Genomic DNA, 108326 nt, shown 5'->3' on the forward strand with positions numbered 1-108326 from the left:
TTATTAGGAACAATTTGGAAACCAAAGAAAAAGACTGGGCACCTTCCATCTATGCACTGATCCTGCTGGTACCTGAGGTGCCCCATTCATTTCTCTTGGGCAGTGATTGCCCATACAGTGGGCACCCATCACATCTCTGGCATTGGGTACATGGGTCGGGGGTAATGCCAAGAGTGGGTTTGACTTCCATGGGAGAGGAGGGGGCCAGGGCTGGCGTCATGCACTGCTGAGCTTTACAAGCATTTATGGGTGTCCCCCTGCTGTGGAGCTTTGATCCCAGTGGAAAAAGAGCAAATGTAGCTTGCTGGCCCCTATACAGTGGGAGCAGAGCAGCTTTGAAGTCTCCCAAAATCAAACAGGAGGCACAAAGGCAGTGCCTGTTTATTCCTCTGCCATTCAGACGGAAGGAAGGAGCCTTCCTCTCCCTTTTTATTTGCTTGTTCTCAATTAGATGCTGCCTCTGGCTCACACCATAAAACGTGCTAACTTTCTCTGAGCAGCCCCAGGGGGGGAAATGGACTGGGTGGGATGATGGGAATGGGATGAGATAGGGATAGAGATGGGGGTACGGATGGGATGGGGATGGGGTAGGATGAAAATGGGGATGGGGATTTAGATGGGATGGGGATGATGAATAACCTGGGGACCTGGCACGGCCCCCACCTGACCTCAAAGGCCATGCCCAGCCCTTGCCATCCATTCAGCTCCTTCCCCAGGGGACCTCACGTGGCTCCAGGTGACAGCAAGCAGGTCTCCACCTCAGCAGGGCGCTTAGTCGGATTATAGCAATTAGCCCTGTCCCTAATTCTCACCCCGTTTTATCTTTACCTTTCAAAGGCAGGAGAAAAGAGCTGCTTTTTTTGCATCCCCCCCCCCCTCCCCTTCCCTTTTCTTTTTTCCCCCTTCTCGGTGGCCTCTTTCAACCCTGGGAGGGGAAGAGGAGCCCAGTGTGTGTGCGTGTGAGCGTGTGTTTTTTGTGAGAAAAATACTCATTGATCATTTCTGGGAATCAGGCTGTGTTTTTTACTCTGAAGCATCCATTATACACAGCTGCTTAATTGACGAGTGCTGCCTAGTCACCTCGGATGCCGGAGTAAAACAGCCTAAAAGCTCCAGCTCAGAGGAAGTCCGTGCTTTATAAATTGATTCAGGAGGAGAGAGAGCGAGTGAGCGAAAAAAAAAAGCATTAATTACAGATGCTTCTGTGGGCACTGTTTTATGGCAGAGAGACCAGGATGTGGGCAATTCTCCTAAATGTGCTGATTAGACAGCACTTCATGTCTCGGAGCACATTAAATGGGCTCTGTAAAGCTATTAAAGATGCAGTGCCATAAAGAATTGAAGAGAGAAAGGGAGCAGCGGAGCTCCAGCCCTGCTCCTGCCTGCAGAGCTCAGCAGCAACAAGTAGGCAGGAGGTGTCCCATGAACCTCCTGTCTGTAGGGGACAGTGTCTGGATCTGGGAGCTGCCAGACCTGGGGATGTCACCCCTGGGGTGGGAGAGGGGCTGGATCCCAGCCCTGACTTCTCTGACTGTTCCCTTTTAGCAGGGGCTGTCTCCATTCATCCTTACAGCAGGGGCTGAAATGGAGCCTTCTTGTACCATCCCTGCCCCCAGAAGGTCCCTCCTGGCAGCACAGCAGCACCAAGGTAGTGCTGGTTGCTGGCATCTGTGGGGTTATCCCCAGAGCATCCCTAAAGCATCACTGCACATCCCCAAAGCATCTCTGGAGCACCAATCTAAGCATCCTTCAGTCCCATCCAGCCTTGGGGTCAATATTAGATGTGCAATCCTTACCTGCGAGAACGCCCTCATCCTCAGTCCTAGGTCCAGCAGGGCATGCAATGTTAACAGAGCCCCTCTGTGCCACCATGCCGACAAATCAATTAGTCAGGACGCAGCTCACTAATTAGCATTCATTGGTATTATTATTCATTTGCACACTGCAGATTTCTGGGAATTAATCAGAAGCTTGATGGGAAGGAGACTCAGGTGCCAATGATGCCCAAAGCTGTGGCACCAAGGGGTGGGATGAGGATGGGGATGGGATGGAATGGATGGGGATGGGGATGAGGATGGGAATAAGATGAAATGGGAATGAATGGGGATAGGGCTGAGGAGATGCAGATGGGGTAGGATTTGGGGCTGTCATAGGTGATGCTGAATGACATTTGTCATCCACTTTGCACCCAATCTAGGATGACCCAATGAGGCGGGCACTGGTGCCAGTGCTGGGAGCTTTGGGCAGCAGATGGGATCACTCAGGCGGCTGCACACACGTGTGAGCAAACAGGACAGGAATTCACTCTTGAGGCTATGAAAGCACTGAGCTGTGCTGGCTCACCACAGCCCCATGGCAGCAGCGTGGCCCCAACACGGGGCACGGCCCCATGCAGTGCATGCAGTGCACACGGTGCGTGCAGTGTGAGCAGCGCACTCAGCACCCGCGGTGCTCGCAGCACGGCCCTCTGAAGGATAATCAATTTCCCTGAGTCAGAGAGAGAGACGCACTGTCCAAACGCATCAGCCTTTAAATGCCAACTTTCCTAATGCGATTTTACAATTTCCTATAATTGAGTCGCAGCGAAACTTCCCCCCTTTCCCTGGTAATTAGGTGGAATGAATTCAGCGCTCCCCAGCCTGCCGCAAACCTCCGGTCTGACAGATCATACCCCCTAAAAAACCATGTCACGCTATCCCCAGCCATGAAAACCCACCTGGGATGAGACATGGTTTGGGGCAATGTAATTTTGTGCCCCAGGAGCAATCCTTGGCCAGCAACCAACCCCAAGGCCAATGCACTTCTGCCCTAAATGCAGCCATGTAAGTGAATGATCACCTTGCTTTTCTTGGGTAAAAAACCCTTGGAGATGAGGAAGAGAAGGGCAGGACCCCTGGGCACAAGTCCTACATCCCAAGCAGGATCTGGTGCAGTAATGTCTGGGAGCTTGTCCCTTCCAGGGTTTCCAGGTCCTTACCCTGGAGCTGGGCAACTGGTGCATAGCTGGTGGCCACTGGGTGGTCTGAGAAAGCCATGGGTACAGGGATGGGATGGAGATGGAATGGGGATGAGGAAGGGGGTGGGGATGCAGATGTGGATAGGGATGGGGAAGGGAGTAGGGATGGGGATTGGGAAGGGGATGAGGCCATGCCACCAGGAGCTCTGGTGCAGCTCAAGGTTAGCGCTGGCAATTAAGGTCTGGGATTTGCATGCAGCAAATACTTCCAGCTAATTACAGGTTTAAAAGGAAAATGATTGGAGATAGGATTGTTTGCAAAATTGGGGCACAGCAGAGGAGCAGATCTGCTGTCAGGAGGCTTAACAGCTTTAACCCAATGCTGGCCAAGGTACTGCGGCACATCTGGGGGTATCACATCTAGGGGTGTCATCTGGCTGCCTATAGCAGAAGCTGATGATGTCCCATGGTTGGCCATGGCCCTGCTGTGACGAGGTCATGTGGCCTCAAGGGTCACAGGGGGACCCTCACCCCTGGGGGCTGCTTGGTGGCACCTGCTGCCCCAGTTGACTAAAGTGGGGTGAAGCAGAGAGACCCAGCAGCCTCCAAGTTCCCCACTAAACCCAGCATAAAAAAACCCAAAACCCAGGACCAAACGCCAGGGTGCTGAATGGATTCATTTAATTTTCCCTTCTCATTTGATCAAGAGCGGGGTGACATTTGGCAAAAGTTGCTGATGAGGGATTGAATGATTAATTGTCATGACAACCATTCCTGGTTAATGACAGGGATGAGATTGTGGCGGCATAAAAGGCAGCGAGTGGCCTTGAGTGCCTTGGTGCTAAATTACTAGGCATGTCACTGTTTGTGCTTTTGGTAAAACGTGGCCATGCGTTTCTAATGAGAGGTTAACTGTGTCCCCAAAGTAATTACAACTGATTGAAGAGGTAGTTAGTAATTAGAGGATTAACTGTAATGAGTCTCACCTGCAGCGGTTGCCATGGTGACTGTATTTTAGATGATTGGAGTTTAAAAGAGGATGGGTGGCAGGGTACTGGGGGTGCTCCCTGCACCCACAGTGCCCCATGGGGTGCCCTATGGTTGGACCCCCCCACCTCATGAGCTTGGGAGCCACCCAAGGGGACCACAGGTAAAGAGGTTGGGATGTCCCCATGGCCACCAGCAGCACCGTCAGCAGGGCCAAGCGATGCTGCTTTGACTCTGCTCATCCACTCCCTCTCTCAGATCACAATTTACAGTCCCATGTAAAACCTTCAAGTAGAGTATCTTTAATTATTCCATCCATAAATGATAAGAACCATTCATTTCAGGGCTCTCATTACAAATTTATACCTCTGTTTAATGTGCTCACCAACATCAGCCATCCCATGGCTCCGGGAGAAATATTGAACAATCCTTTCTGGAAAAGCTGAGCGGGTACCACTTGGGCAATTTCAGACTTGGGAAGAGAAATGGGTGAGAGCGGGATGATATTGGTTTTCAAAATGAAAACAGAGTTCAGCCCATGGGGACCAGGTCTGGACAAGATGGAAACCGTGAATCAGTGCTGAGACTCAGAACTGCTCATGGAGGTTTCCAGAGAGGATTCTGTCTCTGGTTTTGGAAATGGTTAAAAATGAGCTTCGTGTTTGTATAGAAACATAGATACGAACATCATAGTTTTGTATATAAAGATGCATGTAATACGTATTATGTGGGATCAGCATCCAGATTTCCAGGGAACTGCTGCGTGGTGAGTGGGGACAGGAATGGGGATAGAGATAGGATGAGGATGGAGATGGGAAAGTGGATGGGATGGGAGCAGGGATGGAAACCTGTCACCACTTTGCTCAGCCCAGCACACAGCAGCAGGTTTCCCTCCAGCACTCTGTGTCTGTTCCTGTGGGTACAACAGCAGCACACAGGGAAGCACAGCACGCCAGCAGGCCCTCTCCTTGGCAGACAGGATGGCTGCCCGCCAGTAGCATTTAATGCCATTACACCACAGATACAAGCATTAAAGTTGGCTTTTATGGATCATAAAATCTATTATTACCACTCGCTGCAGCCACCAGCCCAGCTGTGTGGGTGCACGGTCACCTCCTGCACCATCCCATTTTTAGAGCTCAGGAGTCCTATGGATGGGAGCAGCTACAGAGAGGACACTGCATGGTGGGGGGGGACACGGTAGGGATGTGGGAAAATGAGTTTTGCAGAGATGTTTGGTGGGACCTGGGAGCTGTGAGGGAACGTGGATTGGAAGCACGTGCTGTGCATGGTGCAAACTGAAATTGAAAACCCTCCAAATGCAAAATAATTAATGGGAATATTTGCACAAAGGTCTTAGGGGGGGTTTTTGTTTTGTTTTGTTTGCTATTCTTAAATTTAGGGGCAGCTATTACCTGCCAGGGCTCCTTTAAAGAGGAATTAGTAGTAGCTGCTGTAATTGCACACAAGAAGGAGTATCTTTCTGTGAGAGATAAGCTTATAATAAGCTGTCATTGCTGGATAGCTTTAGAGCATTAACATGTACGTTAATAGACGTGTAATTGGGTGTCCCCATCCAGGGACAGCTCTTTGTCACTGCTCCCTGTGTCCAGCACAAGGGAACCTGTGAAGCTGTTGCTTTGTGGAGGCTTTGCTGCGCTCTGCCATGATGTGCCATGCTCAGTGGATGGGATACTCTATGGATGGGATGCTCAGCAGATGGGTTATCCAATGGATGGGATGCTCCATGGATGGGATACTCACTGGGTGGGATGCTTTATAGATGGGATGGCCAATGGAAGGGAAGCTCCATGGATGGGATGATCCATGGATGGGATACTCACTGGGTGGGATGATCTATAGATGGCCAATGGATGGGAAGCTCCATGGATGGGATGATCATTAGATGGGATGCTCCATGGATGGGATGTTCACCGGGTGGGATGCTCCATGGATGGAAATCTCACTGGCTTCATGAATGCGGTGCTCATTAGATAGGATGCTCCATGGATGGACTGCTCATTAGATAGGATGCTCCATGGATAGGATGCCCAGTGGATGGGAAGCCCACTGTTCAAGGTTCTTGCTCTGTGCCTTTCTCACTGGATGGACTCAGTACATTCTCCAGGGCTCACTCCCACCTCTGCCCCAGGCTCCTCTCCACGAGCACAGCTGAGAGGCTCTCAATTATATTAACAACAGTTTTCATTGAAATTAAAAATATAATTCATGAAAGCCCTCCTGATCATGTTGGGCTCGGCAAACACTCGGCTCTTCCTCCCCCTCCTTTTTAATAAAACCTAAACTGCAAAGCTAAAATACTTGACAGAGTCCTTTAAATATGTGCAAATATATATTTGCACTTCTTTTTTTTCCCCCCCCTCCTCCTGGAGGCTCTTCCATTAGGTAATATTTGTTGCCAACATTAATTTCATTAGATTTGCATGGCATTTTAATAGGAGCCCCGGTGTTTTTTTGCATATATTAGCATGCAGAAGGAAGCGAAGATCGACAAATTATAGCAAAGTAAAAATCAGTTTTAACGGCAGCAAAGGGAACTTCTCAGAAGCACGTGTGGGATCTCAGCCCCCAGTGCTGAAGACATGGAGCCAATGGACCCACCACAGCCATGGCTCACAGCTCAATTGGGCTGTCATAGAATCACAGAGTCGTTAAGGTTGGAAGAGACCTCTGAGATCAACCAACCCCAACCCACTCCCACCATGCTCAATAACCACAGCCCTCAGTGCCACATCTCCACCATCCTTGAGCACCTCCAGGGACGGTGACTCCACCGCTTGCTATCAGAAGTTTAAAATGGGATCTGGGATGTGACAGGAGCTTAATGAAGACATTTCCAACCTGATTGCCACACGCACTCACGCACGGGGCCTGATTGCAGCCCGAGACCCAAGTGGAAGAGCTCACAAATTAAAGATGTGTTGATTATGCAAACTTGATCTCGTGTTTATTTCTCATAAATAAAGCATGAGCGCCGTTCAGCTCTCCCATGCACGCTTCGACGGTGATATTTATTGTATGCAAATGGGAGGAGAAGCAATCAGCTGTTATCAGACGGCGCCTACGATCAGCCTGGAAATAATAATAACCGGGGAAACACTTTCACATCGATGGGGATGGAGATGATATGGTCATCATCTGGAATTTACAGCCCTGTTGGCAGATGCGATCCCCTTACAGCCATCCCAGGGATGCGTGGAGGATTCAGGGTGTTTTGCTGGAGGCTGTGCCAGATTCTGCAGCCCCAGCTCCCCCCCCAGCACGATGATAGATAACGCTTCGAGGTGCAGGAACAGCAGAACTGTGTGGTCCACTTTGGGGGAAGGTTTGGGAAGGAACCTGTTACGATGATAAATGCACTGAGGATGTGTTTTTTTCTTTTTTTCTTTCCTCCCCCCCCCCCCTCCTCTTCCACATCATTTTATAGGAAATACAAGTTGGAAACGAAATTGAAATGAAAATGAATAAATATTTCATAGAATACAATTACTGTGGCTCGGGACCAAGACAACTGCAGCAGATCCCGCTGCACCGAGTGCCTTAGCAATTCAGCAGCCCCCGATTGCTCTCTCGCCTCCTAATCCAATTTTTGCCGGCACAAATAACCCCATCACCCCAGGAGGTGCCAGGGTGAGACCAAGGCAACACCACAGGGCTGGAGCTCGTGGTGCTGCCACTCCAGGCTGGCTGCAGCACAATATGAAGGAAAATCGAGTCAAATCCAATTCTGCACCATAAAAGCAAGGAGGGGATACAAAACAGCAGAGGAACAATGAGGAAGATCACAAATTCAATAAGAGGTCCTGGCGCAGCGGGTCCCTGAGTCCCGCAGCTCGCAGTCTCAGTATTGATTTCCCATCCTCTCTCCCCATGTTGCTGCTCCGGCAGACGGTGACAAACGTCCCCGCCGGGCCACCAGGCCAGTGGGATGTGGCCATTCGCAGCCATTGCCCGTCTGCTGGGAAGAAAAAGCACTTTTTGCAGAGCACAGCGGGGAGTGGAGGATTTATGGGAAGCAATTTGGTGGAGAGAGTTTATTTGGTTTGTTTGCTTTTCTGGCTGGGGATGCTCAAAGCCCTCTGGCTGTGATGGCACTGGGAGCAACGGGAGCAGTGCTGAGAGTGGGGTGGTATGAGCCAATGGGTGACACAAGAAAGAGACTGACAAGATCCAGGGTGTGACACGAGCCAGTGTGTGACACCAGCTGGTAGGTGACAAGACCCAATGGGTGCGTAACAAGATGGAAAGCACAGCAATGGCAGCAGAGCAGCAAGGTCCTAGGCTGCTGCAAGTGAGCATTTGCTCAAATGCAACAGCCATGGGCACAGAAATAAAAGGAACAACTTGCTTACCTTCTGAAGGTACACAGGGATCTCCAGCAAAGCCCCCTTACCTCCACTACCAACCCTTAAATGAGATCTGGGAAGGGGTGGATCCTGGCTCCATCCCTTCTGGTCACTCAACTGCACTGCATGCACCTGAGCTCCCCTGGTTTGGCCCTGCCTTCCCACCAGGTGCTCAATCACTGCTTCAAGCTGTGACTCAGCATTTCAGCTACAGGGTGGCACAAGCCAATGGGTGACACAATCCAGTGGGTGACGCAAGTCAATGGGTGACATGAGCCAGGGACCGATGAGAGCCAGAATGTGACATGAGCCAGTGAATGACATGAGCCAGAGGGTGACACCGGTAGATAGGTGATATGAGCCAGGAGGTGGCACGAACTGGTTGGTGGCATGAGCTGATGGGTGACAAGACCAACTGGATGACATGAACCCGAGTGTGGCACGGGCAGATGAGTGACTTGACCTAGTGCAACCACCCTGCTCACAGCCCCATCACCAGCTCCCAGCACCCACACGCAACCTTCAGACTGAAGCTGGAGCACGTGAGAGCAGCAGACACCCTCCCCACGCTGTGCCAGGCCCGCTCTGTTTGCTGTCAGGTGCTTACAGGCGGGCTCAGGATCCGACGGCGCTTTGATGCTCACGGCAGGCGCAGCGCTGATGGCGGGCGCGCGGGGCCGGCTCAGCCTTTGAACAAGCATTAAGGGGGAAAACTCAACAAAATGGCACATCCGCACAGCCTCGGCAGCAGCGTGTTTTCCCAAGGCAGGCATAAAGCAGACACGCAGACAGTGCTTTGCAAACAATTTAATTTGCGTAATGCTTTGATATAAATGAGGACGGGGCGAGTCAGGCTCGGAGACATGAGAGCTGTCGGACGCGGGAGGTGTCTGCGTGGCGTGTGAGTTGTTGGTGTGCCATGTGCCGGTTGTGCCACGTATCCGTACGGAGTCAAACAACCACAGGACAGCCCAGGTTGGATGTACCGTGTACCAGTATGCCACGTGCCACTGTGCCATGTACCAGCTGTGCCATGTACTCATGGAACTGTGTGATGCACCCCCGTGCCCATGTACCATGTGTCCATGCATTCGTGTGCCGTGTGCTCGTGTAACTCTGCGTGCCCATGTATCCATGAGTTCACAAGCTTTATAACACTGTACCCTCAGCCACTGTCACCCCCTGTGTCACCCAGCCCTGACCAGCTCCCCAACAGCACGGTGGGCTGTGGGAAACCTCCCCATGCAGCACCCTAAAGAGGCAGGGCTGGGCATGCTGAAGGAGCGCGGCTGTCAGATATGGGGCACGCTGAAATATTAATGGAACTAACATTTCAATTACCTTTTATCTGTACAGGCTCAGGCGGCAGAGAGGGGGCTGGGGCTGCCTCCCTCCCCCCCCCCCTCCTCCTCTCCCCCCTGCATGCTGTCACCCAGACATTCATGCTGTGCTGGTTCTTTTTATTGGTTTTCATCACTTTTGACATTGCCAACAATGAACCTTGAAGTAAATTTTCAGTAGTGACTGTGTCAGTGGAAAAGCGTCTCCCCATCATTTTTCTAAATTAGGAGATGATTTGAGTCCTTCTGGCTGGGGCTGGGGAAGAAGTGGTGGGGATGAGCTGGGGGGGCATCCACCCTGCTGCAGGAATAGCCCTGAGCAGTGCCTAGAAGTTCCCCATCACCAGATGTGCCCCATCTCCAGTTACACTCCGTACCAAATGTTTCCCGTTCCAGACATGCCCTATTAACCAGATGTGCACCATGTCAGATGAGCCCCATCTCCAGAAATACCCCATACTTCTTGTTCCTCTACCAAATATACAGCATGGCTAGATGTGCCCTATTGCCAGATGTTTCCCACAACCAGGTGTGCCCTATTACCAGGTGTGCTCTGTTTATCACATGCCCCATATCAGATGTGTCTCATACCTGATGTGTCCTACTACTAAACGTGCTCCATCTCCAGATACACCCCATTCCTAATGTGCCCCATGCTGGCTATACCCGATACCATCTGTGCCCCACACCAGCTGTGCCCCACAACAGGGCTGTGACCCTCTCACTCATCCCAGTCCCTGCATGGCACCAGCATCCCCCCCCTCCTGCTGCGCTGGCGGATGTCAGAAATCACTCATCCTAATTAAATCACTACTGACTTCCACTTGCGTCCTCAGTCAATAGTTCCTTTAATGCTATCGGAGACGGAGCTGGCTCTCAGCTAAAGATGTTCCCTCCATGCCTGATCCGTTCTGACGGGGAGCGGATGGCTGGCCATGATGGGGGAGGAGGGCTGCCCACTGGGATGGCACCACAGCGTGGGGATGTGGGGTGCAACATCGCCATACCTTGGAGCTGCTCAATCCCAGCACTCTGAGGGTTACCTGAAGCCTGGGAGCTCACTTGGGAGCCATTGCCTGGCCCTTTGCTGAGACCCAAATCCTTGAGCACATCCCTGCTGGACCCTTCCAGGGATGGGAGGTGGGCAGGGATGTATGTGGGGATGTGCAAGGGATGCACAGGGTCCCACTTAGCATGGGCTGGGAGCAAGCACAGCAATGCTGCAGATGTCAGCCCCACTCACAGCACACAGCTGGCACCATGGGAAGCCCTGCCTAACCCTATAGCACTCGGTGCCGGCCGACCACTGCGCGGTGCCGATGTGTCCACACACCTCCACCAAGCCCTGCCCTGCCAGCCCCAGGGGAGGCTGAGCAGAACTTTAATTTTAATGTTCATCGAGCATGTAAAGGGGAAAAAAAAAAGAAAATCAATGTAATAACCTCTCTCTACAAACAGCGCCTGGAGGCTGCTGGGCAAACACGGCTCGCAGAACTTCTGCAAGTGCTTGTGCTGCTCCGTGTCACTGCGGTGCATGGGTGGGATGGGGCTGAGTGGGATGCACACGATGCATGGGATGCGTGGAACGTGATACATGGGGTGCATGGGGCGTGTGGGGGTGAAGATGAGGCATAGGATGCATGGGATGCATGGGGTTGAACGTGATGCATGAGCTGCACAGGATTCATGGGCTGAATGGGGGGTATGGGATACGTGGGGCTGCTGCTGCCTCCACTCTGGTGGGAAGAAGCTGGAAATATTGTTTAGCCATGAAAATAAAAGAATTCCCATGTAGGGTAAATAAATACAGCCAAATTTCCCTCCATCTGGGGATGTCACAGGGGTGGCAGGGGCAGGGGGTGACAGCACAGTCCCAAATCCAGAGGGGACCCCAGCACTGCCGCCTCCACCCCAGATGGGGAGCAACCCGGCTGCAGGGCCTTTCCACCAAGGGGCTGAGCTCTGCTTTAATTTTAATGCTCATTGAGCGTGGAAAAGGGAAAAAAAAAAGAAGAAAAAAAAAATCAATGGAATGAGCTCAATTTGCCATCAACCAGAAGGCTGCAGTGAGCGGCACTGGGGGACACCCCACAGTGTGGGCAGATGGTGTCGATCCCCACCATACAGGGGACATAGGGACGTGGGGACATGGGAATGTGGGGACAGTGGAGACATAGGGAGATGGGAATAGGGGTTGGGGGGCATGGGGCACAGTAACATGGAGCCAAGTGGAAATGAGGACATGAAGTCACTGTAACACGGGGACATGGGGATATGGGGACGTGGGGACATGAGGCTGACAGCCCAAAGTGGTGCCAGCACAAGAAGGGGACAGCGGGTGACAGCAGCCCTGCAGTGTGGGGTTGGGGACAGGGACAGCCACCACGTGGCCCCGCTCTGCCTGAACGCCGGATGCAAAGCAAAAAGCAAAGCAATCAATTCCTTTAGCCACGATTTGGGATTCTAATGATTTTGCATTTAAATAATTACCCGCTCTCTCCCCGTTAACTCTGCTGAGTTGGGAGAAAATTTTGCATCTTATTTATGAATATGGGTTCCTTTCGTTGTTCCCTTTCCCTTTCCCTGCTCATTAAACCTGCTTTCAGCGCACACTTCAAATGGCACATTCCTCGCAACGCGCCTGCCCCAAAGTGCATATTAACAACTGTTTGCTATCAGCTTTTGATTACGTTCCTTTTTATCTTTACATTTCAATATCATTACAAATCCTAGTGTTATTCAAATTACATCAATTATTCAATTGCTACGCAAAGTCGGGCTGCACAATGGCTGCGCTGCTCCAGCCCTTCCGAAAGGATTTACAATTCAGATGGGATCCATCGGAGTGTCATTAACCTTTACTTTGGGCCCCCAGTAAAACCAAGGAATTGATACAGAGGTGCTTTCAGATTCGTATGGGGAGACACTTCGTGGTGGGGAATTGTGTGAACCAACTTTCTGTTGGCTTGGGTGGCAATTTCCCAGCACGGCTGGTCACGGCCCCTTTTTGCTTTGCTGCTCTCATCGGCCCCATTGAAATCCCCACTGAACCCACCGAGATCCCTGCTGACCCCATTGGGAACCCACTGAGACTCCCATTGGCCCCATTGGATTCCCCAGTGGCCCCACTGAGATCCCACTTGGCCTCACTGGGATCCCCATGGACCCCATTGAGATCCCCACCTCCCCATTGAGAACCCCATTGGCCCCATTGGGATCCTCATTGCTCCCAGGGCAGAGCCCTGCTCCCAGCCCCAAAGCCCTCTCTGTCCCTTCCCATTCCTCCCCTCTGGTGACACGCAGATAAATAGACCCTGTCATCGTCCCCGTCCTGCCAAGAGGAGGTGTCACCATGATTTATGGCACTATCTGCAGTGGCCGTGGTGTGCACTGGGGCTGGCAGCCAGTGCTGTGCCATGGAGGACGAGGCCACCCCAGGGACCCTAAAAGGATTGGGGGCACAGTCGCTTCTCCTACTCTAGGTGGGACCCCTAGATTTATTCCTTTTCAGTTCTTTCTGCCTGGCACAAGCGCGATTAGCACATCAAAAGGCTGCACTGCTTTGCTTAACGATATGATATGCTTAACCGCTTCATTAATTGAATCGTGGCAGGGTTTGTTTGTTCAGGTTGGTTTCACCGTAACGAGTCTATTTTATTTTGACTGGTTTCGTGTTTTGGGAGTGGTTCTGAATCCTGGCTCTGCAGTGCATCAATGGGGATGGGCAGGGGGACCTGCAGACCTGGGGAAGGTCCTGGGGTTTCAGTGTGAAATACCAGCTCAACATCCCAATGCCATCCACGTCCCTGAGCATCCCAGTGCCATCCATGTCCCCGTTCTGCCCTTGGGGGGATGGATCCCACCCAGGGGCATGGAGCGGGGTCAGGTGCATGCTCACCACAGCAGGGCAGTGTGGTTTATTGCTCTTGTTTCATCCCATTGCTGCTCTGGATTCCCTGCAGCTGCTGGGATACTGGCCAGGCTGAGCACAGCCTGAGAAGGGGAGGCACCAGGACTGGGAGGAAGAGAATCCTTAAGGAATTCAGACAGCAAATCACTGGGATATGAAAAGAGCTGCTGATGCCTCATTAACAACTTTGAAAAGCATCCGGTGTAAAAAACACTCTGCCCTTGTATTTGGTGTTTTCTTTTTTTTTGCTCATTCCTCCTCTTGTCCTTGATTAATAAGGACATTTGCATGTAAATTGGCTCCTGGCTCTTTACTCACCTGAAACTCATCCAGGTCTGCAGCCAGTGTCCTGTTAGACATGGGCACCCATAGTATGTCATGGCATGGCTCAGCATGGCGTGGAACATCCAACTGGGACACATATCTCTGCTTTGCCCTGCAGTGACTGAATTGAGCTACTGACACCTGCAGGGCTGGGACATGGGACCAGGATGTAGGGCAGGGACATGCAGCCAGGACACAGGAATGGAACACAGGGATAGGACATGGGGATAGGGCAAAGGAATGGGACGTGGGACTGGAGCATGGGGATGGGACATGAATATGTGGGTGGGACACAAGGATGAGACACGGAGATGGGACATGGGGCTGGGACATGGGGATGGGACACAGGGGTGTGAAGGGGACAGTACACAAGGATGAGACACAAGGATGAGACACGGGGATGGGACAGAGAGATGGAAGACTGATGTGAGAAGGATGGGACACGGGGCTGGAACACAGGGATGGGACATGGGGACGCAGCCAAAGAAGCCACCAGCCCTGCAGTGCCTGTGATGCAGCGTGCCACTGTTGTGCGTCACACGTCGGCTCTGAAATCCTATCCTGTCACACTGAGAAGTGCCTCTGAAATGACTACTTTTCTGTTTATTGTACAAAACCATTTTACAATTGTTTGAACAAGCTCCCCTCTCTGAGCCCGCTCTCCCCGGAGACTTAATTTTCAAAAACAAATGCATTCACTGAATGCATATGGAAAAGCGCCTCTCAGTTGGGCAATCCGTCTGGCTGGGTTTGATGTGTCACTCCTGCGTCGTGTCACTTTTAAAGGTAACATTTTGTTAATGGAAAACACTTCGGGGCTGTTTCTTCCTCTAGCTTGGGCAGGTTTGGGGATGGGTGGATGGATGGTGTCGGTCATGTGCCATCGTTAATGTCCACATGCCACCACTGTGGTGTCACCATTGGTTGCACGCACTCCAATGCCAGCTGTCCCATCCCCAGAGCATCCATCCCCACGGAGCTCTGGGTGCGGTGTGGCAGTGGGGATGCAGATGCCACGCGTGGGGGTGAGCCCCCATTTGTGTCACTCCCAACTTGCCATTGTGAATCAAAGGAGCTGCCACGCACGCTGCCACCCATTCTTCTCATATCACTCACGCCATTTCCATGCTACATTGTGACAATAGGGTATAATTAAGGTGTCAGCATATCATTTAGCCTTTTCAATATAAAACCAGGAGACAGGCTGGGAAATCTGTAGTCTTCTTTAATGAGGAATGCAGGGGGAAAAAAAATAGAGAGGAGAAAAAGAGAGGGTGAGACAAAGGGCCCTTGGTGGTGCAGGGCACCACAGGATGTGATGGCACTGCTGGGGAACCCTCTGGGCTCTAGAGGCATCCCTGGGCTCTGGGAGCATCCCTGAGCTTTGGGATTATCCATGGGCTTTGGGGTCATCCATGGGCTTTGGAAACATCACTGGACTTTGGAAGCATCCCTGAGCTTTGGGAGCATCCACGGGCCTCAGGAGCATCTTTGAGCTTTGGGAGCATCCCTGAGCTTTGGGGTGATCCATGAGCTTCAGTATCACCCATGGAGTTTGGAAGCATCTCTGAGCTTTGAGATCAACCACGAGCTTTTGGATCATCCATGGGCTCTGGGAGCATCCCCTGCCTTTGTCTGCTCTGGGTGTGGGATCATGGGGAAGTTTCTGCAAGATGGATGTGCGGCCCCGTGAATGCAGACATGTTAAATATGAGATCCTGGCAAGAGGTTTCCTTAGCAACAATAATGAAGTGAGAGAGAGAGAAAAGCTCTCATGGCTCCGTTCCCTCCTCTTGGGACTTTTTAGTGGTTTCGGGTACTTCTGATAATAGAAGTGCATTTGCAAGCACCAGGGCTGGCTGCAGTAATGGGATGCTTGCAGAAGAGACACGCACTGAGCATCGCTCCGTCCTCAGGGCTCTGCACCATGCAGGGAGGCTCTGCTGGCTCTAGGGACAGCCCCATTCTCATCCCATTGACCCACCAGCCCCATTCCTCACCCTTTGGTTTTCCCAATCCCATTGCCAAGCATCACGCTGCCCCTTCCTCCTCAGCTCTCTGGGTGATGGCACTGTGCCTTGAAGCACAATTACAGTAAATAAATCCGATTAGAAGTACTTTTACTACCGCATGCGTCTCATTACAATGTGCCAAAACCCCTGGCTCCTGGGAGCTCCGATATAATGAGGCCAGGATGTATGTGTGCTGGAAAAATTAATGCTTATACGAGTTAATTTGTTTTTATTAGCACGCGTCGCCAGGCAGCGTGGTTGGGGACAAGGAGACGTGGGGACCTGTGTGCCATCACCGTCCCCACCGCCTACCAACTCATGCTGGGGGATGTGCCAAGCCATGGGGCAATACTGACCAGGCAGCATCTCCTCAGTGCCTCATCCCAAAAGGATGCTGGACAAGGTCGCATCTCATTAATAGGCTAATTAAGAGGAATGCCATGCCCGGGGAGGTGGTGGGGTCACTGTCCCTGGGGGTGTTCAAGAACCATGGAGATGTGGCACTTGGGGACACAGTGGGCATGATGGGGGAGAGCTGGGGTTGGATTCGGTGATCCTGGAGGTCTTTTCCAACCTTAATGGTTAAGGCTCCTTAATGAGTCTATGAGTGGGCATGATGGTGATGGGTTGACAGTAGGACTTGGCCATTTTGGACATGGCATCAATGGGGTCAGCTCGGCCTTTTGCCGGGTGGGGAAATACATTTTGCACCGTGAATAATACATACATTTGTTAAAACGAAACCAGCAGCAGATATTACATCCAGCAGCACTAAATTATGGATAGGCCTTATCCCCAACCTTTGTTTTTAATTAAAAAGCCCCTTTCAGTAATTCCATTAAGGCCGTAGCTTATGTTTTCTTTCTCTTCCCCTTCTTTCAGTACCGCAATCCAACAGCATTTAGGTTGTGCTGATGAAACGTCTTTGAAGTTTCATGAATTGCTGATGTAATTGAATAAAAATAATATTATGGAGAGAGAGAGAGAGAGAGAGAAAGAAAGAGAGAGAGGCTGTTCTCTAAACCTAAATCCTAATGAAATCACCTTACTGCGCTGAGCAGAGTGACAGCGAGACTCTGGATTTGCGCATATTCCCATAATCCTAAACCCATTAGCACAGAGGCACCGTGCGAGCCACATGTTGTGGATTATGGCCCAGAAAAAGGCTCTGAGGAAATCCCAGACCTGCTCTGGGTGCTGCCCACTAACGAGCCCCCAGCCCTGCTAACGAGCCCTGCGCAGCCCAACCCCGTGCCCCCTCCTCACCCTCTGTTAGCGCGGCTCTCAGGCATTGTGTGCCCTGCAATTAAGGCCGAGGGCTTTCTAATTACTTTGCAGTGCGCTGTTATTAATGGAAATATTAATTTTACAGAAGTGCCATTTCCACCTTTCTCCTGCTCACCAAATGCTGATGGAGCCCCAAGCCAGCAGCGGCTCCAAGGATACCCTGGAATGTATTGGGAAGCTTTTTGGCTCCGTTCCCCCCATTAGGTCTAATTGCAGCTTGCACCTCACGCGCCGATGGCACAGCGTCTTTCCGGTCTCCTGTTCTTTAATTGTAATCACCTTTAATGTATTGTACCAGCCGCTGTTAACAAAATGATAATTGCAACATCGATCTTGCAAAAATCACTGCAGAAAACACCGACTGCTGCGTGTTCACTCGGAGGTGAAGGGTAGTTTAGCAGAGCCGGGCTGTATTCAGCCATCCTGCAGCACCTGGAGGGACAGTTCTGGGCAGCAGGGCCCTGTCTGCATGGGGAGCTCAGCCCGTGGCAAGGGGTGTTGCTTGGGTGGGAGGTGATGCTTCAGAGGGAGGTGACATTTGGGTTGGAGATGATGCTTGGGTGGGAGATGACATTGGGTGGGAGTTGATGCTCGGGTGGGAGATGACTCTTGGATAGGGGGTGATGGTTGGGTTGGAGATGACACTTGGGTGGGAGGTGATGCTTGGACAGGAGGTAATGACTGGGTTGGAGATGATGCTTTGGTGGGAGGCGATAATTGGGTGGGTGATGATGCTTGGGTGGCAGACAGTGTTTGGGTTGGAGGTGATGCCTGAGTGGGAAGTGATGCTTGGAGAGGTGGGAGGTGATGCTTGGGTGGGAGATGATGCTCAGGTGGAACGTGACACTTGAATAGGAGGTGAGGTGATGCTCAGACGGCCTCCAGCAGGGCTGGGTACCAAATCTCACCCCACACATACCCCACAATGGGGATCATGCTTGCTGGGTCAGGTAAGACCACCTCACTTTTCCTTCCTTCCCTCTATTTTCTTTCTTCCCAATTTAAGATCCTCTCCAGGATAATGCAATAAAGACACGAAGCACCTAATTTTCATTGGGGGACAACAGACGCAATGGTATATTTACCCAGTCATACCATTATGAAATCCTACAATTAAGGCTTCAATCAGATAAATGCAATTACATAATACCATCTTATACGATATAATTAAAAACATCTGCAATCAAACCGAAGCCGATGGTACCGTAATCCTTCATCAGCTCCAGTGGCTGCAGTGGTGGGAGATGAGTCCAGGCATGGGGCTGAGCTGCCCGTGCCATGGGGACCACAGCACTGGGTTGGCTGAGGGCGTTTAAGCAGGATTGGCTGTGTATTCAGGGCCTTTCAAACACGAGTAATCTTCATCTGGGAGACGGAAAGTGAAATATGTTATTGCCGGCCGCAGTAAATTACCCGTGCCAGCCCTCGCATATAAAACATTACAGTTGCTGGCCAGTGCACTTACTCACCCGCGCTGTCTGAATCCCATGATCAATTATAAAATAAAGCAGGGCTGGTCAGTCCTGGAATGGTGACGATGGGGTTTGTGTGCTCACAACAGCACCGAGCAGAACCCACATCCAGAGCTGGATTGTGCCCTGAAAGCTCTCGGTCCGTCCCTGAAAGCTCACAGGCTGGTTGATGGCAGCAGTGCCATGGATGGGGTGCCCCACGTCCCCATGTCGGGGTGACCTCAGCACCGCAGCGCAGCAGGTGCCGGTGCCGACGTGCCTGCTTCGTCAAGGCTAACGAGCTGCAGTGACCCTGGGGAGCTGGGGGCAGGGCAGCACCTCCGACTCATTTCTTTCCCAGGGAAGCTCTTTAAAAAGCCGAACCCCCCCCAAACCCGTAGAATAAATAAAATAAATTCCTGCAACTTTAACAATCATTGTGTTGGATTTGGGAGATGTTATTCCTAGTGACAGACAAGGGCAATTATCTGCTATCCGCCAGCAGTTTTAGCCTAATTTCATTACTGCTGTGCAATTCTTCCCGAGCCGCTAGTCTATCACTGTCTCACAGAAAGGATTAGCCGGCACTTTCTTCATCTTCAAATGAATTTTAGCTGTCATGCCCTTGATGAATAGAAGGGGAGGACTGAGAGCCCACGCCAGCGAGAGCTGCGGGGACGGGAGGTGCGGTTTGGTGCTGCTTGGTGCCACGGTGTGCCAGGCGTTGGGCTCCTGGATGCAGCCCAATGAGCTCTGCTCTTCCCAGAGGGAATTTGGGAAGGCAGAGCTGGCAGCAGGCTTTCACCTGGCATCCAGGATGGATGAAAATGACAGCATCTGTAACACAATGAAATAACAACAGCCATTCTTCTCCCTCTCCCTCCTCAGAAGATGCTTATCTGTCAGTCTGGGCCACTGAGGAATAGTGAAAAGCAATTTAAACCACAGAGCGGATGCCACAGGGATGGGCGTCCAGGAGAGAGAATCCCATGGGGACATACAGCCCACAGCTGCCTTGATGTCCAGCTGCAGAAAGGAGACGTAGACCTGTCCCAATGGGGAGCACAGATCCATCCCAATGGGAGCCACAGACCCATCCCAGTGGAAGCCACGAACCCATCCCAATGGGAAGCACAGCTCCATCCCGATGGGAGCCACAAACTCACACCAATAGGAACCAGACTCATCCCAACGAGGACCACACACCCCATCTCCATGGGAACAACAAACCCACCCCAATGGGATCCATAGAGCAGGTTCAATGAGAACCACAGACCCAGCAGGTAGGGCCACCCCCCAGCGCTGCTTTCTCCCAGCTCCCAGCCTCCATTACTTTGCCCACGTTCATTCAGTGCTGGCGCATCACCCCGGTGGAATATTTTAGCACCTCGAATGCAATTTCCTCCTCCCTCTGAAACACCATTTTAATACGAGCCAGCCGCACCGTCTACCTGCTCCCTAATAAACCTCTGCGGCTTTAATGAACTAAATAGCAAATTACTTTTTTTTATTCAAGAATGAAATTTCATCATATTCATAATTCATATTTTATTTCAGACATCTGCTGCTGATTACATTACATTTAACTAAAATTAGATGATGCTCAGAATGTAATTAAGCCCCTGCCAAATTCTCTGGCCCACCAATACCAGCCTCGCTCAGCGGGGGCCGCTTGGAACCTAATATGTAATTAGGAGCTATTTTCTAGCTGTTTTTAAAGTCTGAAAATTAGCTGCCTTTATTAATCACGCAGACAAATAGAGAGCGGAGCCAACGCTCGCCGAAACGTCTAAAAAGGGGTTTTTTTGTTAATTACACACCACGTAGAGCCGAGACTCATTTTGAATGTTGATTTGTTGTGCACTGACATTTTGACAACTAGTTCTCAATTTGTCTGTCGGAGTTAGGCAACAACAAAGCAGACGGTAATACTTAACTTTCAAAACCTTGGGCGCGGGGAGGGGATGGGGATGAGGATGGGGATGCACAGCTGGCATCCAAGTACCCTCGAGCAGGGAAAAGTCAGGACTGGGAGCACCCGTGGGTGCTGCCAGCACCCAAAGCGTGGGCTGCCTCCATAGGTGGGCTGCTGCAGGGTCCCTCTTTATGGGTGATGGAATGGGATGGGGTTAGGGCTCACCCCATGGCTGGGGGGCTCTGGAGCTGCGCGCTGACATTTCCTCTCTGTGCCTGACCCTTTTTTCCTCTGTTCTCTCTGTTATCTCAAATAATGTCACTGCCTCTTTAGCATCTATTCATCAGAGCAGAAAGAAGGCACTGCTGACACAGATTAAACAAAAATACCATCTGTGCCTCGCGGGGCAGCACCCACCGGCCCCAAAGCAACAAGCAGGGTTACCACGAGGGGGGGGTGAGAAGCTTGGAGCAGCACCCCCAAAACATGAAGGAACAGGTTTGGAAAGGGCCTTTTGCATGAAGGGGTTCCTTGTTTCTGCATCCACACACCTCCTGTTGCAGGACGGAGCACAGCTCCTGCCCACCCCGGTGTTGGTTATTCAAGGCAAACCCCGGCTGGTCTGTCTTTCTGCAAAGCTCATAACGTGAAAAATGAAAGCTGAAGAAAAATGAGCCAAATTACCGGGCTAATCCTTCAGCAGCAATCTCTGCTTTGCTGCACATCTGTAAAACGAGATGGGGCAACGTGGATGGGAAGCACTCACAGCACTGTCGGCATGCGGGTACCAGGCTGGATCTGTGCACCCCATTCAGCTGAAGGGGGGGTTGGGGTAGTTCCCATACCCAGAGCCCACACAGGTAACCCCGTGATGCTGATGGAGTTTGGGAGGAGGAATAAAGGGAGAGCGCAGGCACTCCTCTGCCTGCAAATGGATGTGAGATCTGTGCTTACTTCTAGCAAATTGGGATGGCTCCAGCTGCTGATGTATGCAATTCTGGTCCCGGCAGCACAGGGAAGGCTGAGCCCTGTGTAGGGCTGGGTGAGCAGCACCCCTGCTGTGGGGCAGCAGAGCTGCAGGAAGCCCTGAGGGATGGTCGGACCCCTGCTCACCCCACAGCTCCCACTGCAATCCGGATCATTCACACATCACAACACCTTCCCCCACATCACCTCCAGCACGTGCTGATAAACCAGAGGTCAGCGAGGTGAGGCTGAAAGTTTGCAGATGAAAGCATTACGGGTTGCAGATCCTCACGGAGCAACTTTTGGGTAGAGCTGAGGCCTCCAACTCCAGCCTTGGCACAGTTGAAAGATGAAAAATGAAGCAGAGACAGAGCAGTCAGCAGGTGTGAAGGGCTCACACAGCTCAGCAGGCCGGTAACCAGAGGAGCCCATGGCACAAGGACCCAGCCAGCACAGGGTTATTGCCATCAGATGGCTCTTTGGCAGCAGCTATAAAGCAAAGGGGCTGCTGCTCAGATGTCTGCATCAGAAACCACCACCCCAGAACATCCCCAAGGACCAGGAGCCTCGTGCCAGGTGGCAGGTCCCCAGAAACAAGAGGCAGGAGGCAGCTGGCCCACGCCTGGGGCAGACTCAGAGCTTGGTGATACTTAGCACGATGAAGATGAACCTGCCCTGTTGGCATCCCACATTGCTGGGCCACGGCCACCTCCAGGAGCTGCAGGCCTGTAGCTCAGCTCGCAGCACGGGGCAGTGCCACCAGCACAGTCAGACTAGGCACAGCCCAGGGTACCCCCTAAGGGGCTGCACTGCTGGTCCCTTCACACTCCAGGAGTACCAGATTTCACTGCACTGGGCTAAAAAAAAGAGTCGATCCACTTAAATCACCGCTTTTAATCCCGATTTAAAGCAACAAACTGAAACTTACATTTAGTTCTTTGCCTACCACGGCTGCGAGGCCTCCTTCTAAGGAAAGCAAAGCATCCTAATGAGGATCAACCCCCAGACGCGTTGTTTTGAAGCGAGGTTTCTTCACAGAGAACCTGGCATTCCTTTGTGCTCAACGAGGAGAAGCTACAGACACATGTAAGCAGTTTAGGGAGTCAACGCGCATCCAGATCCTCACATTGATTAGGCTGTATTAGGAAATGGTAAATTATTTATCAGGCTTTCTGACTCGTGATTAGCGTCAAAAGCTGTTCTTGGATGCAAATTGGAACTGTAATTAGACACGTAGAAAACCAGCACCTGAAACCTGCTTTTATTGAAGCAGCGTAAGGTATTTTTTCCCCCCTTTTGTAGCCAACGTAATTATCAAAGGACGCTTTGCATGTATAAAATATCACTTTATTAAAACCAGACAGTTCTGTGCCCTGTCAAGGAAACAAGCCTGGTCACCGAGATGCCAAGATCCTACAAGTGATAGACCTCAACTTCTCACACTCCATCTTTCATTTCATTTTCTTATCCCTGCACTGGAAGTGAAGGCGCCCCCACCCCGTGGCTTTATTACCTGGCTCCAATGGAGTTACGCCTTGAGCTGGTAATAGCCAATGTTTGAAGCAGACCTCACGCATACAAGCAGAAACCAGCCCGGCTACAGGACCCTGTTTATCAACCCAGACAGAAATTAAGGGAGAGGGGGAACACGGTGACAATTTCATTAGAGTTGTGCTGCCCTTTTGTTTCGTTTTAATTATCTAAGTCTTCATTAGTAACAGGTAAGAGCTCTGCTTCAATGTTTCCTCTCCACTGTGACCTGGAGTCCAGGAGAAACAGAGACCCAAAGTGTCAATCCTAGAGCTGCCGAGACACTTCTCACCCAAAGATGTCACACAGCCCTTTGCACATCCGCCTCAGCAGCCTCACTGCACAGCAGCACAGGATGCCAAGGGAGACGAGAAGAGACACCACATGCATCTGAAGCAGGAGAACCCAGCAAAGTGTCATTATCTGCGCTGGAATCCAGCCCAGACCCTCTCCTCCTGCCCCTTGAGATTAACACAGCAGTTGAGTAAGTAAATTCAAAGCAGGGTTTTGTCAAAAGGCTGAGGCTGACCCAGACCCAGCACAAGTGCAAGCAGTCGCTCCTGGATCCTCATTGCAGCCCCTTTTCCCTCTGACACCAGAGCTGAACTTGGCTCCATCCAGCAGCAGGGCAAAGCCAACGACCGCTCTGAGGATGCGGTGCCAGGAGCTCAGCCCTGCCAGGGGTGGGAGCTTAACCCTCAGAGAGCGCGTGCAGCACTTCAGCATTTAAAGATGAGGAGGAGTGCAGGGTCACCCCGGGGGCCCCGATGTCGGTCTCCCAGCATTCGAATCCACAGGCACACAAGTCTCGCTTGGCTGCTTCCACGGCCAGCGGGGCGGCATCTGCCAAGAGGAAGGCAAGAGCAGCCAGCGAGTCAGCTGGGGGACAGGAAGGAGACAGCCAGGAGGGGACTGCACCCTTCCAGCCTTGTGCAGGGTGAGAAGGGAGCACTGACCTGGTGGCAGCAGGGTGATGCCGCAGCCGCCGCCGCCGGCCCCGGTCAGCTTGCTGTGCAGGCCATGTGAGGCTGTCACCCGGCACAGGCGGTCCAGGGAAGGATGGCCGACCCCGATGACATTCAGATGGTGCTGGTTAATATCAAACAGCTCCTAAAAGCAATTGCAGACACAGGAGATGACCATACACGGTGGCAGGTGCTCTTCTCAGCCCACAGCCACCTCATTTCCGCAGGGAGTTTGGTCACCAGCATGTCTCGGCATCAAGGCCAAGGCCAGAACCTGTGCTGTTTGCCTGTCCCTGCCTCTGTCATTACTTGTGTTGGTTCTGCACACCGCAGTGACAGTGATACAGCAGCTTCTGGACTTCCTCGCTCAGGACAGTGCTAAATCTGAGCTCCCCAACCCTTCCCAACTGTTCTGCCTCCCCCATCACACGGGTGTTGAGCCAGAGGGGACTGAACGAGTCCCTTCCTGGCCGTGGGAAGGGCACAAATCCAGCACTGCTCATGGCTGCCTGTCACCCCACGCTGCCATCTATCCGGCATAACTAAATCCAGGGGACTTCTGACGCAGCCGACTCAGAAGTAACACTGCTGGAGAGGCGACGCGGTATCCCCCTCCCTGGGCTATGAGCCAAGAGGCCTCGCAGCACTGCCAGAACCCAGCACCCAGCACAGCAGGGTTGAGAGGGACCTCACACCTTTAGAGAGTGGCACAAGCCACGCTGCACCACGGGTGTGGGGCTGAGGAACACAGGGAAGTGCTTGGTGAGCCGGGAGGGATGCTCCAGGCAGTGTCAGTCACACTGCCTGCCCTCGGGTCTCGTGCCAGCACCATGCAGAACGGGGACTCTATCTGCAAGGAGATGAATTAGGCAGTTGCATGCAGAGTGCATACATCACAAGATCTGTGCTGGGTTGGACAGACGTCCATCCAGAGGCCTCTTTATATGCCTGAGCGAGGGCACAGCGCTCTCTATGATGATCCAAGACACCTGTCATCTCCTGATCCAAAGTCTGCCAGGAATCAGATGACAGCTTATGACACACTAGACTAGTTCGATGGTTCAAATACAATGCTGTCCAGAACTGCCTATTTCAGAAGCAGCCAAATATATATATGTATATGCTGCATATAATCATCCGTGTTTCTGTGGGCTCTTCAGACCTGAAACAAACCAATGCTCAATGCAGGGACCAGCACACTGCAATTCTGCTTCCCAGGCATTGTATGCAAGACTTTATGGCACCTTTCATTGGAGGATCTCAAAGCACATCCCAGAGCATCCCACAGAAGCACTCCTCTTCCCCATGCTCCTGACAGCACAAGTAATGTGGCACTGAGGTGGGGAGGAGTTGTCATGCTGTAAACAGCCTCCGGATCTCCCCGGCTCTGCCCTCATTCCCCCACAATGGGCACCAAAATCCCACCATCCTCTTGGTGCAAAGGGAGCAGGATGTCCCAGCAGCAGCTTACCCCCACACAGCACGAGATGCAGCACAGAGGGAAAAGACTCTGTACATAGACCAGCCCTGCACTGCTGCCCTGTGGAGGGCTGGGACAGCAAGTTTGCTGCCATGTGTGGGGAGAGGACAGCCTGCCATTCCTGCCAGTGCCAACAAGGACAAGCAGAGGTCCTCACAGAGAGCCAAAGGAAGGATTCAGATGCTGTCAAAGAGCTGTACTGTTGGTACCAAATGGGTCCTATCCAAGTCTGCTGGCACCCGGGCCAGGCCAGGCTTGGATCAGCCGGGATGCTGCCATGTGTCCTTACTCTGCATCTGGAGGAATCGATGCTGCAGTGCTCTGTTCTGCAAAAAAAAAAACCCACTTCTTCCACTTGGAAGAGCGTCTGCCCCCAGCACAGCAGCCTCTCCTCCTTCAAACAAAGCCAAGACAAATGCAGATCTTTGTATGCACCTCATGCATCAACGTCAGGTCAGCTGTGGCCATCGTTCCGTTTGTTATTCTCTGGAGCCAGGATGAGTGGTGAGCGATGGGAGCTGGCACGTAACCAGTCCATCACAAACCAGTGGCTCCTGGGCTCTCTCCTTTTGCTTCAGACCTGGCAGTGACAGAACAGTGGCTGCACAGCGCTTGCCAGAGCCACCGTGTCTGGCTGCAGTGAGGGGAGACAGTAACTCGAGGCCAAACACACTTCCCATTTCTTACTAAAGGCAAACAAAACCTCCAGGGCTCCAAATTCCCAAAGCATCAGAGCCACTCCATCCCTGTGCGCTGCTTTAAAGAGGTATGAGCAGCATTTCGTCCCTTGGCTCCCAGAAGGGCATTAAAAGCATCACACAGAGACCACAGTTTCACTCTGACCTGAACATTTCCTGCTATCAAATTCTTTCTTAGACCTAATGTTCTTTAAATGACATTTTGATGTTCAACAGTAACAGTGTCTAAAAATACCGGCTAACAAGCCCCTTACCTCCAGCACGGGGTAATACTCAGGTGATGGATTTGTAGGCATCGCTTCCAGAACACTTTGGCACTCCTGAGAAATTGCATCGATGGAGTCCAGCACAGGGTTCATTATAGCAGGGAACTGAGAAGCAGGGAAGGAGAGATGTGAGCAGACTGCTCACTCGACCTAATGCTACCGTGATAAAACCAGCCTTGGTCTCTTGGAGCTGGACAATTCCTTCCCCATTCAGTGTTACTCACGGACAAAAAAGCCCAGTGCAGAGCAGGCTGATGCTAAGTAGCTCACACCTGCAGAAACCAGATGACGAGCCATTCTTTTTGTGGTTGCAAACCTGTCACTTTTGTAGCAAACCCTGCTAATGCTGGAGAGAGGGAAGGAAGCTGAACTCTCGCTCCCAAAGGATCTGAGTGTAAGAGAGGAGCGAGCAGGAATGCAGCAAGCGTGAGAGAGTTCATAAGAGCTCCTGTGAGCCACGCACAAGATCTGAGCTCAAAGGGTCCCCACAGCAGCTCACTACACACCCAACCCTGCAACCAATGTGGCCACCGCACCTTCAGGATCTTCTCCTTGACCCCAGCCACCAGGACCTTGGTGCTTCGTGGGACTTTTGTGTTGGTCAGCAAGATCCTCAGCGTAGGCACCCTGCAAGCAACAAGACACCCATCCCTTAGCCTTTTGCCCTTCCCCATAGCCCAGCAGCTCCTGAGGCCCATCGGACAGCTGCTTCTCACCCTACCCTGTAGGTCCCATCTGAGCATGACACCCAAGACAAGGAGTCCATCAGTTTCTGGAACGTTAAGCAGGCACTCAATGCTGGCTGGGTTCAGACTTCTTACTCTTAGTTATAATGAACAATGGTACCAGTGTCGTAAATAGGACTGTAATATATTTACTGAAATCTGTGTTTTTCAAGGAAAAATTTTCCTTGAAAATACTATCTGTGAGAGCAGCCAGCAGTAGCCATTAAGTGCTAATAGAGCAATTTCATGCACTGTGAAAGATTTTAATGGAGTCAGATTATACTTTGGTTGGCAGGAGGCAGAGGGAAGATTCAGGACCTGGACTTGCTGTGCAGCTTGGTTTTCACACAGTCCTGCCACCAGGTAAGCACAAGTTCCCCCTCCCCACAATGTCATTTGCTGCCAGGAGCAGATCCGTCCCTGCTGCCCATAATGCCATGAAATTAATATTGATCCTTTGTGCTGTATTCATCTAATGTCAGATAATGACCAAACATTTCATTGTTCTCGTCCACCCCAAACCAAGACAACACTCAAACCACCCACACCCACAGCAAGCTCTGCCTCCCCTTCCACTACACTGCCAGCAACCTCTCATCAATCTCCTGCAATGTAACATCCACCCTATGCATTTTTGACATATTCCACCCACCGTATGGAAGCGTTATTTTTAAACTCCAATATTACCTTTTTAACGATGTGATTTTTCCTGCTTGGTATCTCAGGGCTCCACCTAAAGTAAAACACATGCATTGTCTGAGCACACGGCGAGCAGAGAGAGAACGCAGCGTCGTCAGAGACAGAAGGTCTTTCATCTTCAGAACCTCACCCAGAGCATATGACAGTAATTGCAAGAAACACCAGCTAAATGAACCATGTTCTCAGACAGCATGAATCTGCCTAACCCTGCTGACTTAATGAGAGGGTCTGGCTGGACGCAGTTAACCCAGTGCTTTTCCCTTTGCTCTCCTCTACTCCACGACTGCATTAATTTAGTGTTATTATTATATATATATTTTTAAAGGCAACGAGTTTGGCCAGCATTAAATCTTCGCTGGTGATTCCCTGGGGCAGAGCCAAGCACACGGGTTTCAGATTGGACTGAGTGTGTGCACTCATGTCAGCAGTGTAGAATCCACCATCCAGAAGGAATCCCTCTTTTGGCTCCTGCTTTCACCGAGGCATTGAGATTAGGTCTCATTAGAAAGATTATTACAAGAAAATCTCTTCAGACACTTCCAAAACACTTGGAAGTCTCTGCTAATTGAAATTAAATGACAGCTGTCTGACGGCATTTTTCTCCTGTCTTATTTTTGGGTCAGGATTACACTTCTTTTGTTCAGAGCAGAATGTTTGAAGTTTCAATACTCTGCAGCCTCTGTTCAGGGGATGCAGATCTCCAGTGCTGATGCAGCAACAGTCCAGTCCCAGCCTACAGATGGAATAAACCAACACACAGTAGGACCCAAACAGGGATATGGATCTGGGAGATGCTGCTCCATCTGCCCTCCCTTGGTGCAGCGAGCAGCCCGTTCCACCCAGCTTCCCTACAGCAACCTCCAACAAGACTTATTATCTGCAGAAGCGCAGCTCGTGGTGTCTGCTCACTGCCTTCCACAGCTGACACACAGTCTGCAGCAGGGAACAGAAACGTGGCAGCTGCTCCACCACCTCACAGCAAACACATACATACATACCCCAGGTACCAACAGCATTATCCACACCCGAGGGATTGCCGTGGATCACACGCTCCCCCTGGAAGGCCCAGCTGTTGATCAGAGTCATCTCTTCTTCTGTCCACCTAGAAGGCAAGAAAAGGACTCAAATATAAAACCGAAACCAGCAAGCAAGGAGTGACAGAAAGAAGCACATCAGTGCAAGTCCAGACCCATCCCCACACCCTGACATCGTTCCCACGCACCTTGGCCTGAGATCCTGCTTTGCTGACACACAGGATAGCAAATGCAGCGAGAAGAGAGCACTAGAAGTTGCATTTCACACATGCAACCCCAACCTCTTAATTTCCAGCTGCTCAGCTGCAGAAGCCTCACAAATTGGGTCAAAAGATGCTGTTAGGACTGATTTAGTAGCTCCAGCAAAGACTTTGATTTTTAGGGATTAACTCCTAACACTTGCAGGCACGCTGGGTGCTGGCACTTCCAACACAAAAGGGAACCAAATGCTGAGCTTCGAGGTGTTATTGCTATAAAACACAGGAATGGGGCATTCCGTTGCCTTAAAAGCAGTCACACATTGGTAAGTGCTTTGAGAGTTTAAATGCTGGCACAAAGGGCTTGGTGCTGGGTCACACTCACCAAGGATCAAGGCCCCTGACTGAACATACTAATTAACAGACTGCAGCAGCACAAAAAGCAAACACAGAGCTGCCAGTTACCAAGCACTTGCTATCTTCTCAAAAGCCCACAGCTCTGGGCCTGCCCGTGCAAGGCAGCACCCACACAACCACAGCCCAGAATTGAGCAGTTTTCAACCTCTGCCTCTGATGTAAATGACCACCTCAAATCCCAGCCCAGGGACCCCACTGTAACACTTGGGCTCTGCAGCCCACTCACACCTTCCAAGCTGCCGTTAGGATGGCACAATACATAGGAGCATCAGATATCCCAGCAGCAGCGATGCCCTGCTGAGAACAAAGCTGATGCTTGGTGAACTAAGAACACAAATTCAACAGGTTCTTCAGATATGGGGCCCCAAATAGGAACAAAGCGACAGAGGGACAGATTTGAGATGAACATCAATAGGGGGAACAGTTACCAAGCAGTGCTAAGGCAGAAGGCAGAAACTACAAGAGCCACTTGCTACCTGGAAGCCTCTTAACAGAGCTCCCCCATTTCCCCAAGCTGCAGCTGAACATCTTTATCCATCTCCGCACTTGTTTAATTTCACTTGCCAATATTTAATCTGTGAAGCATTCAGGAAAACAGCTCGCACCGCTGCTCCTCAAAATAGAAGCGCGGTTTGCTGTAAACCACTTGTTTTTAATCCTCTTTGAGAGGCTGCGATTCTTCTCTAGGCAGGAGTCATTATATCACGCTGTTCTTTTCTTGCGATGTTAAGCAAAAAAACCTTCTGAAGTCTGACACCCCCATCTCTCACCCCTCCGCGTGCCAGCTGGAAGGGAAGAAATCACGCTGTATTCAAGCTGAAGCTAAGAAGTGAGAGCAGGGAATGAAGACATCCACGCTGCTTTGCTGTCTGCTTCAGAACTGGCTTTTCATTTCTGACTGCAGGGAGATCTGCCCTGAGCGCTGCTCACAAATGGCTCCAACTTGAGGTATGTGTTTCTGGGTCCGACTGCGAGCTCGGGTTCTGAAGCAGAACGCAGCCATCCCCTCTTGCCGTCTCACTTTCAGGCCCACACAGAATCCACAGCAAGGCAACTAGGAAAGGTTGCACCTGGCAGGCAGTGAACAATGGAGGGTTCTGCAGCTCCAGCTGTGATATGCATCTTTAAACAGAGCCTCCTTAGACACACAGCGGAGCAGACCAGTTTTTCAAGATTGAGCTCCAATGGAAAGCAAGGCAGGGCAGAGGGAGAGAAACTCTCTTTCAGCAGCCACTGATAAAGGGGAAACTCAGGCAGGAAATCAGAAGGAAATTGACCACATGCAGGAAAATATATATATAGGAGGACAGGCAGCAATGGGAGGGGAAGGGAAAGGAGCTGGGTTCAGGGTGCCACTGTCACAACTGGAATCTAAGCCCAGGTGGAATCAGTTGGACAGAGAGCCCAAGAGAGGTACTGCAATTTGCTAAGAAAACACGGGGCACAGCAGTCACAAACAGAACCCCCCACAGCCCCAAAGTGCGTGTTGAAGGCAGGGAAGCTTCCTGCAGGTGTTACCTGGCTGTGGCCTCCCCATCCTTCAGAGGGCAGGAGATGGCTCTGCAGGCATACAGCAGTGCTGCCGCCAAGCACACGGAATAGGCAGCACTTGAGCCCAGCCCAGCTCCCGTGGGCAGCTCAGACCACACTGTTATGTCCACGCTGGGAACATCTCTGAAACACAAACAACACACAGGTGGTAACGGCGACCTCAGATTCCATCTTGAAACATTTCAAAGGCAAAAAGATGCTGATGGGGACAGATCACAAGAGAAGCTGGCTGCAAACTGGCAACATCAGCACATGCATAACACATCCAACGCACACTGGCTTCAGTTAGCACAGCTGAGTAGCCTCACTAAGCTATTGTGCTAGAACAAAGCCTTGCTGAATTGGGTCTATGATTAGCACAGCTTGTCAAGCTGCTAGCAGGGGCACTTTGTAACTAAGCGCTTGGGTAGCACCACAAAAAGACCCTTCAAAGACTTGAAAATATGCTTTTATATGTATTTCTACATTAAGTTCAAGTATTACAAATCCACAACTGTATCACTGCATCCACTGGAGCAACCTGATGGACACCGAGACATACACCTCTGTGTCCACCATGTGCACCTGTCCTCCACTGCACTTGTCTGGGTTGTAACAGCCCTGAGCTGTAGTTACCCCACGTTCTCAAGCTCTGAAGGAGATTCAGCCCACAGACACTGAATTCCCAGCTCATCTCCACAGACATTCTTCTAACCTAATGAAACCTGCTGGGCCAGAACAGATGTCCATCTATCTGCTTCTGTTCACTGTACAGGAAGGGTACAATGATTGAAGCAACTCAAAATCAGGTGTTTAAGTGAGAGAAGACGACTCCCAGCCTACCTGCCTGGGCCATCCCAGCCCCCAAACATTGCTCAGAGCTCTGAAAGCGTCTCCTGAGGCACACAGAAGCTAAATAAAGCACCATTCCCTCCCATTTCTTCTTTTGCATCAAATATTTGCTTTCTTCTTGTGACCTCATGGAAGCAATTAAAGATGAACACTCGAGTCAGCGTGTTTATTTTGGGGCAAGAGGACAAGCTTACCCGTGCTTAGCTGAAATAGCCAGACACATATAAAGAAAGGCAAGGACTGCAAGGCAGTCAGGAGCTGAGGCGTCGGCAGCGATTCCAGCAAACTCTTTCAGCACATCCAGCTGCTCCACGCTGGGGGACTTTGATTCATCAAAGTCGGCTATGGAGTCAAGCAGGGGAGAGTGTAAGCACTTAGAAACCAGAAAGCTGTTCAACTTGAAACTCTGTTACATGAGACAGAAACAGACTCCGTGAGCTACTTTCACATCCCACCCATCCCTTGGGGAAAGGACCCCCGAAGTCCATCTGCTCCCACTGCCTGCAGTGCTCAGGGACACCCACAGCTCCATCAGTGCTCACAGCCCCATCCCCTGACCGTGGCTGCCTGCAGGGTTGGGGCACCCCCCGCTCTCTGTGCACTGTGCAGTGTCCCACCGCCCTCAGTGTTGGTCCCACCTGTGAGGCGGCCCCGCAGTTGGCAGAGCTCGGCCGCATCCCATTCCCTCCGCACGCCGACGCCGGGCAGATGGACGCGGAGCCGCTCTCCGTCGCCAGGCCGCAACCGCAGGAAGGTGCGCAGGCCCAGCGCCACGGCCAGGGCGGCCTGAGGGAAGAGACGAGGCGGTCAGCGCGGCCGTAGCGCCCCGATGAGCTCGATGGCGGCGCGGCCCTTACCTTGCCGTGCACCACGGCGTGCTCCCCGTGCAGGATCACCTTCCCCGGGGCGGACACCAGCAGGCCGCGCTCCGGCATCATCGCCACCCGAACCGCAGCGCTGCGGGCTCCAAGGGTCCCGCTCCGCCGACAGCCGAGCGGAGTGACGGCGCCGCTAACCAATAGCGACCTCTCCCCGCCTCACCTTCCTCACCTCGTACCAATCGTGGAGCTCCTTTCGGGGGCGGGGTTTTAGAGCAGCCAATCGGGAAGCAGCGGCGCGGGGTGGCGAGGCGCTGGGGTGACGGCGACGGGGGCCGAGCGGGGCCGAGCGGGGCCGAGCGGGGCCGAGCGGGGCCGAGCGGGGCCGAGCGGGGCCGAGCGGGGCCGAGCGGGGCCGAGCGGGGCCGAGCGGGGCCGAGCGGGGCCGAGCGGGGCCGAGCGGGGCCGAGCGGCCGGGAGGGATGCTGCGGCGGGCGGCGGGACCAGGCCTCGGGAGGACGCTGTGCGCGGTGTCGGGGCGAGCACGGAGCGGTGAGGCGGGCAGGTGAGCGTGGGGCCGGGCTGAGGGCTCCCAGCAGGGCCTGGGTCGCACTGGGCCTCCCCTCTGGGCTGTGCTCCCTTTAAGGCCTGGGTCCCCTCGGGGCCTGCACCATCCCCGGGGCTCCGCAGTGCCCGTGTCCCCCTTAGTGCCCGTGTCCCCATCACGCCCCGTGTCTCCCCGCAGCTCTGAGCGAGGCTCTCGCGGCACCCGCAGCCCCCGAATCTACACCAGAACGGGAGATGAAGGTAAGGCTTTGGAGCCAGTGGGGAGCACGAGGCAGAGCACAACTGCTGACCTGCACCTCTGCAACTTGTCAAAGGCTTCTCCAGCACCTTCACCGGGGAGAGGAGGCCGAAGGGTGAGCGGGTCTTTGAAGCTCTGGGGACGACGGATGAGCTGAGCTGCGCCATCGGGTGAGCCCTGATACCCCGCTGTTGCTCGGGGAATAACACAGGCTGAGCCACGGCTTTGCTTCTTGCTAACCCTGCTTCTCCGCCCACAGGCTTGCTAGCGAGCTGAGCAGCGAGAAGGGCCATGCATTTGTTGAACAGCTTCACAAGGTGGGTGTTGATGACAGGCCTGACCCGCTGCGCTCACTGCGTGGATTCTTAAGTACTCCTGTTGACACATAGGAGTTGAATTAACTTAGTGTTGCATGTGAAAACAGCATCCAGACTCAGTGCTGCGATTGGTCTCCAAGAAGTGAACTTTCATAGCCATAAAGGATGCTGGTAGATCAGGTGGGTTAGTTAAGGGCAGACAGACATATCTGGATGTACCCACATCTGTTCCTCCACGCAGTCACAGACATGAGTGAAGCTTTTCACGTAGCCTCAGTTTTCGAGTGGGACTGTAACCACGTGGGCGTGATGGTGGGAGACAGCTCCCACTGTAGCAGTGTGTGGGTTATACTAATTAGCTTTGCTATGCACAGGAACTCAAAGGGAACTAATCAGAGATGGTATAAAGCTTTACTAAGTTGCCCCTGAAATATCCCAGGCAATGGAGAGATGCTTCTCTCGGAAACAGATGTGCTATCAAGCCAGCATTGTCTCCAGCTGTTTGTCACTGCCTTTCCTTTGGAGGTTACTGCTTTGGTGTTCTACAAGCAAAGGGATTATATGAGCACATCCCGGCCTGCTCTCTGCACTGTCAGCCAGGATGGCTTAATGTGCCAGTGAAAACGAGTGCATGCGGTAATCTGGCTTCTCATAAAGCAATTAGGGAGCACTTATCTGATCCCTCCTGCCAGCAGGCTGGGGATGATGAACAACAAGGGTAGGATCTTCTTTAATCAGCACAACCAGCTGTCACCTCCCAGAGCTTGCTGCGGTTGTGCTGGAGCACCAAGGGATAATGAAAGCACTTCTTATTTTTGTCCTGATTGCCACATCTAGGTCCAGTGTATGCTGCAGGATGTGGGCTCCAACATCGCAACGCCTCTCTCCTCAGCCAGGGAAGCTCACTTAAGTAAGCCTCAAAAGGTCCTTTCCTGGGATAACACTTCTTGCATCCAGTCCATCCCACGCTGGCACTGGGAAAGCTCTCCCAGCCTGTGGTAGTCAGAGCTGCCCAAGGGCTGCTCCATACCACGTGTGTGGGTGCTGAATGAGCAGCACGTGGTCTCACAAGCTGCTGCTGCTGCATCTGTGTGACGAGTGTAAGCTGCCCTGGGGCACTGCCCCAATATTGACACGCAGCCACAGCTGCCAAATGGGGAGCTGGACTTGCTCCAGCAAGATCATTTTCTGGGGGATGTGTCCTTCAGACTTGCTGCTCTAAAGAAACGTGAAAGCAGAGCCCTATCTGTAGGCTGAATGACTTCGACACTTCTCATAGTTGACTTTTCTCTCTGTAGAAAGAACATCTTTTAGCGAGGAGCCTGTTCTGGAGCTGGAGAAGTGGATTGACAGATACTCAGAGCAGCTTCCTCCGCTTCGAGCTTTCATCTTGCCAGTAGGTACTGCTTATGCCACTCACTGACAGGAGGAGGCTGGCCTTGTTAGGGTAAATCTGCTTTGCTGTTTGCTTTGGGAGCTGGGGGAAAACAAGCTGTTATTTCTGCGGACAAATACCAAGGAAAGCAGAGAGAAGGAACAGGTCAAGTTCAATTTCTCCATCCTTCTGCCATAAGGCAGCGTTCAGTTGTGCATGTGTGAGCTGCGATAAGCTTTGCTGCAATTCCACAGTAAGGTGGATGGTTATCTGTTGTTAGCAGACGCTGATGTGCTGTTTCATTGTTGTTTCAGTCGGGAGGTAAAAGCAGTGCTGCTCTCCATTTCTCCCGAGCTGTCTGTCGCAGAGCTGAGAGGTGGTGAGTGTTGTCTGTTAGTTGAATAGAAAGGGTAGAAGATGATCGTGCTGTTACAACAAGAGCAGATTTGTCACAACCAGAGCAACCGACCACAGCTGTTCTGCACTCAGCTCTGCATGTTTGTGTTAGTCAAATTCCTACAGTGCAGTCAGCAAAAAAAACCACAAATCTCTCTTCCCTCCCCTGGATCGGTTCATATGAGCTAAGAACTTCAGAAAGGATGGGTTTATGTTGAGATGCATTTGTGTATTCGGCCAGCATCTAGTTTGCTGGGCATAGTTTATAGGGGAGAACACATGGAAGCTGGGGCACTGGCAGGCAGAACACTGAAACTCTCCTTTTCTTGCCTAGTGTGGTTCCCTTAGTACAAGCAGGGGAAGCAGATCCAAACGTGGCCAAATACTTAAACAGGTAAAGAAATCTATCTTCTTTCTCTTCACTTCTGAAGTGTTGCTCCTTCACTCCATTGTAAAACTGTGGGGCTTCGCCTTTGAAGGAGCTTGCCCTCTAGATTAAGCCTGTAAGTGTCTGCAGAGACTCCTGGGGTGCTGAGGGAGCCACTTCACTTTCTCCTTCAAGATGGGAATCACTTCTTGTGTGGATTCTCTGCCTTGCTTTACTTCCAGTTCTTGTGCTGTAATGGACTGTGCTTTGTTGCATTTGCTGCTGGGTACACCTGATGTGAGCAGCAGTTTCATTGCTTTCCTTTTGGTTTACAGACTGAGCGACTACCTCTTCGTTTTGGCACGTTATGCTGCAATGAAGGAAGGGAAGGAAGAGAAGATATATACAAAGCCAGAACCATAACTGGGAGCTGGGATGTTTGTGTTGTAGATCTTGAAAAGCTAAATCCAGCAGAGCGCTTTCCCCAGGCGTGGATGAGAAAGAGAGCAAGCCCAAACTGGGGATGTGAGCTGCCAAAGACTTGCAGTTAACACTCAGGTGTGAGGAACACAGCTGTTCTGTTCACTAGGCCTTGTAGTAACACAGCAGTGTTGGTTTCAGCGTTACTCTTTGCCCTGGATCAGAGCTGAGACAGGAGACTTATAATAACTCCAGCTGATTTCTGGAGTTGTCTTCATTTCCCTGGGCAGTGGCAGGTTCTGTGGAAGGGCTCTGACAGGGCTCTGAGGTATGAAGAAAAGAAAACAATCAGCTTTCCTTTGTAAGTCATAATGCTCATACAGAACAGGTGCTGCGCTGAGATTCAGGAACTCTGTCCGCAAGCTTTGAAATAATAAATGTGATTTACTCGTACCAAAGGGCCCTTAACTGTCATGCTTTAATACTGAGCCCAGCTTGCTTTTCTTTTTTAAGTTGCTTTCAATCCATCAGCCCCGGCTGAAGCTGAGCTGTGTAGATTTACAGGAACACACTTAGAATTCTTTGGCTCTGGCTGTCTCTCTTTATGCATGTGAAAAATATGTCTGCGCTGACAATCCCACACATCCTCTGCCGGGAACAGGCTTGTGTAGGACAGGGATTAAAAGAGGAAGGGGCCAAATCCTACAGGTCGTGTGCAGGCAAGATCTGCTTAGTTAGCTGGGGTTAACTCCCTGCTGGGCTGCCCCTCCCAGAACACAGACCCCTTGAGAACAGCTTGGTCAGCATCCCCCCTTTGGCTGCAGGAATTAGTTTGAGTCCAGTTATCAAATACATCAGCCAGGGACCACTCAGGTCCAGTTTGCACATAGAGGGGTTGTGATGAGTAGCAGGGGCCTGGAGCTTCTTCAGCTGATGCAGTAAGAGGTGGACAAGAGATGCCGAGAGCTACAGACGTTCCTATCTCAGACCTTTGAACGTCCTGAAGAGTTTCACTCCCATGGAGCTTGCAGCAGAGGGCAGCGGAAGGTGTCCTAAAGCTTGGAGCTCCTGGCTGCAAACATCACAGTAGTATTTCCAACACAGAAGACATCCTCTGTTGGAGCTCACCAAGGTCAGCCGACAGCTTTATCTTGCAGAACAACCGCATGCTTTGTTGCACTGTTTTTCTTCACTTGCCCTTTTGGGCAAATTTAATTGTATCAGTTTCCAATGATACAAGCTTAGCAACCTGATTTTCCTTACTGGAAGAAAAAGCCACCTTGAAGCGAACTGACAGAGCAAGCTAAGGAAAATTTAGGGATCTTAGGCTCTTTTGGAAGCTTTTTCAGCTTCTTGATGGATTGGACTGCCAAAAAACACACCCGGTGTGTAAACAAATGCGTTACAGCCCAGTGAATGCATTGACACTTTGGCTATTCTGTATACAGAGCGAGTAGCAGACATTACAATTGAAGTCCAAGTCTCTTACGGCTTGGTCATCTGGAAGGATACGTGTGAGACATGTTGGCTTCAGTCTTCTCCTGCTTGTAAGGAAGAGCATCACAGGACACAGGGCTGCAAGGTGATTGAATGGGTTAAGAGTGCTTGTCCTGCTGGCACTCTTAGAGGTGGGAGCTTTTAAGTCATGCAGTTTCCACTGCTCCATTCTTTTAAGCAGGAACAACTTTGAAGTTGCTCCCCAGAAGAGGCTGCGTCTTTTGTGTTAACCTCTTAATCAGAGCGGGGTCGGCGTGAAGAACACCCAGCACTAACAGACGCCGCCGTCTCATTATTCACCTTTCTTTTTAAAACCCACATATTTCATGGCTATTGTTAATGCACATTTTTCACAGAGTAATTTTCCAAGCCTTAGCCTGTAACACATCCCAATGACAAATGCTCTTGATTTGGACTCTACCGTCAGCTGCAATGTCACATCAGACATTTCCTCAATGCCTGTTCCAGACAGGCCATCCAGTTTTATGATGGCTCTGTCTCGGAGATCACTATTGAACCTTAAGAATCCGGAGGCTTTTCAAGTTTAATTGAATAAAATTCTTTGCAATATAAATTCTTCATGAATGCTGGATAAATCAGCTCCACCAGGGATTTATAGTATTTCCTTCTATTTTTTTTTACCAGCTGGGGGGGGAAAGAAATCTCACTACTGTTTTGGGACCAAAGCTGGTATTGTTTGGAGTGCAAGGAGGAATAAATTTAGTTACCACACTCTTAGAACGATGGTAGGGATTAAATTTATTAGGGCTCACTCAGCTTCCAGCTCTTTGTACCCAAAAAGGTCCGTGCAATTGTTTCTGCATGGCTGAAGCTGAGGGATGCTAGTGTGTGGGGTGCCTCTGTTTTCCAAATCAAGTGGCACAGGGGCCAGTGCTTAAATGGAGGCATTAGGAGAACTCAGGCTGAGAGCAATCCCAGCCCCATGGGCAGCTACAGCTCAGCAGAGCTGAGCTCTGCAGACACCACACTTGGCCCGTGGTGAGTTTACAACCTACAGTGTTTGCTCGGTGCTTTAGCACCAGGTTGTGCAGCACTTGCCTGTATCAAAGGGGCTGCTGGCCGTTATGTTGCAGGCAGGGACACAGGAACTTTTGCACCAACTCCTAGTGTGGCCAAACTGGCAGCTGCTAGCACTCAGGGCAGCAAGCAGGAATGCCTCAGAGCCTAGCAAGAGAAGGGACAGGTGAGCAAAGAATCACTGCAATTAAATACAGGCTTTAAAACCAGTAAAGTGTTGGTGCTGGGCTTGGTTTTTCCAAGTCCTTCAGTCCCACCCAGCAAATGCAGCCATACAACATAGGGATTCCAGTGCCTGCACCTCATTAATATAAAGGGAGAAAGGCAGATGCTGTGTCCGTGCTGACCGTCTGCAGAGCCCAGACACATTCCTGCCTAGCAGGGTTCCTTATTTATGATTACGTTGGAACTGCCAGCAGAGACATATGTTGCTAAGGGTCGTTTATTCTTGTTTGTAAAATGTATGGCTGCTCCTAGCTTACATACTGTCAAAACTGGAAGAACTGGCCCCAAAATCTCTTGCTGCATGATTGGATGAGACGCCTGTACATCTGTTAACGCTGTAGGAGCTGTAAAATGAAATAAGTTTCACTATAACTCAAGCACCTCTATTACCACCACAACGCGCAAGCAGCAGAGCCGGCTGCTGCTCTTGCAGAAATGACACAAACATACATTTTGCCAAGTCGGATGTAAATTGATACGAGGCAGCATTCCCTCTGCTAACACAGAGAAGGAAGGGTTGGTGCATGCTTGTGCCCCCACCCTGAGGGCTGCACACCACCACACTGTGTTGTTCCTGTCAAGCAGGAGGTACAAAAGGGGCCACCTCTGCCATTGGGTCGAGTCCTCTGCTCCTGAAATACTCATCTGGAAGGAGTCAAAACTAAGATCTGGAAATCCTTCATCACATCCACCTGAACACACGACCAGCCTCTCCCCAGAGCACGGTGGTACCAAATGGAGAAAGCACCAGGCTGCAATGCAAGTCGTCGACTTGGGATGCAAGGAGCAGCAAGAAGAGCTGTCTGCTCCCAAATTATGCCCTTGTTTGATGCAGGGGGACCCCAGCGCTACTCCAGGTCTAACAATCCAGCTCTGCTCCATGCCCCGCATGCACAGTCCCAGCACCTCACCGTGTACAGAACCAGCCCTGACAAGCTCATGCTCACTTCTCAGTGCTGGAGAAGCAGGCACTTTGCAGGCCTGGCTGTCTGATGCCAGCTTTCTGCCTTCTCAGCATCTGCTGCGAGATTTCTTTTTGCCGTTTCTGATGGTGCCATATGCCTCAGTGTCAAAACAATGGTGCTTGCACACTGACTAGGAGCCTTGGGCCACACTCCCACCGAGCCCTTGCCCCAGCTGAGTCCCAGCACCCACAGGGCTGCCCCAAGCAATGCAAAGAAGCAGGACCAGCAGCCCCGGCTCTTTGCGATGTGAAGGGCCCCACAACAACCTGCTTACACCGAGGACAACAAACCCCACGTAAGGGCTATCACAGCACCCTGCAAGACTGCACAGTGTTTTTCCAAGCATATTCTAAAGCACAAATCCTGCCCCAAGGAACCCTGGCCAGGTCCCTTCAGGCTCACAGTTGCCCATGGTCACATAGGTAGTGCCCCAGGGAGCCCAGCTCAGGGCTGATAAAGCACGTGGGCCAGGAACCAGCCTGACTTGGGATCCCCAGGCACACAGCAGCCTCCATGCCCACCCCACAGCCTGCTGGCAGAGGAACTGATGCTCTGCTCCCACCCTGCACATTACACACCCTGTGGTTTCCCTACCCCTTGGGAAAGGAAGAAGAACCATCCAATCTTCATACCAGGTTTATTTCTCTTTTCTGCATTGTTTATACAAGGGATGTACCAAGGTCTCCACAGCAGCAAGTCTCCTATAGAAAAAATAGTCATTAATCTCCCGTGGCAAAGCCATCCCTGTCCTACAAAGGACACCCGTGCAGAATACAGCAGTGCAGGCAGGGAACGGCACTCAGCCTTCTGCTCAGCTGAAATCGTATTATAGACTCAGTTGTACAGGAGTCAGCTACTCAAAAGACATGTTATTGTTGCACACACGGTCAGCAGGGTGCTTACTACACAATCACGTTTGATCCGCTAGCTACAAAATTGGATGTACTGTCTGGTAGTGCAATATTGCCAGGTTGGGAGGGACCTGGCTAAGAGAGCATTAAGGTCTTCTCTAGGAATTGTCCTCCTGAGGAATGAAGGGAGGGGAAAAGAAAAGGGGAGCAACGCTTTCACTCCATTGTGTTCAAAGCATTTCACTCTACGATCACTGTGCTCATCTCCTAGAGAAAGGGATCCTGTGTTATGCTAGGAATGGTACAACTCAGAGCCTAAGCCTCTCAGCCCCGCAGTTAACAGCCTAACGCTGAAATGCTCTTTAAGTAAGAAACAACAACATAAAAACAACCCCAAACTATATATTTTTTTTTTACCATCATCTTTTATCTTCTTTGGACTTAGTCCAGTATCTTGAATTCTCGGAATGCAGACGTTTGTGTCCTCGCTCACATTTCCAATCACTCCTGCTTTATATTACTGAGATGATTAAGAAAAAGGACTCAACGCTGCTTTCCAGATGCATTTCCAGGCATCTCCATTTGCTCTGAAAAAAATCTGTTAATGCCACATAGAGCAGAGAAAGATGAAGCAAAGGGCATTTCTGTAACTCTGTGTCGAATGTTGCCGTGTATTTTCTGGTCTGATGTGCAGCAAATAGTGGTTAGGGTGGTTAAGAGGAACCTCTCTCTGTGCTTTGCTGAGCACACCTGGGGAGAGGAAGGTGAAGCTGCAGAGACACAACAGATGAGGCTCTGGGTATCAGTGGAAACACCAGGAAGGCTCCACGCCTTCTCAACACACACACCCCCACTCACACCCTTTCACACAAAAAACCCTATAAAAGCTGCCTGTTACAGGCAAACATCAGCTTGTAAAAATAAGGCCAGAAAGAGGCAAAGCAACTAAAACAAAGACTTTGGCAACAAAGCAAACGTGGCTGTTACACGCAGGCCAAGTCTGGGTTCACAACATCACATCCCCCTAACAAAAGAGATTGCAGACAAAGTGAAACTTCCAATCCAAGTAGAGAAGCTTTGCCAGCAGAGGTTTCCAGAGGGCTCTGGACAGCCTGACACATTCCCCTTCCAGAAAGCACACAGGGGGCACCGGTCCCACTGCAGCACTCTCTGCTGGGGAGCGAGGGCTGCCCAAGCCGTGTGCCAGCTTGCAGCTAAATAAAATTAAACCCTTTCTGCTCCCAAACAAATTCCAACAACCCCTTTTGTCCAAATCACAGCTCTAGCAAGAGCTTGGCAAGGGCACGGCTGGCTCAGCACGCTGACCCCCACGCCTGCTGCTTGAGCCCTTAACCTACAGTGCTCCAAAGCCTTCCTGAGTACGGCAGGGTCCATCTGCTTGCATTTAACCTGCTGCTTCTCAAGTCTGGGCTAGTGGTTCATTCTCTGAGACAAATGCAAGGGCCTTGCATGGAGTAAGTGCATCAGGAAGCCCCCATGTGTTACCTGACCTGAGTAATAAGTGCCTGTTTGTGGCACGTCCAGCACTGCAGCTTTGTGCTTGTCTCCTTGTGGGCTCGGTCCCATTTCTGCCTTTGTGCAGCTTTTCACTGATCGGCTTCCACCCAGTAAGAAACCAGACCATCTCCTGGGAAAGGAAAAAGAAATACTCCTGCAGAGACAGCCGCCCGCTGAGGGTATGACGGTCACTAATCTGACTGGCACTTTTAATGTTCCTTTTATGCTCCCCCGGGGTTTGCTTTTAAAGATGATTTACGTGGGTGTCAAGTGAAGAGTATTGGATCAGGCCCATCGCCTCCTTCATCCTGGAGGAGTGCCCAAGAAGAGCCAGCCCTGTCTAGCCCAGAAGCTCTTCCCTGTAAACCTCTATGATCAGCTGCATCTCTCCAGCCCTCGAGTGAGCAGTCAGCTCCCACGGAGCCGATGTGCTCTGTGCGTGAAGGCCTCCACCTCCAGCAGCAGTCAGCAGCCCTGAGAGCCCCTGTTGTGGAGTCCAGGGCCATGGCAACTAGGATAACTCGAAGCCAGTGTTCATGCTGATGGCATAGCGCAGCTTCTCCCTCAGAATGCTCTTCTTGCTGTAGTTGGGAAGCTTGAGGAGGTTGAAACACGTGGAGGAGGTTGGGAGGCGCCCACCTGGCTCCTTCTTGCGGATGGTGAAGAAGCCCCGTAGCACACTGCCCAGTGTGTCACCAGTGTCCTGGAACAGGGCAGAAATGCTGAGCTCATTTTGCACATATATAAAAGGCAAAGAGGTGCTAACAGAGTTGGGAACAGGGAGAATCAGATCCTAAAACCCCGTCCCCCATAGCTGCTAGCAATGTGCTGCTTTTAACTCCAAGTGCCATTACACGTGTAGGGAACAGGATCCACAGCATGAGGAGGACATTGTGTGAGGAGAAAGCATAACTCAGCAGAAAAGCATGAAGAGCCCAGCTGCTGCTGTGTTGGGAAGGAGGGAGGTACAGCCACACGCGTTCTGTTAGTGGAAGGCTGTTTTCACCTTCGTCTGTAGAATATACATCTTTATAGTTTAGTTTCCTGGTTGTATAGAGACGAGGAGGCTGGGCAGGGAAAGAGGCCTGCCAGAATGCAAGGAATGCATGAGAGACGAGCCAGCAGGCTGCCTACCTGGTCATCAGAGACTTCCACACAACGAATGGAAAATGGAGGCTTGAGGTAGGCAAAGCCCAGAAGTGGAGGCCTAGAGCAGCTGGTAACAAACTGAAAAAGTGATGGACAGTGAAAGACAGCAGCAGTGAGAGCAGCCTGGCTGTAACAGACACGTGGCTAATGCAGTCACAGCAAACAGCTGCTTAGACTGGCATCTGAGCACCCCACCGTACGATACTGCTGGGCTTTGTGCTCAGCTCTTCTAGCCTTTGAAAACTGCCATCCATGCAGCACTATTCATGTTAACAAAAGAGTATTTATAGAACCCTGCTTCCAGGGCACCCCCACCAGGGAAGCAGGGTGTAGATTTTAAGGCACTCGGCATTCTGATATTCTTTCTATTAGGGCAGAAAACACGTAACAGGAGGAGAACGGCACTGACCCAACTACCCTGAATTTGAGACTGGGCTGAAGAGACTGCACTTACCTTCAGAAACATGGCTCTCTCCTCAGGGCTGAAGTCATTAGCTAGGATGTCCCACAACCAGATGATGACCCGATGACTCCCATGGAAACCCCCATAGTACACTGTGTGTTTTCTGGGGAGAAAAAGGTTGTGACAGGTTTGCATCCCACTGCAGTAGCAGGGTCACAGCTGCCAGCACACAGGTGCTGCAAGGATCAATACTGCTACCACGAGTCAGAGTTCCCTGCTATAGCAAACTGCCAGCACAGAGCCCCACAAATGCTTACTGGGTGCTTAATCAGAGGAAAGGAAAGGACAGAAATTCTGCTCTTGGAAAGCACTGCATGCCAGTGGAAGAAAGGACCCTTTACATTCATTAATACTTCGTCCAGATTAGCTTTAAGGAACTTGCTATTCATTTCATTTGCTTCTCCATCTGCTCGTAAATCCCATAAGGATGAACAGGTAGCTGGGAAAGGCTCAGTCTCCTGCAAACCTCTAAAGAACCACACAGTAACGCAGCTTGGTTTGCTGAATGAAAAAGACCAGCAGACTCAGCTGGTCACTTACTTTAAGTCCTCGAGGTCAATCTCAGCATTGTCACCAGAGATCAGTCGCTGCAGCTCTGGTGCAGAGAACATACGAATCCACTCAGGCTTAATGATCGACCTGAATCCGCTGATGAGCGCTGCTGTCTGACTCTTGATCTGCGTGTGCATCCGGAAGTGAGCCATGAGATGGATATAGCTGATCCTGTGTGCGAGAGGGAAGGTGGCAACCAAGGAGCCAGAGCAGCAAGACCTAACTCTGTCATTGAGAGAAAGAACCTTTTCCTGGATTGCTTCCACTTTATGATACTTCTGCTCCCTCCCGACTCCCAATTTGTGGGCACACCTGCACAAAAGCTTCAAAGCTCCTGCTGTAAAAGAAAAAAAAGCCCAGCAACATACAGGACTTTCAACTCCCTCCCTGAGCTGACTTCTGACAAGCCACAAAAAGATCCTTTCAAATGCAAACTCCTCCATAAGAGCTCAAGAGGGGAGAAAGAAAAGACTGGGCACATCAGATTGCAAAGCACGCTAACAAAGGTGAATCTTCAGGTAGGATCCAGCTTTCTCTTACCGTTAAAAGAGAACAAACCCCAGATTACCAGTTCTAACACACATCTGCATAGCAGGTATTTTACCTTGCATTTATGATCACTGAAGGGTATAGCTAAGGAAAAATAATGAAGGGAACAAAAAGGTGGGTTTGGTTTTCAGGCTCCGGAGTTGACATTTATGATAACTATCTAAAAGCCGGTTATCTGTGAAAATAGCTACAGGGCTCAGTGTCTCCTCTGATTTCCTGTGTCTAAAGTACGACTGTCGACTACATTTGAATTCACCGCTGTCTCTTCTGAAGAACAGCGCTTTATACAACTGCCACATGTTATCATTTTGAGAAGATCTGTCTGCTCCAAGGTGTCTTTGAGCATCTGTGCCCTCTGTGTTCACGACTGTGTGCCTGAATTGCTTTGAATCCATCTGTCTGCATCTATCACCGTCATTAAATCCTGCAGAATCTCACAGGCTGTGTGCCTTTGACCTCAGAAACACTGTTGCAAGAAGTAAATTGTCAATTTCTATTTTGCAAATCGAATTTAATACAATTTCTGCCGATGAACTGTAACCAGTAAATTCTATTAAGATATTTATGGGCTCCTTCTACTCTAATCTATCTCAATTCATTCCAGATGCAAGCCCAAGGAACTAGAATAAAGTATTTTGCAGTGGTGACCTTAAAAATCTAATTGCTGTACTTACTTATTTTCATTGGTAACGGGAATGGTCTTCCCTCCAGGAACAAGTTCATGGCAAACAAGCTGAGGGAAGAAATGATTGTATTGCTAATTACTGCCTGGAACCACAACGGAAAGAAATGTCACACTAAGCTGTTGCCTCCCCATAAAACATTTATTTGAACAATAAAACAGTAGGATTTTAAATTTAAGTAATAATCCTACTTCTGCCTCAAACCAGTTTCACTTCACTGTTAACACAGCAATTGAACAGTAGGGAACTCTCCAACTCTCCCACCGGCGGCGCCAGCACATCTTTGAGGACACCCTCCTCTCCTCTATCACTGCTGAGCAACATGCAAATCAATTCAAAGAGCCCTGGGGGGGCTGTCACAATCCCACAGTCCAGAAACTGAACAGCCTCGGAGCCTTTGCAAAGCTTGGTCTAACAGCCCAACCCAAAGCTATCTGCTCCAGAGGTCTCACACCTGGGGCTGCTGAGTGACAGAGCTCCCTGGAGTTCACAGTCCTTCCAGATGGGCACTCAAAACATGAAGCAAAGCACACTTGGAAAGCAAGATGGCTGGGAAGAATCTCCATCCTGCCTGGTGCTCGAGTGCCCCTGATAAGCACTCTATGACTTACTGGTCTCTGAGCTAGCTTAGCTCTAGTAGTAGCCTTCTCATAGGATTTGCAGACAACAAAGGCATCTTATTCTCATCTACCACTACAGCACCAGTGGCTGAGCAGAACTTTGCAGAATCCAGCACACAAGTGCAGCCATGTATCATCAAACCTTCACCCTGAGGTCTACAGACTTTCCTTTTCAAGGCCAAGTGCCTTGCTGCCAGACTTCAAGTTTCCATCATAGAAACTGCTACATATAAAGACTAGCGACCAGAAAGCTCAGAGAGAAATAGATGCCTTCAGCTGACCAACAGACTGCAGGTGAGTCTCTCTGCCCTAAGGACACTGAGAAAAGACAGGACACTTCTCCTCATGAGTCAAACCCAATTCCGCTGCTAACTGCTGATATTCACAATCTGCCACTTCCAGCATGAGAGACTCTCCAACAGCAGCAGACAGCGAACAGTCCTCAGGATTGCTTTCAGTGCTTCAGAAACTCTTTGTGGTAACATCAGTCAGACAAGGGAGGGAGACTGTCTTGCAAGGAGCAACCAGGATCTAACAAAGTGGGACTGCCTGAGCCAGGACCATGAACTCAGAAATATCAGTGTGCAGAACTCTGCTAATCAACAGCTAGCACAGGAGCTGAGATTAGGTCCAAAAGTCATTGAATAAAAGCCTACCTGGCCCATCACATCTTCATCATAGGACAGCGTTAAGCCCAAGTCACTGATATCACCATCATAACGCTACAGGAACAGAAAGAGGCAAAGGAGTTAGTGTTAAGCAGCAGGAACAGCTGCTCTTCATTTCTGTATCACTCTCTCATTAAATGATCCCCAGAAGGCACCAGGCATAAAAGCATAAAACATACACGACTTGCTCAAAGTTACAGAGAGACTGCACAAGAGCTGAGGCTCAACCTCTGGAACTGGAAGTCAGTAATTCCTAGTTTACACCTTCAGACTCCTTTCTTATCCCTGTTTGCCTCAGTAAAAAACACAGGGCAGCTGCATGTTAAACTGCTTCAGAACCAGCATGCATTTCCATTGCCCTATTACTTTTGGGATGTTTTTCAAGTATCCTAAAGGCATTTTCAAGTCTAGCAGCAGCCAGTGATAAGGGAGTTGAACAGCTGAAACAATAATGCTCAAACCTTAATTGAGGTGAGATTTTTATAGAACTCAGAGTCCAGGGAGGGAAGTTCATCTACAGAACTGTAGAAGACACTGTGGTGGTGTCCAAGGAGCTGACTCAAGAAGAAGGAAGCAAATGGTACATCCACAACTATTCCCTGCAGACAAGAATAAATACATGAGATCACACTGCATGCTTGCTATGTGTGATGCCTTTGGTTTCACGCTGTGCTAACAACATCTTAGCATAGCACCTTTGGCTCACCTCATAAACAGCCTTCCCAAGCATCTTCCCCACAAACTCAAAGAGCTGCAGGTAGTTCTCATGAATATAGGATGTTGGGGATGGATACAGCCTCTCATCACCGCTGGTTGTCTGCACACAGAGATAACAGTACAATGACCCAGCCTGCTTTTGTCTGCAGCTGGTCATCACGGTCAGCATCTGCAGCCCCACATCGTACCTTGAACAAGTTGAGTGCAGGGTCAAACACTTTCTTTATTATTTCCTCCAGAAACTCTTTGAAGACACCATCCTGATCAATACCAGCCTCATCGACACCCAGATCATTCACAAACTTCACTCTGATCACTCCCTTCATGGCGTTCTGAGAAAGCTGACGTAGCTGTTCATATCCATCCTACACAGAACAGAAAGCCCCAGGACAAACATGTAGGAAGACACGTGAAACACTCACACAGACATGCAGACACAGGAGATAAGAGATGCACTACAAACATCTCAGTGTGTATCACTGAGTTTTGGTGTCCAAAGAGACTGGCATTTTTTCTAGTCAAAACTCCAAGCCTTAGTCTGAACTGAACTAAGGTCCAGCATGTTTGTGTTATCAACTCATAAAAAGAAAGGCAGGAAGAATTGCATGGGGAACGGATCCCTAAGGATCCACAGAGAAGATAAATATATTCACAGCCTGTTTTGTCAGGCCAAGTTACTGCCTCGTTAGTTGGCTTCTGCAAGGCACATCACTCACCTCCAACATTCGTGAGCGGCGGATAGTGATGTGTGTGACATGAGGTGATGCAGAGCTGGTTTCAACCAGCCCGAGCTTCTCCTTCTCCTTTGTAACCATGTTTCGGAAAAGCAGCACCCTCTTAGAAAGAAAATAAACATAAGTCTTCATCCACAGGGATCCTACTCACCCTCCAATGCAGCAGGGCTTTCAGATGTTCCTAATGTATGGTCAGACCTGGTTCTTGGTTGTCCATTCCCAGGTAGACCCAATGATACTACCATCACTAACTCACTGCAAACAGGGAGTTCTGCCTCCTCATTCCCCAGTGAGGCAGATAAAGCCCAGCCACAAGCTCCACTTCCCAACATACCCAAGACACGCATCCCCCTCCATCCAAAGCAACCACCTTCTCAACCTCCACCCTTTCCCCCATCCCACTCACATTCTTGTGGGGAATGACATGTGGGATGTACTGTAGGAGCAGCTGAGCTCGTTTCTTGTCCTTGTCCAGCTCCTGGAAGAGCACGCTGGGCTTGAGGTCCCTTACAAGAAAAGGAACAGACTTAGAGATCCCAGTGAAGTGCCCAGGTAGTTAAACAGCTGGGACTAGAACAAAGAGGAAACCTGTAATGGTTTCAGATATGACTGAAGTACTCAGGCATACACATCTGAGAAGGCCAGAGGTACTGAGCCACTTTCCAAAGCACCAGCTTCCACCAGTGGCAGCTAATCATTAAGAGAAGCACCTCCACAAGAGTATTTAAGCCACAGAGAGGGGGTACTCTTAAATGCAATCAATACAGGGAAGCATTTCTGACTCAGTCTCAAGTGCAATTTGATATGCACCCAATTTAAAAGAAAGGATCCCAAACCAAACTCCCAAAGGGAAGCTGACACCCCAGGGCAAGCACACAGCTGCACATAACCCTTGCTGTGAGCTGAGACACTTACTTCCGTAACCAGTGGTCCTCAGGAGCAAAACGCCTGCGGCAGTCCCTTTCATACAACACCATGAGCCAGCCATGGACAGAATGAAAGAGCTCCAGCATCTCCCCCCTGGCATTCTCTGAACAAAAGGAAGAAAGCAGCCATGTCCATGTGCCCTAAGTAACAGGAGTGTCCAAGAGCAACACACTGATCATCTCCCCCACACTAACAGGAGAGTACTTCTTACTTTCCTCTTAAGGCAGCAAAGGTTAGATTTCTTTGATCAAAGAAGTCTTCTGGGAGGCACAGAACTCTCAGCCACATCAAGGCCATCTCAGCAAGCTCCAGCCAAACCATCAGGATAGACACAGGCTACCTCATCTGACTGTCAGAACTAAGCTGCACCCAAACTATATCCACATACAGATTGACTCTAGCAAGATGACAAAAGCCAATATGCCCATCATGCCTGGGAAACAAATTCTCTTTTGTAATAGCTGAGTGCATTGTATTTGGTGCCAAGCATGACAGTAGCATCTGGACACCAAAGCAGTGGGACACATTCGAGCCACATAACATAATGTTTCTGTGCAAAGTAATAATCAACAGAAGCTTCACATCCCAAAATTAATGCTGCATATTGTCCTACCAGCATCCTCGACTTAAGCTACTGAAAGCACTTACCCACAATTCCATCCCAGATCATCTTAAACACAAAGGAATTCAGAAAAGATGAGATGGTAACAAGCTCTTCCAGTTTGAATGAAATCTGCTCTTCATAGACTTCTATGTCATCAAGAATCCTATCAGAGAAAACAAATGCAAATGTACAAGTGTTGATTTAATTCCCTTTTGAAATTTTCATAAAGGCACATTATCCTTTAGCAGCAGCTTATTTCTGTGATGACTGACACCCATAAGACTCTGAAGGCACAAACACCTAATCCTCATTTATTGATTTTGATTGACATCTGACTATAACATTAGGCAGTAGGAAAGGTAGGAGATACAAGCACAGGCAGTGTTTCACAGTTAAAAGGAACTGTGGACTAGTCCCAAAGAGAGCTTTTTCATCATTAAAACAGTCTCTAATGACCAGGAAGGGCAATTTTCCACCCTTCTTCCCATTCTTTGTGCTGCACAAGCCAATCAGCAAGACTGCAAACAGAAGCACATAAGCTGCCCGGCTTTCTTGCAGCAGTACTATATCACCATTCTTCAAAGATATCTACCCCAAAGTATACACACTGGACTGATGCAATTGCTGCCTATAAGCTGTAAGAGGAATGTTCCCCCCCCCTCTGCTTTTTCCATAATCTTCTGCTGCCACTTCAGCCAGCTGCATGTTCCTGAAGCAACAAAAGGATGATGGGGGAAGTCCTTCTGAATGTAATCCTTTCTCAGGATTATGCTCAAGAAGCCTGCCGCTTTACACTACCTTGTTATCTTTATGCAAAGACAGCAATACCTTAATTATTCCTCTTGAAACCTAAGGAACACGAGAGTTTTACATTACAGATATAGAGAGCACCCTCTGCTTGCTACCTACGTGATAAGGTGGCGGGAGCAGTCACAGAAGAGCATCAACATGGCCAGCAGCCTCTTGGATTCTTCTGTATCATTATTCAGGCATTCCAAGAAGAGCTTTAACCCGCCCTGTGGTCCCAGCTCACAGATAAAAGCCCATAATTTGGGCAACAGATCATCCAAGTAAGTGAGGCCTAGCAATGAAAAAATATAAAGCACACTCAGTTAAGCTTTTCCTGCCTGCTTATTCATGCAGGCTCAAAGAGAAAAAACGGAGCTTGGTGCCAACACATCCTTTTGCAAAGTAAACCTTTACTTGAAGAGAACACAGGCAGCACAGTGGGCTCCAAAGCCCACCTGCATTAAGGGACACCAGGAAAAGCAGAAAGACCTTTGTTAACAAGGTATGAGCTGCTTGAATATCTGCAACCCTTCCCCACTCAGCTCACTCCTCTGCCATAGGCACTAGACCAAAAGAGCATTCACCTCCCCCTTCATCCATTTGGAGGTCAGGTAATTTGTTCTTCAAAATGTATGAAAGCATTCAATGTTTCCACCACAAAGATTAATATCGTGAGGCTTAAGACTGACTCCGTCTTAAGTTTGGTATTGAATAAGCAAAGTTTCATTGTAGAAAAACTTGCTTCAATTCATATTCTGGGCAGCTAATGCTTGATAAAGAAGTGATGAAAGTTATTGGATCAGATGTACAATTCAGGACGGAACAAGCCTTCCATCCAACCCAACAATAAACTATTCTCAGTAATAAAGCTACCAACAACTCAGCAGAATTTAACAAGAAAAATGCCTTTCTCTCCTCCACATTTTAAGTGATTCGAAACACACAGATGTACCCTGACCTGTGAGTATCTGCAGGCGTATCTGCGTCAGCGTGGTGAGAGTAGTTTGGTACAGGACACAGATACTGCACACCTTCTGCACTTCAGCAGAGTCCACTCTCTTGCCCCCAACAGGCTTCAATATGTTGCGCACGGATGCAGACTTCTGAAAAGCTCTCTTGAAAAGATCTGGTGATGGAAGCACATGAGACGATGGCTCAGGACATAGGTGTTATTCCAAACCATTTCTTGTCCTCAGCAGCTTCACAACCCTGTGACGGAGGGTTTTAACAAACTGGGTCATCAATGGACAATTGGCTTGGGGGTGGGAAATTCTTCTTACAGAATGCTGTAAAGCTGCTGGTAATGCAGAAGAATGTTTCAGTGGGGGCATTACCCCGGAGCCTGAAACCTTACCAGACCTGCAGTAACTAATGAGCCACAGGATCTAGCGCTATGGCTGGCAGCTGGAAAATTGCTAAGATTACAGCTGGCTTATTCTCAATGCTCTTCTGCAGAATCACCATGCAATACAAGCCCCCAAGCCAGCTTCACCTTGCTTTTCACCTGGGAAGCTGGCCTCCCCCCACCTTGCCTTGGGAAGCATTAAGCAATGCAGTAAGCACTTTAGCTACTTGCAAAACAATGGGGAAAAAACTGCTAAAATAAGCACATATTTTCACAGCATCAAAGCAAGAGCCTTGCCCCAGGTCACAGAGGCACTGTGAGGAGGAATTACAAATAACAGATCCTATCCCCACCTAAACAGCAGCAGCTGCTGCAAGTAATTACTCAAAGCTTTTAGCTAAATGGAAAAGTCCAACCCCTGTGAGACTGGGAGACAGAAACACACACACAAACGTAGACACAAAAGCAACCCTGCAGAACTGACTCTTCATAGGGAGGCTGTTCTGAGGGGAAACTGGCTGTGTTGGCAGCTGAGCTATTTCCTGATTCTCTAGCAATTTCTTGCTGAGCACATCACTGAAGAGGATGCGGATCATATGGACTCCCCAGAGATGCTGCAGTTGCTTTGTCAGCAAAGGCATGGACTCATTCAATCTAAAAGAGAAGTCAGAGAGACAAGTTAGAAGGCAGGTTGGAATAAAACACCATTGATATCCTGATACATTCAGCTCGCAGTCAAAATGGAACATGCACCCACATTGCAGATGGCCTCTCACAGGGGGGAAAAAAAAAACAACAACAAAAGAACAAAATATTTGAGAAGAAAAGATACAGAAGTCCTAAATGAAGCATGGCAGCACAGCCACTGTTACCAGTCCGACAATACTGACTGAGCTTCCCCATGCAATAGTTTGTAGATGAATGGAGCAGCTTAAGTTCTGCATATGCATCCTGAAATGTCTGATGAATTCATCTGAGTAGGGTTACATTGCTCATCTCAAAGCACAAAACACTCTGCAGCTTAAAAAAAAACCAACACTGCAATAACAAAATACATGGAGAGGCTTAATCATCTATCACCATAAGGTCCTTCTCTCTTACCCATAATCCACAGTCTGTGAAAACCAGCCCAGAACAGGATGCCAGTGGGTCAGATTGGATTTCTTTTGTGAAACGTACTTCTGGCAGTAGGAGAGCATATGAATGAGCACACCCACAAAATGAGCTGTCTCGTCCTCAAGAACTTTATCATTCAAGGAGCCCAAGTACACAAGATTACCTGGCAGAAGAACCAGTAAAGCAAGGCTTAGAAGAGGAACAGATACTGCAGGACAGAGGTTACAGATAAAACGAACACGTATCTATTTTCAAGACCATAAAGCACTACTGTGAAAAATGACTACCAGAGGCTACCCTGCAGGAAGCCATTTCCATCACGTCAGCCACAAAGGCAGAATGTCACTTTGGCATCCTCCTGCAGCCTTCTCATCTGTATCCTACCAAAACCTTCTACAAAGTACTATAAGCTACAGCTATGGCTATTTCTGAGCTCCAACTGTTCCTGAAACATATACTTAAATATTTCAGTAGCACATCTATTTAGGGAAATTAGATTGAAATCTGCTACACTACAGGACTTTCTTGGAATCCAAGTGAAAAACTGGATAAAGTGGAGATAATGCTTCACAATAATATTTCACACACATACAAGGTGAGATGCAAACGAGATCAGATCTCCGACCCTTCTTCCATTTGCAAGGGCCTCATAATATCCTTAATGTTAAAGCATACCTGCAGTATTCTAAAATAATTCTTAATTATCATTTAGAAACTGCCTAAGTAAGGATAAAAATGGCGAGCTGGAGGCAGACCTGACCTGCTGAGAATGAAGATTTGGCTCAAGACTCTCTTCCAAGCACAAAATAAAGTCCTACAAGCACTTACCCAACAAGCAAAGAGTGTGACTTCCTTCCAGGCACACGCAGACATCTCGACACTGCGCTTCACGACTCAAGAATATGATGAACTTGCGGAAAAGATCGTGAGATTCTATCACTGCCAGACGCTGAAATACAGAATTTAACTCTGAGTGAGGCTGACAAACACCACACAGAACAACCACATCTGATCTGCCACCAGTAAACTTCTCTTTCTAGATAGATCAGCAAGTTCAACCTGTTGGAGAGTAAGGAATTAAAAGCCTTGCAGTTGAACAGGCCACATTCCAGCTGAAGACAGATATTCCCTTGTCTGTCTGCAAGACCACAGAATGCCCATCTCACATAAAACTTGCTTGCACCAAGCTATGCAGAGGAGCCAACACGAGATTAAGTAGACAGCCTGCTAATTATATCACAGAACCTCTGCCATGCAACAGACTGATTTTTACAGAAATGGAAGAATAAGCACATACAAAGTGTGCATTACAAAGGTCTTCACCTGTGTTCTATTTATTTGAGGACAGTTCAGTCCAACACCTCACTGGTGTTAATGATTTCCGTGGTATTTAGAAACCCTGAGCATCTGGAGGGTGGAAGGATCAAGCACTTCCAGACCAGAGTTGAAATAGGGATAGACGTTCCAGTGTTCTGTTTTACAAGTTGATAAAGAGGAATGACAAGCGCTGCCGTGTGACATTCAGTGCATACTTGGTACTATTATCTCATTCACTTACCTCAGGTGTTAGAGTAGCAAGATGAGTCATTATAGCAGGAACAGACATGATATGGATCAGAAAGGACCTCAGCAGATTGTCTGAGAACTGTGCAGCAACCACAGGGCTACAGAGAAAAATACTTCAGTGCAAGAAACTCAATCTAGCAAAGAAAGAAGCAGTCTTTCTAACTGAGTCATTCGGGGCTGATTTTACTCTCATCAAGACACACAACTGGAAAAAGAAAACTCACTTATATTTCTGTTACCACAGCAAGTTCACAAAATTGATCATGACAAAATATTATGCAAGTCAAACAGTCCACAGCATGATGTATTTTTTTGCATAGCACATCCACACCACCCAGAGAGTTGTAAATGTTACGCAGTTCACCTCTCAAGTTCCCCATCTCCCTACTGCCATGATGACAGAAATTAAGTAACAGGGAGAGAGAGAGAGGAAATCAAAAGCTCTACTCTTTGTAGAGTTTGAGTTTTGGCTGTGTATCACCCCAAGCAGCTCTGGCTGCCTTACCGCAACGCAAGAGAGAAGATGGCAGTTAAAGAGCCTTTGGACAAGGATGGTCTGGATCTTGCCAAGCCATTAGTTAGCAAAATCTGAAACAAAACAAACATTAAAACCTGCAGAATTCAGGAAAAGACTGCAACTGTTTTTGAAAGTCTGTGTTGACTTTTAATGCAGAGAAAGAACGCACAAAAACCTAAAAACCAGTTACTACTAATCCTTGAGCAGAACTAGAAGAGCTTTTGGTTAATGGTGGCATATGGAGAAGCTTTGTTCAAATAAGATTGTCTTCTGCTCTTGCTTTCTCAAGGACCTGTACTCAGAGGGTTCCCAGGCACTTTAGGATTAATAGGCAAGGCTCGGAGCTGCTCTGTAATATCGTTCTCATTCTAAAAGATGAATTAAAATGACATCAGCTCCTTTCCCCAGCAGAACAGTAAACAAACCAAATTCATACAGCAAGTCAGCAGCAAAGTTTGCAAAAAAAAACAAGTCAAGAGCCCTTGCTCTTTATGAATGAGCTTCCTCTACATCTCATTATGAGATGATTAAGTAGCATTTAGATTCAGCAGTGGAGACAAAAAGGAGATGATGTATTTGGTCCTTACTGCTCTGAAGAAAAAGAGGACCACACAGAAATCAGCAGTGCTCACATCCAGCCTCTCCCTCACACACCATCACACAGACATGATAAAAGCTTCCTCAGAACAAAATGGGGGCTTGTTTGGAATAAATGGGAGACGTAGCCTGAGACTGACCTGCAGCACAGAATAAAATCCCTTCTGATTTAGATGTCCCATGATGTTAGCACAGATGTGGTTCATGGCAGGCCGCAGAGTTTCACCTTCCAGGTTAAAAGAGTGACATTATTAGAACAGCAGCTGCACTGCTTATTCTCTTACAAGCTACAGAGTGATTTATCAGCTCACAAACTCTTCTTGCACCAATTCCTTTCCCCTATAAGAAAACCAACCATTTTAGCAGTATTTTACATCAAGTCTCAGTAAAAATGGAACACTTAATCTATAAGAGTCATATTTTCTCCCTATACGTATCTACTTTATCTAAGTATTCCCTGCAAAAACACAGTATGTATTCCTACATGCTTTGAATACTTCTGGAAACACCTAGATCTGTGCCTTTATGAACTGGATGAACCAACCTTTTCCCCGAAGAATTTTCCAGGTAGAAGTGTCTGTGAAAGTGACGAGCATTGTGAGGTGCAAATTGACCAGTCTAGAGTCTTGTAAAATGTCGGGCTGCAACAACAAACACCAATAGAATAAACCTAATTAGCTCTGCACTAAACTACAGATCTGTTAGATGCAGGAAGACAAAGAAAATACATCAATTACCTTAAGCTGCTTGAGAAATTCACAGCAAAACCATAAAATATCTTTGATCTGTTTGATCCATAAGAGTGTGAGATCCTTGGAGAGTGCCAGTGACACATACCACACCTGAGGAAGGCAGGACACAAACGGAAGCAGTGATTAGTATTTGTGCTACTGATAGGCAAGACACATTACCAGGAAGCTTTGTAACAAATGATCTCCTCAGGGCCCCACTGAACCCAGCAGTGGAGCCAAGTTATTCCTCTTAGAAGTCTCTTGGTCAAAGCATTCCCACCCACCACAGAAAGACACTGTAAAAATACTAGAGGAACACTGAGGAACCTGTCCAAACATTCACCATTGTAGCTCAGCAATGCTCAGGGGCTTCTGAAAGCTAAATAATATAAACAACACCAACGTAAATCTCCACACACAACTCCCCTCTCCTCCCACTCAAAATCCTGCTGACCTTTGGTTCATTCTCAACATCCATGCTGTTAAGAATACAACGGCACAGCTTTTCAAATCTCTGCAAAACAAAAGTAAAGAGGCAATATTAGCACTAACTACAGTAAGGGCTATTTTGGAAAAGCACTAGGAACAGCTCAGCAGAGGGAGCAAGGTATCTGCATATCAGAACAAGTGCTATACACACATTCCCCATGGACAGTGCTGATCCCTCATTCCCTGACAGCTCATCTACACATCATGCCAGAGCAATGCAGAAGAAGATCTGCCTGTGCCAGGATAGACCTTTGTTGATTTGCCACAGTGCACGTGCCTGGAGAACTGATAGGGCTAACAAAAATCGCAAGGCACTGCTCAATTACTGATGCTGGCATGGTCAGCAGGAAAAACATCTGTTAACCCACGCTCTGAGAATGGAACCACTACTGAAAAATTCAAGGGTTCTTCTATTTCAGTCCTATGGGCAGACCTCTCCAAGGAGAGCAGAGATCACATTTCTGAATCCACAAAGTATAGTGATCACGTGGATTCCTGCAATATATTAATGTGTTGAATATGTTTAGACTGTATCACTGAAAGAAGAATATCAGAGTAAAAATCTTACCTCTTTGTCTTCCTTATGATTAAATACAAACAGCAGCTTCCTAGCAATTCTGAAGACAGAAAGAGCACTTCTTTTACTTGCCCCGGATTCAGTTGCCCCAAAGAAATCCTCCACTTCTCTCCTAGAAAAGAGAGGAATACGAGCATCAGTGGTTACAAACCAAGCCCACTTCTCCAGATCAAAGCAAGGCACAGAGGGCAGATCCCCACACACCTGATCTCCTTCTGCAGGTGACATCGGCAGAGGAACCTCCGCACCAGTGCCTGGATCTGCACAGCAGCACGCTCCCTCTCCTTCAGCTCACGCCGCTCCTCGCGGGCCTGCCTTGCTTTGTCCAGGAACTGGGCCTTGGAGGACTGGCTGGCACTGAACATCTTTATGACTGACCGAGAGGTGAACGTAACGGGACGATCCTTGCAGCGAGCACCTGAGGAAGGAGGAGCAAAGAGGTGAAAACAAACACAAAGGTGATTCAGATGCCAGGCCTGCGTGCATCTGACATTTAAATGGGGGAAGCAGAGTGTTTAACAGCACAGGAGCAACGAGACAAAATGCAGCCTTTGCAAAGGCCAAGTTACCTGGCAACGGGACTGTAAGGAGAAAACGCAGATATCTACACGCACATCGTTGGAGTGAAGCCCGCACCCTAACGCAGGCTGGGAGATGTTAACTGCAAAGTGAACGAGCAACACCGATCAGTGCCACCACCCACCGCCCGCAGCCATCAGCCCGCCCAGCGGCTCCACCCCGCGCTGAGGGCGGCTGATGGAGGTTTATACCCCGCTCACCTCTCCCCACACACCCCCACGGACGCGGCGGAGGCGATTCGTCCCCACGGACAGCAGCGCCCGGACCCGGCCCGGAGCACGGCGCGGCCTTACGCGGCCCGGAGCAACCCCCGGACATTCGGCCCGCCGCAGCCCAGCGGGGCCCCGGGCAGCCCGCTAGGCCGAGCCCGGCAGCCCCGTCCGGCTCTACGGCTCCGGCCGGCAACCTGCAACGCTCCTTTACTGTTCCGCCCGCCCGCTCCCTCCCCTGTACCCACGCACCGCTCCGGTTGTGCCGCGGTTCAGCGAGCTCAACCCACTCCGCTCCCCGCCGCGCTGCCCGCTGGGGTCGAGCCGCTCTCCGGCCTCGTCTCCCCTCTCGGCTCAGCCCCAACTGACAGAGCTGAGGGAGCGCACCGGAACGCTTTAGGAAGCGCACACGGAAGTAGACGTGCGTCTGACCGGAGGTAGGCGGAGCAGGGCGGAAGTTCCCCGCCCGGCGCTCCGCACGTTCGGTCTGTGGGGCTGCGCCGCGCCCTTCATGGTGAGGAGGAGGCGGCGGGGCCGGGAGGGCCGGGATGATGCGGGGGGTCCGCGTTGGTTCCCAGGAGGCGGGGATGAGGCCGAGCCCCTGCGGTGGGCTTTACCCTGGGGTGGGCTTTACCCTGGGGTGGGCTTTGCCGCGCTGGGGGTCGCTCAGGGCTGTGGGCCGGAACCTCGGCGTTCTCTGTGAGAGGAGCCGCAGTGACCCCGAGTCCCATCTTGCTTGTTGCGGTCGGATCGCTGTGCTGTTAATAGCAGCGCGGCTGAAATCCATTAGTGCCCATAATCAGCCAGCTGGATCGGGTCGGGCCTGGAGCTGTCCCGCTGAGGGGCCGCGTGTCCGTGTCGCAGCACGACGTGGAGACAGTTGGATGTAACACTGACTTCTTTCCTGACACAGCACCAAGCCCCGTTAGCTCTGCTTGGCTTCCTTTGGTTGCTGTCTGTCGCTTCCAGATAGAAGCAACGTTAAATACCCAAAGCATTAGGGGACGTTACAAAGAGGTGCTGGTCCACACAGGGCTCTGATCGGTGACTCGTTGCTTGCAGGAAGAGATGTCGGGAGAAAGTGTGGTGAGCTCAGCAGTGCCGGCAGCTGCCACCCGCACCACGTCCTTCAAAGGAACGAGCCCGAGCTCCAAGTATGTCAAGCTGAACATCGGCGGGGCTCTGTACTACACCACCATGCAGACGCTGACCAAGCAGGACACCATGCTCAAGGCCATGTTCAGCGGGAGAATGGAGGTTCTGACAGACAGCGAAGGTAAGGGTGAGCCCTGCGTCCATCCCGCTTCTCCAGCTGGTTGGGAGAGGTTGGACCAAAAGCTGGAGAAGAGAAATGTGTCAGTGATGGGCCCTTCTGAGTGGTATTGAAGTTCATCTTAGCTGATGAATGACGTGGGACAAAGGGATACGTGTGGCTTGACCGGTTGGCAAGAGATGTTGAGAACCAGAAGGGGCTCCTCTCAGGCCCAGATAGCACAGGCTGGCTTTTTTCTTTTGAAATACTGACACAAAAGCTCTTAAGCGTGTGGAAAATGGTGAGGATTGTGATTGAGAAACTATGAGTCAGGAGTTGCGTATTTACTTGGAAGCTCAGAAGGCTGTTTCCTCATCTTGTTTCCTTATCTGAAATACAAATACAAACCTTGGAAGCGATGTGCTTTCTGAGCAGAAAGGTGATTTTTGAAGTCTTAAGTTTGTTTTCACGTGGGAATATTGGTAGTTGGCTTCACTGGGGCCAAAGCTGTGCATATTTAAAGACATTGCTGTGGTATTACAGACAACAAGAGGGAATGAGGAGGGTCTCTCCAAGTTAAACATCTGGATGTGCAGCATGTCAGGCTGCAGCCTTATAAAGGAGAAGCATCTGGATACTTTGCTTCCTTACCAGATACATTGGCTTTTTCTAATCCTGAGATACTCGAAGATGTTTACATTTGATCTAATACCAAAGCTGAAATGTGTTTGTCTGATGGCTGTTTGCAGCAGCTGCTGTAGCTTTATGTCAGTGATTTCATACTGTGGGAGCATCACAGAGCTTAATTCAAAGCGGGGCTCTCCATTTATGTGCTGGCATTTTGCCTGTATCTGTTTCTCAACGCGGATACCTGTTCTGTAATAACAATTGCCACGCTGCTGATCCTGCAGCTCTGACACACCTTCCTTGTGGCTGGTTAATTATGTGACATTTTTGTTTGAAGCTGCTGAAAACACAACGAACGCATTGCTTCATTAGATGAATTGGACTTAAGTGCTTTAGTATAGCCTGTATTTAGAAGCCACGTGGCACAAGGAATGGATTTAGTAGGGCTCTCATAATAAGCTTTCTTGAGATAGGAAAAATTGGCTTGGAAGGGAAAAAAAAATGTAAAATAAAAAAAAATCCAACTCATTCATCAGAATATCCCCTATGGATAAACATGGCTATGAGTGTTTCTGTTTAAGCCGGGGGGAAGGTGAAAGGCTGCATTGTTGCAGTTGTTTTACCGTGCCTTTTGCTGCCGCATGGCATTAGCGCTGCTCTGTGGGCTGCAGGTCAAGGTGCAGAGTTTGTCTCCCCATAAGTGCAGGTTCTTTCTCCTGGAGAGCAACAGACAATATTACTCCAGATCCAGAGTTTCCTCTGCTAAGATGTCGTGCTTAAGATGTGAAATCCCATGCTTATTTTGCTGCGAGTTCCACTGTGTCTGCATGGGACTGTTCCATGTAGCTCATTTGTGCTTTAATAGGAATTTGATACTTCCTGGATATTGTAACTGAGACACTCCCATGGCAGTAGCTCTTGCTTTATCTGCCTCTTGCTGGCACGTTGCTGGAAACCAGGACAATGGTGTTAGAGCTGTCAAAGGAAACTCTCTTTATCTGAAGCTGGTCAAAATACTGTCCACTGGGCGCACCCAGAGTCTGGCACGAAACAGAGTTTCTCAGGAAAAGGAGCCAGACTTGCAGAGAAACTGGAAAGAATGAAGTTGTATTGCAGTCTGTGGAATGTTTCACACTGCGCGTCTCCCTCTTCATTTGGATGCGTTCTTCTGGCCCCATTGCCATCTCCCGAGCTCTTTCTCAAAGCGTAACAATTACAACAAGCTGCTGTTTGGACTCCAGGAGAAGAGATGAGTTCTCTGCTGGGGAGTGACAGATGATTATTTTCAGCTTAGAACTGTAGCAAGTCAGCGTACTCTGAATATTTTATTTCATGGTAAGAATAGGGGTAGAAGGCTGTGGGTTTTCCAAGCGCCTCCATCTGTTTCCACTTTTCCTTTCCGCAGTGTGAACTCTTCCTTCTCTTCACGTTGCTGTTAACTGGTTGATCAGGGTGGGTGTTTCCTTGGCCGGCTGTTTGTAAGGCTGTCAGGCTGTTGTTTCATCTGGCAAGGCTTGGTCAGAAAATGTAGCCTCCTTTAGTGGTTGGAAGCTGTCCCTGAGATGTCTTGTTAAAAAGGAAAACAAATTTCCTAGAGATCAAATGCGTGTACGTGCCTTTCACAAACACTGTATGCCTAACCCGCTGCAGGGATTGCAGCACGTTTTTTGTAACGCCGCAGTTACAAAAGAGCTTTAAAAGGCTGAAAACCCACTTTGTAGGCCCTGCACAGCCATAACTGAGTGGCAGCAGGGTCACCTTCCTGTGAGTCATCTCCTTTTGGCTGCGGCTTTGGCTGTTTGGTTAAAACAGAAGGGTTTTTTTGCAAGCTGCTTTAGCAGCCGCTTCTATTTTGCAATGCTGCTCCAAATATTTTCTTATCCCCCCTTCCCCCACCCCGACTCTGTCTCAAAGTGAGCAATTCTGCTTTGGTTTTGCCATCTGTAAGCATAAAGCTGCAGCACATTTTTACAGCCTACAGAAGGAACCGTGGCAGAGATGATAACAAAGAAGTTTGGGGGTCATAATTCTGCTCTCTCAACCCTCTCATTACTTCCCTTCAGGTTGTGCTGAACTCTGGTAAACACTTTGTCAGCAGCTGCATTTTTGGGTATATGGATGTTCTTGTTTATTAGCATGCCCTGTGCTCCCTTGTCTCTTTAAAATGGGAGAGCTCTGCATTGATAAATGGGCTTTTTTTCTGCCCTGGTTCAATAGGTGTATCATATTCATTAGCCTAGATGAGTCTTTTGTTCTTTTTGTTCTCTGTTTCTAGTTATCCTGCCTTCAGCTTTCCAGTTTGTTATTACAGGCTGTAAAATTACATACATTGTATAGACAGGAAGGTAATGAGGGAGATGGAGAGCCTGTGGTAAACGGCTGGAAACCGTCTGACTTTGTCCTCAGAACAGCATGAAAGGGCTGTGTTCACTTTCCAGATTTACCCAAATGTTCAGATTTTTACTAGTAATTCCATTCATGCAGAACATACAGGCTCTGCTTTAACCTACTTTCCTTATTTGTCCAAAATATGACTCCTTCCCCACAAGCGTTTCCTCACTGCATTCCTGAGCTGCAGCCCATGAGGGTGGCCAGCTGTTCATTTATGGAAACTTGAGGCTCAACGTTGCGTAAGGCTTCTCAGGGTCCAGCAGCAGACTGGCAGCAAGAGGTGAAACAGGGATCCTCCCATCACAGCTAACTGGGAAGAGCTTCTTTGTGTCTGTTTCCTTTCCATTACCCCATTCCCATCGTCCATACGTTACATTGTGCTTACGTGTGCTGTTGCATCGTGGATTTCAGCAGCTCCAGAGGCTGTGCCAATAAGCATTTTTCTCTCCCAAATAACTGCACTTTGGGAACGTGGAGACTGGAACAGAGCTGGCAGTGATGCATCCAACAGCTCTGCTCTCTCTCTTTCTGGCCCTTTTTGCACATCTGCTGGAGGTGGTGGATCACAGCGGCTCCCAGTGTGTTGAGGTGTGGAAACCTGAAGGTGGTTGAGTTTGGTTGGCTGGACTAAGAAATGTGTAAGAACCAGCCACGTGTATGAGTAAGGCAGGGATTCTGCAGAGTAGAGGAAGAATAGAGCTGATTGCTTTGAGAATGAGAAGAATTCCTTCCTCTGTTACAGTTAATCATTTGTCAATAACCGGGAGCTGTGAGAAACAAGTGAGCTTCCTACCTTACTCCCACATGCGCACTCAAAAAATGCAGGAGGAGGCAGCGAGTTCCCTGTGCAAGGACAGCATTCTGCTGCTCTGATTGCCACATGGAGCTGGAGCTCTCCTAGCAGGAACCTGCCTGGTACAGCAAGCCTAGGCCAGGCTCAACATCTTTTGCCACATTTGCTCTACTGTGGTCTTCTCCTTTCTCCAGGCTGGATCCTGATTGACCGCTGTGGGAAACATTTTGGGACAATCCTGAACTATCTGCGTGACGGTGCTGTGCCGCTCCCCGAGAGCCGCAGAGAGATAGAAGAGCTCTTGGCTGAAGCCAAGTACTACCTGGTGCAGGGGCTGGTAGACGAGTGCCAGGCAGCCTTGCAGGTAGGTTGTGAAGCTAATGAGGAGCTGGGTTGCTCTGGCTGCTGTGAAGGGTGGAGGTGAGGTGGGTGGAACTTCAGTGTGCACAGCAGGATGGTCTGCTGGTGTCCGCTTGCTGCCTTTCCAAAGCTGGGGTACAGCATGAAGGCAGATGACACACTTAGCCTGTGGCTCTTTAGCTGTGGCACAGAATACATGGGACCTTCCCAGCTCATATGAGTGTGCCTTAAGGTCTGTTTACATTCAGCTGCTGTTTGGTTCTTGTTTCAGCAGAACAAAGATGCATATGAACCATTCTGCAAGGTACCAGTCATCACATCTTCCAAGGAAGAGCAAAAACTTATAGCCACTTCTAACAAGGTAAGAAAGACAAGGCTGTGATGTAGCTTGGAAGGATGCTGGGATGTCCTGGGACTTGCTAGGGATCTTGACAGTAGAGTCCATAGATCGGAGCAGGCTGATTGAGCAGCTCATCGGGGCTGTTAGGTCTTCCGTTGGTTTGTCCCCTCTGATAAATAACAACAGATGGTTTCTTTAGCTAAAGTGAATCGGTGACTCCTGTTTCTGCCTGCTGGCTGTGGTGGGTGAGGATGAATTACAATCTAGTCCCAGAAGGGATCAGAAGGGATTGTGGCCCCATTAAGAGCCGGCACACAGCAGTTTTGCAGCAGCAACAACAAAATCCCATTGAGTTTGAGCCTAATGGTGTCATTTTATATTGCAGCTCTTCTGCTGCGTGGTCTTACAGTGGAGATTCCAGTGATTACTGCATTACCTCTGACCGATGTATGTGTTTGTTTTCTTACAGCCAGCAGTGAAGTTGCTATACAACAGAAGCAACAACAAATATTCCTATACCAGGTAAATGACTTCACCTGTAGTTCTTTGAAGTTGTTCATAGACTGAATTCCATGATAGATATTTTTCTACACTCAGAACCAGTGACAGATTGGAGCTGGCACGCGCTCAATTTTGTTTCCCCAATTAATTTCAAACGTGAGTCAGGAGGGAGCCTACTGTCATCCACAGAAGGCTGAGCATGTGCTATTTCTGGGATGGGGGTTCCTCTAACGCCCAGGTGCAGCTGGTAGAGACTCCTGGCCAACTGCTGGTCTGCGTTCCCCATGGGCTGCAGCACTTTGGCTGGATACAGAAAGCCTGCCATAGCGTTGTCAATAAGTGGTAAAATCATTAAGACCTTGTCTGCCATTCCTTATGTCTCTGTTTAAGTTTCATGACAAAACACTGTCTTCATCCAGCTGGTGCTAAGCTTGAATTTAGGAAGGGTTTCATCTGTCTGTAAGGATTTTGTGCACAAATGAAATGGCCTTTGACATCCATTTGGCCCGTGTGTTACTCACAGTGCTGTTGATGTGCAGTAAATCAAAGGAAGCTGGGCTTATGGTCCTGCAAATGCTCACTGCCTGAATCCTTCTGCTCTTCATTACTACTTTAATTACCCTGACGTGACCACTTGCTTTCTTTGTCTCTCATAGCAACTCTGACGACAACATGCTGAAAAACATCGAGCTATTTGATAAGCTGTCCTTGAGGTTTAATGGGAGAGTGCTCTTTATAAAAGATGTGATTGGAGACGAGATCTGCTGCTGGTCTTTCTACGGGCAGGGACGGAAGATTGCTGAAGTCTGTTGCACTTCCATTGTTTATGCTACTGAGAAAAAACAGACAAAGGTAGGAGTAAACAGCAGCAGGGCCCCACTGCTTTCAGCGTGTGGACATCTGTTCCATTCTGAACACGCTTTTCATTGTCTAGCATCTCTATAGAATAATCAGTGCCATTCAGAATGGGAGAGCAGCGTAGTGGAGCTCATCCTGTGGGTCTGTTGAGGCAGGAAGTGATTGGATGTAGCGCTTAACACAGGGTAATTCTGATATTACGTAATGCAAGTTCAGTCCAGTTCTTGTCTTTAGACAAACTTGTGCACCTGATCAGGTTTGTTGTCCATCGCTGTGTAAAGGCAGCAAATGTCCCTGTAGAGGCACCTGGCTGAATCTGCCCTGCGAGCAGGCCAGTTCTGCATGTTGGGTCTCAAAGGCTGAAGGCAAATAGCAAAACGTTTGGGTTTGTACTGCTGGAGTACAGATAAGGCATCTTTAAAAGTAAGGAGGAAAACGGAGGTGCCTGCAGTAGGTGAGTGACCTTTTCTTTCTCTCGGTGGGCAGGTGGAGTTCCCAGAAGCCCGCATTTATGAGGAGACGCTGAACATTCTGCTGTACGAGTCTCAGGATGGCAGGGGACCCGACAACGCGCTCCTGGAAGCCACAGGAGGGGCAGCTGGCCGCTCCCATCACCTGGAGGAAGATGAGGAGCGAGAGCGCATCGAACGCGTGCGAAGGATCCACATTAAACGTCCGGATGACAGAGCCCATCTGCACCAGTGAGCTGAGCCGTGGCTGCGCGGGGTCTGTCTGGAGGGCGCTGCCCTTCTCCTGATGGATTGTCTGCAGCAGGGGACCAGGCAGCTTCTATCTGTTCGACGAGTCTGTAAATTACGTTTTGTAACAAAGTAGGTTATCTGGGGTATTTAAATGCGGTAGTTCTAGGATGAGAATAAATAAGGTTATTGGGCGTATGACAGGTATGTAAAAAGCCCTCTGAGCAGCTGGAGAAATGCCCTGAGTTTGTAGCCCTCTTGTCTTTGCTATTTTGTGGCTAGTGAGGAAGAAGGCTGGCTTCCTTTGGCTTTAGTAATTATCCTGCACTTTAAAAAACAAATGAAACGACAGAAGTCAGGCAGCCACATACCTTCCCTCCTGACTCTCACTGACCCCATCTCCTAGGCATCGCAGCACGGCAGAAGCACAGCGATCTAAGCACAGTGGAGCTGCTGCAGAGTTCCTTTTACTTCCAGGTCAGAAGGTGATGGGGTTGGTAGCTCAGGAGTGCCTCAGTGTGACTGCTGGCAGGATGGGCGATAGCAGGAGGAGCACCAGGCTTGAAGCAGAGGGAGCCCAGTGCTGCCAGGCTGTTCAGGTAGCCATGGCTTCCCACTGTTCTCAGGCCCCATTCCAGTGGTTCAGTGGAGCTTCTGTAGCACTGGGTTGTGGAGAGGCCCATCCCCACTTCTTTTGATGTGATGATCACCCATCAGTAAGCTGTGCTTTCTTTACCACAGGTTAAAACTCGTAACAGGTTCAGCACCCAGTGCCAGCATAGTGTAGGCAGGAGGCCAGCAGCTGTAACTCAGTTCTGCAGCTGATTCAGGAGCATTTGGCTTTGAGTGAGGGCAGCGCAGAGTGCTGGTGTAAAGCTGAAGGCAGTGGCCCAGAAGAGGTTAATCCCTGTTTGCCTTTATCCTGAGCATTTTCCAAGTCTCTCAGCAGAAATGGCAGCTGTGTGTGAAAGGATGAAGCTGAAACGTTGCGCAGAGAATGCTGTAGTGTCTGGTTTGCTGAGAGTAGTGATAAATGGGTGTTTTTATCTACCTCCTAGTCTCGTGTTGCCTATTGTGGAGTCAAGTATCAGTCAGAGTGATGGAAAATAGTGTATTATTCACTAGGATTGGATGCTAATGGATAATGAGAAGAGCTGCAGCTGTAATGGTTAATGTAAAAAAAAAACTGAGAGAGAGAAACCAGCAGCAGGAAGTCTTAAACTTCAGTCGGGGTGCCACTGTGATGGACCCCAGAGTACTTTGGCCATTTCAGACCTTGGTTCTTCACCTGGAGTACTTGTTGCTGGGTGTCCCACAGTGGCAGCTCTGTATCATTCAGTGAGGCCCTACGCTTCTGAAAGCTTCCTGCTGTAAGGGTTCCTGGTCCCGGCTCAGGGCCGATTGTGGCACATTGGCATTTTAAAAACCAAAGGCACAGTCAGCATCACCAGCTGCATTACTCTGATGTATTTCAGTAGCAGTTAGCCTCTGCAGCTAAGCTATCTGGGATCTAAAATAAAGCAGTAAGCAATTTTGGAGCAGCATATACAACTAACGGCTTTCAGAGTTAGGCTGAAGTTGTCTCTCTCATAACCAAAGACTCTGAGTTTCAAACAGCCAGGGGCTGTGACAGTGTGGTTGTTATCCCTGTCTCCTCTACTCTTATTTATCAGGAAGTAGCTGAAGACAGAACTCAGCAGTACCCAGACAGAGTGGTTGCACTGCAGTTCAGCACCTTCAGCCATGTCCTGATCCCTTTGGCTTCTTTTCTAAGCTGTACTTACCTATGTTTGTCACCAGTGCAACATGCTTGGGGTTCACACAAGCCCATAGTTCAGGCTGTTGGTGTGCAGGACACAGTGCCTCTCCCTTTTTGCCTTATGTGATAAGCTGGGGCGTGCGCTCTCTTTGGCACTGTGTACTTTGACACATGACTGAGCTGTTTACAAGTGTCTGATCTGTAACACACTCCTAACTTAACTCTACTTGCTGCAGTCGTGTGACAAAGATGTACCGCTGTCCTGGGATAGAACATCCCTCACCTTCTGGCTGCTTGCCCTTGTTCATTAAGTCTCTCAATAAAACAAAAACAGCTCCCACAGCCACTTAATGCCATTGCACAAATGCTCTCAGCTCCTGAGCCTTTTACTTTAAATGGTTTTGCCAGTAGAGCTTTCAGAGGGAGATGGGGTACGGGGCAGCTACCCTGGCCCCAAGCAGTGCTTTAGATTAGCTAGTGCTGCATGATGTTAACCATGCTGACCTGCCTGCTTTGATTCATGCATGCTGCCCTCCAGCCCCCAACAACAGCCACTAATACTGACAGTAGAACAGAGCCAACTGAAACTGTATGCCTGCAGGCTATCCCCCCCCCCCCCCCATCCATTGGAGTAATGCAGAAAAGCTTACCTAAAAATCAGTAGCTTGTGATGCAGTTAGGGCCAAACAGTCCAGTAACACCAACAGTCCAGTAACACCAGCCCCTGGCTTAGGTCTAAGCTGGGAATGCATTTACTCCTGTAGCTCTGCAAAGCTGAGCTGCTCCTGTATTCAGACAAAGCAGATTCTAGAGCCCACACTGAGCTCTGCCTGCTGCAGGACATCACCTGTTCAAAGCCCTTGTGCAAGTCTCCAAGCTCCAGTCTTACCTTTTAGTCTTAATGGAGTTGTTTTGTTTCACGTTCTGTACAATCATTCCCTCCTATTTTATGCACACAAAAACCCCTTCAGATGGATTTCAGTGTATGGTTGTTGTTTGCAATGTTTCGTTGTTCTTGTTTTGTTTTTTGTGTTTGTTTTTTTTTTTAAAGCATAACATGAAATAAATTAGAAGATATTTCATATTTACGTGAGTTGACTTATGACTTGCTTGAAGTTCAGTGGCTAGCATGCTGCTGTCCTCGTGGTCCCTGGAGCTAGAAAAAACTTCCAGTAAGAAATACCACACGTCCTTCTCTAGCTGTTATCTTTACCTCCTGGTACCACTCACAGCCAAGGCACCAGTGATCTGGCTCTCAGAACTCCAGAATTCAGGCTGTAGCTTCAGCCAAGCAGGAGCTACACAGGTTGGCCTCGACACGAGGCAGCAGATACAGCAAAGGGAATTCCTGTATTCTACCCCATCATAGCTGCCAAAATATGCAGCTTGCTTGAGGAAACTGCACTCTTAAGGAGTGAGCAGAATCTCAACAGCTTGAATGGAGACAGAGCTTCAGTTTCCTGCTGCTGAAGGTTTCCTCTGAACCAAATGATATCAAATCAGCATGTCCCCTCTTAAAAACAGAAGTGTGGTCACCTGTCCCATTCATCACTTCTGGAGCCTCACTGCACTGCATAGCTGCTTTGCAGGGAGAAGTAAGGACAGCACTACTTTAGGATGTCTTCCTACCCCCATGCCTGTAGACAAGGAGGCAGCTTACTGGGATTTCCAGTGAAGCACCAACTCAGGAATACCTATGCCAACCTCATAGCTACATTTAAACATACCTCTGCACGCCACTGAAGAGACTGAACTCCATTCACCTGCATTTCACGTAGTTGTCCTGGTTAGTACAGTGACTCAAAGCACAGCCTGGAGACATCTTTTCCTTTTGAATCCTTCCTTCAGAGCTCTGCTACAGGTTATCAGGTGCACGGATTGACATTCTACTCATGCAACTATCTAAACATTGCCCTGAGATAGCATGTAATAAGGATCTATAAGTCCTGGAACGTTACAGCAAGGTGATGAATTTATTTAGATACAACTCAATAGTTTTAAGCTATAAAAAAAGTGCCTAAAAGATGCAAGCAAACTCTCAAGTCACAGCAACCCTATGGCATCAAAGATCGCAGGGGTGCTGCAGGTGCTGGTCTCAGCCTGCAGGCTCCTTTCCATTCTTGGTGACCAGAAACCAGAACTGCTTCTCATCAAGACTTTGCCTGGTTTGACACCTAGAATGGGAGAAAGGAGTCAATAAGTTAAATACAGACTGTGTCCTTGAGATTCCTATTTAACAACTGTTTCACAAAGACGACTCCCTTCCAAGGGTGCTTTCTAGGACTTAACTGCATTTCCCATAAGGGCTGAGCATCAGAGGGAAAAGCCAAAACCAAACTCCCAGTGCCCTGATGAGGCCTTACCACTGTAAGCTGTCCATCTTTGGCTTTAAAGACATGGGGCTCCGGCCCAACAGTGAACACCATTGTCCCTTCCTTCCCAGAGCCAATGCGAAACCGAAGGCTGCAAATACAGACAATTACTTCTGTGATGCTTTCCTTGCAATAGGCTTTACTCTAAGCCCACTTTATTTCTGTTCCCTTAACAAATCTCGTTAGATTAGAAGATCAGAACCCTTCAGCTTAGGTAAATTTCCTAAACAATTGCATTATACCATACAGGCCAAGAGGGTTTGATGAATGGAGCATGCCTGCCTGGTCTGGGCACCTGAATTTTCCTGGAGCAATTAAGCATTAGAAGATAAGCAGATCTGACCTGGAGAAGACCATTGAACACAAAGAATCCAATTACAATTGAAACGCAAAGGCCAGAGAGAAAAGCTGGAACAGAAGTGCAGCTTTCATACGCCAGTTCCAATTTCTATATAGATTTGAGAGATGGACTGCATCCACCTGCTGTTAGCTGGTGTGACCAAGGAGGCTCCTGCACTCAGCCATCACAATTGGAGGCCTTCTGAGTTCAGGGAGAGGCATTTATCCCAAAGTGACCCCCCAGCTCAGCTCTGCAGGCTGCCCTCAGCCAGAGCCAGCACTAATGGGATCTGCCAGGAGGATACTGAGCCCACGACCTCAGGCCCAGGTCACAGCAGTAGAAAACAGACATAGCAGTTCATGCTGACTGCCTTCCTTCCTTACCTTCCCTTCACAACTTTAACGAGGTTCTGCTTGTTGGCCAGCATGCAGAGCTTAGTGACCGTCTCAAAGATATGCTCACACTGAAGAATCACATCTCCCTGGAAGCAAAAAGAGGGGCACAAGGTCAGTGGGTAACATACCCACACATAACCCAGCCAGCAGTTGTGTGTTCAGAGGAACGCCTTTCTGCACAGCCCTGGCTGCAGATCAGTGGCCACCTACAAGTCCAGAGCCTATTTAGGATCTGTAGCAACTTTGGCTCTGAAAAGAGAAAAGAATGCTTTCATGGTAAAGTAACAAGAATTCAAAAGTAGAGATGACCATGAATTAATAAATCCTGATAATCATATATCTGAGTATTTTAAAGGAAATATTAGAAGCATCAGCCACAAGACATCATTTCTAACCACATGTTATCAGTGATATTTCATCTTTCTACCTTCTGTTTGTTGTCCTCAGGAACATGAATGACCACGATCCCATCACCCAGGTTACTGGTAGAAATACCTGCAGAAGAAACAGCACATTGACACACAGCTGTTCTGGCCATTCTGCAGCAAAAAGCATTCTCAGAGAGAGCATTGCTTCAAGCATCCTTGTTCAAGAGCCCTGGACAGACCAAACAACAGAAGCAGCCCCATTTGGGTTTGCATTGTTACCTTTTAAAGTGGCGTAGTCTATTTTCTGCTTGATCTTGGCCATTTCCACCACATACGCTGAGGACTGGGTCAGAACCAGCAGGCGATCCCGTGCTTTGAAGCCATTCCTGTCATATTTGACCACAGGGGTTGCATACTGTGAATAAGGAACTGGAATCAGCACCTCCCTCTGTGGCATTGCATGGGGCTGCAGGGCCTGGGATGTGGACACAGCTGCTGAGTTCCACCTTTCATTCCTTACCTTCACCTTCTCGCCCTGGATGAGCTGCAGCACTTTGGGGTTTATATCAGTCTCTTCTGTGGATCAAACCAGAAAGGCAAAGTGAGTGTAGCTGACAGACTGCTGCTCCCATCAGTGGGAACACTAAACAGCTGCATTCATTGCCCAGACCCATTAATCCTTGTCCCATTGGATCACTCTTTTAAACTGCTTGTTTTAAAACCATTCCAAAGTCTATTTCAGTGATGTTTTGCCCTCAGCATGTTTTGCACTAACTGAGCAGATCCCCCAGGTTCACATCTCCTCCCCCAGCAGCTCCAAACCTTGGGTCTGGATCCCCACACCGCAGCACCCAATTCTTCTCCATTCCGCACTGTACACACACACATGTCCCCATCAGTCCCAGCCTTTTTTGCTTGGGTTTATGGCTTAAAAGGCATTTCAAGTACCTGATGCAAGGCACTGATTGCCAGCAGCCACCAAACACAACAAGACAAAGGAATTGGGTTGGTGGGGTCCCAGCACGTGTACTCACTCAGCCGCGTGTCAGCAAAGGGCAGGTTTATGCTCTGCTGGTAGCCCTCCTTTTTTCCTCTGAAAATGGCACTTGTGACAGCTTTTTGCTGTAACTGTCAAGGGAAGGAACACCCTTTACCTCTCAGTTTCTCCATGAGCAACAAGAGTTACAGCGTAGTGTAAGCTACGGATAGCATTGTCCTTTTACTCGTGCAACATGGGCCAAATGAAAACTGCATCTCTTCCAGAATCCTTAGTTTGTTCCTGTTTTGTACTAAGTAAAGACACAATAAGGACTAAACAGCCTTAAAGACCTTCTTGTTATGCATCTGTTCCACTTCGATTACATGCAGATTTAACATCACAAGATTAAGATGTATGCATCAGTAGAAGTGCCCTGTATGTTACAATCCCAGACTCTAAGAAGCATTTGCTCAGCAGGAGTGGTGCCTGTCAGAAGGAACAGCTTGCACAGGGGGCAATTTACACACATCACATGCACACAGCACCTTTTCACTTGCATATTTGCATCCCATGCATTAGTTACCTGCACTTTCCTCTCAGGAGTGACACCTCGGCAGTATTTCCGTACTAGGTTCCTGATACAGATTTTCTGTAGCATCTCAGATATCTACATTACCAAAAAGAAAATAAATAAATAAATAAAAAATAAAAACACAAGGAAATGTGTTGTCGGAGCAGCTTCACAACCTGAGCAAGGTCAGTGCACACCAAGGGGCCTGCAGCAAACCTTACCTCTTCCAGGATGGAAGGAGGTTGGAGCCAGCTCTTGTCTAAGACGTTCTTGGGGATATGGTCTCTGAGCTTCATCAGGTATTTGTACTGCACAAGCCTCACGAATTCAATGTTCTCTGGGCACAGAGGTTTCTTCCGATTGATGAAACCCTTTATGAATCTACAGAAAATATCCAAATCAGGACTTCCACGTTACACTCAAATCAATGGAAATGCAAGGTAGTCATCACAAGAGATACATAACAGGCTAATAGATAGGGACAGTTTAGCAAGGCGCATGAAGGTGCTTTGGTTTCTCTGCCCAGGAGCCACAGTCATGCTGTGACCCACCACCTGCAGCCCTCCCCATGGGAATAGTTACTTCCTGATGATCTGAACAGCCCATGTCCTCTTCTTGGCCTCCTTCCGTGCCAGCACTCCTCGCCAACAAGCCTCCAGCTTGATAGCTGCAAGAGTTGTGCATTAGTACCAGAGATCCTGTGTCCATGCTGTCCTCCAAATTCATGGGGCAGGAATTATACCTGGCTCTTCCCCTCAGCTGATCTTTATAGAACCACAGAATATTAAGGTTGGAGGAGACCTCCAAGATCCCCAAGCCCAACTACACCCCATGCCCAATAACCATATACCTCAGTTCCTGAACACCTCTGGGAATAATGACCCCACCATGTACCTGGGCAGCCAGTGCCAGTGCCTGACTGCTCTTTAATAGAAGGAATCGTTCTTAATATCCAACCTGAACCTCTTCTGGAGCAACCAGAGGCTATTAGTGAACCCAACACCCACAGAACACCCCAGGGAAGCAAAAAATTCCACCCAAAAGAAAACAGATTCCTGACTTCTCAAGGATGCAGCTCCTACCAGGAAACTGCCCTGAGAAGAGAACCCTTGATTCCAGAGCCCACACCTGCTTTTCTCTTCTTCTGGTAGTCTCTCTTCCCAAGGCGTCCTTTATATTTGGCTTGTAGTCTTGAAACTGGCAAAGAAGCAGAGACATGCTTGTACCTAACAGGATCCCTGAGACTAAAGGCACAGCTCCCAATCTCAGTGAACAGACACAGGAATTCCTGCACAACTAGCTACAAAGGATTGACAAAGCAGAAACAAAGGTAGCCTGCATAGAATGTCCTTCAACATGGAGATTCAAGCAGCTACAATCAGGTAACACTCAGGATCATGAGTCTCAGCTCTCATCACTGTGCATCTGGAGCCTACAAACACTGCCCACTCAGCCTCTGCTTTTCTGTCCATATGATAAAGGGAGCTGGAACCGTACCTAAGAGGTGCTTTCTTATTTCAAATGCATCTTCAGTAGCAAACAGAGTCTTTGGGAAACGAATGAATATTTTGGTTCTGAAAAAAAGAGACCAGAAACAGGTTATTCACAGTGAGCCTGCATTGCCTTGGACTAGCAGGTCTAGTGCTGAGCCAAAGAAACACAAAAGGAACCCACTGCTCCTAACCCAGAAGTGGAAGAAACTAGGCTAGACTCCAGCCCCATGGAAATACAAGTGTGAAAAGCAAGTGGAAATGCACACCTCTGGGACTCCCTGCCCTGTACCTTTGGGGTGAGTTTACTTTGCCCTGTTATAAGGTCATTAACCTGAAGTCTTCAGGTCTGCAGACCCAGGTAGCTCTGCCCAATTCACATGGCCAGTCAAAAAACCAAGTTAAGGGACCTGTGTCCCACTGCCACATCTTGCAGCTCTCTGGGCTCATGGTCACAGACAGAATAATCAGAATGGCAAGCACTGTGCAGCCAACCAACAGAGATAAGGACTAGAGAAAGAAGTTTACCTTCCCAGTTTGTATTCCTCAGGCTTATAACCTATGTGCTTGATAAGCCTCTCCACACCTTCAGCTGCAGGCCCATGCCAGTGTGGCCAGGTAGCAGGACACAGGGATTTATATCTGAAAGATCATCAGGACATCGCCATAAGTGAACTGATGATGAGGCATTTCTCCCTGAGCAGCTCTCAGTTCCTATTCTTCATTCAAAGCAGATCAAAACCACCTATGAACGTTATGTTTGGTGTAGAGGAAATGCCCAGTGCTTCTGCACTTTATAACTGGAACCAGACATTTAAATAAACCTTGCTCTGCAGCCCTGTGGGAAGGCAGATTCTGGCTGTACAGGAAAACAGCTCTGCTCACCTTTGCAAGAAGTGCTCATACTTCCGCCTATATGCAAAGCCAGCCCGTCTCACACGCAGGTGCTCCATCAGCCCCAGGTATTTCACCTGATGCCGGATCAGGCAATCATCAAACTTTCCTGCAATAAAAATGCATTCACTGATAAATATGGTATGCGAAAGCTCACTCACCTATCTATCTATTGGGAGAGATATGGAAGAAATCGAATCCACAATTACCCTGCACCTCTGCATTCCATTACTTCAACAGTGCACTCAGCCTAATACCTTACCAGGCTCCTTGTTGTCATTTGGTTTAATGCATCGGACATATGAAGGCTCCTTGGACATCAGGATTTCTATTAGACTCATTAGGCTGTTTTTGAACTGGGTTGCAACCTAAGATGACATTGAGAGAAAGACTTCTCAGCTTCAGAACTCAAGCACAGCAGGCACTGAAGTCAACCCATTCACTGCATTCCTCTTTAAAGCCAAGAGAAAGGCTGACATACACATAAGTACAATTTAGAAACACTGTTAATCACAAGCTAACTGGACAGAGTGCTTAGGTGGAGAATTTGAGTCTCTGCCATACATCTGGACATGCAAGGTAGCCCTTCAGAAACCGGAGGCTGCTGGATGCTGTGCTCAGAGCTCATTTTAGAATGATGATGCATTAATAACAACCTCAAGTTACGCCACATTGCTTGCTGCTGTCTCAGCAACATCTTTGTCCACCCACAAGAAAGCTAAAAAGAAAAACCCTCAAAAATAAAACAAATGCACTGAATTCAGGAGCAAAGACAGGGACAGCAGTTAAATGAAGGGAAGTAGGGAAGCTAAGCCAGTGTTCACAGTTTAGACTGAACATTGAACTCACAGTCTCTGGCCTCCTCCTGCTGTCCAGTTCTGACAGTAAAAAGCAGTCTCTAACGATCCCATTTTTAGAGTTGCACAGCACCTGAAACACAATCAGTGTCATATTTAGCATACATGCCTCCCCAGGGTGCTGTGAGGACACACAGCACAGTGATTCAAGCAACAGCCTCCAGTGCTAGAAGCCAAACCTAGAAGAGACCCCCTTCACAATGCACAGCACTAGAGCCAGAAATCAGGGATCTGCAAGAAGGACAGCCAGCTCTGCAATGAAGACTGATGTACAAAGTTTAAGGCTGGAAGCAGCCTAATTTCCCAGGTTCAGGTCACCAGGCCACTCGTGCCTCCAGCATGAAGCTTCTGTATTTGTCCAATAAAAAGCTTTCTACTGATCTCAGCTGCAGCAGAGAACAGTACTCTTTTATCTAGACAGGTTTCAGGGGAATGTCAAATGCTAAGGAGAAACATGCCTTCCTGATTGCTACTGAGATTAATTACAGCTTCTGCAAAACATCTCTTTTAGCAAAAGGAACAGCCTCCTCTCTTATTGCTCCTACCTCTTTCAGGTTTCTGTACAAGAGATCATTGTTCTTCTCCAGAAATCCTGAAGAGAAAAAAGGTTTTGTTCCATTAGGAGGCTCTAGCACAAGAGGGCAAGCACTTGGCTTTGCTGGGAAGCAGCTGGGTGCCACCCCAAGAGCCCAGCACACCGTGTGGACAGCACCCTCGTGTGGATTCAGTGCCCTCAATCCATCTACCACACTGGCATAAGTGTGCAAGTAACACCTAGAACAGCTCCTCGGTCACACTCACCAACTGCACAGTATGTGACTTCCCCTGCGTAGTGAAGGAGGCGGAAATCCACCCAGTCAATGGATTTCCTTGTCTTCTGATCTGCAAGCTTGCGACTACAGGGAGGAAAAAACCAAAGACAAAACAAAGCAAAAAACACCAAGAGAAAAAAACAGCAGATTTCTTCAGCCTGTATAGAAAGTCACCTGTGCAAAAAGCAGCTGTGTGACAGCTGGAAGTCTACTGAGTGTCAGTTCCTATCAGTGTGGTTCTGATTATACAGTTATGGCCCATAATCAAAAGAACTGCCACTCCATTCTGAACAGCTAACAGCAAATTTAGTGCTGGAGAACGGGAGTCATTGGCCACAAACTCCCCAAAACAGCTGCAAAGCATCCATTGCCATTTGGCAGCTATCACCCTGCTGGAAGGTGCTTCTCCCTATTCCATTCAATTAAATACATTCTCATGGCCTACATGCTAAGGTCATCACTTTCCTCAACATCAGAACAAAACCAGAGAAGCATCGTTTGTTATACTGTATCCTAGGGACAAGAACAGAAATAAGGAGGAATCAAAATCTTAAAGAACAGCAGGAAATATTAGAAAGTAAGGACTGGGGGGGGGGAAAAAAGAGCAACTTGACAGTATAGATCTCAGCTTTGCAAGCAGTCCTAACAGCACAGAGCTGTGTCACAATAGCACATTAGAACATCAAAAGTTTTGTTCCAAGAGCACTGCCAAGTAGTGCTAATGTTTCTATTTAACACTTCTAATCACGTCGAGCAGTTTTTAAGGCACATTGCAGTGAGAAGGAAGTTGGCTACAGATTTTCCACTTAGCTATGATGATCAGAAACATTGAAAGTGACAGTTCAGCAGCATGGCTCTGAACTGATGACGAGCAGAAGCCTTTCAGTAGGGCTCTGCTGGGAACTGCCAGAACAGCCTCCCATCAATGCATTAGCCAGCAAAACAGGATCTGCAAATAACTTAACCTAACTGAAGGACTGATCATTTAGGGGATTCAAACAAAGGTGTCTTTCTTTCCACTTCAGATCTATAGCTCACACATATATCCAAATGGACTCTTGGAAGAAACATCTAGATCCACCATACAACTCTGGGGTCTTATGCTTCTCTTTACAACACCTACAGCTTGTCCTGGTCATCAGAGGACAAAGCAATCCAATATTCTCAAGGTCAGCCCCTTTTCTTTCTTTTTCTCTTTTTTTTTTGCACAATACATGCAAGTGCAGAATGAAGAAAGACTTCCCAGTACAACCTCCTTAGTACCTCCAGACACTATTAGAGCACTACAGTGGTAGACAACAGACAGGCTGCTTGATTTCCTCTGGTACAGAGCAGAACTTTTTTCCTCCCCCAGTACTCATAGAACAACAGAACACCCTGAGTTGGGAGAGTCCCATAAGAATTATTGAGTCCAACTTCTGCTCTGTTATGGGTGAGAGATGGGAAAGCTTCCTTTGCAGTAGGATACAAAGCATAAATGCATACGTCACGAAGTGGGCATGGTCTCCTACTTTCTCTTCCAGCTTTTCCAAGAAGCTCAAGTCAGTTGCTTCACCAGGTCGCAGGCACTCTTCATCCTGAAACAGCAGGCACCAGATAGGAGGAGGCTCTTGAACAGACCATTCCCACCTCAGTAACATTTAGGACCACATTGTTCAGCAAAACTAAAGAGCTTGGTTACAACTTAACATGAGGTCTGCCCCATACAAGCAGTTGCCTGGTTAAATGTAGAGTTCTATTCATCTAATTTCAGTCAAACTAACAAAATAAATGAAGATAAATCAGATCTGCCATTTTCTTCCAGATTTGGCAATGCCCTGCCTCATCCTTTAGTGTTTATAGACCATTTAAACAAAAGGATGACATAACTACACCCCAAATCCAGACAGACTTATAAGATAGGAATTTTTTATCTGGATGAATCAGCCTTTGTTTACAAGGTCTATTTGTTTAGATCCTGAATAACACAGAACCACCACATAATTAGAACTGATTATGAACCACTACAACAGAGCACAGGCAAGCATGATAATTTAAGTAGTACAAACCAGAATGGAAATTATTCCTTTATGCTTCTGCTCAACCAAGTCACAGATGATCTTGTTGTTAAAATACGGAATTGGTTCCCACTGGAAATAAGAGGAGAAAGAAGAAAGTGGGGAATGCTCTTCCCCTTCCAGAGATGTGAATCAAATCTAGGCCAAGTTAAACTTCAAAGGGGTTACAGAATGAGATCCTTGGCCATCTTACACATCTCACAGGAGCAATGCAAAAATGAACTCTACAGATTTGGGAATGATCCCCTGATAGAAAGAATGCAAGATATACTGAAGCAGAATAAGCTTAGATGGGAATTACTTAAGATGGCAACATACGTATACTCAAAGCATAACTTTCCACATGGGCACAAGGAAACATTGTTATTAAGACAAGCAAGATGCCTTCTTCATTAATGATCAAAAGCAATCCATGCAGCAGCTGTTCAAAAGAAACAAAAGGGTGGAGAATAATGAATTACCTCTATTCCTTCCATTTCGTACTCCTCCTGCTCTGCCTTTAAAGTCATCTCAATCAACAGTTGCTGGAGTTTCTCATTGCAGTAATTGATGCAGAACTGCTCAAAGCTTCAGAGTTGTTAAATGAGAAATATTTTATAATCATTTCAGGGACATAGTTCTATTTCTCCCACCACCACCTTCTGTTTTTCCAACCAAAATGCCCAGTTCTCCACAGATCAAACCTCAGAATTTTTATTAAAAAGCAACAAGATTTTTACTTACTTACTGAGCTAACCCAGTGCATTTGCAGCCACCTTTCTTGTTTTGCTGGGACAAGACTGTGTTTAAGAAGTACTGTAACATTCAGCAAACACCCCCACTGCCATAAGGACAGATTGCCCCCCACTCTCAGTTGTTACAGTTGTTACCTGTTTGTGTCCAGCACTTCAAAGCCATAGATATCCAGCAGGCCAATGACAGTCTTGCGAGTTGAATCCTGTTAAAGACACAACTTGTAACCATTGCTACAGCTAAAGCTTCTTCCCAGTTTTGTGTTGCTTTCTTCACCTACATTTTAAACTTCTACTATGAGATACCAAAGGAGGGAATCACAGCATCATTAAAGTTGGAAAAGCCCAATTCACCACCATGAATGGACACACTGAAGCAGGCAACTCAGTTCAAGAAATATTTAACAGAACACCTTCCACACACTTCTTACCTAGCTTTAAAGTTTTTCAACTCAGAGCTGTGGTATGACCCTACATTACTGAGTGTGCATGGTACTTGCTCACATGTGCTGTTGGGCCTTACAGGAGGAGTTCCAAGGCTCTAGGAAGACACCAGACACAGAACCAACCTTGTTGGCTAAAGAGCCATTAATTTTGTTGACCAGCCAAGTGAAAGTCCGTCCATAAATTGCCTTTGCTACAGCATCCCGAGCATAGAATGCCAGATCAACATTCAATGGGCTTAAGACCTAAAAATAAAGGTATATCAGATGCAATAAAAAAAATAATCTCATCACAGCAAGCTTCCTCAAAACTAGTTCATACTTCTGACACAGAGGAACCAGCAATCCTCCCTACAGTTTTGTTCACCATTGTTATTATTTCAGATGGGTACATCTCCACATGTCAGCAGGATTGCTATAACTACATTCTGGAAAGTACTAAACATAGGAGAACCAAAAGTGCCTTTCCTCACTTCCGTTAGTTTTATTTTATTAAACTTATTACAAACTGCTCAAAGAACAGTTTATACAGTGCTTTTCTCTACTTATGCCATCTGGTTTCCCAAGAAGCACTCCAGGAACTAAACAAACAAATTGTTTGGCTCAAACACATGGCTGTCCCTGTTACTGGCTTTCTAATAGTTACACGTTCAGCCAAAATATTCAAAACTAAAATAGTCACCCTATTAAAGTCTCAGGCTAGAACAGCAAGGTAATATGGATGAAGAGAAGGACAGCCAAATTAATCTGCTCCAGTTGAAACACGCCTGGGAGCACAGCTCCTCGCCTGTCCCTGCACTGGTTCCAGCTGCTCAGTACCTCTTCAGAGCGGGCTTCAATCTTCCGATGGGTGAGGGCTTCCTGCAGAATGGACAAGTGAACACCCAGGAGCTGGAGAGAAACAAATAATGCTCTCAGTATGGGCAGCAGGAGACTGCTTAAACAATACTGTGTGATCTGTAGAGAACATCTCCTACAGTTTGAGACTGCTTATAGCTATACAAACACCCAGCTCTTGCTATCATTCCACTTTGGTGAACAGACACAAAGAAAGAAAGAAGCAGCAAAGTTAAGACTTCCTTCATACTATTTATTTTGTTGATACTGTCTAGGAGGTGGGAGATACCTTTGAAATCCACTTGATCTGAGTGCCGTTGCGAATGATGGCATGTCCATTGCTATCTTCTTCAAACTGAATGTTCCCAAGGTGCAGGACACTAGCAACTATTCCAAAGAGATGCTAATAATGAGAGATATGCTGTTAGAAAACAAGTTCCTACATCTCCATGGCGCAGCGCCAGTTCTCTCTGCACATGCTCATAAATACATCTGAATCCTTAGACACATCTCCCAAACAATACTCTTTCCATCACTTGGATTGACTTTCGACTTCCATACCTCTAAATCCTTTTCAGTGAAGTCGATGATAGAAAAAGCTTTGCGAACTATTTTCCAGTCATTCTTGTCATTAATAGAGAACACTTTGGCACATCGACCCTAGAAGAAAGAAGAATTACTAAATTTCATTTGTGAAGTGATTTTATCAACTACAAACACAGCCTGGCCATAATGCTTCGTTTCCTCAGCTTGTACAGATTCAGTCTGCAGCTGTCTAGGAAGGTTACTGAACTCCTAAACCTGAAACCAACTCATTTGATCAGCTCTTGCAGCAGCAATTATTTGAAACACAGCACTTGGATAGCAATTACCACCAAATGGCAGAGTGCTGTGAATAGCACAGGCTTGCAGCCATCTTCTGTTTTTATGGTAATAAAAGATCGTTACAATTCCAGGCATAAAATAGAGAGATGGCCAAATTCTCACTGACCTGAACAAGATAAGCATACTTCTGAGGGTTGCGCTCCAGCCCAAGCCAGCTGAGCAGATCCTTCTCTCCACCCTCGAGTAACTGGTAGAAGATGTGGAAGTTCCTCTCTCCGTGGTTTTGATGGACAACACGGGATTTCTCAATCAGGTAACTGAGGATGTGCCCTCCCACTGGAGCTCCCTAGCAAAATGAAGCAGTTAGACCGACACCAGAAAGGTGACATCAAGATGGCTGTTCATCCAATATAGGAGCAAGAAGAAGCATCAGGAGATGTAGGTTACTACTGCTTCTTACCTGCTGTCTTCTTCTATTTCAGGGATAGTATCCAAGAGCAATTCAAGATATACCTGAAGAGTTTTCTGTCCTCAAGTGCAACTCACCCTTTACAACTGCATATATCAAAATTCTACCAAGTACTGGCAGTGTTGCAAGTAATGTAGGAAGCTTTCAGGATATATAACTAGTCACCTCACTCACAAAATGCAAGACCTCTAAAAATAAGGGCAGAAATCTGCAGCACTAGTAAGAGCAAATAAATCCTGTGCTGCCTGGTATGTGTCCAAGAGGCTCACCGATAGAGCTTGTTTGAACAGCGGTTCATTAAGTTTGTTCTCACCTTAAAGTCAAATTGGATGTCCATATATTTCCCAAATCTACTTGAGTTGTCATTTCGCAGAGTTTTTGCATTTCCAAAAGCCTATGGATAAATAGATAAATCGATAAACCAAGTCACTTATAGAGAACCTGATGCAACAGGACAAAGGTTTGCTGCAGTCAAGTCCTGCTACAAAATTTAGAGGGATTAAAGAAATACAAACTAATATATTCCATAGCTTTAATATGGATCTCAGCTAAATAAGTTATGCCTCTTTCTAGCAAGACTGTAAGCAGCACGATGAACTGTTGTATGTTGTAGTTTCCTCATACTCCCAGTATCAGTTGTTTTCCTATATAAGTGATATTAAACTTGTTTTTAATGTTTAGAAATGTTAAGTGGCTGGGCTACCAAGAGGCCTAATTTGCACTATTTATGTTTTACGGTTTGCACACATAACGAGAGTCCATTTCTGGGTGCAAGTGTACAGACAGGAATGTCTCATGAAAGGAGGCCATCAGAAGCTCTTCTTCATGGCATTCATCCAGTTTTTACCTCCAGAACAGGGTTTGACAGCAGCAGACGATCACGGACAACCTGCAGCTGCTCCGTAGTCGGACAAGTGACTGCATAGTACTGCAAGATCTTCTTGGAAGCCTCTGTCTTTCCAGCTCCACTCTCCCCAGAGATGAGGATGAAATGGTTGTTGTACTCACTGCACATCACCCGGTAGGCATTGTCAGCTATGGCATATCTGAACAAGGGTCACAAGAAGGATTCAGAGGGGAAGCATCCATTAGAAATAGGGTGTACTCCCCAAATAACATCACAAGCACTGGACATGTTGGGAAAGCAGAGCTCAAAACACCAGTCTGCTACCCAGAATCTCTCAGCCTCTGAGAGACAGGCAAAGTTGTCTGTCTCAGAGTTTCTTCCTCTATAGTCCCCCCACCACTGTTTTTCAGCCCTTCTACTCCCCTTTCATTTTCACGGCCAGATAGAAGACAAATACAACCTTACCTACAGAAAGATGGGAATATTAATGTTAACCAGACTTAACGACTCTGGATACACATCCTTGTAGCTCATACACAGCACCATGGACAATATCCAATATATTCATATCAGCTGAAGTCTTAAGGATTCTACTTACAGATGTGGTGGCAGTTCAAAGAAGTTCACCCCTCGGTAAAGCTGCATCTGGGTCACTGTGTAGATATCCAGTTCTTTGTAAGGGTTGACAGATACAAGAAGAGTGCCAATGTATGTCTGCAAGGAGAAAACACATAGAGGTGGGAAATCAGTACCATCACTAGAGATACAGCTTCCTGAGGAGGAGTTGTATCTATGTCAGCATTTTGGGAAAAGATGGCACAGAACTTGCAAGAAGAACAAACAAAAGCTACATCTATCAAGGCTTATTGTCTCAGTGCTCAATGAAACCAAAGTTGAAAGAGCACTCTCAGAAGCACTCACATTGATACAGGCACTTACATAGATGAGGTTTTCTTGGTATCGCTTGCGGAGGTTGTTCAGGAAAGCAGCCTCACTGGTGTGGGAGTCCAGAAGCACAAAGTCCTGCACCCCAACTCTGTCCCGGGCTATCAGAGCCCCCTCCATGATGATGTCAGTGTTATCTTCCACCTCTTCCTTCTATAAGACAAGGGTCATATGGTATAGGTTTAGGAGAGAGCCAGTACCTCCCCATACCTCAGGGCCAGATCAATCCAGTACAGGTAATATCAATGTGTTGTTAACATCTTCCCCAAAGTCAGCAGTTTCATGTCAATGAGCACACAGATAAGAACTTCCCACAGATACACCCACCAGAACTGAGAATCCCCTGAATGAGTGCATCTGACTCGATCTCTAACTACCAATCTCAGTCCCACGATACTACCCTGAGCAAGACCACTAAGTTACTACCAATGCCTTCCACAAAAGTAGCTCTCAAATACGGGCAGCAGATGTCTCCACACACCAGCAAGAAATCTGCAACGTGAAAAGCCCGTCCATCGATCTGATAAAGCTGATTAAGCAGAGATTTGGAATAAAACCCACTAAACCTTCACTACCCTCCCCAACTCTCCAAATGCTGAAATAGGCAGAAAGGATGCACTGACACAATGTAATTCCTTTGCACACTCCACTTTCAATTGCTTACAATTAAATTTGACTTTATATTGAAAATACTGCCGAGGATCAAGCTCTTGTTGCAAGGGCTATACAAATTAACCACATGCTTACTGTTTCTTAATTAAAACAAGCTGATAATTTCATGTTAGCAAGCAAGATATTCTTTATTCTATAGTAATATACATTCCATAGGGTGTTATTAAACACAGAGACCTAGGGATTACACATTTCATAGAATAATTCCTGCTGAAATACTTTCCTTACGATAGAAATTAAAGTTTTTAGCAACTCACCTTTTAGCACTCCTGGGCTCCTGCACACAAGCCCAGCACATTTGCTATTCCCATACTGCCCTTGTGACACTGGAGTTTTTACATCTTGCTGCTCCACCGCTCAAGAGGTGAGTATGTAAGGGTTTGAACATGCATTAAAAGAGAAGGCACGGTGTAAAAGGTTTCTGCTAAGTTTTGGCAAGCTCTGGCTTTGGAGGTTGGCTTTTGTGTGCCTGCGTAGCTTTGCTGGAAGATGGCAACACACTGGACACTGAAGGCTGTCAGGTTTAGATGCAGGATTTCACAAAAATAAAGAGCTAAAGCCCCAAGCTCATAATATGTTGACTAAAATCAGAGAGCTGTTAAACAGAGATTTTAATCAGTCCCATTTTTTAGTGCAGAATTTTTAAGCACTCGTCTATATACTGTTGAAGGAATGGTCAGAGCTTTGCAAATTTATGCTCAGCAGCAACATTACCAAAATACTACAGAGAAAGATGTTCTGACAACATGCTATTTAAATCCTAACCCAGCTTATGAAAAGTCATACTGTACTAACTTCATACGAGGAATTATTGCCTTGCTTTCCTTTATTTTTGCCTTGAACAGCTGATACTCATTTTTCCACTCTGATTTAGCCATAGCACAAAGCTGCCTGACAAGGTCAGAGTTAATCACTTTGGCAGAGAGACATCCCATAAACAATGCTTGCTGGTATTTCAGGTGGGTTTGTTCTGAGCCTGCACACAGGACAATGTGAGCAAGAGAATTTTACCTCCTTTCCAAGCCTGGAGACCTGAAAGAGGAAGGCTGAAACCACAGCGGCCATCTAGCTGATCAGGTTTCCTTAACCTAATTCTTTCACTCGTATGTTAATTGCTAAGTGACCCTCTGTTCTCTGGCAGACAAAAAATCCCATGCTCTTTTCTGGGCTGCTTTGTGCTCAGATTTTGAGCATTTTGCTATCACTGAGGTCTATCAATTTTATGATCACAGCACGGCTTACCACCTCCCACCCCAGCCCCATTCCTGGGAGATTTGTCCTTACCTGGTGTCATCCTCAGTAACGGATACCCCTCAGGACTCATCAGCAGTACACATTACCCCAGCATGGTGCTGCCGACTGCTCTTTTTAAAAAGGATTGTTTTCCTTTCCTCATCACTTAACTATAAGCACCAGGAGATTTCTTTCTTGCCTACTGAGACACAAGCTCTACCAGAAAACCTATCCCTGGCGACAGCAAGGGCTTCATTTTTCCCAAAGAGATTTGTCTATCGACACTAAAAACCACAAGGAGCTAAACTGGATCAGAACAATTTCATGGGACTTGTGGCTTGAGCACAGGCTAAAACAAGGTCGTGAGCAACACAGCAGTGTGTTAGGAAAGGCTTGTAACACAGAAACAAGTCCTGGAAAGCAACAATTATTAAAAATTAAATTAAAATCAAGCAAACTTTGGAAGATCTTTGCTAAAGGCTCAGAACTCATTTTGAACAGGCTCCTAAGTTAATGTTGCTGTTTCTTTGATTTAACGCAATAGAGCTGAAGAGATGGGGAAGGAGTTACAATGAGGAACAGTTACAATGCCACTGCTATTTTGGAAGCACTGAGGAAACAAACCATCCACACATCCCCCATGCATACACAGAGGTGGGAGCCTTAGATGGACACCAGAGCATCTTTCAGATAACCTCATGCCCACTCGAAGAGGTGAGCACCCAGACCCTTACCAAAGTGTCACACATGCCACCAAACTCCAGATCTATTGGATCCGCTCATAAGAACCCACCTCCTCTGCAACAGCAGAAATCTCCTTGGGGCTCTTCTGCTCTCCCCCAAACCATCCCAACCCAATGAGATGTTGGATTCCTTTAGCACCACCCTATGCATTCAGAAGCCTTTTTCCTCCGTGCTTTACCTCTGTCACCCAAGCAGATGTGCCATCTCCTGCCAACTCCTTCTCCAAAACGTGCTTCTTCCATGAAGAGTTAACAGGGCTGGAGGGAAGGCCTGCTGACACCACGTATCGTGTGTCCTGTTTGTGTGCCTTCCTCCTCAGGCAGGGATCGTAACATCCGTGCTGTTTAATGAATTATCTAACACGCAGTCAACAGTCGATCTTTGATGAGGTTTATGCTTACGGACTCATTAAAAAGGCACTGCAAAATATCATCCAAAGGTTGAAGTTGGAGTTTGAAGGCGGAGAAATAGACTCTAACCATCCTGATCCATAATTCGAGCAAATCCATGTACAAACCATCGCTCCTGAACGGGCTCATCCCTTCCAGCAGCTCTTAGCTTCGCTCCCCACTAGAGGTCACTGCGAAACCCATTTTAATTTGCAGCCAAAACTTCCAAAGGTTTTCCCCTTCAATAGGCAGGTTTCTCTTGCCCCACTACCCCAAAATGGCTCCAGCCTGGGCTACGGTCAATGCTGGCTCCCAGACAATGCCAGACCATCTCCCCCCTTCCCCCCCATACAAGTCAATAATAACAGACAAATTTCCTATGGTTACTTCCCTGCATAAGCAGCCAACAGAATGAAAGCCGTCTGCTTGGGCAGCCAGTGACCCACGAGAAACAGTAAGTGCCCCCTCACTTCTGCTCAACCACACTCTCTAGGTGATGCTCTCAAACCCATTAGGAGCTTTCTATTTAAAGGCTTCACGCCCAAGCCCAACCTCTTCGAGTAACAGAGATGTCCTTCAGAAGGAGCTCAGAGCAAGCCAAAAGTTGACCTATGGACCACAAAATAGCTGTGTTTGGTCTTACAGCAACATCAAGGAGTTAAATATCTTACCTTGTGGCTCAGAGTCATTGAGGAAAAAAGGTGACAGTAAGATCTGGGGAGCTGAGTAGAGCAAAAACATTTTCAATTTGTCCTCAGCTATATTATAAGAGGAACGCTACAAGACTTAAAATGTTAACACCCAATAATTTGTATTTCTAATAGAGAAATGGAAAACCACCTGTTTAACATCTGTTTCCCAACAAAATCAATCAGTTTTTGCTAACAGGGTCAGATAATTCTTACTGACAAGAGCACACTTGCGTTACGATCTCTGCAATAAGGCTTCCCACCCCCACTGACAGCCAGAGCCTTATTTAACTCTGGACACAGCAACCCTAAAGCACAGCCCAGTCTATTTGTTCAGCTCTGTCTCCAGCTGGCATCCAAAGGAATCCATTGTGATACCCAAATTGTTCTTCTATTGTTACCCTCTTGAGATCCAAGCGAATGAAGTTCATGTCACAGGAATGCAGCACAGTAAGCAGGCATCTCTGGAGCCATCTGATGTAAAATAGAAGTGAGAGCCTCAGGCCTGCTCAAGACAGATGAGCTTGGAGCAACACCACTAACAGATTCCTTTAGGAACGTCAAAGCTCTGTTTTGGAAATAGTCATTGACTGCAACGGGCAGCGCTCCTTGACCCGGTCCTGCACCCCTCGTGCTCAACAGGAATTTGCTCATTAAGGCTCGTCAAAATGGGATGGAGGCACTGCAAGGGTTACACCAAGGAAACTCCCTGGGCTCTGCTCCACTAAAGGTTATCCAAAGAGACTGTCCAAAAGGGCAGTGACAGAACTTGACCATATAGAAAGGGGTAAGAAAGATGTCCTGAGGCAAAGACAGCACAGCTGGAAGCCAAAGGCTGTTTCCCACATGGCCAGGTCAGCAGGAGAGCAAAGATGGGCACCAGGGGTACTATGTCCTCCCTCAAACCCAGCAGCAACTCCAAGGCCAGGCTCTCAGCATGCCATAGTGCTGGTGGAAAGGCTGCATGAAGCTGCTCTGAGAGGAGCCTGGATCCCTTCCTGCCCTCCCAAAGGGGCACTTGGAGTCTGCAGTCATCATGGAGATGGTTCTGCTACATGCTTGGCTATAATACTTGGGGCAATACATTACTGCACCAGAATAATGGCAAGCCCAGGGAAATAATCCCTCCTGCTGTAGACACTCTGGCATAGCTCATAAGAATTAATCTGTTCAGAGCAATTTTCAAATACACTTAAAGTGTGCATAAAACCAACGGAAGCGGATCAGATCTGCCCCAAGAAACCACGCTACATCTATACGATTACAGCATCAAAAATATTTCAAAGCTTTGCTACAGATAATTCAGTTAGACCAGCCTTTATGTCCCCGCAAACCTCTACCGTGGTTTTACAGAAAGCAGAGCACTGCACACCAACCGTACTTGGGAACACGGCAGCGATGCCAAAGAGCCATGTCTTGGGTCTGTAAGGCAGCACTTGAGAAGCACATACAGTAGCTTGGGATGTCCCAAGGCAGCAGAATTCATAAATACAATTATACTGTGGAAAAATTTACACATTGTAACCTAATTTTTTGTCAAAAGAATACAGAATAAGAGGGTTTTAAGGTTAATCAACAGCCTAGGGAAACGCCAACAATTCTTAAGGCCTCTTGTCTGTATCCAGGGAATAGCCCACTATAGACTTGTTAAAGGGTGACTGTCTGTCTTTCTCAATAGAAGAGAGGTCGAGGTGAACTACTTCACTTTCATAAATCAAAAGAAAGAAAAAAAGTGAGAAAATCTCTAGAGTTCAAACATTTCTTTAAAACCCAAACTTTAAATACTAAATGGGCTTCATGGCTGCCATTTTGAAAAACATTAGTTTGCCAAAGGACCCTTTTGATTTCTATTCGAAATGTAAGAGCTCACAGATAATCCATTGAGAATCAAGCCCCCACAAAAGGCTCTCTGAAACAATCGTGGTGCTTGTGAAGGACAACATTTTTGTGCGCAAAATAAAACATTTTAATGCGCTACAATCCATTACACATATATTCCTCCATTTCCTTTCAGTAATTATTCATTAGAAAACATTTAACGTCACTGCAGATTTCACACTGGGCAGTCTGCACACAAAGGAGAAGAGTTGGCCCATTTATAAGGGACTGAGGCCTTCTTTTCTAATCTGAGAAACTCCAAGGAGGTGGGGGCTGCTGGACACAACAGGCAGGCTAAATTGTGCGGTTAACGGTCAAAGCCCCCCTGCCTACTTTGACACTCATTTAAAGATGACAGCGAACAATAGAGATTTGTTCTTAGCAACTCTTTCTTGTTATGCGGTCTACATGGGCTAAGCCGGGCAGCTCAACGCTCCGAGCTGCTCCTGGTGCTCAGTCCCACCTGCCACAGCTCTCCATCCTCGGGCTGTGTGCTTCTCGGCCCCCCCCCCTCCCCGTCCTTTCCCCACTTTAACACAATGAGACAGGTAAAGAATATCATTTAAAAGAGTCCCATTCAGCACGTCAGCTTTAATAAAACAATTGCCTGTCGGGTTAATATGAGCAGCTCGCATTTTGGGTTAGGGCCAATAGTGCTGCTCCTTCTGAGCCAGGTTAGTGAAAGCAATCCTTCCTAAAATTCCCAGCCCACCTCCAGGCTCCCAGGTTATAGCACTGTCAGCAGGCACCAGAGACATTACGAGTATCTGACTTACAGTGCATAACCTCTAAATTGTCAAAACCACTACAAACGTGCAAGGAACGATCAATTCCCTTCATCAGCTCAGCCTGCATTCAGCAGAAATTCCTGATACACCAACACAAATCCTGAGGGGAGAATGCTCTGGACATCAGAAAGCAATGCAAAGTTGGCCTGTACGACTGCCTCTCTCAAGAGGTGTAGAAGCAGAAAGCAAACTAGCTGGGCAATACCTAACACAATAAACCCAAACCAAGATTTCAGCACAGGGTCCCAGAGTAAAAACCATTATCTCCACATTGGAGCCCTGAACAGAGTAGGAAGGGACCATTAAAGGTAATCTAGTCCAACTCCCCTGCAGTGCACACCCACAGCTCCATTGGGTGACCAGAGCTCCAGCCAGCCTGACCTTGAATGCTTCCAAGGTCAGGACATCTCCACCTCCCTGGGCAACCTGTGCCAATGCTTAAGTCCCATAGTAAAAGCCATTACCTTTGCAATGGAACCCAGAAAAATCAAGAGGTTCCTCTGTCAGCTGCTGCAAACCGGTCACCTGCACAGGCTGAAGTGCAAGATGCAATCCATGTGAATTACTGCAAAAGTCACCCACACGCTTGCATTAACTTATAGCATGTGCTTACCCTGGGCCTGGCTTGTCAAGCTTGAAAAAGCACCAGATGCCAAGGCTGCAGTTTTAAAAGCAGGATGGGAGAGCTCAGAAGGTTTATTTGAAAAGGCTGTGAGCTCAGCCTCATTCTCTAGATGAGAGTTTATTGGTAAATTAACTACTTGAGCAGAGCTTAGAGAGGCAACACGGTGCAGCAAGGGAACATTATTGGGAATAAACAGCAAGCCCCCCTCAAGTCAATTTAGCAAACATCTTCATCCAACTTTCCTTGTTGGTTTAGTTTTCCTGGACCACCACACACACAAAGCACTTAGCTAACAAGCATTTCAATGCAATAGTCAAGCACGAAGATGTTTTGCTGATAGGACCAGTCTGATCACAGCAGCTGTGAGAATGTGTGAGAGTGAGTGACAGCACAGCTGACCACTTGTCACCAGGTTGGGGACAGAGAAGGAGAACTAGAGGAACATAGAGGTCTAAGTTACTTTTGCTCCATGCTGGGTGCAAAGCAGAAGGACATCCCCACCACTTTTCCAGGCCCTCTTTTCGACTGAACACAAGAACACCATCTGCTCTCCCTCTTCATGTAGGTGACAGTTAGTCCCTTCCCTCCTCCTTAGCCACACCACTCACCCCAAATAACCCCAGATGTAATTCTCCCTCTCTTCCTTCAAGCAGGAAGAAAAATCATTATTCTCCATACAGTGCCAGCCAGGCACCTAGCCTGCTGACAGAGCAGTCCCTCCCAACTTAGCTGGAACACACATTGGTATAAAAGCTTACAAAGAGTTCTGAACTTACCCTCACTTCTTCCATATTGCCATAAGATGTGGCCTAAAGCAAGCCAAGCAGAAAAGGAACAAATCAACCTCCACCTTCTAGAACAGAGCACTACTCTCTAACTGCATTACACACTGCTACAGCGGTAGCGGATGGAGAGAGAAACGACTCAGCTGTAGATCCTATGATTAAAAGGCTGACACAGGGAAATGTAATCAACTGCAACAAACCTGCTAAAACAGGTGTACTAAGTACTAAGGTGTACTACACAGAGAGGAAAGTTTTAAAGCAGCAACAGTACTAACATCTCAGATGTGATCCTGACTGCTGTGGTGCTGCTGGTGTAAAAACCCATTCCTTTTCCCTCTCATAAGGAAAAAAAAAGAAAGGTTTTGTTTTAATAAACTAGCAATATTTAAGAAGAAAGCACAGTATACATACATATCAAAAAAGTAATATACTGTACATGGAATTATTTGTGCTAAACAGGGATAAGAGAAAAAAGAATCATAGAATGGTTGGAGTTGGAAGAGACCCCCAAAAACCTGGTCCCACTGCCTGCAGTGCTCAGGGACACCCACAGCTCCATCAGTGCTCACAGCCCCGTAACCCCTGACTGGGTGTCTGCAGGGATGGGGCACCTCCACAACTTGGATTGCTACAAGCAGATTTTTGTGTTTAAAACTTGAATTTTAAAAAATAAACTCTTCTTGACTAAGTGCTTTCACAAGTTAGATGGTAATTTAATTGCAGGTTAACAAATAGGAGACCAATATATCAGCAGATGCTTTTTTATGTTATTATATTGCATCTTAGAAAATGGTACAAAATTCTTGGGTATACACCTTTGTTGGAACAAGGTCCTACTATTATTGCTCATGTTCCTGGCTGTCTTGAAAATAAGATCTGCTCTCATGCTCTACCCACAGCCATCGGCTGCTCGTACTCAAGGCTCTGTACAGTGCCTGGCTGTCCCAGCTTCATATGGAGCAACAATTATCACAGTAATGAATGCACTCAGCCCACTTGCTGTAATTCTGTCTCCTGTCATTAATACAGTAAATAACCAGATAGGGAGTCCTGTCTGTGGATAAAAATAAAGGCTGTGCCAAACTCAAACCATATGCAAGTTGCTGTTCAGTCCCCAACAGCTCGCATGGCAGATAATGTCTCCTTTGTCTCGCCTTTCATTCTGTTTGTAAAATCTCCATTTCCACGGCAGGTGGCCACATCCCCTCCCCCCAGCCTGGAACAGAGTCCCCAAAGAGCTCGGAGCAGAGAACATAAGAAAAGCTTGGTTCTAAACAGGAGAAATTCCTCCACACCTTGCAGCTATGATGCTGCAAACTGAAAGATAAATGCTTATCAGATAGGAAGATTTTGTGTCTCTGGTGGCTTGCTGCTCATTAAGGAGCTGTTCCAGGAACGAGTTGCATGTGACATGGCAGCAGAGCTTGGGGACAGTGGAGCCGTGTCACAGCACCAGGGCTCACAAGTTGGTGAGATATGCAATGGGGACACACGGAGCGCATCACCCAAGGAACCACTCTTGGGTATACTGGGATTACCGCACTGATTTCAAGGTCTTTAGAGCTGACCTACAGAAGAACAAACCAGGAAAGAGGAGCAGGATATTCTGCTCCGGGTGTTTTGGAACAAGAAATGCAGGTCTTGACTGTGTGTTTGGGAGGATAAATAGAGAACGAGCAGGTTTAATACCAGAAGGGCCAACAAAGAGGCACGGAGCTGTCTGACATGGGCAAATGATTTTTCTTTTGAGCGTGTGTTTTTTTGTCTGATAACTGCAATTTATGTCAAATATCTGGCAAAGTGTACAATGGTGGAAAGGAAAATTCCCACATCAGCTGCAAAAGCCTCCAGCTACTAAAAGCTGTTTCTCATTTAACAATATCAAGCGCTATACAGTAAACACACTGACAGTCCCATGCAAAGTGAAAAGCTTCCAGGGTTGCACTAAGCAAAGCTCTGATAGATTTATTGGATACATGGACAAATTTAATGGATAAATTGGATAAATCTATCAGAACTTTGCTTAGTGCAACAGTGGAAGTTTTTAACAGGATGATATCACAGCTGTGGGACATCCCCATCATCTCCGAGTACCGCACCCTGTGCCCCAACAGACTCAAACACACATCATTCTCTGAATGGTACTATAACACATCAAAGCCAAACTGATATGACTGCCTTTTGCTCTGTGTTCTCACCAGACGTAAGATGCGGAAGGAATTAATTACGGCTGATTAAAAATTAAATCCTCTGTCTTGCCTTTGGTTACTATATTTCTCTCTCTGACTTAGAACATGCAGCTTAATGCTCCGTTACGCTCTGCCTCTGTTCCCTTTTATATGGGAATAATTTGCTTATTTCTCCTTGGCTTCAGCACTGGGCTCTGTCATTTGGTGCTCACAGTGCCAGCTGCTCAGCCCTTCCAACCCAGCCTGCCAAGGTCCCTTCCAACCCAAGCCATTCTGTGATTCAGTCATTCTGTAAGTGGAATGCTTGCCAGGTAGATCACAAGAATTTCTCAGTGCTATACATTCATCTACAAGCTCTAGATAGAGAACATCCAGGCTACACGTAGTTCTGTCCTACAAAACCACTACCAGGTTCTGTGATGAGGTGTGATGTAGATCACTGGAGGCACAGAGAGCCATCTCAAGTCTATGACTACTGTTGGAACAGGCCAACTTTGGAATATTTGAAGCATTCAGAAAGACTAAAATGGACTATTTAAGAAAACAGCCTGTGTTAACGATGCAAAACATCTACAGAGGTCTTACAGAGCTTTCCCTGTCAGTTTTGCTACAATCTATGGCAAGAGAAAGTCATAAGCAGACACCTAGAAGCGTGCATCTTCATTGCAAGAGCTGTTAGGAACCTTTGACTGTTAACATCCTGCCAGAAAAAAAAATGCAAGTGGTTTGAACCTGGAGTTCCATCTGTCACCACCTCTGTCAAGACCTCATTAGCATGCAAGTGAGATGTCACTCAGTCACAGCTTCCAAGCAATTTCCTTGCCAAACTCTACCAAACTAAATTACTCAGTAGAGAGGGAAAATGCACATTTATGAATATACAGGCTACGCGTTGAAGGCGCATTGTCCAAGATCAATGCAGTTATGCACCGCAGAGGTTTTTTAAAATGAGTCTAGATATTTTTTGTTTGAATTATATCCGCTGTGTGCTTTATAAAAGTATTATTTCAAAGTCATTCTACCATCACCTAACCTAACTCAAATACTTGCTAATGCAGTTAACAGAAATTGGAAGTACACCTCTAGCTGCTAATACATCTATTGCTACAGCCACTAATAGTTAAAGTTACCTGAGTATCCATCTTGAATGCTGTTAAAGTCAGCTGATAACAATTATTCCAGCTAAACCATTCAAAAGGTGCTTTGAACTTGTTTATGGTCCTTCGTCACACTGTGCAGCCAGGTAGGAGGCTATGTTCTCACCTGAACAGAATACCATCAATAATTTAGAGTGTGAGTCAGGGACTTTGTCCTATGGCACTTGCATACGCATCATGGCCACTTTTCCAAGATAAGAACTAGAAACTGTATCTTCCTTGAGATTACATTGCAGGCACCAGCGATCTTTGATTAGTTGCTTTAAGTGTTTTATGTTAATTACAAGCTACCAAAATAAGTGACTGCATCTATCTGCTGTATTAAAACAAGTCAGCCCAAACCAGGACTTTGCAGACAGTGGTGGGTGCTCACCTGCATGTTGAGAGACCTGGAGGCCAGTAGCTGTAGGAGAGGCCTAAGCTGGAAGCTCTAAGGTTAATAATGTATATTCCCTTGTTATAGTATCTCTTTTCCCAGGTTGAGGCTAAGACATGCTTAAAAATTAAAAGAGCAGATATCCCACAAAGGAGGAGCAGATGCTAAGACTACACATTCATCTTTAATGTGATTCCAACTCAGAACGCCTATTTTGCTAACTTTCCTGTATTACTGCAGCCCCTGTGATCTTTAACACCACCGTATAATGTGCTATTCCCTAAATAAAACAGAATCAAAATAATTTCACAAAGAAAGAGTACCTGACACTCACATATATTATATATTTTCTTCTTCCCGGCCTTTCTTTCTTACTGCAGGGTCCTGATGGTGCAACCAGACCCTGAGGAAAGGCACTTCTACCTCTGCTGGCATCCTTGCAGTGCTGTCCTCACACTCCATCCCACAAGCTGATGAAAAATCAGACCACAAGCTTCTCTCGGTTTCCACAGCTGCTGAAATGAAGAGAGAACATTTGCTCAATACTTTTTTTCTTCAGGTTTACTCAGCTCAATTCCCATTACATATAACATGGAGCATCTAAAGGCTATGTGCATACTTGCGTGCTGTCCATGCTCCCACAACAAAGCAGCAGCATGTATTGATATGTAGAGCAAGGTATGAGTACTAACATCAGAAAACTAAGCAGGCAGTGCCAACAGTCCTGACTGAATGCTGGAGCTTTTGTGTACATTTGCATTGCAGGAAATGCTAACAAATACTGCAAAGCCACTCTGTTTGTTACTTTGAGCACTTTCCAGGAAAGGAAAATGAAAAACTGAACATACTATGGCAGTACAGTACATCGATGACAAGCATAGTGATTTGTCACATTGACTTCAGTGTAGAACCCACTGAGGAAAATTCATTCATTTATAAATACTCGAGTGAACATGAGTGTATCCCTGAATGTTTTAAGGGGTGGAAAAGAAAGTATGCTCATGCTCAGACAAACTCTTGGAAGCAAATGCCTTCAGCTGCTGTGCCCTTGTAATCACTTATCTGCTGACAAAAGCTTTTGCGCTCATCCTCATTCTAATGCCCCTGCCTATACAGATGAGACCGTATATCTTCAGTAAAATAAACTGCAGGGTTATTTTAATGTGCTGTGGTGCTGTTACCTTGACCACCAACAAAAGCAGTGTTACTCTTTCAGACAGTTACAACTTTGAAGTTGCCACCAGCCCTAATACCAAATGGACCTTTTCAAGCCATCCTTTCTCAGTAAGGAATGCTGAAGAACTGCTTCACACATAGGAGGATAAAGCAGACAATGAATTAAAGGACAGAAGGAAATATTGCTCTTTGCTGATAAATGCAAAATGACAATTAACTTGGGATCGGCGTGCTATGATGGATAGACACAAAAGGGGCTCCTCAGTGAGAAGAAAGCAATTTTTTTTTTTTTGCTACACAGCCTTGAGAATTTAACCCAGAATTCTGCATCACTTCAGCATTCACACGGGCTAAAATAGAGATGAGAATGTTATACTGCGTTTCCCTTTGCAGCACAGAGTGATGGGTCCACTTCTATGGATAGTTTGAGGAGGTGTCTCACACAAGAAGCCATTCAATGTGATCTTCTCTTCCTCAGCCACTCTGCACCTGGGTAGCTGGCCTCATTACAGAGGAATATTTTAACAGTCAGATGTGGCTTCATGCTACAGTACCTTTGTGCAGACAGATCACCTTTAGTGACTATTTATTTCAGGAGTTCAGATTCCTGCCTTCCTGTGACATGATGAATGACTTTTAAGTAACATAATATCTGGTTTCCTCTTCTTTCACACACCCATTTCATTGCCAGTTGTCTTCAGTGACCAGATCTAGGATTGTTTGCAGTCAAATCAAATGGGAAAGAGAAACTCTTTACCACATGCCCAGCCTCCTCTTGTACATTTTTAATTGAATTCTTGCTTGTTTTAAAATCGCTATCAATTATTCACTCCTGAACTTATTAACTCTGAACATCACAAGTAATAAATAGAACTGCTCTGCTGCTCAGTCAGAAGTACCAGAGCCTCTCCCATCATTGCTGCGCACTGAGAAAGACTTCCTGGCCTATCAGACCAGCACTCAGTCCTCTCTCTCATCCCCAGCTCTAACGTTTGAAAAGGGTACTTTTTTTTATGAGCTAAATTAAATCCTTGATGTTTTGTTTATAACCCACATTCGTTCCCAAGCCAGCTGGGAGGAAGCAAACAAAGCAGTAAAACAACAAAATCAACAACAAAAACCCAACAGAGGAGGAGCAGGAGATAATTTGATCCCGGTAACACAGAGCAAAACTGAAACCTGCGCTCTCTGTGTGATCTCAAAACCTCCCTGTACTGCATGCTGACAGCAATCGTACCATCACAAGAGATCAAGCATTTCAAGATGCAAGGCTCTTCTGTCAAATCAGATTCAAATACGTTATTCTCACATTGCATGCAAGGCCCAGCGCGCAGCCTTAGCACTGCTGAGTGGAAGGCTGTGCCATCTGCATACACCCACAGAGCCATCACCAGGCCTCAGGTGGGCACAAGGCTTCAACCAGTGCAGGCCCTCACGTAGGCATAGGTATTGCTTTATTATGCTAGCAGTGGAGGAGGGAGGGGTTATGTGAAGCAGCTGGAAGGGGTCAAGGTGCTCCCTGGGATGGTGTTTCTTGTCACTGGAAGTAGACCCAATAATAACTAAGAATGATAAATCAATTTCTTATGATTTACTAAATGCATCTGTAATATACCAACCTGTGGAACTTATGACTGGATTGAAAGAGGAGTTCAGACCTGGATGCAGCCCTGCTCAGCCACAAGCAATTGCTGTGCATTTACCAGAAATTTCCTTCTCTGCATATGATAATGCAGTATGAAGCAAGCCCGTTTTAAAGCAAACAAACACAAAAACTAGCCTGCTTTCTAACACCTGAGCTGCTTAGGTCTGCTTCATCTCAGCCTTCCCACAGCATTACACTATATATATATATATCTCATAAACACACCCCGAGAGATTCACTTTCACATCTATAAACACAACTAACTGTGCTTCCTTTTCCTTGCATGGCTTCTGTGAATATTCAGACACAAACTGTTGTGCAACGCTCAAATGCTAATGTGTAAGAAGGCAATTAAAAACGCCAAAGATAGATAGAGGGCTCCTAGGAGAATGTAAAGCTGTAAAAAATCTATTTCAAACTCACTTCTCATGCAGGTCACTAAATCTGTGCCTATAATATTAGGAGTGTGCTGGCTAACTGGCCACTAACTATACAAAAGCCTTTTCTCTCCAAGTTCAATCAAAAGGACAACAGCATATGACAGACCCCTTGTATCTTTTGGTATTTTAGCCTGTCACAGCAGGGACCTCCTGCAGTGCTAGGAAAAGAAGGGTTTTTTTTTCACTGGCCAAGCTAAAGCTAACAAAAATACCTAATGAGTAGAGGAGCTGAGAAGCTCACGCATTTAGCTATGTCTAAAGTAGCATGTGCACACTGAATGCAGGCATAAAAAATTAATTCCAGAAATCCTACCAGATAGACTTTCAAGTGACTGGAAGAAAAAAAAAAAATACTGTTTTCTGTAACTGGTTTTACTTGAATTAAACACATTAGGGGAAGGAAAAGGGAATATATGCAACTACCACATCCATCTACAAAAAAGGGAAAGGGAACTTCTGCCCTACACCCCAAGCACTATCAGTACCTCGTATCCTGCAGGATCCTGGTTTGACTGTTCCCCTCCTCTCCCTAATGCTAATCTCTCTCCCTGTTGATTATCTCCACCCCTCTCACCTGTATTACAGTTTTTCACCATCCCAGCCAACTTTGCCTCAACGTGGCACGAAGCCAGATGAGGTTAATGGACTTTAAGGCACAGCATGTGATCTGGTTTGAGAATGCGGTGGAGAAGCTGCAGGTGGGAGAGGTATATGATAGTATATCCCCTATCAGGGACACCTGAGTTTCACATTAGGCTTTCAGCACAGAAAATACTCCCCGCTGTTGCTCTAAAATGTAATGTTTATCCTTTCACACAAAATAAACTGGGGGAAAAAAAAAGTCACATGGCATCTACCAGCAGAAAGGAGCTTCATTCCATTGGAGGAATTAAGGTAGAGCAGAGCTTTCATCTGTGATGGCACCTTTGTTCCAAAAAAAGCCTGAGCATGGAAAAAAGAGCTAGAGCTTCTGTTCAGAATCAAAGACCAAAAAAAAAGTGCTCATTCAGATGTTAGCTTATGCTGCAAGTGTAACGTGCTTCAGAAGAAACTTTACAAGCAGTCAAGAGAAAGCATAATTGACATTCAAGTCCAGGATGGATGCCTATACACAAGCAGAGAGCAGTTAGAAAGGTGTGGTCACTGTGTAAACATTGGGTAATCCTTGTTCTTCTTCTCCAGGACAAACTCAGCCTATAGACCTGATGACAAAATTTCCATGACTAAGCAGCTGTCAATTAAACACAATATATAATTATTACATGCAACATGCCTGAGCTCCTCAGGCATATTTACGGGCGTTCCAAAAAGGATACATGCCTGAAATGAGTTTGATTCTGTTTGTTGTGTCCCTTTAGAGTGGTTGTGTAGTTTATTTATCCCTTCAGGCAAACCTGAAGAGGAAGCTAAAGCAAATGCAAATAAATTGAAGGAAATGTACTTTGAAAGAAGTATCTATCAACCTCTCCCATTTAAAGGGAAATCCAATATTTAATCAAAGTCTTCTGTAATTTGCAAACTTGGTTCCGTGGTCATTAATCCAAAGAGGATTATCGCTGATGGATTTATTGCTTGAATGAAGTATTCTGGCAAAGCCAAAGACACATTAAAAATTGATGTTGTCTTGCAGCCCACTATTGACTCACTATTTGCTGCAAGGGAAGAGCACGGAGAAGGATTTTACAAACCCTTGTATAACTTAGAACTGCTAGAGCAAGGGTTGTGAGACATGGAACATGCCAATCCGGTATGGATTCCTAATGAAAATTCAGTATACAACCACTAATAATATCTAAAGCAATGTGCACCTGTGTAACAAAATGGTTTGATTCCTTCTTTATTCAGGGGTTATCCTTACAGAAAAATGCCACTTGGTAATGACAAAAATGCTGGTTTTGTGAAAGAAAGGGAAGAGATGCACTGTTGCAATGCAGTAAAAATGCTTTTGTTCAGATAACTTCATTTTAAAGTTCTAATTTAAATTTCCAGTGAGGAGTTGGGAGAAAACACTTAGGAGTTTCTTATATTTGCAAGACCAGTGACAAATCTGTTTAAAATAGGGCTGAGTTGATAGGAGAACAAGGAGTTCTTCACCAGCCCCTCATGCCTCTATTTTCAAGTTCCATATAGAAGTATACGTAACAGTAAGTAAGGTACAACAGGTGCATGATCAGCTCAGATTCTAATGTATGTATGTATCATCATGCAATAGACAAGTTTTACTTAGTGGAAGGCTCAAAGCAATAAAAGTGAAGCCTGGAATAAAAAACTGTTGTTTCATTAAACTTAAAATACAATTTGACTCTGCCATGCCAATGTATATGAGCTATCTGCATTAAATTGTGTTTAATTTAACTCTAGAACTATAGGGCCCAATTAAAAATAATGAGGCCTGTCTCCAACTGTCAGGCTCAATTAGAGATAATGGGAACTGATAGTTCCTGGAATAGATTCATTTTTGTCTGATAGACGAACTAGGGCAGGGGTCTTGGCAGGGGTCATTGGAATAGACCTGGCAACAAAACATGGGTCACTCAAGCTTAAGGAGACTTAAGGAACCTAGTTATTAAATAAGGAAGTAGGAAGTAAATCAAATCCAAAAGCACATGAATAACCCCAATAGATTCTCTTTTTTTTTCTGTTAAACGTGCGTATTTTGCAATTCATCTAATCATTAAGCTGCCCATTTTAAACCACAAAATATTTTAAACCACAGAAAGGCTAAAAGTGACAAGATGAAAGAAAAACGAGAAAAATAAGGGCCCAACTTATTTAAGAGTGCAAGAGGATCAGTGTTTTTCCAACGTGATGCTCCAAATATTTTACTAAAACGGCAAAGGATTTATTTTACTTAAATGTTATGAAAACTAAAACCAGGAAGGAATATCTGGGCATATTAGGAAACCCAGCTGTATTGATAGATGTTACTTGTGATGAGCAGATTACTTCCTCTTCAGCCCCAGCAACAAACATAGGAAAAACTTGTCAGCTTCTGCTAAGCACTTCTAAAGATGTAATTGAACAGTCAGGCAAATTCAGAAACGCGCCTGTGAGGAATGAAGACATGTGTCCTTGAGGAAACATGAATGGATGATATGGCTCGTGACAACTTTTAGGCACTAGACAGTAGCTGTCATTTTAGATGAGTAATTAATCTTGAACCGAGAGGGAGATGTGGAGCACTGTTGGCTGTTTATTCGGCTAGAATGACAGCCAGTGTCTGTTAGCACCGCTTGTACCCTGCCTGGAATCCGTAACCTCTCTGAGGCAAAGCTTCCCTGTGCATCCATTGTCAACAGCAATGACTCTGAAGTTCGTGTTGGGCAATGCTGACGTGCTGTGCCTTGGCTTGCCTTTTGTTTCTCTGTGAAGACACTTTTTTAATCTAATGATATCTTTCTCAATGTCTAACGATGCTCGTGCTACGTGCTGCTGATGGCATTTTATCCTCTGTTCCCCTCCCCCTTACATGTATTGGCCCGCAAAGTCATGCTTTGCATTTTAAATCTGTTCTCTGGGACTCCCAAAGAAAGAAGGGAGTGTTGAGCGTTTGAGCTTCCCCACAACACAGCTTACTCTTTGTGCTGAAAGAATGTGCAAATGTATAATTGGACATGTTATTTTTCTTCACACTTCCCTTCTTGTATGTACCTTGAGAAAGGACTCTCTGCAGCTCCTGCAGAGCATCACGTCACTAAAATACAGCATAGTGTTACAAGCATCACAAAGTTTTGTTCTCTTCTCCCATTGTCTTTCCTTGGTTAAATGCAACCTCCTTGGCTTGGTCCATACTCCTCACTGACTATACTAGATGGGTATTGACACACACAAGGAGGATCCTTGGAGTCTCCCTCATGGCTATCTGCATCCATGTAACATCTGGAAGGACTGGGTGTATATTTCAATTATCATCCTTAGTAGTGATATAGTGTTAAAAAGCAAAAGTACATGTTTAGTAGAGTCTGAAATATGCCCAGCTCCTGTCACACAGCACATGGGAAAACAAGTACTGAGATTATGGAGCATTCTGTTATTTTGTAGCAGTACGTGTCACCTGCACTCAGCATGAGAATAGAGCACAAGAACCTCAGGAAGATGATTTTCCACAAGCAACACTTCATGTCAGTATATATATTATATATCTACGTGTGTATATGTATATATGTATGTATATGTGTATGCATGTATATGTACAACTTTAGCCCACAGAAGCATTACTACCCACAATTATTGTTGTAGCCCCCAGCTGGAAGAACCAAATGTTTTGTTTGCTTCATTCTCAGTCGAGCTTTATGACTCTGGTCAATGCCAGGAGGTAAATTCTGTGAAATTCTCATCTTTCTCTGTCTCGATCTCATCTTGTGAGTCTCACTTTTCTTAAGTGTAACAATTAGGATTTGTGGAAGCAAGCCAAGCTGAATTCAACTAATTACATTTTTCTTTCCTGTAAGGAAATTTCATTGCTTTTTCCTTCACTGCAGCAGCAAATTATGATGATATTCTTGCATTTCTACAGCCTCTTCTATCAAAGTCTCTGAAAGATTTATTAAAAAGCTAATGGAGCCCTAGCATAGTAATAGCAGACATAGAGCACACAAAAACATGCTTTGCAATTTAAGGAAGCCAATTTTTGATCACTTTTCTATATTCATGGTTAAAATCAGAGCCCCGTGTGATAGAACAAATGGCTTCACACAATGGTGTACACCAAGTAATAAAACCTTTATCAAAGATACAGACCTATATGCAAAACAATGCCTGAGCAAATCCTTCTGATTACTTCATATACTCAACTTCTAAGTTTCCTAGAGTGCTTTAAAATTTACTGAAGGCATTTGTAGTCATGAAGCACCAACCCTGACAGTGCTAGGTGTGCCAGTGCTACGAGTGTGACAAAATGACAGAAGGTGGGGAAAGCAGATTTAATGTCAGAACTCCACACTCACGTGAATCTGAATGATTTTCACTTCACCCAGTGGCACGGTGCCACGATAGAGAGTTGCTTCTGTTTCTAAAATCACATACACAGAAGAATACATGGTTTTAAATTAAAGCATAGGAAACAGCTGAGATAATCCACGAGACTGGCAACCAGCAAAGGGAAGTGTGAATACATCAACCTTCCATTTGCCAAGTTGGCCAGGAATAGCATTCTGATGCTGAGTGAGAGAAAAGGAAATCAGTTCTCCATGTGGTTGCAAAACAGTGCTACATGTTTACATAGCACTGAACTCAAGCAAAGCCAAGTGCCAACTGCTAGATTTCACACATATCACACACACGAAGGATAATTCTGTATATGGCTAATTCTGCCTCCCTGATGAAACCAGAGATTCTTTTGACTTCAGTGGCCTGGACCAGACCCTTTGTTTTCAGTTTCACACTACCATCAGCCCACTGTAGCTTGATGCCAGAATCCTACAGAGCTCAGTGTGCCTGACTTTCTTCAGCAGGTGCATCTTCAGAATCAATTTCTATTGTTCCACAGAATCACCCTTAATTTGGGATAAAAAGTGAGATGTTGCCATCACTTAAAGCTGAAGACTGTCACCACTAGAAAAACCAAACGTTTATCTTACAATGGCATCTGAAGAGGTTCTGAAATACAAAGAAACTCAGCAGGCAGTCGATGAATTCCCCCTGGCCCCACAAAAACATGACAGAGGGAAGAGAAGGAGACACATAATTCATTTTGAAGATACCGGAGGTTTTCTTTTTTTTGTCCTGCTGAGTTGGTCTAGTTTGGAACAGGCTACACCAGAGCACATCACAGTGCTGGGGCACTCCCCATCATCCATTTGGTCAGCAAGGTACTGTAGCACAAGCTGCCAAACAATTGGTTTGTTCTCTTGTGATAGTAACCCAGGAAACAAATCTATGATGACACTGTTACATGCATTCGTGAACTTCGTGGCCTTGTAGGTCACTGGACAAATCTCTCTAAACTGAACTGTTGACAGTTCTTTGCAGGGTTCCCCACAGGAAACTGAAGGTTAATTGACCATTCTTTCAAACCATGAAATGCTTTTGAAAATGTTAGTTTTAAGTCCTGTAGCCTAAAATCTGATGAAACAGCGTAACTGTGCTATGGTGTCTTGTAATTACAGGAAATTTAAAATTATGGTCAAGGAAAGTGCAGAAATGGCTTAATTAGATTCTGATGTCACATAAACGTGAAATAGTGTTTTTTGTTTAGAACAGAGATGTTGAGGTAGCAGGACACCTGCCAGAGAAGTTGTTATAATAGAACTGACTTCTTCTTGATTATGTTAATTTGGTGATGGCCTTATTAAGAGGAGGACTCTTACATCTTTAGTCTTAGATCCTTAGAAAAAATATGTACGTGTTTATCTCACATTGGATAATCTCACTGACCTCAGAGGAATTATCAGGGTTGGTTTCTGCAGGACTCCTCCACCTGGGAAATTATACTGGTGCAAACATTTGCAGAAATCCCAGCAAACACCCGAAGCTCATGAATAACTGAAATAAAAGCAGATTTGATTTTAGGAAGTACGATACAAGTGACAAATTAGTTACATGATCACTTAAGATTTGCAGGAGCTACAAAGAAAACAGAAAGTGACTTCGTCTTGCAGAGGCTGGAGATTGAGCTGTGCCTCCAGCTGAGGCAGCAAACAGCCACTGAGAGACAGAAGTTCCCAAAGGACCTGCATACAGAGCTTCACGTTCATTGCTTCAGTGACAAAACTATCAGGAATATTATTTTAGAAAAGCTCATGACTATGGGGAAGAACTAGACTAGACCTACATGTGATTCTGTTCTTTGGCTGGAAATCATAGCCTACAAAAGAACAATGAAGAGATCAAACCGGACTATTTTGTCAGCAGGCTCTCTCCATCACCAGCTACAGTTACACATGATATACATCAGCCAACAGTATGTTGAGATCACATCTGAATTAATAGTGGGTGTTAAAAATATACACTGTCTGCCACAAAGTGCAAAGTAAAAGCATTAAGGAGTATGCTTACATAGAGCGAGGATTTGAATTAGCTTCACAAATTCAGGCGTTCAGAACTCAGAGTACAACAGGTTTTTATCCCAACCTTTCACACTGACATATTTTCATCATATAGCAAAGTTCTGGCAATATTACCTTCCACACACCCTGGTACTGATTGTCACACACAGCACAATATCTACAGATGATAGAATGGCGCATGGAAGCAGTTTTAGCCTCAGTCCTAATTTTGATCATTTCTACAGTCTTATATTAGATCCTAAATCACTGAAAGTAACTATTTTGCTGGAGGCTAAGTAGATACATATGAAAGCTACATTTCTCAGAGATTACTCTCTTGTTAATGACATTTGGAGGGTTAAAATCTGCTAACAGGCTGTGATAAAGGCCACTGTGTTGGACATTTGTAGCAATGAAGAACACATCAGCCAACCAGAATTCTCTAGTTGCAACATTTGCTCCATAATATGGCATATAACTGCACAATAACACTGTCTATAAACAATGTTTTGCCCCCAAATAGATACATATCAAGGCAAAATATGGCTGTATTCACTCACAAAGATAAAACCGTGCTATGCTTTGGTTTAAGTGGATAAATTATGAACAGACTGCCAGTGTTTGTGTTTCCTAGCGGACTCATTTTGTGACTTTGCCAGCTCTTTAAATGCAGATAATAATGGTTCTGTATTCTGTGTTACAGTGGCATGTAGAAGGCCCAGGTCCATCCTCTCAGCTGTCATTCGAAATACAGCAGGGAGATCATCTCGGCCTCAGAAAATCCTACCTTTCAAATGCATAGCTTCATTTAGCACCTTGGAGTAAACCTAAGACACATTGATAGACAAGAAAGATGGGGGCAAGCAGAGCAGCTACATCTCTATTTTTTTAATAAACTTCAGAATTATTCAGTAATACGCTGTCCCCAAAATTACATCTTAATGCATCAACAAAAAATAAATAAACAGAAATAACAGCCATAAAAACAAGAAGAATAAATAAAGTTGGGCTACCAGCAAAGCTTTCTCCTTCTGACGACACACTTTACCCTAACTAACCTGGACATAGAATTTCCAGCAGCAAAGCCATTTTCAAATGAGCAAGTCAGGCACCAGGACCTCCAGCACGTTTCCCTTACCTTAGCCATGAGGAAGAGCCTTTTTGTCCGTTACATCCATGCATGTAATCAGCGATTGTGCCTATTGTAAAACTCAGATTCACCATCTGTACGCTCCCAAGTGGGCAGACGAGTGCTAAAACCCCATCCCGATGGGATTAATCTGCAATTTCACACTAAATGATTTTTAAGGGTAATTTGTTACAATACAGTATTCTGAAAGAAATTGAAAAAGAAGAGGGGAAATAAGAAAGGAAAACGACAACAAACGGTCGGTGTTTTTTTGCACTGTAATTAAAGGAGGAAGCTTGGAAAGTTCCTACGTTTAAATGGGTTTTGTGGAATCCGCTTTGACATTAGTTTCATTTAGACATGAAAAGGTCTTGGTAACTGCAATAGCTGCTTTTTATTTATGAGGGAAAGAATACAAAACCATAGCCAGAATCTGTGCACTGAGCAGGGGATGAAGGATTAAGTACTCATAACCTCGTTCGGGGACTGAGAAATTGCACAATGAAGTTGCAGTTTGTCATGTCAATAGAATATTTCGGTGTTGTACGAGGAGGGATGAACTGTAAAAGCACCCAGTAGGTAAAGGAGGGCAAAAGAATCCACTCTTTCAAATAAAACAAAGCTGGCTTTAAGGGTGCAAGGAGATTTCTCCTTTTTAAGAAGCACTGCCTGCTTTGAGAAGCACCTCTTTTCACCAAGAGCAGTCTTCTCCATTCACAGAATTATCTCCTCAAAACATTTCAGATGCTTGGCTGAGATGGAAGAAAACTATAACCAGAAAACATGCCATGTGAGTGGTAAGAGACTGCGGGGTCAGGACACATCAATGTCCTTGCACTAAAATGATGATGTATTCACAAGGCTTTTCAACCTTGTTGCATTCGACGTGATAACTGTGGCTCCAAGTGGGTCTGAGGTAGGAGAAACGCTTTG

At 47.2% G+C, this 108326-nt stretch overlaps 5 protein-coding genes across 10 annotated transcripts; 2 read left to right on the top strand and 3 right to left on the bottom strand.

Moving 5' to 3' along the window:
- Window positions 1-22760: 22760 nt before the first annotated feature.
- On the bottom strand, window positions 22761-32897 carry MVK (mevalonate kinase). Its single transcript, XM_072350916.1, has 10 exons — window positions 32766-32897; window positions 32547-32694; window positions 32103-32250; window positions 31045-31200; window positions 28877-28980; window positions 27867-27912; window positions 26991-27081; window positions 26443-26559; window positions 24002-24155; window positions 22761-23888 (listed from the first exon to the last, which is right to left on the bottom strand). Exons 1-10 carry the CDS (start codon window positions 32844-32846, stop codon window positions 23737-23739), a joined length of 1197 nt encoding a protein of 398 aa, XP_072207017.1. The 5' UTR covers window positions 32847-32897; the 3' UTR covers window positions 22761-23736.
- Window positions 32898-33102: 205 nt separating this feature from the next.
- Window positions 33103-38473, top strand: MMAB (metabolism of cobalamin associated B). Of its 2 annotated transcripts, XM_072351430.1 has the most exons (9): window positions 33103-33291; window positions 33472-33533; window positions 33608-33701; window positions 33791-33848; window positions 34686-34758; window positions 35147-35244; window positions 35538-35602; window positions 35954-36013; window positions 36322-38473. In XM_072351430.1, the coding sequence occupies exons 1-9, from the start codon at window positions 33209-33211 to the stop codon at window positions 36407-36409; spliced, it is 681 nt and encodes a 226-aa protein (XP_072207531.1). In that variant the 5' UTR covers window positions 33103-33208; the 3' UTR covers window positions 36410-38473. The 2 variants fall into 2 exon arrangements, with proteins under 2 accessions (XP_072207531.1, XP_072207529.1); XM_072351428.1 differs by lacking the exon at window positions 35538-35602 and having other exon boundaries at window positions 36322-36861.
- Window positions 38474-40756: 2283 nt separating this feature from the next.
- On the bottom strand, window positions 40757-59063 carry UBE3B (ubiquitin protein ligase E3B). Of its 4 annotated transcripts, XR_011905452.1 has the most exons (29): window positions 58673-58875; window positions 58463-58554; window positions 58098-58311; window positions 57885-58005; window positions 57282-57341; window positions 56834-56938; window positions 56641-56737; window positions 56237-56322; window positions 55488-55570; window positions 54975-55080; window positions 54245-54365; window positions 53402-53579; window positions 52785-52954; window positions 51914-52081; window positions 51076-51247; window positions 50211-50329; window positions 49551-49665; window positions 49042-49141; window positions 48618-48737; window positions 48090-48266; window positions 47891-48001; window positions 47646-47783; window positions 47173-47238; window positions 45888-45946; window positions 44653-44835; window positions 44104-44215; window positions 43635-43727; window positions 41400-43203; window positions 40757-40832 (listed from the first exon to the last, which is right to left on the bottom strand). XR_011905452.1 is itself a non-coding variant. In XM_072351493.1 (28 exons), the coding sequence occupies exons 3-28, from the start codon at window positions 58256-58258 to the stop codon at window positions 43012-43014; spliced, it is 3213 nt and encodes a 1070-aa protein (XP_072207594.1). In that variant the 5' UTR covers window positions 58259-58311; window positions 58463-58554; window positions 58934-59063; the 3' UTR covers window positions 40757-43011. The 4 variants fall into 4 exon arrangements, 3 of the variants coding, with proteins under 3 accessions (XP_072207594.1, XP_072207595.1, XP_072207596.1); XM_072351493.1 differs by lacking the exon at window positions 58673-58875 and adding an exon at window positions 58934-59063 and having other exon boundaries at window positions 40757-43203; XM_072351494.1 differs by having other exon boundaries at window positions 40757-43203.
- On the top strand, window positions 59054-69347 carry KCTD10 (potassium channel tetramerization domain containing 10). Of its 2 annotated transcripts, none has more exons than XM_072351496.1 (7): window positions 59054-59195; window positions 59744-59957; window positions 63939-64108; window positions 64376-64465; window positions 64914-64966; window positions 65602-65797; window positions 66290-69347. In XM_072351496.1, exons 1-7 carry the CDS (start codon window positions 59193-59195, stop codon window positions 66506-66508), a joined length of 945 nt encoding a protein of 314 aa, XP_072207597.1. In that variant the 5' UTR covers window positions 59054-59192; the 3' UTR covers window positions 66509-69347. The 2 variants fall into 2 exon arrangements, with proteins under 2 accessions (XP_072207597.1, XP_072207598.1); XM_072351497.1 differs by having other exon boundaries at window positions 59055-59195; window positions 64379-64465.
- A 1020-nt stretch (window positions 69348-70367) lies between these two features.
- Window positions 70368-92307, bottom strand: MYO1H (myosin IH). The gene is made up of 32 exons (XM_072351498.1): window positions 92287-92307; window positions 84487-84645; window positions 84146-84261; window positions 83548-83746; window positions 83014-83094; window positions 82398-82577; window positions 81968-82066; window positions 81696-81809; window positions 81389-81460; window positions 80696-80815; window positions 80265-80332; window positions 79857-79962; window positions 79387-79467; window positions 78824-78915; window positions 77328-77422; window positions 77072-77118; window positions 76519-76599; window positions 75932-76037; window positions 75661-75778; window positions 75304-75417; window positions 74783-74859; window positions 74414-74482; window positions 73868-73952; window positions 73507-73666; window positions 73298-73381; window positions 72770-72863; window positions 72256-72311; window positions 72015-72150; window positions 71795-71862; window positions 71356-71453; window positions 70624-70723; window positions 70368-70434 (listed from the first exon to the last, which is right to left on the bottom strand). Exons 1-32 carry the CDS (start codon window positions 92299-92301, stop codon window positions 70411-70413), a joined length of 3114 nt encoding a protein of 1037 aa, XP_072207599.1. The 5' UTR covers window positions 92302-92307; the 3' UTR covers window positions 70368-70410.
- Between the last annotated feature and the right edge of the window lie 16019 nt (window positions 92308-108326).

The sequence above is a fragment of the Excalfactoria chinensis genome, chromosome 16, assembly GCF_039878825.1.
Source record: "Excalfactoria chinensis isolate bCotChi1 chromosome 16, bCotChi1.hap2, whole genome shotgun sequence".
Taxonomy (NCBI): domain Eukaryota; kingdom Metazoa; phylum Chordata; class Aves; order Galliformes; family Phasianidae; genus Excalfactoria; species Excalfactoria chinensis.

Bases quoted from the DNA above. Each gene is read 5' to 3' on its own strand.
- MVK (XM_072350916.1), bottom strand. From the start codon at position 32,846: ATGATGCCGGAGCGCGGCCTGCTGGTGTCCGCCCCGGGGAAGGTGATC. The intron at 27,913-28,876 runs GTATGTATGTAT...GTTTTACTTTAG, and splicing joins TAATGCTGTTGGTACCTGGG to GTGGAGCCCTGAGATACCAA. The intron at 23,889-24,001 runs GTCAGTGCTCCC...TCCTCTTGGCAG, and splicing joins CATCACCCTGCTGCCACCAG to ATGCCGCCCCGCTGGCCGTG.
- KCTD10 (XM_072351496.1), top strand. The intron at 64,466-64,913 runs GTAAGAAAGACA...GTTTTCTTACAG, and splicing joins TTATAGCCACTTCTAACAAG to CCAGCAGTGAAGTTGCTATA. The intron at 64,967-65,601 runs GTAAATGACTTC...TGTCTCTCATAG, and splicing joins AACAAATATTCCTATACCAG to CAACTCTGACGACAACATGC.
- MYO1H (XM_072351498.1), bottom strand. The intron at 74,860-75,303 runs GTAAACTTCTTT...TCTTTTTTTCAG, and splicing joins GAGGAATACAAACTGGGAAG to AACCAAAATATTCATTCGTT. The intron at 72,864-73,297 runs GTAACTAATGCA...TTCCCTTGACAG, and splicing joins CTCCTGAGAGGAAAGTGCAG to TTACAGCAAAAAGCTGTCAC.
- MMAB (XM_072351428.1), top strand. From the start codon at position 33,209: ATGCTGCGGCGGGCGGCGGGACCAGGCCTCGGGAGGACGCTGTGCGCG. The intron at 33,292-33,471 runs GTGAGCGTGGGG...GTCTCCCCGCAG, and splicing joins CGGAGCGGTGAGGCGGGCAG to CTCTGAGCGAGGCTCTCGCG. The intron at 33,534-33,607 runs GTAAGGCTTTGG...AACTTGTCAAAG, and splicing joins CACCAGAACGGGAGATGAAG to GCTTCTCCAGCACCTTCACC.
- UBE3B (XM_072351493.1), bottom strand. From the start codon at position 58,258: ATGTTCAGTGCCAGCCAGTCCTCCAAGGCCCAGTTCCTGGACAAAGCA. The intron at 49,142-49,550 runs GTAAGTGTCTCA...TTTTCTTGTAAG, and splicing joins GAGGACCACTGGTTACGGAA to GGACCTCAAGCCCAGCGTGC. The intron at 48,267-48,617 runs GTGAGTGATGTG...TGTTCTGTGTAG, and splicing joins GCCGCTCACGAATGTTGGAG to GATGGATATGAACAGCTACG.